The following is a 115,629-nucleotide window of genomic DNA, read 5'->3' on the forward strand; positions in this document are numbered from 1 at the left end:
AACAATTAAGTGTAATTATTTTAAATAGACTAATATTATAAAATTAAACAATTAATACTTGCTAATATTATCTTCATTATATTAAATATCAATTAGAAAATTATTTATGTGCAATGAAATATTTAATTAGACCACAAAATTTTTTCCTTCGCGTAAAATAATTTTTATAAAAAATAATGTACCCAAATAAAAAAAAAAAGAACTTTCATAAAAGTCGTGCATTAAAATTTAAACTCCTGATAAACTATTTCAAAATATATTTGATAATCAACTAAAGTAAGGCTAAAGTTAATAAATATTGTTTATTTATAAATTACGTATTTATTTATAAAAAAAAAACCATTATATATAATTAAAAATTAAGTTAGTCGACATTTAAAAATTTTTTATTTTTTTTATTAATTAAAAATTATTTAATTTTATTTTTTAAAAATTTAAAAATAATTAAAAAAAATTTTTTTTTATGTAAAAATTTTTGTTTTAATTCTTTAAAAATAAAATAAATAAATAATAAAATAAAATAAATTATAAAAATTTTTAAATGTCGGCTAACTTAATTTTTATTACACGTACGCCTTAATTATCTTTAAGAAATCATCACGCGTGAGTTCAACTTGTCTTGTTGTCTCTAAATAAGCTTTTTGTTTCTTCAAATTATCCACTAGCAAACTTTGTTTCCTGAAAGCTTGCACCAATTCTTGTCTCAACCTTTCATTATTTTTTGTTATCACTTTAATATGATCTTCAAGCTTCCGTATTTTATTTACATTATTTCTTTCTTCGTTTTTACTCGACTTGAGACTGTTCTTCAATTTTTCATTGTCTTCCAACGAACGGTTCAGTCTTAAATCTAAAATATTTATCTGCTGCGTCGTACTTTTGATTTCTTTGTTAAGTTTTTGAATTTCCTGAAAAATAATTTTATTGACATTTTTAAAGATATAAGCTCACCCCGTCATTACACTCATCAAGACCTTTAATTTGAATACCCACATCAATTTTTCATATATATCATATACCTATATATATTATATATATGTATATATGAAAAATATACCAAAAACGCATGTGGGTACTCAAATGAAAGGTCTTGATGAGTGTAACTTCAGGATGAGCTTATATCTTTAAAAATGTCAATATTTAAGAAATGAGCTTGGATCTTGTAAATTATTGACATTTTTAAAGATATAAGCTCACCCCGTCATTACACTCATCAAGACCTTTAATTTGAATACCCACATCAATTTTTCATATATATCATATACCTAAATATATTATATATATGTATATATGAAAAATATACCAAAAATGCAAGTGGGTACTCAAATGAAAGGTCTTGATGAGTGTAACTTCAGGATGAGCTTATATTTGTAAAATATATATTATATATATCAATATATATGAAAAATATATAAAAATGCATGTGGGTACTCAAATGAAAGCTCTTGATGAGTGTAATATCAAGAGCTTATATCTTTAAAAACGTCAATATTTAAGAAAGTACAGTGCAATTTAACAAAAGTTATTTTTTAAAAAACAAAATTTTTATTTTCTTTAGTTCATAAATCACGGCAGTCACACAGTGACTGCAAGGTTGCTAGTTTTATAAAAATTAAAAAAACAACTTACTTTTTTCAATGAATTATTTTCATTTAAATGCGCCTGTATGTCATTTTGTTGAGTACTAATATTATTTTCCAACTTGCCAATATTATCTTTTAAATTATTTATTTGTGTCACTAACTTTTCTTTACACTCACTTATCTTCTTATTATTATTCTCTAAATCTCGGATTAAATCACACTTTTTTTTTAAATCATCCTTAAGAATATCAACTTCACCTGTCAGCAATTTAATTTTGGCTTTTAAAAATTTAATAATAACATCTTGATTTTTTTTATTTTCACTTTTTAATGAAAAAATCTCTTCTTCATAATCAAAATCATCTCTTCTGTAAATCATTGATAAAATTTAAAAAATAAAATGACATTAAAGTATGAAAATAAAGTTAGCCGACATCTAAAAATGTATATGATTTTTTTTTATTAAAGAATTATTACAAAAAAATAAAAAAAAAATTTTTTCATTTGTTAAAAACTTCAAAAACTATAAGTGGAATTTTTTAAAAATATTTTTTAGTTATAAATTAATAAATTAAGCAAAATAAAAAAATGAAAAATGTCGGCTAACTTTATTATTATCATTAAAGTTAACAAGATCAATTTTTAAATTTATTTTAATAAATTAAAAAAAAAAAATTCATTATTTCAATTTCTAAATATTTTTTACAAAAATAATAAAATAAATAAATAAAATTACCTGTCATTTTTAATTTCTTGATTCTCAGCTGACTTGTACTCCGAATTAAAAAAATTAAAAGCCGACTGCGTCCGAAATTTGACAATTTCTGTTTCAAAATTATTTTTATGATTATTATTAATCACTGTATCTATTTCTTCCAAAAGTTTATGAGTTTTTGATTCAAGCTCTTTATTTATCCGGCGAAATTCTTTTTCTTTTATTAATAAATCATCAGCCATTGTTTGCGCGTGTATATTCATTCAGTTCTCGTGAGAATAATAAACAAGATGGTTGCCATAGCAACTGACACTGAAGTTGACACAGAAGTTTTTTGATAATTTTATAGCAATTAAATTATTGTAAAAAAAATTTAATAAAAAAATATGACATTAAAGTTAGCTGTCACTTTACAATTTTTTAATTTTATTTAACAAAAAAATTAGTTCCAAAAAATTGCATTTTTAATTTTTTAAAATTTCTACATGTCAATTTATTTGTTATAAAATTCTTAAAATTATTAAATATATTCTAGATTAATTTTCATTAAAGAAATTCATGTGGAAATTTGAAAGAATTAATTGTGGAAATTTTTAGAAGCATTTTTTAAATTGCAATTGACTTGTAATAAAAATTTAAAAAAATGACAGTTGTCAGCTAACTTCAGTATCATTAATGGCGGCCATATTGTAACCAGCCAAGCAAATCCCAGTTTTACTAATCCACCTTCTAAATAATTTTTTCCAATTCAAAGTAATTTATAAAAAATTTCCGTGCAATTATTAAATAATTTTTTAATTAATACAAATAAAAATATGTGTTTTATTAATTTAAATAACTATCTTCAGACAATTGATATGTCATAACCTAAAATGAAATTTAGTAAAAAAAATTTATCAAAATCGCGATGAAGAAATAAAAATGACAGCGAACCGCGGAGTGTCACAAGGTAAGGATAAAAATAATTAAATAAACTACGATTAGAAAATTTAATTTATTTATTTAGCGTTTACGGAATATCAAGCGGCTCGCTTAAGATTCGTCCAAACTATCTCTGACTTGTCTTCTCGAAGTCACAACATTGAAGGCCTGGAAAAAGCGGGTGTTTTGGACTTGTTAGAGCCGTTGCTTTTTGACGTTTTGCCTTCAATACAACAAACAGCGATCGCAACGCTCGGAAAGTTGACTAATCATGAAGAAAAGCTAGCTTATACTGTCGTAAAGCGAGACATTGTTCCTAAATTGCTGGAAAATTTTAACAAACAAAATGTGAATACTCAAAAATTAAATTAGCCGACATTTGAAAATTTTGATGATTTATTTTATTGAAAAATAATTTTTAAAAAATTAAAACAAAAATTTTAAAAATTATCCATGGAATTTTTTAAAAATAGTTTTTTAGTTCTAATTTTTAATTTAAAAAAAAAAATCAAAAATTTTTTAGTGTCGGCTAATTTAATTTTCATAAAAATTAATTAGCTGTCACTTTACAATTTTTTAATTTTATTTAACAAAAAAATTTGTTCCAAAAAATTGCAGTTTTAATTTTTTTTAATTTCTAGATGTCAATTTTTTTTTTCTAATTTTTTTGCCATAATTTATTTTTTATAAAATTATTAAAAATATGCTAAATTAATTTTTATAAAATTAAAATTGATTAATTAATTAATAGGATTATTTTACAGAAATTTTATAAAAAATCAACTTTGTATTTATTTCGCACAATATCTAAACACTCTGAAGATCTAGCGAATTTTGTGGTTGATGTCGGAGGAATTAGCGCCATCTTTGATAGTCTAGGTGACCTTGATTTTAGGGTTAAAGAAAATGCTGTCTGGGCTGTTGGATATATTGCAAGGCATAGTGAAGATTTAGCGCTAAAAATAGTCACTGCAGGTACAACAATTTGTGTGCTTGACTTTCAATGCTAAATTACAGTTTAAAAAAAAATTTTATCCAAAAAAAAAGAGTTTAATTAGAATCTTGCCACTCTAAAGATTAAAAAAAATTTTACTTGTATTTAATATTAATTTCCAATTAAAAGTAATTAGCCAAAAAAGTCTTGAGGTGAGAGATTTATCGAAAATGGCGACTTGCCAATTTATTTAGTTGGATTTTTTGACCACAGGTGTCGTTCCACTGCTAGTTCTATGCTTACAAGAACCGGATCATAATTTAAAACACCTTAGCGCCTCAGCGTTGTACGACATCAGCAAACATACTCCAGAACTTGCGCAAGCGGTTGTTGATAATGACGCAATAATAATTCTAGCGAAATTACTGATGAATGAGGAAGTAAAATTAAAACGACAAGTATTATTAACTCTTGGTAGTATCGCAAAACACTCGACAAATTTGGCAGAGTCTGTTGTTGAAGCGGACATTTTCCCCAGCTGTTTGTTGCTGATGGGCCATCCCGATGATGCTGTTAGGAAAAACGCGGCTATTCTCACCCGAGAAATTTCCAAACATACTCTCGAGGTGAAGTATTCAATTTTTAAAAATACTAGAAACTTTGTAGTCAATATAAGACTGCTAAGACTTGTGAAATATAAATAAATAAAATTTTGCTTTATTAAATAATGAATTTTGTTAAATTGCACTGTAATTTTTTAAATATTGACATTTTCAAAGATATAAGCTCATCCTGATGTTACACTCGTTAAGAGCTTTTATTTGAGTACCCACATGCATTTTTGATATATATATATATATATATATATATATATATATATATATATATATATATATATATATATAAAATATATGAAAAATTGATGTGGGTACTCAAATGAAAGGTCTTGATGAGTGTAACATCACAATGAGCTTATATCTTCAAAAATGTCAATAGTTCACAAGATACAAGGTCATTTCTTAATAATTGACATTTTTTTAAATATAAGCTTATTGTGATGTTACACTCATCAAGAGCTTTCATTTGAGTACCCACATGCATTTTTGATATATTTTTCATATATACATATATATAATATATATAAATATATGAAAAATTGATGTGGGTACTTAAATGAAAGGTCTTGATGAGTGCATCATCGGGATGAGCTTATATCTTTAAAAATGTCAATAGTTCACAAGGATACAAGGTCATTTCTTAATTCTTAATTCATCTAATCAAAATTGTGATTTTAGCTTGCTCAATTAGTCGCAAACGCCGGCGGAATAGCCGCGCTGATAGAGTTTATATCTACGACGTTTAAATCATCAACAAAATTGCCCGGGATAATGGCGCTAGGGTATATTGCCGGTCACTCGGATCAAATTGCAATTGCGATAATTGGATCCCAAGGTGTGGTTTTATTATCAAAGCTGCTGATGCAGGAAATTGATGACAGTACTCAGGCTATTATTGTTTGGGCGCTAGGCCAATTGGGTAAACACAGCCCAGAACACGCGCAAGCTGTTGCTGTTACTAATATTTTTCCAAAATTTATCCAGGTACTATCTTAAAATTTGGAAAATTATAAACTGTACCGTAATCGGAAAAAATTTTTAAGTTATAAAAAATTCATATTATTTCATTAAAATTATTATAAAATAAAAAGTATAATTTCCACATGAAAGAACAAGATGACACTGTATATCATACAAGATTATACTCAGTGATATCTTTAGTGAAAAAAAATTTTAGATAGTAGCCAGTGTAATCCAGATTATACTGAGTGATATCTGGATTATTATTATTATCATTTAAAATTTAATAATAATAATAATAATAATAATAATAAAATAATTGGTTTTGGAAAATTATTATTATTATTATTATGATTTTATAATAATTTTAATGAAATAATATGAATTTTTCATAACTTAAAAGTTTTTTTCGGGTCTATTTTTTCCGGAATTCAAATTGCACGCCTTAAAACGCTCATTCGCGTTTGGAGGTGTGCAATTTATAATTTTTATTTTTAATAAATTTATTTTAGCTATACATGGACCCAAAAAGCTCCCAAGATTTAAAAACAAAAATAATATCGAGTTTTAAAAATATTTTGCCGAAATGTTCGGCAGTTGATGCTTTAGAGCCGCTGCTCGGTGATTCACCGCCGGAAATATTGAGCGACATCTTACAACATTTAAGCGAGGTAAGAAAAATTATAAATTTTTTTTTTTTTTTTTTATTCAATACATATAACAATAATTGACAAAATTAAATAGTTTGTAAGTAACTTGTTTTTACATTTTATTTTAAATATTATATATATTTTTTTTTCTAATCTATATGAATAATTTATATGAAATTTCAGTCAATTTCAAATTGATTATCGATAAAGTTTGTTTAATTTTTTTTAAAGAAATAAAATTTAATAACGGGAAGATTGTATAGAATTTTTAAAATTAAGTGTAAAGCTTTTACAATAATCTTCTCAGTCTTGTAATTTAAAAAAAGTAAATTAAAATTGCACTATTATTTATATTAGGCGTTTATATACATTGTAAATTTGAAAATCGGAATTTAGAAACAAAAAATAATACTCCATATTTCTTCTATTGGCAGTATATTTTTTTAGTAATTAATGATGAAGAAAAATAATAATAAATTTTAATTCAGAGTTATTGACAGATAAGGCATGATCTTTGATATTATTTACGCAGTTAATATTCTAGTACTAGTCATAAATTTATTTTCGCATAATAAGCTCGGTTAGTCATATATATTTAATATTATACAATAATTATTAAATCAACATCAATTATAAAATTTAACAAACATAACTAAAATGTACAATTTTTAGTTTATATTTAAATCACATAAATTGGCGACTTTTTTTAAATATTAATAAATATTTACAGTTTTTAAGTTTAGCGATAAAAAAATTTATAAATTTCGTTGGTTTTTTTTTAATTTCGATCCTGCTTTTAAGTTAATATAAGTACGGCTGATAGCAAGCTATTTTTTCATATTTTACCTGTAAAAAAAAAAATATAAATAATCTCGACAGTGCCAAGTGCAATTTTTAAGTAAACAATAAGGCCTTATCTAACACTGCCATTATAAAATCACTAGTACAATTACAATTACTTATAATTAATCGGTTAAGGGCCAGGAAAATTTCATTAAAAATAATTATAAAGAACATTTGAACTAATCCTGGCCCGTAAGCAGAAATTTATATACATTAACAATATTTAAAATATACTAGCGAGCTGCAGTATATAAAAAATTAAAATTTTGCTTTCTTAAATAATGATTCTTGTTAAATTTTACTGAACTTTCTTAAATATTGACGTTTTTAAAGATGTAACCTCATCCTGGTGTTACACTCATCAAGAGCTTTCATTTGAGTACCCACATGCATTTTTATATATTTTTCATATATATATATATATATATATATAATTCAAAAATATAAGCTCATTTCGATATTACACTCATCAAGAGCTTTCATTTGAGTACCCACATGCGTTTTTTATATATTTATCATATATACATATATATAATATATATAAATATTTAAAATATATGAAAAATTAATGTAGGTACTCAAATGAAAAGTTTCGATGAGTATAATGTCGAGGTGAGCTTATATCTTTAAGAATGTCAATATTTTACAAGATACATTTTTAATTATGTTTAATTGAACTGTACTTTCTTAAATATTGACGTTTTTGAAGATATAAGCTTATTTCGACGTTACAATCATCAAGAGCTTTTATTTGAGTACCCACATCAATTTTTCATATCTTTTTCATATATATATATATATATATAAATATATAAAATATATGAAACATTAATGTGGGTACTCAAATGAAAGGTCTCGATGAATGTAACATCGGGATGAGCTTATATCTTTAAAAATGTCAATATTTCACAAGATACAGTCATTTCTTAACTATCTTAAATTGCACTGTACTTTCTTAAATATTGATATTTTTAAAGATATAAGCTCATCTTGATGCTACACTCATCAAGAGCTTTCATTTGAATACCTACATGGATTTTCATATATTTTTCATATATATACATATATATGATATATATTTTAAAAATATAAGCTCATTTCGATGTTTAACTTGACAAGAGCTTTCATTTGAATATCCACATGCATTTTTGATATATTTTTCATATATACATATATATAGTATATATAAATATATAAAATATATGAAAAATTGATGTGGGTACTCAAATGAAAGGTCTCGATGAGTGTAACATCGTGATGAGCTTATATCTTTAAAAATATCAATATTTCACAAGACACAAGGTCATTTCTCAATTATAAAGAATTTTAGAATGCATCCTAAGTACTTATCATAATAAATTGACTACCGGTAAGAATGAAATGAAACCTTGAAAAGGCACAAATTCAAGTCAAGACCTTTGCACTAAATTTCACTATCAAAAAACCGATTTTTTACGACTATCCAGAAAACAAAACTTTTCTTATTCTCTTAATTCAACAATATAGATAATTACTCATCATTGTCATCATTGGCTTTAATACTAGCGTAATTATTAACATTTCTATTCACCCTAAGCATCTTGAGAAAACTTCCAAGGACAAGAATGGTCTTGCGGTGCCGGCGAAATATTCCGGAGTACAAAGCTTCACGTACATCCCTCCGGTCGCTCACATCCGAGTCAATACTTGACACAGAAACGACCGGCGGTTTGGCGGCTACTGAATTGTGTCCATAACTGTGCTCATTGCCACTCAAAATGACCCTCGGCTGGTTGTTGATCATTTTGTTTAAATTAAAAATAACTGAGTTATTTTTTAGCGACACCTTTTTATAAAAAAATACTGTTTTTTTTAAACTTATCTCCGAGAGATAAAACTTCCTTGCATTAATAAGCTTTATAAATTACAAGATAAACTTGTCACTTTGTTTGAATTTAATTTTTGTGACCCACTATCACTAATTTAATTAACAATAACTTAATCTTCCTTTTAATTTGCTTATTTTAAATGCTATTAATATTTCTTTAGGGTGATCGGATTTTACCATCCAATCTCTTGTCATTATCCTTAGGTGGCTTTTTATTCTGACTAATTAGTCAAAGTAATTTGTGTTACCATTGTCGTGTTACTCTGCGTGAATCCAATGATTGACTGTCGATCTTGGAATAATGTCCGGCCTTTTTACACTTTACACACTCGAGACTTTGTGTACATGTGTGCCTTACTTTAGTATTCATCCACTCAGCGGAATCAATTTTTACTCATTCTTCCTCGTTTATTTATAATTTTCTGGAAATAAAACAAATATTTTAATTGCGCATTTTTAAGATTTTTATTTTTTATTATTGGAATTTTTTAAATAAAAATTGTTCAAAATTTTATTTTATAAAAAAAATGTCTTATAATTTTTTATAAAAAAGCCGTAATTTTAAAATTAATATTTTTATAATTAGCACAAATTTAAATAATTTATTATTAATCTTTATTTTTGAATTGCGGCTTATTTATTGGTCTTAAAAAAAAATTATGAGACATTTTTTTTTGTAAAATTAAATTTTGAAATTTTACTATAAAAATTTTTTTATTAAATAAATTTTTATTATGATTATTTTATCTAGAATTTTTTAAATAAAAATTATTCAAAATTTAATTTTACAAAAAAAATGTCTAATAATTTTTTATTAAGCCCAATAAAAAAGCCGCAATTTTAAAATTAATATTTTTATAATTAGCACAAATTTAAATAATTTATTATGAAGCTTTATTTTTATATTGCGACTTATTTATTAGACTTAAGAAAAAATTGAGACATTTTTTTTTGTAAAATTAAATTTTGAACAATTTTTAATCCAAAAATTTTTTTATAAAATAAAATAAAAATTTTTCTATTATATAAATTTTTGTTATGATTATTTTATCCAGAATTTTTTAAATAAAAATTTTCAAAATTTAATTTTACAAAAAAAAATGTCTAATAATTTTTTTAAGTCCAATAAAAAAGCTCCAATTTTAAAATTAAAATTTTTATAATCAACACAAATTTAAATAATTTATTATGAAGCTTTATTTTTATAATTACGGCTTATTTATTAGTCTTAAAAAAAAATTATGTCATATTTTTTTTTTTATAAAATTAAATTTTGAAATTTTATTTTAAAAATTATTTTATAAAATAAAATGTAAATTTTTTTATTAAATAAATTTTTACTATTATTATTTTAGTCACAAATTAGTTAAATTACGGTGAAATTAATTGTATAAAAAAATATTATAAATAAAAATTCTTTAAAATTTAATTTTTACAAAAAAAATGTTTCTACAAAAAAAATGTTTCTACAAATGTTTCTACAAATGTTTCTACAAAAAAAATGTTTCTACAAATGTTTTACAAAAAAAAGCCGGAATTTTTAAATAAAAATTTTTATAATTAACACAAATTGAAATAATTTATTATAAATTTTTATTTTTAAATTCCGGCTTTTAAAATTGAATTTTAAACAATTTTTATTTCAAAAATTTTTTATAAATTATAAAAATTTTAACTTAAAAATCTCGGCTTTTTTATTTGTCTTAAAAAAATTATAAGACATTTTTTTTTTTAATTCAATTTTGAAAAACTTTTATTTAAAAAATTTTTTTATAAAACCAATATTTTAACCTTAATATAAAAAATTTATAAATTGTAAAAATGACCAAAAATTGATTAAAAATTATAAAAACATTAATTTTAAAACTACGTTTTTTTTATAGGTCTTACAAAAAAAAATTATGAGCCATTTTTTGAAATAAAATTTTTAATTTAAATTTTAAAAATTTTTTTATAATTTTTAAAATTAATTATTTTTCTTTGTGTGAATAATTAAAGTCGCAAAAGACTAGATTATTATCGCTGCTTTAAATAAATTAAAAAATATATTTGTAATGCAAGAAGCAATAATAATAATATCAATAACAGTAATATTGATGTAGAAATAATGAAAGATAATTGTTTTTTATTGACATGACTAATTCAGATAATAAATATCTTTAGTAAACATATCGTGTAAAACAATCAATTTTTTATTGCCAAAGGTCTATTTGTAAATACTTGAAAACATTTTTATTAATTTTAATTCATCCAATGATAATGATCTTTCATTTTTTTCCGTTGTTGCTCTAGAGTTTTATTTTTATTCTAAATAACGGAATATTTAAGCTCAATATTTTTTTTTAATCAGAGAAAACTTTTAATTGGAAATTTGCCAATTTAAATATATATTTTTAAAAATATAAATTCAACGAACTTTGACTTTATTTTTAGCTTATAAAAATCTACTGTAAATAACTATTCTGTAAAAAATAATATTTTAAATAATAAATACACAATTGTAGTGTTAAGCGGTAGGCAAACTTGTGGATGTAGGTGAATAGGTCATCACCAGGTTTCAGAAGCCTTATAAATTACTTTTTACATGCAGTATTATTTAATTTTTCTTTTAATTACTTTTATCAATGGAGAATTTTTTTTTGTCTTCTTTTTATTCAGATTCTTCCGAGTGATCCTAAATCAAGACGGTCATTTGTCACCTCCGGGGGATTGAAGAAGATCCAACAATTGCAAACAGAGCCTGAATCTAAATTAAATGAGTTTATTAGCACAATAAATAGCTGCTATCCTGAAGAAATCATCAGGTATGTTTAATTTAATATTTATATTATTTATTTTGATAAAATTATATTTGAATTTTTTTTTTTTTATATAAAAAAATGTTTTTTTTTTAGAATTTATTGCTTTTATCAATGTTAATATTGATTTTTTTATTATTATAAAGTTATTACTTAAAAAAATTATTTAAAAAAAATTTTATTTGTAATCTTTACAAATTTTCAGCTGTCAAATTTTTTTTATAAAATTTTTTTAAAAATTAAAAAAATTTTTGAATTTTTTATAAAAATTTTGACAGATAAAAATTTGTAAAAATTACAAATAAAAATTTTTTAACAAAAAAATTACAAATGAAGATTAATTATATAAAAAATTATTTGAAAAAAATTTTTAATTGTAATTTTTTAAAATTTTTAGCTATCAAATTTTTTTTTTTTAATTTTTTCAAGAATTTTATAAATTTAAAAAATTTTTTAATTTTTTATAAAAATTCTTAGCTGTCAAACTTTTTTTATAAAAATTAAAAAATTATTTTAATAATTAAAACTTTTTTTTTAGGAATTTATTGCTTTTATCAATGTTAATATTGATTTTTTATTATTATAAATTAATAACATAAAAAATGATTTAAAAAGACATTTTTTTATAATTTTTAGCTGTCAAATTTTTTTTAAAAGATTAAAAAATTTTTTATAAAAATTTTAAAAATTTAACAAAAATTTGACAGCTAAAAATTTTTAAAAATTACAAGTAAAAATTTTTTTAACAACAAAATTACAAATAAAAATTAATTATATATAAAATTATTTTTAAAAAATTTGTATTTGTAATTTTTAAAAATTTTTAGCTGTCAATTTTTTTTTTTTTTAAATTTGATAAAATTTAAATATTTTATAAAAATTTTTAGCTGTCAAATTTTTTTTATAAAAATTAACAAATTATTTTAATAATTCATTGATTTTATAAATGTTAATTATGATTTTTTATAATTATATACAAAATTATTTAAAAAAAATTTTTATTTGTAATTTTTTCAAGTTTTTAGCTGTAAAATTTTTTTAATAAAAATTGAAAAATTATTTTAATGATTAAAAATTTTTAAAAATTTGACAGATGTCTTTTAATAAAAAAAAATATAAAATTTACCTTTTAAAAATTTTTTATGTCACATGAATAAATTTGCTGACAAAATAAAATTATCCTGGACCAAAATTTTTATTTTTCACTATAGTCATTTTATAAAACGTATAAATTTATAAAATATAAGATCTAGTTATAGGATTGACACTCACGAAGACACTAGTTGCTTGTAATAAGAACATAACCTAATTTCATTAAATATAATAACTGTCATACATACAAACAAGTACATAAAAACAATAATAAGTACTTTTAAAATAGTAAATACTCATGTCCGTAAACACAATTGTCACATTGTCATTTTAAAAAATCTATATAAAAACACGGAAGTCTTTGACAGTATAACAAAAACAGTTTTTTATTAAAACTTTTGTAAATAAAACTACTAAAACAGGAAATTATTCTGTCAAGAATACTGTTTATCAATATATATACCATTTATTACCAATAATTGATTATTGTACTACTATCTGTCGTAATTGTTATTGTTGTACATAGATAAAAGTTAGTAGCGGCAGTGCCACCATTTTGATTATTAAAATTTCATACAAACACTGCTTCCATTCGATCAATACGTTATTTACGTATATATATATATGTATATAATACACAACTTTTGTCTTTGCCAAACAATGACATTACAAACAATTAAACGCTATTATTGATTCAAAAATTTTATTTCTTCTTTTTTAACAATTAAAATTAATTTTTTTGGTTTTTTAAAATCAAAATTTCACATTTTTTTTTTTTAGATATTTTTCTCCAGGATACCCGGACATTTTACTGGAAAAAATTGAACAGTATACTCCGAAGCTGTTGACTGGAAGTCTAAAAAATTATGCGTAATTTTTTAAGAAAAAAAAAACTTGTAAATTTAAGGTAAGAATTTTTTTTTTTGCTCATTTAAAGTCTTATATTTCTTCTTTCAATTTCTTCACTTTAAATTTTATATTAAAAATTCTTGAGATAAATTTAACAAACACAAAAAATTAAATTATAAAAAAAATTTGTAAAAGAAGAAATTTAAAAAATTTATAAAAATACATTTTTTATAATTTGATTTTAATGACATTCAAATTAGCAGTCATAATTTTTTAATCTTATTTAAAAAAATTAATTTAGTCACTTAAAAATTTAAACAATTTTTTTTTTAAATTATTACAAAAAAACAAAAAAAAATTTTTATTTTCAAAAAACTATGAGTGCAATTAAAAAAAATTATTTTTAATTCAAATTTAATAAATTAAAAATAATCAAAAAATTAATCGGCTAATTTTAGTATTAAAAAAAATTTCATTTTTTATTAAAATATTTTTAATAAAATTATTTAAAATACGCTTGTAAAAATTGAAAAAATTACAAGATGTCTGTTAATTTACCATGATAAATTTTTATTAAAAAAAAAATTATAAATTTAAGGTAAGAATTTTTTTTTCTTCAGCTGTTTTAAATTCTCATATTTCTTCTTTCAATTTCTTCACTTTAAATTTTAAATTAAAATTTTTTGAGATAAATTATACTAAATTTAACAAACATAAAAAATCTTTAGATTTTTTTTAAAAATTAAATTATAAAAAAAATTTGTACTTAAAAGAAGAAATTAAAAAAATTTATAAAAATACATTTTTTATAATTGGTTTTTAATGATATTAAAATTAGCAGTCATAATTTTTTAATTTTATTTGAAAAAAATTAATTTAGCCATTTAAAAATTTTAACAATTTTTTTTATTAAAAAAAAAATTTTTCATTTAAAAAAAAACTATGAGTACAATTTAAAAAAAATATTTTTTAATTTTAATTTAATAAATCAAAAATAATGGGCTAATTTTAGTATCATAAAAAATTTCATTTTCTATTAAATTATTTTTAATAAAATTATTAAAAATAAGCTTTGTAAAAAATTCAAAAACTTACAAAAGATGTCTGCTAATTTATGATAAATTATAATCATCATCTTCAGCCGGTAAGATAGAAAGAAGAATATATAAAAAGCGTTTGCTAACCTAAGATAAATTAAACCCATACCGACAATGGATAAAAAAAATGCAAAGAATGCACTTTCACAGCAGGAAGCAAACAAGTGACAGTAATTCTTGTTCCCCGAGAATCCTTGACAATTCTCCGGCAGTAAAGGTATAAAAACACGATAACTGCATAAATGAGCATAACTCTGATACCGGAACCGGAAGCATGTATTTTAGAGCACCGATCAAAAGGCGGTCAAAGATTGTATCCACGGTGCACTTTCACCGCAATTGCTCAGAAGAATAATCATCTTCATAATCTTCCCGATAATTATTCCGTGATACAATCTAAAGTGGAGTGTATTTGCCAAGGCCTTAACTCTCAAATATTTTGGTAAATTTGTTGTCAAGTGCCCTTCTATCGGCACGCAACTTAATTATAAACAAAGAAGAAAACGTTGGAGTGGTACTTGTTGGTAATATAATATATCCATTAGCATCTGCATCAGTTATTGCCGTCACTCTCTTTTCTAGATCGCGATTACCAGAATGTGAAAGTCGACTCGGTCATCTGGTCATCCTTATTATGTATATACTCGTATTTATTTCTTGTTTATAACATTCTCCAGTGTAAAACCTCAAGTCTGAATAGACAAAATTACCTTTACTCAACTACTCAACTCACAACTCAGGTTTATGCACTTACTTCTTACATCCTAGGTTATTATTATTACTATTACTAAATTTGCCTAAACGCCTTCGCTTTTCCACGGCACATTTTCGTACCTAAGAAGCATTGTTCAGTTATGTCACTCTTCTTTTATGCATTACCACTTTTATACTTAGCCTTTGTCTTTTTTTAAATTATATACACTGATCGAAGGATTTATTAACTATTAATAATTTCATTTTTTTCAAGACAATTATTTAATTTATTTAATTTTAATAAATATTTTTTAACATTCAATAAATATTTCTTAACTGTTAACAAATATTTATTAATATTTAATAAATTATTTATTAACAGTGAATTAAGCTTATTAAACATAAACAAACAAATCCTTCTATCAGTGCACAAGTTATGGGCCCAGGCTTAAAATTCACTTTTGGGCCTGATTTTAAAGATATAAATAAATAAACAGTAGCTACAGGTTATGGGTCCAGGCTTAAGACAATTATTTAATTTATTAAATTTTAATAAATATTTTTTAACATTCAATAAATATTTATTTGGGAGGAAAGTACATTTATTAATAGTTAATAGGTATTTATTAATAACTAACAAATATTCATTAACCATTAATAAATATTTATTAACAGTTGATAAATTGTACTTAATAAATTACTTATTAACTGTTAATAAATATTTGTTAACTTTTAATAAATATTTAATAAATCATTTATTAACTGTTAATAAATATTTATTAAATATCCTATGATGTTAAAAAATCATTTATTAACAGTTAATAAAGCTTATTAAATATAAAAGAATCCTTCTATAAGTGCAGGTTATGGGCCTAGGCTTAAAATTCAATTTTGGGTCTGATTTTAAGGATATAAATGAATAAATAGCAGCTATAAACTATAAATTGTTTTCTTCATACCCCCGCAAAAATTAAAATATCTTACGTAATTAATTTAAATTTTACAAACAAAATATTTAACCTGGGAAGAAATGGGAAAGATAAATAAAATTAATAGATGATCGATGAGTGGTGAACGGTCTTTGTGCAATAGTATTAACTATAAAATGTTAAATCCCCTCTAATTATTAGCGCGTAAGCACAAGAAGAAAAGACTCAGTTTTAGTTGATGGTTAAGATTCTTAAAGGCCTAACCTCCTACTCTGTAACACTAGTAATGGATAATGTAATGTAATATAATGTAATGCAACGTAAGTTTTAAGTAAAAGAAAGGCAGAGTTACGAAAATACAAAATGACGTTACATTCACCGTAACTCGCACTCTTTAAATTTTTTTCATTATTACTTTTAAACTTACACACTGCTCTAGTTCTACACCAGCAACATCATCCCGGGATTATTATTTCAACAACACCATTACTCTGCTAACTGTTATTAAGCTATTAAATTATTTTAGTTTAATAACATTATTCTTTACAATTTTCATTTAAATAACTTGTTAATTTTTATTCAAACTTCATCAAGCCTAACCTTAGTTATCATTACAGAAATTCTTTTACTAATATCTTGATCAAGACTCGATGGATTTACTTAATTTTTTATTTATTAGCTTTGTGCTACGACAAAGAATAATTCTACTCAATATTTCTTCTTAAAACTTTCAAGTTTTTTTGTAATAAACAAATTAAAGTGAAAATTAAGAAGATAGAAACCGCAGCCATTTTGATTTTGTGAATTGATAATGATAATGGCGGGAAATTAGAAAAAGGTGGTAATTTAAATTTAAATTTAAATTTAAAAGGAAATAAAATTTAATTAATTGTAATAGTAAAAACAAAAAGGATCATCAAGCCTAACCTTATTTATTGAGCGTGTTCAGCCGAACTAAGTCCTGAGTAAACTTAGTAAGATATGTATAGTATAGTAGATAAATATACGTATTGCAGGGAATGCTTTGACTATACTTAAGCTAACTAAGTTTACTCAGGACTTAGTTCGGCTGAACACGCTCATTATTACAGAAATTCTTTTAATGATATTTAAATCAAGACTCGAAGGATTTACTTAGTTGTTTATTTATTAGCTTCGTACCACGATAAGGAACAATTCTACTTAATATTTCTTCTTAAAACCTTCGAGTTTTTTTATAATCAACAAATTAAAGTGAAAATTGAGAAGACAGAAACCGCAGCCATCTTGGTTTTGGAAATTGATGATAATGGCGGGAAATTTGAAAAAGGCAATAATTTAAATTTAAATTTAAAAGGAAATAAGATTTGAGTAACTGTGATAGTAAAAAAAAAAAAAAAAAAAAAAGGATCATCAAGCCTAAACTTATTTATTATTACAGAAATTCTTTTAATGATATTTAGATCAAGACTCGATGGATTTACTTAGTTTTTTGTTTATTAGCTTTGTACCACAACAAAGATAAATTCTACTCAATATTTCTTCTTAAAACCGCCGAGTTTTTTTGTAATCAACAAATTAAAGTGAAAATCGAGAAGATTGAAACCGCAGCCATTTTGGTTTTGAGAATTGATGATGATGACAATAGCGGGAATTTTCAAAAAAAGGCGGTAATTTAAATTTAAATTTAAAAGTAAATGGAGCTTAAGTAACTGCAATAGCAAAAACAAAAAGGATTATTGAATCCCGAGAATTTATTTCTTTATCTGAGTGATGCAGAGTGCACACGAGTTGTGGGCAACAAACAGGAGGCAGAAGGCAGCGTGTTGTGTGTCGTAAGGGGTCTCCGCGTAATAAGCTTTCTCCGAGAGGTGAAAATTCTCAACTTTCTTCGAGACTTAGCCATCACACAAGCACATCCACGTTTAAGACCAAGACCACGAGACAATAGTCTCGGTAACTCATTCTTATTTTCCATACATTTGATTTTAATTTAAATAATTCATTTTTATTATAATTTATAATTATTCTCCTTCACCTTCGTTTGATCAATTGTCATCAAGACCTTCAATTTTCTTTTCAAATTTCCTAAATCTCTTGAAACCGATATCCTTTAACTACTGATGATTAATCATTTGGTAATTTGTTTCTTTGAGTAAATAGTTGAATTTGAATTAAAATTACCGAGTTAATCGATTACGGAAAATATACCTTTACAGCAAAAGTGAATGTCGTGCGTGGATATCATCTCTAATAATTCTGATGTCATTTATAGAGAAAGTATTCATCCATTAAAATTATTTTATTTCTTACTTAAACTAACTCTATATTTTTATTGTTTTTTTCTTTTTATAGCTGAATGTATTTTCGTAATAAAATTACGTTTTACTCATTAAATAACAGGTCAATTAACCTCTTTGTTAATAAAAGTTCACATATTTTCAGAATTGCGTCTAAATTCTATATCAAAAATTAAAACAATACAGAGAAGAATCTTTTGTTTTTTAAACAAGAAATTGAAATTATTTTTATTAATTCTTATCTTTAATATAGTTTTTTAACAAATTTTTATTAAAAATTTTCATTTTTTATTTCTTCTTTATTAATTTTTTTTTTTAAATTAACATTTTAATTATTATTTAATTTAATAAACTTTTTTAAACAAAATTATCATTTTAATTTTTTATTTCTTCTTTATGAATTTTTATCTTTAATTCAATTTCTTAACAAATTTTTATTGAAATTTTGTTTAAAATTAACAATTTTATTTAAAAATTTGATTATTATATAATTTAATAAATTTTTTTTTATTAAAAATTATTTTAATCTTTAAAATTGTCAATTTTTATTTCTTCTTTATCAATTTTTATCTTTAATTTAATTTTTTATAAATTTTTGTTTAAAATTAATAATTTTATTTAAAAATTTGATTATTATATAATTTAATAAACTTTTTTTATAAAAATTATCATTTTAATCGTTAGAATTTTAATTTTTTGTTTCTTCTTTATTAATTTTTATATTTAATTCAATTTTTTAATAAATTTTCTTTAAAATTAACAATTTTAAAAAAAATTTTTATTATTATTTATTTTAATAAAATTTCTACTAAAAATTATCATTTTAATCTTTAAAATTTTCATTTTTATTTCTTCTTTATCAAATTTTATCTTTAATTCAATTTTTGAGCAAATATTTCATAAAATTTCCTTTAAAATGAGCAATTTTTTTCAAAATTTTCATTATTATTCAATTTAATAAACTTTTTTATAAAAATTATAAAAATAAATTAAAAAATTGTCATTTTTCATTTCTTCTTTATCAATTTTTATTTTTAATTAAATTTTTTATAAAATTTGCTTTGAAATTAACAATTTTACTTAAAATTTTAATTATTATTTAATTTTAAAAACTTTTTTATTAATATTATCATTTTAATCTTTAAAATTGTCATTTTTTTATTTCTTCTTTATCAATTTTTACCTTTAAATAAATTTTCTATAAAATATTTATTAAAATTGAAAATTTTAACATTTATTTTTCCTTTTCTTCTTAAATAAATTTATAAAATGACTTATTTTATATTAAAAAAATTAAAACTATATTTCTTTATTAATTTTATTAATTTTATCAAAAATTCTAACATTTAATTAAAAATACAGCCGAAAAAATAAAAAATGAAAATGAACTAAAGCGTGCCCTCGTGGCCTAAAATAAAATTTATAAATAAATTACCGAGTTTATTAATTTATCATCAAAAGAATGGTAATCGTAAAATATTTATAAAAAGTTTCTAAACTCAAAGTGAGACCTTTGGGCATTTGTCAAAGCTAATTACCATATTTACAAAATAAAAGGTATTTTATAAACATAAGATAAAATAAAATGAAAATAAGTACAAGTAAAAGTGACGGGGAAACGTTTCGGCCGGACGTCCACCGTTTTCTGGACGCTCCGGGGCAGAAAGGCCAAGAGAAGATTCCTTCTCTTCGTCTTCACAATACCTTCTCTGCAAAAACAACCAGCTCACTCTACAAAATAATAATAATAATGTCCAGATTATTACAATAACACGTGTAATGACAAGATTCGATTTTGTGCGAAAGTAACTTGCTTAAATATTTAACATTTGGGTCACTTTGGATTTCATTTAGTTTCTATTGATTTATTGATTGTTAGCTTCTTTTTTAGCGTTTCTAATTCGACGGGTTCATTACCGCTAAACCCAAATATATCTATATATTTTTACGAACTTTGTTTTCGCCAAATAAGTAGAACCGACCTTGACGCTCACAAAAGAAAGCATGTGCTCTATTCTTCGTTTTTTGGGTTTTAATTGACAATTATTTTTTTATGTCATTGCGATATTTATTCAAGGAATTAATTATACTTTTTTAAATATTAATTAAAGTAGTTTTTGTTGCGCAATTAATAATTAATAATTCCTTTTTTTTTATTTCATAATTTAATTTTTTTTTTTTTCATTATTCTGGAGTTTAAATTAAGACATTTTTTTATTAATCTTTAATTTATATTTTTAAGAATTGTAAAGAGTTAAACTTTCTTTTATTTATTTTCTAATTATCGAATTAAGAAGAAATTTTATTTAAAAAAAATTATTATTGTAATTATAAAATTTATTTATTTCTTCTTTAAAAATAAAAAATTACTTATATTTTTAGATTAAAAATATATTTAACAATAATTATTAATTTTAAAGAAAATTTGTCAATAATATTAATTTTTTAGTTAAAATCAATAATAATTTTATAAAAATTAACTTATTTCTTCTTTAAAAATTAATTATATTAATTTTTAGTAAAAAAAAATTTTCAGACAAAAATTTACTAAGAAAAAATTAAAATAAAAATTCTAAACGTTAATTTAAATAATTACTTTTAAAGAAATATTTATATAAATTAATATTAATTATAATAATTTTACTAAAATTAATTTATTTCTTCTTTAAAAATTAAAAATGATTTTAATTTATTTTTTATTGAAATTTTTAAATAAAAAACTTATTTTTTTTTATCAAAATTAAAAAATTACATTAATTTTTATTAAAAAATAAATTTTTAGACAAAAATTTACCAAGAAGAAATTAAAATAAAAATTTTAAACGTTAATTTGACTAAAAATTACAAAAATTTTACCAAAATTAATTCATTTTTTCTTTAAAAATAAAAAATTACTTTAATTTATATTTTATTGGAATTTTTAAATAAATTTTTAAATAAATTAATGATAAATGTTTATTTTTTGTTGATAATTTGTTGATAATTCTTGATTTTTATAAAAATTTAAGAAGAAATATAAATTTTCTAAAAAAAAATTAATAATTTTATAAAAATTAACTTATTTCTTCTTCAAAATTAAATAATTACATTAATTTTTAATAAAAAAAAAAATTTAGACAAAAATTTACCAAGAAAAAATTAAAATAAAAATTTTAATGTAAATTTGACTAAAAATTACAATAATTTTATCAAAATTAATTTATTTCTTCTTTAAAAATAAATAATTTATTATTATTAATAATTTTTAAGTTAAATTTTGCCAAAAAATTGTTAAATATTAATAATAATTAATATTTCAATAAAAATCAAAGAAGAAATATAAATTTTTAATTAAAAATTGTACAAAAATAAATTTAAAGTAAAAAATTGACCAAAAAAATAATTTACAAAATTATTAAGGGTAAAAATAATTAATAAAAATAAAAAAAAAAATATTTCTTCTCAAAAATAATAAAAAAAAAACCCGCAAAAGTAATCTTTAAAACATAACTTACGTAATTGGAGTAAAAGACAGTCTAAAACGTTAACCTTGGCTATGCACTACTTATTTACTTACATAATTTATTGATGAGTAGCTCGTGATTAATTAATTAATAAGCAATAACTAATACCCAGTAATTTAGCATTTAAAGCATCACAATAATTACCTCTAAATAGAAACCTGAAACAAAATCGTGCTTAACAACAATTATTAACTATAATAGCAATAGTACGATATATATTTTAAAATAATAATCGGTCATGCAACGTCTGAACTTGCTAACTCTTGAATCACCCGATTTAGTGATAAAATAACTAATCAACGCGTTAATTACCAATAATGTCGTGAATCTTAACTAAAATTACAAATTTAATGAAAAACACATAGTAGATGTTGAATTATAATTGTGAGAAAATATTCTTACAAGAGCCGATGAATAATTAATGGATGTCCATGCACCGGAGATGGTACACCGTCCAGTAAAAGATGTATGTGGTGATTGTTGGCATGATGGGACGATGATGGGACGCTGAAGATTCCTACATCGTGTGTCGTATGTAGTAAAGGTATCACCAGTACAGGCCAGTTGGACCCTCTACTCTTTGCTCCCCGAAAGACCCAATGGGACGGTCGTTCGTCCGTATAAAAGCCCCGACAGACGAACCAGGAGCATCAGTTCGACAAATCTCATCCAACATACCACATCACCTCTCTAATTATTTATCCCAGAAAGGTCTTTGTGGATTGTGAGCAGTTACTTTAAGTCGATTGTCGTCGACTAGAGTCTTAACTTTTCAAGTTAATTATTTTTTCATTTTCATCATGAGAGTATTCATGGTAAGTATCTTTTATTTCTTCTTTATACATTTTTTTATTACATATTTCTTCTTTGGTATTAATTATTTCTTCTTTGCATTTATTTTTTTCATTTCTTCTTTGTCATTAATTATTTTTTTTAAATTAATTATTTCTTCTTTCCAGATAAACATTTCTTCTTTTCATTTCTTCTTTCAATTAACTATTTCTTCTTTCCAGTTAAACATTTCTTCTTTGAAATTAAAAATTTCTTCTTTCTCATGAATGATTTCTTCTTTTGATTAACTATTTCTTCTTTGGTATTAATTATTTCTTCTTTGTTATTAATTATTTCTTCTTTGTTATTAATTATTTCTTCTTTAAATTTCTTCTTTTGTTTCTCCTTTGTAATTAATTATTTTTTCTTTTAATTAACTATTTCTTCTTTCCAATAAAAAATATCTTCTTTGCATTTCTTTTTTTAAATTAACCATTTCTTCTTTCCAATAAAAAATATCTTCTTTGCATTTCTTTTTTTAAATTAACCATTTCTTCTTTTCAATTAAAAAGTTCTTTATATTTCTTCTTTTTCATTAATTATTTTTTATTTGTATTTCTTCTTTAAATTTATTCTTTTTAATTAATTATTTCTTCTTTTAATTAACTATTTCTTCTTTCCAGTTAAATATTTCTTCTTTGGTATTAATTATTTCTTCTTTGTCATTAATTATTTCTTTTTTGTATTTCTTCTTTGTCATTAATTATTTATTCTTTGTATTTCTTCTTTGTCATTAATTATTTATTCTTTGTATTTCTTCTTTTAAATTAACCATTTCTGCTTTAATAAACTTATATCTTCATTTAATAAATAAATAAATAAATTATTTTTTCTTTTAATTAACTATTTCTTCTTTTAAATTAACCATTTCTTCTTTAATAAATTAATATCTTCATTTAATAAATAAATAAATTAATTAATTAATTAATGATTTTTTCTTTGTAATTACAGATAGTGGCGCTCGCTACGGCAGTAGTAGCACGACCGGAAGCTGGCTACAACTACCAATCGCCTAGCAACACCTACGGTACTCCAGGTGGTGGATCCTTGGGAGGATCAGGTGGCAACGGTGGCTTCTCCGGTGGCTCTATTGGAGGATTCGGTGGTGGTTCTTCCGGTTTCGGTGGTGGCTCATCCGGAGGCTTCAGTGGTGGATCCCTAGGTGGATTCGGAGGCGGATCTGGAGGATCCTTTGGAGGATTCAGCGGAGGTTCTTCTGGTGGATTTAGCGGTGGCTCATCTGGTGGATTCAGCGGTGGCTCTTCCGGTGGATTCAGCGGTGGCTCTTCCGGTGGATTCAGCGGTGGCTCATCTGGTGGATTCAGCGGTGGCTCCTCAGGAGGTGCTCTCATCCAGAAACACATCTACGTCCACGTTCCCCCACCAGAGGCACCAGAAGAACCCCGATTCAGACCCCAGCTCCAGACCGCCGCTCCCCAGAAACACTACAAGATCATCTTCATCAAGGCCCCAACTCCACCTGCACCAACTGCTCCAGTAATCCCAGCTCTTCAACAAGACGAACAGAAGACTTTGATCTATGTCTTGGTTAAGAAACCAGAAGACGCACCTGAAATCAACTTGCCCACTGCTGCTCCAACTCAACCCAGCAAACCTGAAGTTTACTTCATCAAGTACAAGACCCAGGTAAGATTTTTATTTTTTTTTTTTTTTTTTTTTTATTGGGAAGGCAAGAAAAATTAGAAAAATTAAAAAAATTGGGTTTTTCTTTATCTAAAATTGACAATAATGTTAATTTTAGATAAAGTTTCAATTAAAATTAATCAAATTAATGATTTTAAAAAAAAAACAACATTAAAAATAGAATATTTTAAATATTGAAAAAAAAAATTTTTATTGATGTTGGTAAAAATTCTAAATTTATAGATAAAATTTTAATAAAAATTAATCAATTTTTAATGATTTTAAATGAAAAATATTAATAAAAATTAACTATTTTAGCAATTTAAAGATGAAATTTGATTGAAAATTAACAATAGTTTAAATTCAAAAAGAAATTTTTATTAAATATTAGTATAAATTTTGATGAAAATTAATCTATTTAATTTAATGATTTTAAATGAAAAAATTTAATAAAAATGGACTATTTTAGTAATTTAAAGAAGAAATTTGAGAAAAAAATTAACAATAATTGAATTTTGAGAAGAAATTTTTATCAAAATTAGTAAAAATTTAGATTTTAGATCAAATTTTGATGAAAATTAATCAATTTAATGATTTTAAATGGAAAATTCAATAAAAATTTACTATTTTACTTATTTAGAAAAGAAATTTGAGTAAAAATGAATAATAATTGAATTTTGAGAAGAAAATTTGACCAAAATTAGTAAAAATCTCAATTTTAATAAAAATTGACTATTTTAGTAATCTAAAGAAGAAATTTGAGTAAAAATGAACAACAATTGAATTTTAAGAAGAAATTTCTATTAAAATTAGTATAAATTTCAATTTTAGATCAAATTTTGATGAAAATTAATCAATTTAATGATTTTAAATGAAAAATTCATTAAAAATTGACTATATTAGTAATTTTAAGAAGAAATTTGAGTAAAAATGAACATTAATTGAATTTTGAGAAGAAATTTTAATCAAAATTAGTAAAAATTCCAATTTTAGATTAAATTTTTATATAAATGAATGATTTAAAACGCAAAAATGATTAAAAATTGATTATTTTAACAATTTAGAGAAGAAATTTCATAAAAAATTGAAAATAATTAAAATTTGAGAAGAAATATCTCTTAAAATGATTAAAAATTCAAAATTTCATAAAAATTGACAAAAAGACTCCTAAATTCTTTAAATAAAATTGATATTAATTAAACCACCAATTTAAAAAAACTAACATTGAAATTTCAGAAGGAAAGCGGCTCATCTGGCTCAATCGGTGGCGGAGTAAGCGGCGGCTCAATTGGCGGTGGACTCGGCGGTGGACTCGGCGGTGGACTCGGTGGTGGACACGGAGGTTCAATCGGCGGTGGCCACGGAGGTTCAATCGGCGGCGGCCACGGAGGTTCAATCGGCGGCGGAGACCACGGAAGCACCGGCTCCAGCGGACCCTCCGCCCCGGGACCAAGCTACGGCCCCCCCGGGCAGTCCGGTCCTTACTAGTCAATCGAAGCAGAATCATCTGGACCCACGACGGCTTGGACAGTTGGCTACGATACAATTGCCCAAGCTATCCTCCTCTAGCTCGACTCAGCTCACCATTATTTAAATCGATAACCGTTCCAGTTAGTAATTATCTAATCGTAACATTAATTAACGCACGTGCGAGCGCTGATTAATAATTATTAATTCTGCGCTTGTTTCACGTTCGACGCGGTAACGCAAAGCCGATCTTTCCTCGATGCCCGCTGGATCGGCCTTGCGCTACCTAGGGGTACTCTTCTTTAATTATTATTCTATTCTTTTCTTCCTTTTTGTACCATTTCTTCTTTTCTTCTTTCTTACTTTTTTTATTGTTGACTTTAATATTATATATTATTATTAATTTTAACTTCGTACAATTGTAATTGTAATATAAAATAATATCTCAGAAGAAATATTTTTTTACACGGACGAATCGATGTAAGACGACCTATTTGTTATAAATGACCAACACGACTTTGGCTCGCAATGTCGAGGGATAATGTACCTCTTTATTTTTATACGTAATTATTTTGCAAGAAATACGGTGGCGAAATAAAGCTTTTTTATGTATTTTTTTACATAAAAGAAGAAAAAAAAAAAAATTACCAAGTTATTTATTTTTAATCCTTTTCTACATTAATTAAATTTATGAGTAACTTTCACCTGACAGAATTTCGAAGAGAAGAAGAATGCCCAGAGAGAGGCGCTCGAACAAGGAACTGTAAGCAGGTGCCACGACCTTTGATCCATCTGCTTTCACCCGACGGCGTGTGATCAAAACTCTCCAACGGTCACCCACTTCCAGAACACGTCTTATAAGAAGATCCTTTCACTATTTTATTCAATACCCTGAATTTTATCGCCATTATTGGACTTGAAGAAATTAAATTAAATCACGGCCAGACAATCTCTTCAAGTTGGGTCTAAAAAGATACAGAGGATTGCATCAATGTGCTAGATTAATAATGGCTCTTTTTAGACATAAGTTACCTGTCTTGGGTTATTAAATTGTATTTTCACTCTTTCCGCGTTGTTAAAAAGGATTATCTTCAATTATTTCATTTTTTGTTGAATAATTTTATTTTATGTCTTTATTTTAAAGAAGACATATATAATTTTTAAATCACATTTCTTCTTTACTTTAAATAAATTTTATTGATTAAAAATTAATATTAAATTAAGAATCTTTATTTTAAAGAAAAAACATATTTTAGAGTAAAGAAGAAATAATTTAAAAAAATTTTTTTTTTGATAAATTTTATTAATTAAAAATTAGTATTAAATTAAATATTTTTATTGTAAAGAAGAAAAATTTTTTAAAGGGTAAAGAAGAAATAATTTATCTAAAATTTTTTTTTTAAATCAATTTTATTATTTAAATGTTACAATTAAATTAAATAAATTAACAATTTTTTAAAAATTTTATTATTTTTAACCATGTCAGGATTCGAACCCTGTACCTTTTGGGTATCTTATATTATAATCTAGTCAATCTCCACAATTTAAATTACTACTATTAAAATTTGATATAAATAATGTTTTATTTAGTAAATAATTCGAGAAATTTAATTGATATGTTATTTAAAAAATAAAAAAAAAATTTTTTCTACAAAATTAGTTGCTTTAATTAGTTTAAACCCAAGCCGGGAATCAAACCCTTGACCTCTCGCGTATATATAATAACACACTTGACAATGCCTACAGTATTAATTTCTACAATAAAAATTTGATATAAATTCTTTTTATTTTATAAATTTAATTAATGAATTATAAAATTAAATATGAAAATTTTATTTTAAAAATAAAATTAATTACACTTTAAATAATGAAAATAATTAAAAAAAATTTTTTCAATTAATTTTACCCAAATTGGGAATTGAACCCTTGACCTTTCGGGTATATAAAATAATACACTTGACAATGCTTACAGTATTAATTACTACAGTAAAAATTTGTTATAAATAATTGAAATTTTTGTTTATTTAATAAATTCAGTGTATTAAATATAAAAATTTTATTTTTAAAATAAAATTTATTACCAAATATTTTACAAATTAAAAATAACACTTTAAATAATAAAAAAAAAATGCTTCAATTAATTTTACCCAAACTGAGAATCGAACCCTCAACCTCTCACGTATATAAAATAACAAACTTGACAATGCCTACAGTATTAATTACTACAATAAAAATTTGATATAAATTATTAAAATTATTTTTTTTTTTTAATAAATTTAATCAGTGTGTTAACTATAAAAATTTTATTATTAAATTAAAAATTAAGAATGACACTTTAAATAATAAAAATAATAATTTGTAATTAATTTTACTCAAGCCGGGGATCGAACCCTTGACCTCTCGCGTATATAAAATAACACACTTGTCAATGCCTACAGTATTAATTGCTACAGTAAAAATTTGATATAAATAATTGAAAATTTTATAATAAATCATTTTTTAATTAGTGTATCAATACAAAATATTTTACAAATTAAAAATGACACTAAATAAGTAAAAATAATTAAAAAAAAAATTTTTTTAATTCATTTGACCTAAGCCGGGAATCGAACCCTTGACCTCTTGCGTATGTAATATAATACTCTAAAAAATCCCCTTGGTATAAATTATTATAATTGAAAGCTGAAATAAATAATAGAAAATTGTACAATTTCCAAGAAAATAACATAAATAAGGATTACAAAATCCTAAAAATAATAAATAAAGCTTAGAAGTTTACGTTATTACTTGGGCAATAAATTAAAATAGAATAATAAATGAGTGTTTAGTATAAATATTTATAAAAAGTCGGCAAGTCGGTAACTCGTATTCTATATAAAGCGTAAACAGTGAAGAAAAGGTCTTCCGCAAAAATAAAAAGGCAAAACAACAAAATGCCATCTTACATCTTCTTCGTGTAATTTTTTTAGTTTTCTTTGGACAAAAAAAAAGGTAAACTTTCACTGGAAGGCGGTCATTCAATATTGCGGAGTATTAAATATAGAAGAGAAGACGAGAAGGGTTTTTTTTTCAAGGTCCTATTTTTGAGTAACCGATCAATTTAAAAACCTCTTATATATTATTATATTACTTTATTATTCGTTTTGTAACTTGTAAATTCCGGAGACCGGAGAAAGTGCTCCATTGAAAGGATCCACAATTAAATGCGGTCTATGTTGTACCACTGGATTAAATAGCTTATTTTACAGCTGAAGTTAATAAGGAATAATAAAAAAAAAAATGAAAAAAATATTTAAATAATAAATAGTAAATATGGAGTGTAAATAGAAAAAATATCACGTCACGTGTGCCCGGAAGTCGAGGAGCGCAAGTGAAAGTTCACGTCGATTTGCCAACGACCACTTGCAAGGAAGACTCCCTGAAGAATACCAATTAGCGGAACCGTACTATATCAATGTTTATCTTATTTTTCCTCTTTATCATTTTTATTTTCTCGCCTACCTTGCCAAAAATTCAAGGATTGAGCGGCGGACAATCCTTTGTCTGGAAATATATTTTAACAATTAAAACTAAGACGTTAATTAGCTTAGGCTGATTTTTATCGTGAGCAGAAATCAAACGCTATTGTCTGTTGCAGTACCTCACTGGAAAAGTAATAAATTAAGTTGTCCAGCATTCAACTGGCAACTCGCTCGCTCAAAGAATCAATCCATCCTGTCTAAGTGGAAAATCTTTTTGTTGTTTCTATTTAAAAATCCTCCCAACGCCCGGTCATTATTTCTTAAGGAAATCAACAGCATTTTTTTATTATTACTTGTTTATGAAATAATTTAGCAATTTCATTATTATAAATGAAGAATTTAATCAAAATGGACTTTTTTAGTGATTTAAAGAAGAAATTTTTATCAAAATTAGTTAAAATCTCGATTTTAGATCCAATTTTAATATAAATTAATTAATTTAATGATTTTAAATAAACAATTTAATATAAATTGACTATTTTAGTAATTTAAGAAAGAAATTTGACTAAAAATTAACATTAATTGAATTTTGTGAAGAAATTTTTATCAAAATTATTAAAAATTGCAATTTTAGATCAAATTTTAATAAAAATAGACTATTTTAGTAATTTTAAGAAGAAATTTGAGTAAAAATTAACACCAATTGAATTTTAAGAAGAAATTTCTATCAAAATTAGTTAAAATTTCAATTTTAGTAAAAATTGACTATTTTAGTAATTTAAAGAGGAATTTTGATTAAAAATTAACTATTTTAGTAGTTTAAAGAAGAAATTTGAGTAAAAATTAACATTTATTGAATTTTGAGAAGAAATTTTTATCAAAATTAGTTACAATCTCAATTTTAGATCAAATTTTAATCAAAATTAATCAATTTAATGATTTTAAATGAAAATTAACTATTTTAGTAATTTTAAGAAGAATTTTGACTAAAAATATACTATTTTAGTAGTTTAAAGAGGAAATTCGAGTAAAAATTAACAATAATTGAATTTTGAGAAGAAATTTTTATCAAAATTAGTTAAAATCTCAATTTTAGATCAAATTTTAGTAAAAATTGACCATTTTAGTAATTTAAAAAAGAAATTAGACTAAAAATAAACAATAATTTAATTTTTAGAAGAAATTTTTATCAAAATTAGTTAAAATCTCAATTTTAGATCAAATTTCAATAAAAATTATCTCTTTTAGTAATTTAAAGAAGAAATTTGAGTAAAAATTAATAATAATTGAACTCTTAGATGAAATATTTGTTAAGATTATTAAAAAAAAATTGTTTTTTTTTTAAATTGACAAAAATTTGGGTTTATAATTAAAATTCTTGCTCAGGGATTGGAGATAGGGTAAAATTGATGTTTTTTTTTGTAGGAAATTTAACCTTTAATAAAAAAGGTCCTTTTGATTTTTTTTATCTTCAATATTTTAGCCACAATAAGTACTTTAAACTTTTGAAACCTATGGATAAATTTTATAATGATTTTTGAACTTAAAATTCAAACTTTAGAAAAAAAAAAACGAGAAATAAATATAATAAAATCTAATTTAAAAATAATAATAATAAGAAAAATTGAAAAGTAATTTTTTTTATTTCTTCAGCATCTGTTGCATAATCGAAATTAATTTCCTCGTAGACAAAAATATGTATAAAAACGGTATGATGAAAATTTCGAGATTACTGCCTATCATCTTCCATTTGCTCTCGCTCGAGATTACTCAACTGGATTACGCACACGCGTACTGAAATAAAAGTTTAATGGTTTAACGAACCAGGCATATTTACGGCTTATAGCTCTATGCTTCATATATTCCTTTCGCTGCATATTGATGATACAACTTTTTATAGACATAGACAAGATTACTGTCCATTTTTACTGGAAATTTACTGCCCTTTAAATTATTCCATTATAATTTTACTTTTAGGCGGTCATAAAAAGGGAAATTTTTTTTCGATACTAAAAACTTTCAATTTTTAACCTGGAATTTTTATTGAATTTTAACATTAAATGTTGCTAAATTTTTTAAGCTCGCATTTTGAATACTAATTTAAAAGTGAAAAAAAAAATTCTCTATTTTTTTCTTTTTTGCAATTTTAATTATTTACAAAATTATTATTATTATTATTATAAAGAATTTTTTAGTATAATAGTAATTTTTAAAACAAGTTATTATTATCATTATTATTAAATTTATTTATAAAAATAAAAATAATAAAAATAATAATAATAATAATAATAATAATAATAATAATAATAATAATAATTTGTTTGAAAACCCATTATTATGATTATTATTATTATGATGATGATGATGATGATTATTATTATTATTATTATTATTATTATTATTATTGTTGTTGTTGTTGTTGTTGTTGTTGTTGTTATTATAAAAATTTTTTAAGTATAATAGTAATTTTTGTAAACAAGTTATTATTATCATTATTATTAAATTTATTTATAAAAAAAAAATAATAATAATAATAATATATTTGTTTAAAAAATCATTATTATTATTATTATTTGTTTTCAAAAAAAATTATTATTATTTTTTTTTTTTTTTAAAGAATGTATCGAAGAAATTTAAAAGTTCAATACCCGCATAAAAATTATAAAAGTCTTCTTGTTATAACGAAGATTCCGGCTAAAAAAATTTACCTCATTATTATTAGCATTAACATGTCTATAAATAAGTAAAAATAACTAAAAAAAAGTTTGGATTAAATTTAATCCTGTGGTTTCCTTTCGAAATTATACGGTAAGTAAACTTAATTGCCAAAAGATTTCACTGAAATTCAATAAAAAAAAAAGTAAGTTAAGGTAAACAAAAATATTTCTTCTTCCTTGAAGATTCTTGATCCAAACAAATAATAACTTTTGTTACAACTGCTGTAATTGTCAAAAGTCTGTTATTACTTGACAAAGTGTTTTAATAACAGCAGCAGCAATTCAGCTTTGTTTGATAGTTGATTGCGGTGAAGATGGATTGCGCTTAGCCGGGCAAATGCTCATGAGTGTATGATTGTGTGTACGTGATTAATGTACCTGATGGGGCCCAGAAAAATCTCACGGGGGAAATGAAGGGAATAGAAGGTGCTGGACGTTTAGTAGTGTGAAACAGTAACAGCACTAACATAAGATTGGTCTATATATATTTTATATCGTCTACTTACACATTCGCACATGTGACCATGCAGACATTCTACACACGGACTAGCTGGTGGACAAGGTACCTCAACTAGGTGGTATAAAAGTTCCGACGAGGAACGGCATCCAGGCACAACACTCGCGATCGCCTGCCAGTTAAAAGTACCCAGTGAACTAGTTTTACCAAGTGATCTTTCTTCTTTTTTAATACTAATAACATTTTATTATTTCTTCCGAGATCATGCGTGGGCTTATTGTAAGTGTCGGTGGTTAATTTTATTTATTATTTTCGACTGTGCAGTTTTTAGTGTCTAATTATTTTTTATTTACATTTTTAATTTAATATTTTACTCACCAAGAGTTTTTCCTTTTTGTTAAGTGCCTGTGCTTTCTACAGGAAGTAATTATCAACGACTCGCTGAAGAAGCTAGTCTAATTACTTATTTTTCACTTCAGACAATAGACTTTTGCTCTAAAATGAAAAACGAAAGCATTATATTAATATTAATAATTTATTACTTTTTAATTAAAATATTTTTTTAATTTCAAAAATTACCTTTTTTTTTTGCTGCATTGACTCTTCAAATAAAAATTTTAATATTTAATTCAATTGATCTGAAATTAAAAAAAAAGAAACAAAAATAATAATAGTAATAATAATAATTCAAAACAAGTTATTATTATTATTATTATTATTGAAAATTTTTAATAATAATAATAACAATTTTTTAAAACAACACGGAAAGAACAAGATGACACTGGATATAATCCCAGATTATACTCAGTGATATCTGTGATGAAAAAAAATTTTAGATAGCTAAAAAAAATCCAGATTATACTGCGTGATATCTGGATTATACTCATTATAATCTGAATTATACTCATTATAATCTGGATTATACTCATTATAATCCAGATTATACTGATTATAATCTGGATTATACTGGCTATTTAAAAATTTTTTTCACTCAATATAATCTGGGATTATATACATTATTATTATTAAAAAATTTTAAGTATAATAAAAATTCACCATAAAAAATTAATTATTTAATTTCTTCTTTAAAAATCTTCCAGCTTTTGATGATTTTTGGCTGCGCGTGGGCAAAACCAGCCCCAGAACCACCAGTAGACTCATACTTCCCGCCATCCAGTGGTCTAATCGGCGGAGGAGGCTACCCTTCGGGCCCAGCGAATGTCCAGGACACTTATGGTCCACCCCAAAGACAACCAGTGATCCACAAGCACGTCTACGTCCACGTTCCCCCACCAGAAGCTCCAGAGTACAAGCCACCAAAGTACTTGCCGCCGCAACAAGCCCCGCAGAAGCACTACAAGATCGTCTTCATCAAGGCCCCGACTCCCCCAACTCCCACCGCCCCGGTCCTTCCACCCCTGCCGCCACAGGACGAGCAGAAGACTTTGATCTACGTTTTAGTGAAGAAACCCGAGGAAGCTCCTGATGTTGTTCTTCCCACCCAGGCTCCCACTCAGCCCAGCAAGCCTGAGGTTTACTTCATCCGCTACAAAACTCAGGTTTGATAATAAATTTGTTAAAGTATTTTGTTGGGGGCGTTTAATTGATTTTTGGAATTTTTGTAAATTGCAGAAAGAACAGTCGGGAAGCTATGGACCTCCTGCTCAACAGCCCCCAGACAGCTACGGACCTCCTTCTGCAGGAAATGGCGGTCCTTACTGATACGCTTAATTACCGCGTGCCAACAGCCAAAAAAATATTATATTATATATAATTATGAATATACTTGACGGTAAATTTTCACTGATCTCCAGTAAAACATTGACTGATTTTCAGTAAACTATTTTGTAATTATAAATCTAATTGTCGGTGAAAATTTTACTATACTCTAGAGTTTTAAACTATTTTTTTATAAAAAATAAAATTGTTTTTTAAAAAATATGTGATTTGAAATACATATTTATTATCTTCACAGCTCCCAACTTTAAACTTTTAACAAATTTATTAATTAATTGTTGAGATTTAAATAGACGTGTGCACTGAGTAGAATTAATGTATGTAATATATATTATTACACTGTGAAAATTTTCTATTCATTTTTACTTTACATTAATATTAAAATGCCCCTCACTAAATTAAATAATTACTTTTGTTAAACTTCACTGTAATTTTTTAAATATTGACATTTTTAAAGATATAAGCTCATCCTGATATTATCCTTATCAAGAGCTTTCATTTGAGTACCCACATGCATTTTTAATATATTTTTCATATATACATATATGTAATATATATAAATATATGAAAAATTGATGTGGGTACTCAAATGAAAGGTCTTGATGCGTATAATGTCGGGATCAGCTTATATCTTTAAAAATGTCAATAGTTGACAAGATACAGGGTCGTTTTTTAATTATTGACATTTTTTAAGATATAAACTCATTTTTATGTTACACTCATCAAGAGCTTTCATTTGAGTACCCGCATGCATTTTTTATATATTTTTCATATATACATATATTTAGTATATATAAATATATAAAATATATGAAAAATTGATGTGGGTACTCAAATGAAAGGTCTTGATGAGTGTAACATCAAGATGAGCTTATATCTTTAAAAATGTCAATATTTCACAAGTTAAAAACTAAATTTTATTTTATCGCACTGGTCACCCTTCCAGCTACTGACCATGTTCAACGAAAACTGTGGGACATTTTTAAATTTAATTTATACCTTAGTAATTTATAAATAAATACGCGGGGCCAAATAATACATTATTTAATCAACTATAATAATATAGTAAAAATAATTGGCAATACTATTAATTTTTGCTTATCCAATAAAATTATCCGATAATTATTAAATTTAGTAAAATGAAATGGAAATTTTACGACATTAAAGTTAGCAGTCACTTGATTATTTTTTAGTTTTTCTTGACAAATAAATTAGTTTTGAAAAATTATTTTTTAAAAATTGCATTTATAATTTTTAAAAATTTTTACTGGTAAATTAATTTTCATGGAAACTTTTCACAGTGTATAAACTAATCGACGTGAGCCCTTCTGCGACCGCTAATTAGTGGCTTAATAAAGGGAGCTAGGAAGGGATACGATAGGAAGATTATACTGCCGATCCAGTAAACACTCGAGTAAATTTTAAGATACCGAGTGTAGGACAGCAAGTGGAAGGGAATAAACGCGTAACCCATAAATACGAGGGTGTAAAGTTTCAAAATAATCCAGATGAGAATTCCACCGAGAGGATGGCTTGCCGTCGCCTGGATTGATTGATTCTTCTTCAACGCGGAAGCAATCTGAAATATTAATTGGGAATTTATGAGGATGTAAATGGTAATTAGAAATAAAAACTTACGTCTCTTTCGAAGTACATGATTATAAATTCGTTGAAGAAAGTAACGTAATAACCAGAGTGGAAGCCGTGCCAAATGGCAAGAAATACTAGAGTTAAGAACTGACTAGCGAAACGAGATCCCATAAATTTCAACCGCTTGTAGACGTACTCGCCGCACCATTCGTTAGTGTTCATGTTGAATGATTGGATGTAGTGACTAAACTCGGTTGCGTTTTCAAATCTTTTTAAATCGACGTTTTTGCAACCGTCCCACTTTATTGACCCGTTCTCGTCTTTACCATTGTAGGAAATTCCGAATGTCATACAGACCTTCAAACATTCAATTATTATTTTTTATTTTTAAAATTCTTGCTCAAGGATCAGAGATAGAGCAAAAATGATAAGTCTCTTTTGGATAGAGAATTTAATCCTCTATAAAAAAGTTTTTTTGTAATTTTTTATCTTCAATATTTTAGCCACAATAAGTACTTTAAACTTTTGAAAACTAGGGATAAGTTTCATAATTTTATTTTTGAACTATGAGTTCAAATTTTGGACAAAAAATGAGAGATAAGACAAAATTGATAAGGACTTTTTTTAGAAGAAATTTTTAATTCTTTAGGAACATTAATTGAATTTTGAGAAGAAATTTTCATTAAAATTAGTAAAAATTTCAATTTTAGATCAAATTTTAATCAAAATTAATCAATTTAATGATTTTAAATGAAAAATTTTATAAAAATTCACTCTTATAGTAATTTTAAGAAGAAATTTGAGCAAAAATAAACAATAATTGTATTTTGAGAAGAAATTTTTATTAAAATTAATAAAAATTCAAATTTTAGATCAAATTTTAATCAAAATTAATCAATTTAATGATTTTAAATTGAAAATTGACTATTTTAATCATTCAAAGAGGAAATTTAAGTAAAAATGATCAATAATTGAATTTTGAGAATTTTTTATAAAAATTAGTAAAAATCTCAATTTTAGATCAAATTTTAATAAAAATTGACTATTTTAGTAATTTAAAAACGGGACAAATTTTTTACCTTGATTTTTGAACTTTAAATTCTAATTTTGGACAAAAAATTAGAGATAGGACAAAAATGATAAGTCTCTTTTGGATAGAGAATTTAATTCTCTATAAAAAAGGTTTTTTGTAATTTTTTATCTTCAAAATTTGAGCTACAACAAGTACTTTAAACTTTTGGAAACTAGGGATAAGTTTTATAATTTGATTTTTGGAGTTTAAATTCAAATTTTGGAGAATAAATTAGAGATAGGGCAAAATTATAAGTCTTTTTTTTAAAAAATTTAATCCTCTATAAAAAAAGGTTACTTGTAATTTATTTATCTTCAATATTTTAGCCACAATAAGTACTTTAAACTTTTAAAAACTAGGGATAAATTTTTGACTTTTATTTTTGGACTTTAAATTCAAATTTTGGACAAAAAATTAGAGATAGGGCAAAATTGATAGCACTTTTTTGATAGAGATTTTTATTCTCTATAAAAAAGCTTTTTTATTTTATTATATCTTCAATATTTTAGCCACAATAAGTATTTTAAACTTTTGAAAACTTAGGATAAATTTTGTACCTTGATTTTTTGACTAAATTCAAATTTTAGACAAAAAATAAGATATTTTTTATGAAATAAAATTCTTAATAAAAAAAGTTTCTTAGAATTTTTTTTTCATATTTTAAATATTTTAGCCAAAATAAGTACTTAAAACTTTTGAAAACTAGGGATAAATTTTATACCTTAGTTTTTTGACTAAATTCAAATTTTGGAAAAAAATTATAAAAATTTTGAATTAAAAATTGAATGAAAAAATTGTAATAAATAAATTATTATTAAATAAAATAATATTTACCCCTTCACTTAAAAGCCAGCAGCAGATATATTTATACAGATTAACTCGTCCCCACAAGCCGAGCAATAAAAGTCTGCTGATGTAATTATGAGTGTCGAGTTTGCTCATCATGTACTGATCGGAGATAATATAAGTTCCTAGTTGATAGAAAAACAAGTAGAGGAATCCCTGCATCGTTCTTTTAAATCCAGCCTCAATATGATTAGAGCCGCCGCCGGATTCCTGAAATGTTTACAAAAAAAAAAAAAAAAAAAAAAAAAAAAAAAAAAAAACACTAAAGTTGTAATTATAATTATAAATAACTAATTACCATGTTGCGTAAATATTAACGCACTGAAACGTTATGCAATGAAATAATCACGGTTATAATAGAGATTTTTCCATTGATTTCGTACATTAGAGCACTTTTTAGCTTTCGTTATTATATTAAATAATACTCGTTATTATGAATTGTTTTTTATAGCCAACAAGTAGCAATAAACTTCCCAGAAATTTATTTCGAGTACAAAAGATATTATTGTTAAGAAAATACTATTATTTTATACTACTCACTTTAATAAACACTCCGCTGACGTAATTTTGATACCGCTTCACTGTGAACTGGGGACCCACGAGAAAGGATCCCGGAAAGTAAACAAAAGCAGCGATTTCAAGAAAGCTCGGAAGCGCTTTTAGACATTCTTTTTTTTGATACGCCGACAGCTTTGACTCATCCTGGCGTCCGTCGCTTAAGTTAAACGCGATCCCAATCAGTCTTAATGTCAACACGCAATGCGGCATTGTCCATTTTATGTCATAGTCGTCTGTTGTTGTTACCCAGTACCCTGAAAATCGGTAAATCATTGCTAGTTACTGTAATTTTATCTCATTAAAGTATTTTATATGTTTTGTTTTGATAAATGTCATCAAAAATCGTTTATATGATACTAAAATTAAACAATTTTTTTTATTAATTTAATCAGAACTAAAAAAGTATTTTTATAAAATGCTATCTTTAGATACATAATTAAGAAATGACCTTGTATCTTGTGAAATATTGACATTTTTAAAGATATAAGCTCATCCTGATGTTATACTCATCGAGACCTTTCATTTGAGTACCCACATCAATTTTTCATATATTTTATATATTTATGTATATTATATATATATATGTATATATGAAAAATATATCAAAAATGCATGTGGGTACTCAAATAAAAGGTCTCGATGAGTGTAACATAAAAATAAGTTTATATCTTAAAAAATGTCAATAATTAAGAAATGACCTTGTATCTTGTAAACTATTGACATTTTTAAAAATATAAGCTCATTCCGAGATTATACTCATCAAGACCTTTCATTTCAGTACCCACATCAATTTTTCATATATTTATATATATGAAAAATATATCAAAAATGCCATGTGGGTACTCAAATAAAAGGTCTCGATGAGTGTAACATAAAAATGAGTTTATATTTTAAAAAATGTCAATAATTAAGAAATTACATTGTATCTTGTGAACTATTGACATTTTCAAAGATATAAGCTCATCCCGATATTATAATCATCAAGACCTTTCATTTGAGTACCCACATCAATTTTTCATATATTTCATATTATTTATATATATATATATATGTATGTATGAAAAATATATCAAAAATGCATGTAGGTACTCAAATGAAAGCTCTTGATGAGTGTAACATCAAAATGAGCTTATATCTTTAAAATATATATTATATATATATATATATATGTATATATGAAAAATATATCAAAAATGCATGTGGGTACTCAAATAAAAGCTCTTGACGAGTGTAAGATCAGGATGAGCTTATATCTTTAAAAACGTCAATATTTGAGAAAGTACAGAGCAATTAAACAAAAGTATTTAATAGAGCAAAATTTTAATTTTTTTAGTTCATTATTATTTAAAAATGTAACAATGGAGCAGCAGCTCCATGACGAGAAAAAAAATTATTTTAATATCACTTACCGTAAGACAAGTAGCCCATATTGAAAACAAACGTTAAGATAATTGACAACGTTGATCCTCCGAATATCAGCAAAATCAGGTACGTAGCGCTCAAAGCTAGAGCTGAATGTCCAACATTCCATCCTAGTAATATTTATTAATATTAATTAATTAACACACTATTTTTGCTATATCAAAGCCCGGCTTCTCTATATAGTCAATTAGATTATCTTTTATTACATTATTTCATGCTCCACATATTTATATACAGTAACTTGGTTTTAATAACAGAAAAATTAATTCTATTATTGCGTAAAATTTTTTTTTAATTTTTAAAATAAATTTTTATAATTAATTATTATATAACAATAGAGTAATTACCAAAGTTCCATGCTCCCAAAAAAGTGCCGCATGATATAAAAAAAATATGCTGCAGTTCCGGTGATTTGTTAATGAAAAACCTACGATGTATATAAGCAAATGGAAAACCTAAAAAAAAAAATAATTAAATATAAAAATATAAATTTTAATTTTTGTAAATAATAAATAAAAATATTTACCTAAAAATATTGACACGAGAAGCCGTATTGCAGGCACAGTACAACCTAGAGTATTAGCCAAAGTTCCGAACAACCCGGAGTAATCTTGATTACCGGACATTTTTATTAAACTGTTTATTATTGTCACTGTTATTAAATACTACTGCAAGTCAGAGTACAAAGAGTAAAAAAGTAGTGACGCGGAGAAGGTTTGTATGAGATTATAATCAGAGCCGTAAAAAATAGCTCATCGTCTTACATTAACTTATCGAACACTCTTCTGACGATAACATTTAACATTTAAATACAGTGGCTAGTGTGTCATCTGACATTATCCGACTTTTCTATTTCAATGTCACTATCAACAACTTTATTTGACGTTGAGGAATATGAAAACTCATGGAACATGTTATTATTGTAATTCTTATGTTAACAATTATTATTATAGCAATAATTGAGGCTAAAATACGACCCACAATGACAATGGTGCCGGAAAATCAAGTTCAATGCTGACTGAGTGGCGCTGCAGTCGTTTTCTTCCTTACCGACATTTTGTTTTTAAATAATAAACAATTTTTTTATCGAACTGAAGTTAACTGACAGCTGTCAAATTTTATTTTTTTTTAATTTTCACAGTTGAAATTTTTTTTACTATTATTTTTCTATAGAACTATGAAAATTAATAAAGCAGATATTTAATAATTTTTTTAATAAATAAATTACGACAAATTAATTTGAAAAAAAAAATTACATGTAGAAAATTTTAAAAATTAAAAATGCAATTTTTTAAAAATAATTTTTTTTAACAAATTTTTCTGTTAAAAAAATTACAAAATGGCCGAGAATGCTAACTTTTATATCAAATTAATTTAGCAGTTATTTAATAATTTTTTTAATAAATAAATTACGACAAAAAAAATTATTAAAAGAAATTGACATGTAGAAATTTAAAAAAATTAAAAATACAATTTTTTTAAAATAATTTTTTGGAACAAATTTTTTTTGTTAAAAAAAATTAAAAAATGGTCGTGACTGCTAATTTTAACGTCATAAATTAATTTATCAGTTATTTGATAATTTTAATAAATTTCTTAACAAATAAATTAGGCAAAAAAAAAATATTGAAAAAAATTGACATGTAGAAAATTAAAAAAATTAAAAATGCAATTTTTTGAAAATAATTTTTTTGTTAAAAAAATTAAAAAATGGCCGTGACTGTTAACTTTAATGTCATTAATTAATTTCGCAGTTATTTGGTAATTTTAATAACTTTTTTAACAAATAAATTAGGCCAAAATATTGAAAAAATTGACATGTAGAAATTTTAAAAAATTGAAAATGCAATTTTTTAAAAATAATTTTTTGGAGCAAATTTTTTTGTTAAAAAAAATTAAAAAATGGTCATGACTGCTAACTTCAATGTCATAAATTAATTAATAATTTTTTTAACAATTAAATTACGAAAAAAAAGACATGTAGAAGTTTAAAAAAATAAAAAATGCAATTTTTTAAAAATAATTTTTTGGAGCAAATTTTTCTGTTAAAAATAATTAAAAAATGGTCGTGACTGCTAACTTCAATGTGATAATTTAATTTAGCAATTATTTGATACTTTTTATAATTTTCTTAACAAATAAATTAGGCAAAAAAAAAGTATTTAAATAAATTAAAAATGCAATTCTTTAAAAATAATTTCTTTGACCAAATTTGCTTGTTAGAAAAAATTAAAAAATTTTCGACAGCTAAATTTAATATCATAAAATTATAAAAAAATTTTCATCAGTTAACTTGAGTGTTTTTTTTATTTATTGTTTTTAAACAATACAATATTTAAAATATCTTCAAATTTAACCTTAGAAAAAAAAAAAATAAAGTTTAAAAGAATTACTTAACTCTCTTATCACAGACTTAAGTCTAGTAATTATATTTAATCGTATAAAAATATATAACATGCTTTTTTGATTAATAAAAAATGGTAAGTTTGATTAATTAGCCTTGACAAGACAAACTTCAGTTTTAACCCCAAGCTCCATTAAATTCTTAATCCACAATTTTTGTTTGACCGACAGCGAGTCTCCGGGTCCCTTGACTTCAACAACTCTGCACTTCTTCTTCCCTGAGTTCCAAACGATTAAATCAGGAAAGCCTGCGCTCCACTGGCAGTAATTCTTAGCCATCAGCTTGCAGATGCCAACTACTGCTTTGACTCCCAGACATCTTACAATGTCTTGAAAATCATGGCCATCTTCAACCAAGTTATTGCTCATGAGTGAAAAATATTCCCGGTAAGTGATAAAATTTTCATACATAATCTCGCTGAGACTATCAGCGTCCAGCTCTTCGTAGTAGCTGAACTTTTGATCAATAGCTTCGCGGCGGTTGGGGTAAAATTGGGAACCGAACAAATCTAGCGGAGCAGTCTGGTAAGGACAGACGAAAGCTCCGGGGACAGAAATTCCATAAATTTCATCCCAGAGCAGAACAGCGAATAAAGTAACGGGTAACTTTCCCTCGCAGTGAACGGCGCAGTTGTAGCCACTAGCCTTGTAGTGTTTCATCGCGACCATCTCGACGCTCATCAGCTCGGTGGAGGCTTCATTCTTGACCCGCCAGACACTTTTTGTTCCGGTGGTGAACTCATGGTCCATCCTAGTGCCAGAAACTGTAACAGTTAATACATCCTTTTATCAGTTTACATATAATTTTATATAACCATATATAATTTCATATAATTGTATATAACTAGCAGTTCGCCCCAGCTTAGCACGGGTATTTAACAAAAGTTTTCGAATTATTTATAATATAAGATAGCCTATGTCACCCGAAATATCTGAAATTAAAATAAACTTTTCAACTTTTTAGCCTGAAAACCTTGGAGCGGATGCAAAAACGATTCGATTGGTATAAAATGATCATGAGAAATAAATTTATTGAAAGTTTTGAAGCCTATTTTATGTTATTTGATGTCGTTTTATGAACGCGGCCATGTAACAACGAAAATTCTAAATTTCTCAAATAATAATATACTTGTCAACTTTTTCGCCTAAAACCTTTTAGCGGATGCAAAAACGATTCGATTGGTATATAATAATCACTAGCAGTTCGCCCCGACTTAGCACGGGTATTTAATAAAAATTTTTGAATTATTTATAATATAAGATAGCCTATGTCACCCGGGGATAGTGTAGCTTTCCAACAGTGAAAGAATTTTTCAAATCGGTTCAGTAGTTTCGGAGCCTATTCAATGCAAACAAACAAACAAACATACAAACAATCAAATCTTTCCTCTTTATAATATTAGTATAGATAATGTTTGTAACTTTTGTACAATTCTATAGAATTATATACAATGGTGGTCATTAATTTAAGTATGTTTTTAATATTACCGGAAAATAGCCGTTTGTAAATTAAAACGTTTATTAACTCTAAATTTGGAAATCAGTTGATAATGTCACTTGTGACACCAGGATTCGTCGTAATTCGCCCATATTCAGACACACAGTGACAAAGATCTAATTCACTAGAAATTTGAATAGCGCGCTACGCGCGCGCCTAAATTTTAACCAATAATGAATTGTGGCCCGTTTTTTGCGAGTTTCGACCTTTGACTAACTTCAAGACTTTCATCTATTTTATAATATAGGATCAGGATTCGCCATAATTCGCCCAAATTTAGACACACAGTGACAAAAATCTAATTCATCAGAATTCGCCCAAATTCAGACACACAGTGACAAAGATTATAATTATAAACAATACTGCATCCAATTATATATTATTATATATAATAACATATAATCATATAATTATATGTAAGTAATATATAATTATATATAAGTAATATATAATAACATATAAATATATATAAATTTTTTTACCCGTAACTTCATGTGGAACCACCACAAACTCTTCCTCCCGGTCTCTGATCAGCTGTTTCATGAGTTCTTTGCTCTGCAAACTGATCCCAGTTTTGCGAGCTACTAACTTCCTGGCTCTGTCCAGCATCTCGGCAACGTCCACTGGAGACAGCCGCTCCTCGGTCAGCGCCTTGTTTGTCAGAGCCACGCTGGCTTCTAGATCTTTATTATGGCTCATTTCAATCATCGCAAGCTCACCGTACCAGCGACCGATTTTTCCCTGGATGATATTCTTATTTTCAATAAGAGCTTTTAGGAATTTAGTCGCCGTGGCAATGCCTTCGACTTTCTCCTTCTTGAACGCGTCGACGCTAGACCAGACGACCTTGCCCCAGATATAAGTCGCGTCGAATCTTCTTACATGGGAAGGCACGTCCAGTTTTGTCTGGGATTTGAAAGCTGGCTCGAGTTTATCGAACGCCAGTTGGCCTAAATCGCGGACCAAGTCCCAATTCTTCTTCATTATAGCATCGGTGATTTTTATCAGCGCGATTTTAGCTTCTACATAATCGATCAAGCTCTGGCGGTTGCGGAAAATTGGGTACCGCTCTTCGGGCAGGTCAGGGTAGACTCTGTGCTCGTGGAATACCTCGTCGAGGATCCGGAAGACGTCTGTTAGAGACTCGTCTGCGGCCTGGACAGGGTATAAAAGGGTTAACAGGCGCTTTATCAAGCTCCAGGTCTGGACTGAGACGCGAACGCAAGGACCCACTGTTTCTTCGATTACTTTTTTTAATGCTGCGCTAGGGGTCTTCATTCCGGCGAACATGGACTTTTTTTTACCGTCGATTTTTAAGAGTTCGAGGATCATTTTTGGCTTGCCCGTGGTGTGAGGGACTTTCATACGCTTGCAAATGCTTTTTAGTTCGTCGACTAAGAGGAGATCTAGCACTACTGACATCTGATCGGTTTCGTAATCTATAAAAAAGATGAGAAAAAAATTAATTTAGTATTTTTTTTTTTTACTTTTAATTTATAAAATTATTTATATTATTAAAAGAATGAGAAAAATTTTGTCACCAGAATAGTTAATTAAAAAATGACCTTGTATCTTGTGAACTATCGACTTTTTTAAAGATATAAGCTCATCGTGATGTTACACTCATCGAGACCTTTCATTTGAGTGCCCACATCAATTTTTCATATATTTATATATATTATATATATGTATATATGAAAAATATATAAAAATGCATGTGGGTACTTAAATGAAAGCTCTTGATGAGTGTAATATCGGGATGAGCTTATATCTTGAAAAACGTCAATAGTTAAGAAAGTACAGTGCAATTTAATAGGGTACGGGCGGGCAAGACGGAGAGGGCGGGTAAAACGAATAATCGTTCCAAAATCGCTGGTCGGTCGATAGAAAAATTTTAGACTGCAATCTATCAATCAATTATGTAACTACACCTATCGTTTTTTATTGCAGTCTAAAATTTTTCTATCGACCGACCAGCGATTTTGGAACGATTATTCGTTTTACCCACCTTCTCCGTCTTGCCCGCCCGTACCCTAAATATCTTGTGGACTATTGACATTTTGAAAGATATAAGCTCATCCTGATGTTACACTCATCGAGACCTTTCATTTGAGTACCCACATCAATTTTTCATATATTTTATATATTTATATATATGAAAAATATATCAAAAATGCATGTGAGTATTCAAATGAAAGCTCTTAATGAGTGTAACATCAGGATGAGCTTATATCTTTAAAAAAGTCAATAGTTAAGAAAGTACAGTGCAATTTAACAAAAGTCATTATTTAATAAAAAAAAATTTTATTTATAGTTCACAAGTCAGGGCAGTCACATAGTGACTGCAAGCTTTTAGTAATTATTATTTTTATTATAATTAATTTATTAATAATTAAAAAAAAAAATTTTTTTGATATTTTTAATAAATAAGAAAAAAAAATAAAAAATTACCACAATCAAAAATTCCCTTGTCAACAAGTTCCTGAAAGCTCGTGCTGGTAAAATTCACCTCTATCATCCCAGAAATTTTCTTAACTCTATGCCAGCTGTCCTTCCACTTGAGCAACCTGGCCAGCAGAATTTTCGCATCGTCGCTGAGACCCATCATCAGTCTGAGGACATTAAGCTCCTCTTCGGTGAAGTAAGCGCAGTTGATTGGCATCGACAGAGTGTTGTAAAAAGCCGAGAACAGCTGCTGGACGTGTTTGTTCTCCGAGGGCTTCAGACGCTTTACCTCCTGGCACATGGACATCACCACGGAGCCAAACTCAATGTCAAAATGCTTCTCGCGGTAAATCTTCTCAAGATCGAAATCCATTGGCACGTACGGCTGAGTCAAGTTGATTGAATCATTTTCAGAGTCTTCGGGGTCCAGACGGAGTTTTTTTTGGACCTGGCTTAGTGATAGGTCTGACGAACGCTTCTTGTCCATTTTTGAAGGACTGTCTGTCTTTTTAGGAGTTACTTTTATCTGAAACTAAATAATAAAAATTGACATTTGATGATTTTTAGGAATTTTTCAACAAATAAGTTTTTATAAAAAAAATTATGAAAATTAATTTAGCATATATTTATTATTAAATAATAATTTAAAAAATTCTATAACAAAAAAATGATGGCAAAAAAAATTATAAAAAAAAATTGACATTTAAAAATTTTAAAAACTAAAAAATTCAATTTTTTAAAAATGATTTTTTGGGAAAAATTTTTTTATAAAAAAAGTTATGAAAAATAATTTAGCATATATTTATTATTAAATAATAATTTAAAGAATTCTATAACAAAAAAATTATGGCAAAAAAAATTATAAAAAAAAATTGACATTTAAAAATTTTAAAAACTAAAAAATGCAATTTTTTAAAAATGATTTTTTGGGAAAAATTTTTTTTTAAATAAAATTGAAAAATTGTTATGTGCTAACTTTAATGTCATAAAAAATTCCACATTTAAAAAAAATAATTAATTTTTTTTGGCAAGTAAATAAATAAACAATTATAAATAATTTAAAAAAATATAAAAGGCTTACTTTGTTGGTTGATTTAGGGGTTAAGTGTCCGTATTTACGTTTCGTCTCACGTTTAACCGACCCCGGTGAGCCGGTTACTCGGAAAAATTCAGACAACTGGGTTTGGCGCATTTTTCACACTTAATTGCGTCTTAATATTGGTATTATCACATTACTTACTAGATAATATTTTTTTAGAATTAATCCATGCTTGATTTCAATAGTTTTCACATTTAAAAAAAAAATTTGTTTAAAAATTACTAATTATTAATTAGTAATTGAAATATTATTGTTTATTTACTTGCAGAATGATGACGAAAAACAGATGAATGATGTGACATGTTTTGGAATAAAAGAGGACAAAAAAAAAATGGCGGCTCGAAAGGTATCACGCCGACTGGTGGTAAGAAACTTTAACACTTTGATGGTAACCGCCATTTTGATATTTTCTGCTGTGATTACAATTGTTATTGTTGCGCGGCTTAGAAAAGGTGCGGTTTTTTGTAAATATTAAATCTGGGTAATAATAATTAATATTTGACATTTAGTTCACTAAAAATTGTCTCAAAAATTGTTGAGAAGCTCTTTCTCTTATTTTTCACAAAGATTGATAAATATTTTAAAAATAGCGTGACAAAATTTTTTATTAAAAAGCTCAAAGCTAAATAAATAATATTAATAAAGTTAGCCGACATTTTTGATTTTTTAATTTTGCTTAATTTAATAAATTAGGACTAAAAAATATTTATAAAAAATAGCAATTATAGTTTTTTAAGTTTTTTACAAATGAAAAACTTTTTTTAATTTTTTTATGACTGAAGTTGACAGATTAGAAATTTTTTTATAATTAATAGCAAATTATTATGAAAATAATTTAATGAAAATATTTCACATGTGAGAATTATAAAAAATAATTAATGGAAATTTTTAAAAACATTTTTATTATTGTTATTGATTTATTATGAAAATTTAAAAAATGATACATGTCAATTATATTTTTTTGCAATAATTTTTTTGATAAAAAAATTATAAAAATTTTTAGATGTCAGCTAACTTTATTTTCATAAATAAAAATATTTATACTCACAAGAAAATTTAATATTCTTCTCCATTTTATATTTTTCACTATTTAAAAAACAAAATTTAAAAAACTATTGAAGATCTGCTTTGATTAAACTAAAAACGTGTCTGATATCAAGATTTACTGAAGTATCTTATCTCCAAAAAGTAATTTACTGATTACATAAAATAAAATTAACTCTTCAAATTTATTTCGGTAATTACTTGTCATTACTTTTAAATCTAAGTAGCTCCATCTCTTTTTATTCATAAATGCTGGTAGTAACTTTGATGGTAACAGCCATTTCGCAATTTTCTGCTACGATAATACAATTTACAATTGTCATCAGTTACTTCGCGATTCCCGCGTTTTCAAGACGTTCAATTTATCAACAATTGAAATTATACTTAATTAATAATTAATATTGTACGTCTCAACGCGAATTTAATTATTGACACAGCAAAGAAATGCTTAAAAAAAGCAGAAATCTTATAAAACATTTTAAATGTTTCAGAAATTTTAATAATGACGCTTTTGTCATTGGAACTAAACCCGAAGTTGACTCGCGAACTTATCAGGTAACTTTTAAATTTATTTTTAATTAATTAAGACAAATAAAAAATTTATGATTTAATATTTTCACTATTTTAATAATGAAATTAAAAGTTACAAGAGATCTGGTACTTTTTGTATCATCAAACTCTACAACGTGTTCGTTATCAAGAGCCGCAGTATCTTATCTAAAAATTGACCTGGCGGCTGATTACATAAATTAACTCTTCAAATATTAGACCATTTACGAATTTACATCTATAATAATTAAGAAATTACCTTGTATCTTGTGAATTATTGACATTTTTCAAGATATAAGCTCATCCCGATATTACACTCATCAAGAGCTTTCATTTGAGTACCCACATGTATTTTTGATATATTTGTCATATATACATATATATAATATATATTTTAAAGATATAAGCTCATCTTGATGTTAAACTCATCGAGAGCTTTCATTTGAGTACCCACATGCATTTTTGATATATTTTTTATACATATATACATATATGTAATATATATAAATATATAAAATATATGAAAAATTGATGTGGGTACTCAAATGAAAGGTCTTGATGAGTTTAATGTCAGAATGAGCTTATGTCTTTAAAAATGTCAATAGTTCACAAGATATTTGTTAAAATGTCCTTTACTTTCTTAAATATTGACATTTTTAAAGATATAAGCTCATTTCGATGTTACACTCATCGAGAGCTTTCATTTGAGCACCCACATGCATTTTTGATATATTTTTCATATAAATATATATATAATATATATAAATATATAAAATATATGAAAAAATGATGTGGGTACTCATATGAAAGGTCTTGATGAGTGTAATGTCAGAATGAGCTTATATCTTTGAAAATGTCAATAGTTTACAAGATACAATGTCATTTCTTAATTATTGACATTTTTTAAAATATAAACTCATCCTGATGTTACACTCAACGAGAGCTATCATTTGAGTACCCACATGCATTTTTGATATATTTTTTATATATACATATATGTAATATATATATATATATATATATATAAATATACAAAATATATGAAAAATTAATGTGGGTACTCAAATGAAAGGTCTTGATGAGTGTAATGTCAGAATGAGCTTATATCTTTAAAAATGTCAATAGTTCACAAGATATTTGTTAAAATGTCCTTTACTTTCTTAAATATTGACATTTTTAAAGATATAAGCTCATTTCGATGTTACACTCATCGAGAGCTTTCATTTAAACACCCACATGCATTTTTGATATATTTTTTATACATACATATATATAATATATATAAATATAAAAAATATATGAAAAATTGATGTGGGTACTCAAATGAAAGGTCTTGATGAGTGTAACATCAAGATGAGCTTATATCTTTGAAAATGTCAATAGTTCACAAGATACAAGGTCATTTCTTAATTATGTATCTAGAGATAGAGCATTTTAGAATCCAACCTAAATACTCATCTACTACATTAATAAATTATTAATTCCAACCAGGAAAACTACTATGAAATGAAAACACTTGTAGAAAAATTAAAATCAACTGTCCAAACAATAACTGAAGAAGCTAGAGGTTCTAAATCGGGAAAGAGACATGTCAGCAAAGGAAAATTACTCCCTCGAGAACGGATAAACACTCTGCTGGACTCAGAGTCTCCGTTTTTGGAATTTTCCCAGCTGGCAGGTTACCAGATGTACGAAGATCCCGTTCCAGCTGGAGGAATCATTACGGGGATTGGTCGCGTCGCTGGGTATTGATTAAAACATATAATTAACTAAATAATTAATGGATTGTTTTATTGATAATCATAAAAAAAATTCCAGGCAAAAATGTCTGATAGTAGCTAACGACGCAACGGTGAAAGGCGGGACTTACTTTCCGATTACTGTAAAAAAGCATCTAAGAGCTCAAGAGATAGCCAGAGAGAATCGCCTGCCGTGTATTTATTTAGTAGATAGCGGGGGTGCGAACCTGCCTCACCAGTCGGAGATTTTTCCTGACAAGAATCATTTCGGGAGGATTTTTTACAACCAAGCGAACATGAGCGCTGAGGGAATCCCTCAAATTGCGGTGGTTATGGGAAGTTGCACTGCTGGAGGCGCGTATGTACCTGCGATGGCTGATGAGAATATAATTGTCGGTAACCAGGGTACTATTTTCCTCGCTGGACCTCCGCTGGTTAGAGCTTCTACGGGTGAAGTTGTCACTGCTGAAGAGCTGGGTGGTGCTGAGCTTCATTGTCAGTAAGTTGATAAAATTAACTAGCAACCTTGGAGCCACTATGTGACTGCCGCGGCTTGTGAAATATAAATAAATAAAATTTTGCTTTAATGAATAATTACTTTTGTTAAATTGCACTGTACTTTCTAAACTATTGAAGTTTTTAAAGATATAAGCTCATCCCGATGTTACACTCATCAAGAGCTTTCATTTGAGTACCCACATCAATTTTTCATATATACATATATATGATATATATAAATATATAAAATATATGAAAAATTGATATGGGTACTCAAATGAAAGGTCTCGATGAGTGTAACATCAAGATGAGCTTATATTTTTAAAAATGTCAATAGTCGACGAGATACAAGGTCATTCTTTAGCTATTGTTTTTTTTTATAGATATAAGCTCACCTCGATGTTACACTCATCAAGAGCTTTCATTTGAGTACGCACATCAATTTTTCATATATTTTTCATGTATACATATATATGATAAATATAAATATATCAAATATATGAAAAATTGATGTGGGTACTCAAATGAAAGGTCTCGATAAGTGTAATGTCGGGGTGAGCTTATATCTTTAGAAATGTCAATAAAATTTGATTTTTGATTTTTTTTTCCAGCACTTCTGGAGTCACAGATCACTTTGCTGTTGATGACACACACGCGTTGTACCTAGCAAGAAAAATAGTCTCGAATTTGAATCTCCAGTCGCCGCTGGATGTCAATATAAATAAAATTGACACTCCTAAGCACAACGTAGATGAAATTTACGGAATCGTTGGAGCTAATTTAAAAAAACCCTTCGATGTAAAAGAAGTAATCGCAAGAATCGTCGACGGTTCGCGGTTCAGCGAGTTCAAGCAACAGTACGGCGAGACTCTAGTCACGGGGTTCGCTCACATTTATGGCTACCCTGTTGGAATCGTCGCGAATAATGGAGTCCTATTCTCAGAGAGCGCTTTGAAGGGAGCCCACTTTGTCCAGCTCTGCTCCCAGAGGAAAATTCCTCTCGTTTTCCTGCAAAACATCACCGGCTTCATGGTAGGAAAAGACGCCGAAGCCGGCGGAATCGCTAAGAATGGAGCTAAGATGGTTACCGCTGTGTCTTGCGCTAGAGTTCCGAAGATAACTGTCATTATCGGCGGCTCGTACGGGGCAGGAAATTACGGTAGTTTATTCTATCAACATGTAGTTTGATTTTTTTTTAATCTTTTATTTGATGGGTCTTTAGGAATGTGCGGAAGAGCTTACTCTCCGAGGTTCATGTACTCTTGGCCTAATGCTAAGATTTCGGTGATGGGAGGAGAACAAGCTGCGGGGGTGCTTGTTCAGATTGCTAAAGAACAGCGGCTGAGGGAAAATAAACCTTGGAGTCAAGAAGAGGAGGATAAGTTGAGGAGTACTATTACTGAAAAGTTTGACGCTGAAGGAAGTCCTTATTATTCTTCTGCAAGGTGAATATTGTTTGTTATACAAAAAAAAAATTTTTTTATCTAAAAATTTATTTTAGATTTTACAAATGACCTTGTATCTTGTAAACTATTGACATTTTTAAAGATATAAGCTCATCCTGATGTTACACTCATCAAGACCTTTCATTTGAGTACCCACATCAATTTTTTATATATTTTATATATATATATATATATATATATATATATATATATATATATATATATATATGTGTATTTATGAAAAATATATCAAAAATGCATGTGGGTACTCAAATGAAAGCTCTTGATGAGTGTAACATCGGGATGAGCTTATATCTTTAAAAAAATCAATAGTTAAGAAATTACAGTGTAATTGAACAAAATTCATTATTTAATAAAGCAAAATTTTATTTACTTATAGCAAGGTTGCTAGTAATTTATTAATTATTATCAACAGATTGTGGGACGACGGCGTTATAGATCCAGTCGATACAAGAACAGTGATCGCAATGAGCTTAGCCGCTTGTGTCAACGCTCCGATTCCTAAAACAAACTTCGGGATCTTTAGGATGTGAGGGTAAGTCAATAAATCTTAAAATAAATAATTAATTACTTTGAATTAATAAAATGTTTAATTAAAAATGAGAATCAGCGATCCCGGTTTTAGAGTCGCTAATAACACGTGTTATCTACGTAATTATTAAAAATATTATCAATAATTAGTTACGCCGTAGTAGGACTAGGGCCTCAGCTTTCTCTACTCGCAAAGGCTAATTTTTATTTTTAAAATCATACATATTTTAATTAAACATCAATGGCATGTAAAAAATTACGCGGTCGCAGAGTAGAGAAATCTAGTGAGTCTTATTTTATTTAAACTTTTATCTCGTATCAGTATCGCGCGCAATAAACGTATTTTTAGTATCACACAGTTTTAGTTTCTCAGATCTAAATTTTAATTTGATTTATGTTAATCGAATCCTCAAAAAAATGACAAAAAGAAAAAACTAAGTAGAATTTGGATTAAGTTAAGGCAGTAAGAGGAGCCAGATGATTCCGACCACTTGTAGACCAACTGCTCTTGGACTTGCTCGCCGATTACCGATCGCTCGAACGTTCTGTTCTTTCCCGGTCTTATGAACTGTGAGAGTGCTGAAAAAAATAAATAAATAAAAAAGATAAGAATTATTACCGCAAATTTCTAATAGTAATAGTAATAGAATATGATAAGATAAAAAAACTTACTGGCATCTGGGACCTGACTATCGTAGTCGACTTTAATAAACGTCGACATTGTAACTTCAAAGACTTTGTTCTTGTCCCCGGACATTGAGATTGCACGTTTCTTTTTCCCGAACCCAACTTTCCCGTTGCTACATTCAACTCCTTGACATTTGTCCAAGCAAACGTTTACCGTTCCTCGGAACTGGACGTATGTACTCTCTGGAAATTTAAAAGCTCGGAATTTTGCTATGAGAAAGTCTCCGTTTACTGTATCGAAGTTTTCAAATAAGTATGGGTCGACCGAGCATCTGAAAATAATTTTTTTTTTTTATTATTAACTCTAAAATTTTTTTTAAATTACGGCTATATTATTACTCTTAAAAAAAAATTACAAGACCTTTTTTTTAGAAAATAAAATTTCAAACTTTTATTTAAAAAATTTTTTATACGACCAATATTTTTGCGGTAGTTCCTTAATTAAAATTCATAATGATTAATTCAAATTTGTGCTAATTATTTATATTATTGAGAGAATACGCAAAATTTTGTGGCCAGTGTATTTATATGATAAAATGGGTTTTTATGGTTAAATTTGGTATCGTTGGATACATAATTAAGAAATTACCTTGTATCTCGTGAACTATTGCCATTTTTCAAGATATAAGCTCATCCCGATGTTACACTCATCAATACCTTTCATTTAAGTACCCACATCAATTTTTCATATATTTTATATATTTATATATATTATATATATGTATATATGAAAAATATATCAAAAATACATGTGGGTACTCAAATGAAAGCTCTTGATGAGTGTAAAATCAGGATGAGCTTATGTCTTTAAAAATGTCAATAGTTAAGAAAGTATAGTGCAATTTAACTAATATCTTGTGAACTATTAACATTTTTAAAGATATGAGCTCATCCCGATGTTATACTCATCAATACCTTTCATTTAAGTACCCACATCAATTTTTCATATATTTATATATATTATATATATGAATATATGAAAAATATATCAAAAATGCATGTGGGTACTCAAATGAAAGCTCTTGATGAGTGTAACATCAGGATGAGCTTATATCTTGAAAAATGTCAACTTTTAAGAAAGTACAGTGCAATTTATCAAATATCTTGTGAACTATTGACAATTTTAAAGATATAAGCTCATCCCGATGTTATACTCTTCAAGATCTTTCATTCAAGTACCCACATCGATTTTTCATATATTTATATATATTATATATATGTATATATAAAAAATATATCCAAAATTGATGTGGGTATTCAAATAAAAGCTCTTGATGGGTGTAACATCAGGATGAGCTTATATCTTTAAAAATGTCAATAGTTAAGAAAGTACAGTGCAATTTAACAAAAGTCATTATTTAAAAAAGCAAAAATATAAGTGATCTTTTTTTTTTTAGTTAAATTTTAAACAGCTTTTATTTAAAAAAAATTTTTTATACGATCAATTTTTTCGTCGTAATATAAAAAATTTAGCCAAAAAAATTCTAATTCAATTTTTTTAATATTATTAATTAAAAAAATTTTTTTGAATATTAGAAAATATTATTTGTTTATTTTTATCTACAGTAAAAACAGGAATTATTGTCAATAATTGGACACCTGTCAAAATTTCGTGCTCCCACCTGTATATTATAATTAAAATACCAAAAAGAAAATGAATTAGTTATACCCATTGAAAATGATTGTTTCCTCAGCAGTCCTAGTGTCAGTGACTTGCATGTAAGTGACAAGTAGCCCATAAACAGGTGCTGACTCAGTATCGAGAAATATTTCCATCTGTAGTGGAGTACCCGGGCTAACATTGAGTTCCCCCGTGACTAGTTTACCACCTTGACGAACACCAACGCTGAGCATCGGAATTGGCGCATTTCCTTTTATTTCATCCTGGATATCAACGGTGCTATAAAATAAATAAAATAAATAAACAACACATACAACAGAGTGGATCGCGGTTTAATAAATCACGTACTCGCGTGTCCAACGAGCATGACGAACGTTCGAGGGTCCGGTGATTTATTGCAATCTAGTTCGCGACATCAAGTTCAACGCGGAAGTCTTATTTTAAACATGTTCATGCTCATGTTAATCCTGTTAATGCACCCCATTTTTATTTTATTTATTATCTATTAACGCCAAGACGGCTATCGATTGATTACCCATCGGCTCGCTTTTTATTTATTTATTTATTGTTTATTATAATATGTATCAAGATAACTGTGAAAGTCAAACTGTTTATTTAATAGCTGACAATTTTCTACTCATCTCGTAAAATTGTAACGAATCATTAAATTATTCTTCCACGCGTAACTTTTTCTTGCGTGTTATTTTTATAATTATATTTGCAACTAACTGGAAATTATGTTTATAAATTATAAATACTTTTCCAGTAGATGTACTTTTAATCGTCCAAGTTAATAAGTGATTAATTTTTAATTATTGTTAGAATAACAACGTTTTAATATTATTTTTTTAATTAAGAATTTTTATTGATTTCTTTATAAAATTATTAAGAATGAAAATATTTAATTATTTAATAAAAATTAAATTTAACAAATGAATTATTAAAGAATAAAAATTGAATTTTTTTATATACATAATTAAGAAATGACCTTGTATCTTGTGAACTATTGACAATTTTAAAGATATAAGCTCATTCTGAGATTACACTCATCAAGACCTTTCATTTGAGTACCCACATCAATTTTTAATATATTTTATATATTTATATATATTACATATATGTATATATAAAAAATATATCAAAAATGCATGTGGGTACTCAAATGAAAACTCTTGATGAGAGTAATATCAGAATGAGCTTATATCTTTAAAAATGTCAATAATTAAGAAATGACCTTGTATCTTGTGAACTACTGAGATTTTTGAAGATATAAGCTCATTCTGACATTACACTCATCAAGACCTTTCATTTGAGTACCCACATCAATTTTTCATATATTTTATATATTTATATATATTATATATATAAATATATGAAAAATATATAAAAAATTGATGTGGGTACTATTTTTCATATATTTATATATATAATATATATAAATATATAAAATATATGAAAAATTGATGTGGGTACTCAAATGAAAGCTCTTGATGAGTGTAACATCGGGATGAGCTTATATCTTCAAAAATGTCAATAATTAAAAAATGGCCTGGTATCTTATGAACTATTGAGATTTTCAAAGATATAAGCTCATCTCGATATTATAATCATCAAGACCTTTCATTTGAGTACCCACATCAATTTTTCATATATTTATATATATATTATATATATGTATATATGCAAAATATATCAAAAATGCATGTAGGTACTCAAATGAAAGCTCTTGATGAGTGTAACATCAAAATGAGCTTATATCTTTAAAATATATATTATATATATGTATATATGAAAAATATATCAAAAATGCATGTAGGTACTCAAATGAAAGCTATTGATGAGTGTAACATCGGGATGAGCTTATATCTTTAAAAAAGTCAATATTTAAGAAAGTACAGTGCAATTTAACAAAAGTCAATATTTAATAAAGCAAAATTTTATTTAGTTATAACTCACGGCAGTCACATTGTGACTTGCTAGTTAAAATTAAATTAAATAAATTTTTTATAAAATTTATAAATCATATAAAATTACTGATAAATTTTCTAAAAAATGAGCAATTTATTGCAATATCACAAAGAAATATTAAAAATAATAATACTAACTCATCTTCTTGAAATCCAGCGGGCAAAACATTTCTCCTGACAACCCTATGATCCAACCCCGAGATTTTAGTCTGTAAATCGAGCTCAGTAACAATGCACTTGACAGTAAACGTGTGTTTGCCCTCATCCCCGGGCTCGACGACGATAATGCGGTGATAGTAAACTTTTTGTCCCTGTAAAAAGTTAAAAACTAAATAAAATTCTCTTATTCATTTAATTGATGATCTCACGCTGGCCTTGAAGGTAGGCAACAGGTGATTCACCCAGACTCGCTTTTATATAAACTTCTGAAGAGTAAACTGGCCACTTGTTATGTAAATTAAGTCCACAGAATGTTGGCTCATATATTAAAAAAACTTCTTAAAAGTCTTCGAAATAAAAACTTCTAAAATAGGTGTATTTGTCATTGGAGATTAAAATAATATTTTACCGTCATTTTGTTAACAACTCGAACGATTCCACAGCGTGACATGTTTTGTTCGGCGAGAGACAGCCGAAACGTGGCGACGCCTTTGTGAAAAACTGGCTTGCACGCCTCATCTGCGAACAAAAGGACCATGCAAAGGATCATTATTTATTACAAGTCCTGCTAGACTATTTACCGTACAAGTTGCGAACTACAAGAGCAAAGAAGAAAGTATCCAGGTTAATATAAACAGGATGAATAATAATCTTCTAGTCTAGAGAATTCTGGTGGCATAATAACCTAGGAACGGTCGTTTATAGAAAAACCGACTGTTAAACTTGATCCAGAGGATATCATCCATTATATTAATTATACAAATTACTCCCGTTGTTTAAACGTTCGCGGATTAACTTCTTTGTTTTTATTTATCTCCAATTACCGACAATTATCATTTCTTCTTATTTTTAGACTGCTTTTTATTAGCTTCGCTTAAGTATCCATGTCTGTGTATGTAACGGAATCTTTGAATTCAATTTTCGGGAGCTTTAAGACTTTAAATTTAACAAAAACTTTGCAAACTTAACTAAGAAATGACCCTGTATCTTGTGAACCATTGACATTTTTAAAGATTTAAACTCATCTTGATGTTACACTCATCGAGACCTTTCATTTGAGTACCCACATCAATTTCTCATATATTTCATATATTTATATACATTATATATATGTATATATATGAAAAATATATCAAAATGCATGTGGGTACTCAAATAAAAGCTCTTGATGAGAGTAACATCAAAATGGGCTTACATTTTTAAAAATATCAATATTTCAGAAATGACCTTGTATCTTGAAAACTATTGACATTTTTAAAGATATAAGCTTATCCCGATGTTACACTCATCAAGACCTTTCATTTGAGTACCCACATCAATTTTTCATATATTTTATATATTTATATATATATTATATATATGTATATATGAAAAATATATCAAAAATGCATGTGGGTACTCAAAGAGAAGCTTTTGATGAGTGTTACATCAGGATGAGCTTATATAGTAAAAAACGTCAATATTTAAGAAAGTACAGGGCATTTTAACAAATATCTTGTGAACTATTGACATTTTTGAAGAAATAAGCTCATTCTGATGTTAAACTCATTGAGACCTTTCATTTGAGTACCCACATCAATTTCTCATATATTTCATATATTTATATATATTATATATATGTATATATATGAAATATATATTAAAATGCATGTGGGTACTCAAATGAAAGCTCTTGATGAGTGTAACATCGGGATGAGCTTATATCTTTAAAAACGTCAGTATTTAAGAAAGTACAGTGCAATTTAACAAAATTCATTATTTAATAAAGCAAAATTTTATTTATACTACAAGGTTGCTAGTTTTCAATAAAAAAAATTTTTAATTTTTAATTACTATTTTAAACTCATTGAAAATTACTCTCTACTCTTTTATTAAGTATTAAAAGTCAAGGCTTGAATATATTTTCATGTTTGCAAATTCTTTAGAGTCAAAAAAAATTTAACAATAGTTAAAAAATTACCTGGATAATTTTCAAGCTGCTGAAGATATATCTTAGCTTGAGGACTGCTTCTGACAATATCAACTTCCATAAAATCTTGGGAGCATCTTACTTTACTTTGCACTGAAACATAAAAACAATAATTATATTTATTAATGTCTGGAGATTTTTTAAAAATAATAATCGCGTGAACAAGAAAAGACAATATGTTGTGTAGAATATATCGACCTTGAGATCTGACAGCACACGCCAACACAAACACACAAAAGTACTGTTGCTTTTTACTTGATGCAGCCAAGATGATTGGTGTACTTTCACCAGTGGTCAGTTGATGACGCCAAGGTAATATAACGATAGACTGTCTATATATGTGTACGATAATACTGTGGAATTATATTACAGTAGTAGAAAGACCTTTACTTATTTTATGTCTTGTCGCAACAGCTGTTATTGCGGTGACATGCTCTCCTATAAGTACATATTTAAATGTGTCTACCGATAAACAGTACTTTTATTTATATCAATTCCATTTTACGGAACTCTGTATGTCCTGCTATGTGCTTTGTGATGCAAACATATTGTTAAAATCAAAACAATATTATTTTAAAAGAAGAAATTTTTATCAATTTTTCACAGATAAAATGATTTATTATCTATTAATAGTTCAATTTATTTGAAAATAATTATTTAATTTATTAAATTTTAATAAATATTTTTTAACATTTAATGAATATTTATTAGATCCTATGATGTTAATAAATCATTTATTAACAATTAATAAAGCTTATTAAATATAAAAGAATCTTTTTATAAGTGCAGGTTATGGGCCCAGATTTTCTTTAATTTTAATATTTCTACGTCTAATGATCCTGCACTGATAAAAGGATACATTAACTATTAATAATTCAATTTATTCGAAGACAATTATTGAATTTATTAAATTTTAATAAATATTTTTTAACATTTAATAAATATATGTTAACTGTTAACAAATATTTATTATCTGTTAATAAATATTTATTAGATCCTATGATGTTAAAAAATCATTTATTAACAATTAATAAAGCTTATTAAATATAAAAGAATCTTTTTATAAGTGCAGGTTATGGGCCCAGATTTTCTTTAATTTTAATATTTCTACGTCTAATGATCCTGCACTGATAAAAGGATTCATTAACTATTAATAATTTAATTTATTTGAAGACAATTATTGAATTTATTAAATTTTAATAAATATTTATTAACATTCAATAAATATTTATTTGAGAGGAAAATACATTTATTAATAGTTAACAAATATTTATTAACATTTAATAAATCGTATTTAAAAAATAATTTATTAACTGTTGATAAATATTTATTAAATTATAAAATTTAATAATTAATAAATTATTAAATCCTATGATGTTAAAAAATCATTTATTAACAGTTAATAAAGCTTACTAAAAACAAAAAAATCCTTCTATCAGTATTTTAAATAAAATATTTAAAAAATAAAAAACTAATTTTTTAAAATTCATTTTTTATTTCTTTGTTAGTTTATTTAATTTAAAAATAAAATCCCAACACGATTGCTTTATACTTTAATCAGCATCAGGGTTTTTAATCCTGTCCGGTGTCTAGCACACGGCAATCGCGATAACTTTGTGACCGGTTTCGCTGTATGCCTGCTAATTGGTTACCGTCTCTTTTGTCTCTATTTTTTAATCCCGACATTGAAACAAAATATATTGAAACAATTGTTAATAAATCAAAATAATCTAACATTAAAATTGAAAATTTAAAATCTTTGGAAAAAAACAACATTAAAGTTGCATACAAAGAAATATCAGGAAGTAATTGTAAAAATATTTATCAACCCGATAAGGATTTCCACGGTATCATGGTGAATGTATGGAGACCACCTTGAGCATTTTAATAATTCGATGGTAATCGTAAGTGCTACGTCACAGAGACTAGGGCGGATATGTTACGTTGTCACGCAATAAGATTCTACATACTATCAGCCGCCGACTAAGCAAAAGACGCCATAAAGAGAGTAAAGAGATCATGCTGATAAATCATACAGACTCTGATAAGAGAGCCATAATAATAATACCAACAAAGTTGTAAAGATAACGTGGGATTTATAACAGGATCTAAAGTTCCAAAAAGTATCGGAATTAATGCTTGTCGTATCAAGACAGAATAAACAAGACTTGTCGATATTTAAATGGTTTTATTTTATTTATTGGCTGTTCGCACGTGCCAAGATCGGCTACAGGGTACCATGTGTCGTTGGAATTCGGAACGGGAATCGTTTATCTCGTATCCGAGCGACGTTCGTGTAATCTATGACACGGAAGCAAGAGCCGCATACCGAGAGGATCAACATCAGTGTACTGAACCTTAAAGCCAGCGCTAAACGCTTAAAAAATCACTCTTAAATTTATTTAATGTCTTTTAAATAACTAAATTAGATATTGTTTTCAAATTCGGTTTATTTTTGAAGAAATTACAGAATTTTCTAACATTTTTAGTGTTTTTTTATTCGCTTGAGGGAAAATCGTGTTTGGCTTTGACAAACTCTGCCCTCTGTGTTCTGTTACGGCAGTTACTTCTAGGCACAAGTTCCACTTTGGCAAGTGACTCCTTCACAACATTCGTCGTCGTCAGAGCACTACAATATTTTTGATAAAAGATTGTTGTGATTTTATTAACTAATTTATTTAAAATTGAAACTTACTGGAGCGGTTTCTCCCATGCAAATTGCGGGTCCACCACCACCACCACCACCACCGCCGCTACTTTGATCAGTACACTTTCCGCCACTACAGCTCAATCCTTCACAACATTCGTCGTCGTCAGAGCACTACAATATTTTTGATAAAAGATTGTTGTGATTTTATTAACTAATTTATTTAAAATTGAAACTTACTGGAGCGGTTTCTCCCATGCAAATTGCGGGTCCACCACCACCACCACCGCCGCTACTTTGATCAGTACACTTTCCGCCACTACAGCTCAATCCTTCACAACATTCGTCGTCGTCAGAGCACTACAATATTTTTGATAAAAGATTGTTGTGATTTTATTAACTAATTTATTTAAAATTGAAACTTACTGGAGCGGTTTCTCCCATGCAAATTGCGGGTCCACCACCACCACCACCGCCGCTACTTTGATCAGTACACTTTCCGCCACTACAGCTCAATCCTTCACAACATTCGTCGTCGTCAGAGCACTACAATATTTTTGATAAAAGATTGTTGTGATTTTATTAACTAATTTATTTAAAATTGAAACTTACTGGAGCGGTTTCTCCCATGCAAATTGCGGGTCCACCACCACCACCACCGCCGCTACTTTGATCAGTACACTTTCCGCCACTACAGCTCAATCCTTCACAACATTCGTCGTCGTCAGAGCACTACAATATTTTTGATAAAAGATTGTTGTGATTTTACTAACTAATTTATTTAAAATTGAAACTTACTGGAGCGGTTTCTCCCATGCAAATTGCGGGTCCACCACCACCACCACCGCCGCTACTTTGATCAGTACACTTTCCGCCACTACAGCTCAATCCTTCACAACATCCTTTATCGTCTTCGCACTAAATAAATAAAAATACTTGCAAGTAACGTAAAAAATAAGAAAATTTAAGAAACTTACGGGAATCCCAGGACCCCAGCAAACGTCGATAGCGAATGTCGCTGCCAGCGACATTGCTACCAAAATTGATACTAATTGCGGCTTCATGATTGATAGCTTCAATTTCAATTCATTTTTTATATTAAATATTATTAAAATTATTATTACAAATCGTATAAGGTAAATAATACTTACTGTTGAAGAAGAATATTGAACTGTCACTTGAAGGTTTGGAATCGCGTATTTATACGCATAATTCCCACTAAATTTCACCGTGGAAGGAGAATTTATCTTCGCAATTTAAAAATTTTAATTACGTGGTTCGCAATTTTGTCTCTTTTGATGCTAGGTTTTCCTCAGAGCAATTTAAGTTGAATAGCTTAGTCGGTTATCAATGCAACCGTTTAATTATAATGTGCAGTAGTTGTTATTATTATCCAAACAATTATTTTGGATGATTATTCAGTTAGACAACTATTTTAATAGATATTCCTTTAAATAACTAATTTATTGATATTAAAATTAATTAATAAAGTTGAGTGAATTCTTGAAATATTTTTTAGCGAAAAGAAATCATCAATTTTAATAAATTTTTGTATTTATTAAATAGATCAACTTAAATGAACGAGTGTTTATATTGAATTGGCTATTTATCATTTAAGTTATCAGCGTTTCAATGCCAATGACAATTATTTAAGTATATAGTGCAATTATTCGTACTATTATTATTATGTTTTAATTTTTAAAGAAAATAGCGCTCTAATTATCTTAAGTGTGTTTGTAATTTTTATCAAACTAAGATATAGAAATAATATTATTCTATTAATAATGCAAATTTTCAATACTTGAACAATAAAAAATTTTTACACGATAAATTTCTTTTTGAAGAAATAAAAATTCGTTTATTACCGGCAGTAATTTTTAATTTTGCCGTAAAATAACCACAAATTTTTATCTGCACTTACAAGCATGTAAAAAAATCCGACGATTAATTTCATTGATATTAAAAATAAAAAACAAACGGTATCTTTGAATGAGTAGCGTAAAAACAATTCCAACTTAAATGGAGATGAAGAAAGTGATTGGTAGCGTTTAGTTAATTAAATATATACTCTGCTACAATATTTGAGCACGATAATTCAAAGATAACGAAAGAGGTAATCTAAAACTGGGAATATTCTTCGCGGAAACAATTAAATCCCACATGAGATCCTGATGAGTAGGCTCTGGAAAATATATTCTTCATGAACAGCACTTGCAGTTATAAGTTATAGTTATATATCAGTAGTTAGTTGGAGGTGTGTATATTATATACAGGAAGTCGCGTAGTCAACACACATTTCGGTATTGTCTCGTACCACTTCAGCATATTAAATGTTTAAATAAAATCAATTACCGTTGTAATTTTTTCTACAAATTTTATTTCTATTTTAATTTAATTATTTTTCAATAAATATTCTTTTATTTATTCTACAATTAAATAATTGCATTCATGACCATTAAAATTTTGTTCTTGGCGTTAAACTGCTTGAAATTTTTAACAGCTCGGACTGAACAGGGATCGAATCCGGTCTTGGGCAAATTTTATTTTTTTTAATTATTTTCTACAAATTTTTACCTATTTTAATTTAATTATTTTTCAATAAATATTTTTTTATTTATTCTAAAATTAAATAATTTAATTTATGAATATTAAAATTATGCTCTTGGCTTTAAACTAGCTGAAGTTTTTAACAGCGCGTAGTAAACAGGGTTCGAATCTCGTCTTAGGCAAATTTTATTTTTTTAATTATTTTCTACAATTTTTTACCTATTTTAATTTAATTATTTTTCAATAAATATTTTTTTATTCATTCTATAATTAAATAATTTCATTCATGACCATTAAAATTATGTTTTTGGCTTTAAATTACCTGAGATTTTTATCAGTGCGGACTAAACAGGGTTCGAATCCGGTCCTGGGCAAATTTTATATTTTTTTTTTAAATTAATTTTTTTAATTCAATTTTTCCAATAAAATAAATTGAAAAAAAAAAAATTTAACACCAAAATATTTCTGTGTGGGAAAAAAAATATGTAAAATACACCAAAAGTGTTTATAAAAGTGTTTACCCTCATAAATGTGATAAATGTTCGCCTTTGGCGAAGATTTTCGTTCCCAGTGTGGGCGAAGTACCGTAAAGTAACGATTGTACGATAATTGGTGAGTACCGGTTAACAAAATTTATTAATATAAAAGCTAAATAAGCCATAGATTGCTTCTAACCTCCAAATAAAAGTGATTATTGTAAATATGTACGATAAACCTCATGAGCTTCTTATTTTCAGAATGTGAGCTGTAATTTGTAAGCCAGTGGTTTAACGCTCTGTCATTACCATCGGAATTCTTAACATCGTCTGCATAATTACAGAGCATTAAAAGAGGTTATACCCTATCGGCAGGCAACAAGGCAACAAGCCTTTATTAAGACCTCTAAAACTAGAGCATGAATTCTAAAACAATCTTTTGTTTTCAGATCCACGGGGAATCGTATCTGCAACCGGTTTTTCTTCTTCTTTATTTCTTCCTGTGTTTCCTCACCCCTCGGGTTCAAGAACTTATCTATATGGGTGTAAATACACACCAGGCAACAAAGTTCCAGCTATCTGGAGTAAAATACCGAGTTTTGCGCAATGTTTATATCATTTCGCTTTCACGTACTCGCGGTTTACCACGCAATCGCAGTAGCGGCCATTTTTGCTTCAAATGATTGCTTATTTTGTACAAATTGTCCATTAAGTTAAACATATTATATGCAATATAGATTTCCCACGCGTTCTAAAGGAACAATCAATTCAGCGCTAGAATAACTTGCAGGCCAGAAATTCCATAAGAGCGGAATTTTAATTGCGCTAAATTGCCCGAGGTTGATAATTAATTATCAATTTAAGGCTAGGAAAATTTTTATTTACTTAAAATTTAAGGTTAAACATATAAACAGTCATATATTATCTTCTTAATCAAGATTTTAATTATTTAAAGAAGAAAATTATATTTCTTCTTTATTAAAAAAGAAGAAATAATAAAAAATGATTATTTTTTACGAGTTTAAAAAATATTAATAAATTTTTTGATGAAGATTTTAATTATTTAATTTTAATTTAAAGAAGAAAATTATATTTCTTCTTTATTAAAAAAGAAGAAATAATTAAAAATGATTATTTTTTACAAGTGTAAAAAATATTAATAAATTTATTAAACTCACCATTAGCTGCAACAGTAGTAACCCAAAGAAGAAATAAATAAAAACACTTGGCACCCATTATCAAAGAAAAAACAAAGATTGAAGCTATTGTCTCATTTATGCAAGAATAAACACGGAGACACTTATGGTTTAAAATAAATTCTTAAAGGATTAATATTTAATATTAATATTGTGCTGAGTGGTGAGGTAACTTGGTGAAGAATATAAAAATTAAAAAAGGTGTTATCATGGACAAAAATAAAGAAGAAAGAGATGGCAAGAGTCACGCGAACTGAGAGCTAGTTTTTAATGCTTCTCAGATCCTCGCTCTTTGAAATCACGAGAGATACTGACGAAGTATGGAGAACCAGGTACACTTACAACTTACCTGGTGTATTGTAAGTGTATGGGTGAGTTATGTGAGAGAATATAGAGACTACAGGAGAGTGGATAGTGGATAGGATACAAACTCTGCTCTTTGCTGCTGCTGCTGCTTATGCTATTGCGTGGATTCGTGAGATATGAGAAAGTGTTGCCTCCATTATTTTAATCTTTTTTTAGGGGTTTACAAGCAAGCTTGTTAACTAACGCATTTATCTAGTCATCTAGATAAATAACTTTATTGCTTTGGAAGATGTTATTTATTTTAATTTATATTTATTTTGTTTCTATCGGCTGCTTTATCCCACCTTTACGTGGGCTTTACGATGCCTTATATGGCTATACTACGGATATTTAGTAATAACTTTATTTATAAGATTATTCATGATATTCAATTGTTGTCGTCTCTTTTCTTTGAAAAATAATTCTAATTTCATTTTTTTTAATTATATTTACTAAAAATTTTATTGATCCATTCAAATTCTAATATTAATGGATTTTTTTTAGTCCATCGAAATTACATTATAAATTAAAAATTCCATTGTTTTATTAGAATTCCATCATTAATGGAAATTTCCATTAGTCTATTAAAATTCTATAAGTAATAAAAAATTCCATTAATTGTTTAGAACTTTATTAGAGATGAAAAATTCTAATAAAATTTTTTTATTTATTAAAATTCCATTGATTTATCAAAATTCTATTATTAATGGAATTTTTCAATAGTCCATTTAAATTTCAATACAAATGCAAAATTTTATTGATGCATTAAAATTTTATTATTTATAAATTCCATTATTAATAGAAATTTTTATTGGTCTATTAAAATTCTATTAGTAATAAAAAATTCCATCCATTTTTTAGAACTTTATTAAAAATTAATAAATTCTAATTGAATTATTTTAGTCATTAAAATTCTATTAATAAAACTTCTTAATGGTCCATTTAAATTCCATTATTAATAGAAATTTCCATGAGTCTATTAAAATTCTATGATTAATAAAAAATTCCATTAATTTTTTAGAACTTTAGTAAAAATGAAAAATTCTAATTAAATTTTTTTATCTATTAAAATTCTATTATTAATAGAACTTTTCAATGGTCTATTTAAATTCCAACTTTGATTGATGCATTAAAATTTTATTATTGATCGAAAATTCCATTAATCTATTTAAATTCCATTATTAATGGAAATTTCCATTAGTCTATTAAAATTCTATTAGTAATAAAAAATTCCATTAATTTTCTAGAACTTTATTAAAAATGAAAAATTCTAATTAAATTAGTTTATTCATTAAAATTCTATTAATAGAACTTTTTGATGGTCCAGTTAAATTCAATGATTAATAGAAATTTCCATTAGTCTATTAAGATAATATGATTAAAAAAAAATTCCATTAATTTTTTAGAACTTTATTAAAAATGTAAAATTCTAATTAAATTTTTTTATCTATTAAAATTCTATTATTAATGGAACTTTTCAATGATCTATTTAAATTCTAATACAAATAGAAAATTTTATTATTAATAGAAAATTCCATTAATCTATTTAAATTCCATTATTAATGGAAATTTCCAATAGTCTCTTAAAATTATATTATTAATAAAAAATTCCATTTAATATTTAGAATTCAATTAAAAAAAAATTTTTTTTGATCCATTAAAATTTCATTGATTTATTAAAATTCTATTATTAATAGAACTTTCCATTATTTCATTAAAATTCTATTGAAAATGAAAAATTTATAAAAATTCTAATATAAATAAAAATTCCATTTATTTCTTAAAATTCTATTATATATAAAAAATTAAATTTTATTATTATTCTCATTATATATTCATAAGCAATCTGTAATTGTTATTGTTTTATTTATTTTATATCTATTCTCGTATTTATAACCGTATTGCTTGTTCGAAAGTTAAAATCCTTAATTACTTAGTACATACAATAAACAATTATCATATATCCCCGTTAAATATTATTATTTACATACAAATTTACTGCAAGTACTTTTGAATTAATAATTAAAATTTAATCGCCACTAGAAAGGCCTTAAATTATAAATACCGAATTAATGGCCACTGAGAAATTTTTTTTTCATTCTATTAATTACTATTTAATATTCATTTTATGTTTTAATAATTAAACTTTATTGTCAGAGAATTTCTTCATTTTTTTTTCTTTAAACTCTTTAATTATCGAAAGGTAAATCGTAAAGAGGTCATGAGAGTTAGTTTCTTTTTAAGACAATTGTTTAATTAATAAAACAATTTACTCAATTAAAATTAGAATTTACCGAAAATAATATTCACCATTAGCCAGATTTAATTTTTTTAATTAAAATGATTCTAATTAACATCACGAGACAATAAAATCCTCACGACAAAGACTTCCTCAAGCCGTGAGATATTTTAAAAGAATTTATCTCTAAATTACAGAGTAAAGTGTCGAGGACAGTGTGAAGTTGATTGTTTAAAAAAAAATGAATAACAACCCATTAAAATTAATTTGTTGATATTTAATAACTTTACAATGATAATTACGCTAATTAATATCTAAAAATTGACAATAATAAAATAACAATAAATGTTTTTATTTACATCACAGCGATTAGAGTAATGGTAACGAGTGTTAAAGTAAAGTAGCACGTTAATGCTGATGAGTCGGAGGATAGAATCGGTCGTTTGTTGAGGATCTGACACTGAGAGCTTCTAAAGTGCTTGACATTACCGATCGAATCTCTTGCGAGCACACACAGCTCGTATTTGATATTCATCGATTCTGGCAAATCTTTTATCTTAAAGGATCTCTCTTTGTACACAAGATCCTTCTCTAAAAGCGGTTTGTTGCCTGCTACCTCGCGGACAATCAGGTAAAAATCACCGACGTCCCCTCGGGACGTCACGTACCAAATAACCTTCCACGAATTATCCTCTTCGTCGCTGTAAAAATCAAAAATGATATTTAATATTTAATATTAATAAAATATTAAATATTAATTTAATAATATTAATACTAAATACTAAATATTAATTTAATAATATTAATACTAAATACTAAATATTAATTTAATAATATTAAATATTAAATATTTAAAAATTTCGATTGTAATTTTAAAATAAATATATTGGAAGCTAATAGGCAAAACATTTATTTAAAATTACAATCGGGTATAGTAATATTACAAAACATATATAGCTCTGTAAGGTTACTAATTTTACAAAAAGGTTTTGTAATTTTACAAATATTTTTAGATTAGCTAAGTTTGTAAAATTACAATATTTTCCTTGAATTTTACTTTAATTGAAATAATAAAAAAGAAAGATTTGATTTAATATTTGTTTTCATTTTATTTTTATGAAGCGCTAACTAGATTTTGAATCTCACGTAGACCTAATTAATACAACTCTGATGATATAAAGTGAAAATAATATTTACCCTAACTAAGAATCGAACGCGAGCCGCGCGCTTGTCAGACCGATACCTAACGCCCTACGCCGTACGACCGATAGGTGATTTAACATCTTATTATTCTTATAAGCTAATCCTATGTGGTGATTGAGCTTTACGGCTTATTATTTATTATTTACATTATTTGTGTTATTTTATGCTGTTTATTGATGGAAAATAACTAACTTTTACATTATTTATAATTCATTTAATATTATAAAAATTAAAGTCTGACGTATACTTATTCAAATATATTGATTTCGAAATGATCGTTTGAGCGTAATATTAAAATTTATAAAAGATAAATGATGCCTCGAATTTATTATTACAAATAAACAACCATAGACTAAAAATTAGTAAAAATAAATATGAAGGACATTTTTGTAAAACTGAAAAGTATTGTTTTTAAAATTGGAAAACAGTCAAGTAGAATTACAATTCGTGTAATATAAATAAAATTTTCCGGTAACATTACATTGCACTGTGTCATTTTACAATGAAAATTGTAAAAATAAAAAAAAGCTTTTTAAATTTTTTATGAGATTATTGTAATATAAATTACAATATTTTTTTGTGATTTTACATACAATTATGCCGAATCAGATCACAAATAACGTTTGCAAAATTAAAAAGCTTTTTCTTAAAAATTGACCAACGGTTCTGTAATATTACAATGCGTGTTAGGTTTATACAAGAAGATTGTAAAATTACACTACATCTTAGTAGATTTCCTGACAGGTGTTGGAAAATTACATGAATTGTATTTTATTTCGCATTGCTATACACTGATTTGTAATTTTACTTATTTGTTTTGTAATATGATTGTAATTTTACAAAAATTTTTAACAGTGTAGAATAAACTTTTTATCAAATTTTTTTATATAAAAACTTACTATTCGATATTGCGGAATTTAATGTCCGGAGTTATTTCCAATTGAGGATTGTCCTGGATCTCGCGTTCCCCACACGTCATCAAGTCCTCAGCAACATCAACAAGTCGTTTATTGGCAACGTAATCCGGACTCGCACAGGTCAAGTCCATCCACTCGTCTGGAATTTCCGTCAAGGTCTCCAGCCATCTACGAACTGGCCGGGCATAACAATCGCAGTGCAGCGGGTTCCCCCCGTACCTCACCGATGTTTTATTCCTCACAATCTTCATGTAACTCTCGTCGAAACTCCCCAGCTCGTTGTTTTTCAGGTCCAGAACCTTCAGGTTCGGCATCGCCAAGATTTTGCTCACCGGCAACTGGCTGAAGTGATTCCCACTCAGGTACAGGTTTGTCAGGTTTTCTGGCGGCTCGAACACGAATTCTTCTGAAAGATCACTCAGCTCGTTGTCAGACAGGTCCAATGTTTTTAGAGATGTTAAATTTCCTATCACATCTGCAAAAAATAAATTTATTTTCTTTAAAATGACTCGTCAGTTTGTTTTTTGTGATATGATAACACAAACTATAATAAATACTGCGTTAAATTAATGGAAAAAGCGTTTTCTGTGCTCGTGTTTTAGAACACACTCTTTGCTCGTTGCATCAACCTCATACTTACAAAATTTTGCTGTATTAAATAATGACTATTGTTAAATTGCACTGTACTTTTTTAACTATTGACGTTTTTAAAGATATAAGCTCATCCCGATGTTACACTCATCAAGAGCTTTCATTTGAGTACCCACATGTATTTTTGATATATTTTTCATATATACATATATATAATATATATAAATATATAAAATATATAAAAAATTGATGTGGGTACTCAAATGAAAGCTCTTGATGAGTGTAACATCAAGATGAGCTTATATCTTTAAAAATGTCAATAATTCACAAGTTACAGGGTTATTTCTTAACTATGGATCTAGAGATACATTTTCGAATGCAGCCTGAATAATATAGATTATCAATAAACGGCATTGCAAGCTTATTTTTCATGAATATCTTAAAAAATTTTAGTTCAACCTTACAAAAAAAAAATACTTACATCTTCGTATTTCATTGATACCATTGTGACTAAGATTCAGAGCCTCGACTTTCTTGGTACCGGTTGTCAGATCGAAAGTAACGACCGGCATGCTATTGTAGGATAAATCAATTTGTTTCAATCTGTACGGGCGATAAGGATCACTAGGAAAGGTTTTTCTAGTAATAAATGAAATTTTGTTGTTACTAAGATTAATCCTCTCTAATGACAAGCAATCGTCGAGCACTCCGTGAGTCTTGTTATCTAGCTTCTCCAATCTGTTCTTCGAAAGATCCAGCGAGCGGAGAGAAACCAGGCCCTGGAACGCGCCGTTAGGAATATGCGTCAAGTTATTCCCAGTGAGATTCAGGGTCAGCAGTTGCAAAAGTCCTTCAAAAGCTCGAGGACTGATCGTCTTAATTCTGTTGTTGGCGAGGTTTAACTCGAAGACAATTGGTAGCTGCCCGAAGGAGGCTTTGTCCAGTTGGGTCAGCTGGTTGTCCTGCATGTACAAGTACTGGAGACTGTTCAGAGTGCTGAGAGCCGCCCAAGGTGGACGGGTCATGTTGTTATTCTCCAGGTTCAAGGTCCTTAGGGTCAGCAGAGGGTCGAAGCTCTTGAACTGGAGATTATCTCCCAGCCGGTTGTGTGACAAGTCCAGTGACAGCAGGGAGTTCATTGGCGGCCAGACATCTTCCGATGGAATTTCTGATAGCTCGTTTTCCGAAAAGTCCAAGTGTCCGAGTGAAATCGGCAGCTGGAAGATCTTTTCTAGGTGGTTGTTCTTGACCGTCAAAGTTCTGCAGCTAGCCAGCTTTGCTAAGCTTCCTCTTGCGATGTCCTTCAGTTTATTGTAGCTCAAGTCAAGTTCTAGCACCGTCGGAAGCGAGCCAAATGTTGCAGGTTTGATTTTTTCCAACGAATTGTGTGACATGTTCAGAAATCTGAGGCTGAACAGCGTCTGGAAGATCGCTGAGTGGATTTCAGACAAGTTGTTATGCGAAATGTCAATTGTATGCAGTTCATAGAGTTTTGGAAAAGTTTGCCGGGGTATTGAATGAATATTGTTGTGAGAAACGTTCAAAATCTTCAAACCAGTCATATTTTGCAGCGGGACCTGAAAATTGAGACTAATTTAGCAACAAGAATGTTATGGCACTCACACGCAGAAAAAAATTTTGTTAAAATAACCTAAGATATGTTGTGGTAACAAATGAATTTGTTAAGATAGGGATAACAAAATAAAAAAATTTAGGTTATAACAAAGTTATTTATATGTTATAACAATAAAACAGTTTCGTTACTATAGCAAAATTTTTAAGTTGATTCGACAAAATACTTTAGTTGGTATCATAACTTTTTTTGTTGAAACAGCAAAATTATGCTATTAAAATAACTTAGAGAATTTGTTGGAGTCACAAAGATAATTTGTTAAAGTAATTAAGAGAATACATAATTTAAAAATATGCTATAATAAGCTATAGCTGATTTGGAAAATATTTTAGCCACAAATTAGTTTTGTTATTGCAACAAAATCATTTTGTAACAGCAACAAAGTCATTTTGTTGCTATAACTACACTCATTTGTTACCAGAACAAATTTTTATATTATCCCGTCTTTTGTTATTTCAACAAAATCGTTTTATGCGTCCAGAAATTTCTTACCTGGTTTAATTCCGTCAACAAATTGTAACTGAGTTGCAATTCTGTCGCATAAGTTGCACTATCAAAAGCAGTTTTTGCAATATTCTCCAATTTGTTGTAGCTCAAATCCAACAAAGTGATGTTTGCGCAATTCTCAAAAGCTCCTGGTTCGATTTTCTCTATCGCATTTCGCGACAAATTGATCTGCGTTAAAAACAAATCCTTGAAGGCCAGTTTCTCGATCACAGTAACTTGATTTTCTGAAACGTCGATTAGATCAGAGAACTGGAGCTGGTTGAACATCTGATAGTCAATCTTTTTGATTTGATTCCTTGCTAGATCGATCGTACCGATCCTGGTTATCGAACCAAAGGTCCCGCGACCAACGTCGTTGATTTGGTTCTCGCTCAAGTACAACCTGCGAAGGAATCGCATTCCTCTGAAGGTGTTAGAGTCGAGTTTTCTGATCTTGTTGCTTCTTAAATTCAACACCTTTAAAACTGTGTTTCTTGCAAAGGTCCCGCGTTTTAGCTCGCTGATTGCGTTGTGCGAAAGATTGCAAGAGCCCATTTTCGTAAGATCCGCAAGATGAGAGGGATCCAACTTGCTGATAAGATTGTGGGATAAATCAAGAACTTCAGTGTCTCTCAGACCCTTGAATTGGTTCCGTTTCAGTTCGGCGATTTTGTTGCCATGTAAATCGAGGTGTTTTAGTTTCTTGAGCGGTATCAACGCGTCGGCGGGCAGTAATGACAATAATCCATCGCTAATTTCTAATTTCTCAAGCTTTCCCGCGAGCATACTCCCACTGAAGCTGTTCCCGGGCAGTGTAGTTAATTTATTTCCCTTTATTTTCATAATCGATAAGTTTCCTAATATCTGCAGCGCCTCGCGGGGAAAACGTTCCAACTCGGTTCTCTCGATGTACAATTCTTGAAGTGTTCTATTAACTCCGAGAAAGCTGTGCTCCTCAATCGACTTCAGCGGAGTATCGATTATCCTTATCACGCGAACATCCAGCGGGTAGAGCGCTGGTCCGTAAAATCTAGCTGAAATAACAATTTGTCAGAAAATTGGTCAGTTGATTCTACTTAATGATTGTTTATTGAATACTCACCGATGTTACATTTGTAAAGCGTCAATTCCTCAATAGGTGCGGCTTCGTTTCCCAAATTGGCGAAAGCCAGACTCAAGCTTGCTAGGTTCGTGTTTTCACATCTTATAAATAGACCTGAGTCACTTCCTCGCAGGCATTCACAGGGGTATATGTAAAGATGGTCTTTTGGGCATGTGTATCGCGGTCCGGGTGGTATGTAACCACCCCTAATTGGCAATACAAGTCCCAGTAAGACCAGTTGGATGATCAGCATCTTTCTGTAATAAATATTCATTTTATTATAGCCTTTAATCACTACCCACGTTTATTACAACTTGACAACTCAGTTTACATTCAAAATAAAATTAATGACAATTTTATTTTATTTTTAAATCGACAATTTTTTACTTATTCAAAACATCATAAAAAAAAAATTTCCAGGCCAGGAATCGAACTCGAATCTTTTGATTTCAAGACAAACATTTAACTATTTGACTACTGCAACTTTGACTAGAAAAAACTAGGTTCGATTCCTGGCTTGGTTAAAATCACTTTTTTTTTTTTTTTTTTTTTTTTTTATTATTATTATTTTGGCTTCCAGTGATTAAAAAATTATTTTGATTTATTTTTTATAATATCTTCTTTGAATATTGGACTATAAAATAGAGTTTCAATAATTTTTATTAATTATCTTCATTATTATTTTATTTCTTCAATTACTTTTATTGATTTGAAAGAAATTGATTAGAACACTTGAGATAAGAATTAAAGGTCACGGGTTCGAATCCCGGTTTGAATACTTTCATTAATTTTTTATCTAAACATTAGAACTAATTAAAATACTGTTGGTTAAAAAGAAAAAACTAACAATGCAATAAAAATTTCTATTATTTAAAAGAAGAAAAACAATTCCCATGATCTCCATAAATGACAAAAATATCATACGGAATTAAAAAAAAAAAAAAAAACAAGTTGGCTTAGTTTTACAATTTGCGTAACCATGTCGAGTAATAGGTGAATGTAGACACCAACGCTCGTCATGCTCTGTTGGGTCTGCGCGGTCATTGCGTTTACTTTTATTAATATTAGTATCAAGGATTAAATATTTACCAGATAAAAGCAACAAGCATTTAAATATAATCAACAATGAAGAATAACAAAAGTTCCGAGTTAATTAATTTTTTCCGAATGAAACGCGTGTCCTATTAACAGCCGCGCTTCCTGAGAGATTATTCCCAGTAATTACCAGGAAATGAGAGCACGTGTAATTAATGTCATGACAAATTTAATCTTATAATGACAATTTTGCAGAATTTTCTAAAATTCCGACTCTAAAAGGATATTTTTATTTAAAATCACTGAAAAATAAAAAAGTAGGTTTTATTTTAAGTTACCGGTCAGCCTTGGAGCGAACAATGTCCTTAAAAACTAATCTCGATTCATAAATAATAAACGCTTGCATTGAAATCACCAGATTTTAGATTTTTGCGACTTAAAAGTGTCGCTAAATTACAATTACGCAAATTGAGCCGCTCTAGTTTCTTAAACTAGGTTTAATTAAAGAAAAACAATTACGAACCTGGGTTTGATTCACATGAGAATCGATACAGAAATAGTTGGGCTCCTCTTAAACAGGCGCATAACTGCGCGGTTTATTTATCGGCAGTAACTATTACTTAAAAATTTATAAAAAATGTTTACAACTATTCACGTGATTGATTCATGATCGTTTCTCACTGGAGTTTGTTTGAGAACTGAGTTCTCAAAGCAGCAGCCCAAGAAAGTCCGAGGTAAAGAGAAAGGTAAGACGTATACCCACCTTAATGTCCACCTCTTCTCCTTCTGGATGGCTTTCACGTTCTCCATTATTAAATTTCGAAAATATATTTATTATCGACAGATAATATTCATTTTAAAACAAATTCTATGCTTTTATAAAGGGATTTTCTATTAATAATAAGTGAAAGTGATGCGTTAGAAAATCCCTGAAGACTATATAATCATTTCTTAAATTTATTTTGAAATGTTGAAAAAATGTATATTTAAAACACAAGTCCAAAATTATTACAGTTTATTAATTAAATGATTACAATTTAACATAATGGATTAAAACTAAATGGATGAAGATATGTATGAATCTCGTAAGTTAATTATTACAGAATCACAAATTGTTTAAATAATACCCATTACCCAAACCCCCGATAAATTAATATTGCAGCCTCCCCAGTAGATTTGTCGATCATTTTAATCATAAATCTCTTCTAGATAACCTAAAAAACGTTAAGACCAATTAATCCCCGCTTCAGACGGCTCGTGATTGTGAATATAGTGAACTTTGGGCTGTTGCGCAGGTGCGAACCATGTCTGACGCATGAAAGTAAACATGGCGGAGCCCAGCGCCATATTGCTGATGACTTCGGCAACCGACGCGGCTGCGCGCGCGTGAGCTAGCGCCACTTGCAAGAGAAAAGTAACTGCAAGTCCTACACCAGGCGCCATTTGCATCATGTTATTTTTCATCCGTCTCGACAATTCTGTCACAGTTTTCGTAAGTTTCCTCGCTAATTCAATGTTTTCATTCAACTGAGGTAACTTTATGACCAATTCATCCTTCTTTTTTTCATTTTCCGTCGAAGTTTTAGCAGAATTCTCTGCAAAGTTGTCATTTTGATAAGCTTCTTCCTCCAAAAGCCTGCCCTTGAATTTCGCGCCAAAAAGAACTTCGAATGCGCGATAGGCGTCTTCTATCGTCAAATACTTCTTTTCATTATTTGCACCACCATCAACGTTGGTATTGTTGGCTTTCAGCCTTTCTAAGAGCATTTGGATGATTCTATCATCGCTATTCGCTTCATCAAAAGAATTCAATTTTAAACTCCTTTGCCGCTTGATCTTCTTGACCTTGACATTCTCGGGCTTTGGGTCCAGCACGTCCTCCATAATATCGCTGATTATCGTCAGAATACTCGGCAAATTTTTGTGGTCCTTTATCCTGGCTCTAGCTTGCCTAAATCCCGACAATTTGACTCCTATCTCTCCGTTTCCGTAGCCTTGGAACTCCAAAAGCCCAAAAGACGTCGAGAACTTCTCTTGAGTTAGGCTTTTGTACCAATCAAGCAGAAGATTCTCTATTGATTCCTTGCTCTTCATCAGATCATCTTCATTGTCCGAATTCGATCGACCAAAAGGCAAACCAAGACCTAGACTTGGCAGCATGTTCATGATGACAGGTACCATGAAAATCCCCAAGCACCTTATGAAACTAAGCCCGGTGATGCAATTAATCACTTGACCCATTATTCCCCGAGTATTGTAAATTCCCAGCCGCTCCGTCATGTTCAAAATCTTCAATTGATCATCAGTTAGCAAGTCCTTGACAGTTGAATTAAGCGTCTCAACAAATGGCTTCTCGGAATCAGTTTCTGGATTCTTCTCTAGGATTTTGTTCAACAATTCAATAAAATCCGTCTCAGTTAAATTAACATTTGATTGGTTGTCTATATTTCTGCGTACACGGGTCAAATTTTGAAGAGTATTCTCTTGGGAAATATCTAGAAGAGTTTTAGGTTGCTCGGCAAATGCTGGTGTTAATGTTGACCCTGTAAAACAAATAGTATTTAAATGCTCTAAAAGCTTAACAGGCTTAAGAAGCTCTGGTGTATGCTATAGATGGTTCACCTACTGACGAAGTTGATGCTTGTTGTTGTAATCCCAAGTACTCCGCGGTGTATGGATTCAGCCCGAAAGGTTGGAAGTTATTCGACTGATACTGAGACAGAGGAAGGAACTCAATCCTCTCTGGGACTTGTTCAGCGTAATTTGGCTCTACGTGAGGAGGAAGCAGAGCTGACTGCTGTGGCTTCTCTGCTGGTAAGTTCACTCCAGTTCCTATGTTCGGGAAACTCGGCAGACGGGAGTAGAACTGGCCTAAAGTAGGCCAAGAGATGTCTCTCATGCAGTCCAAGAAACTGTTTCCGCGGGTGCAATCACTCATTCGGATGATAAAGACCTCCCGGAATGTTGGAGGCAGCAAATTTTCCGCAGTTACAAGAACATCAGACTGGGATTTAGTAAACTGGGTGCCAAATGCAGGAGACTTGGCGATTGATGAGTAAGAAGGATTCTGGGTTGATGACTCCATGGACTTAAGAAGCTTCAACAGAACTTCTTCCGGTCTTTCGCTGATTGGCACGAATTGGGTGTCTGTAATCGTGATCATCGCGTCGCCAGCTTGGTCTGTCTTGACGTTTGTCTCAGCAATAGGCGCCGCGTTGTCTGCTATCGGTTGGAGGTGATCTCCAGCAGCTCCAGAGTTTAGAATCCTTTGGAATGCCGGAAAACTGGGCATCCTTGGATAGTACTCGATCAATTGAGGCCACATTATATCACGAGAACAGACGATAAACTCGTTTGAACGCAAGCAGGTCAGCATGTTCTCAAAAAAACTTGTTCTAGCATTCTCTGGGAGCAGGCTTTCGCTCAATTTCAGAATACTTTCTTGTTGTTGGTTCGCTGGACTCAGAAGCTCTGGAAAGTTGGCGATTTTGCTGCTGAATTCTTGAGCTTCGGATTTAGATTTTGCCATTGCATTGAGAATATTTAGAATAATTCCCTCGGGATGGTCGGAGTAAATTGGCACAAATCGGGTGCCAGTGACGGAAATTATTGGCTGATCGTCAGATTTAGCTGAGATACCTGACTGCAAAGGCGTTCGTGCTGCAATTTGAATGTTAGGATACCTCAGGAGTCCAAAACTGCCGTGGGAAGAAGAAATCCTCCGGTTTGTAATCGGCTGTTGACTTTTCCTCGCAAATAGCCCATGTTTTTCCCCTGCTGACTGAAATTTGTAGTTGTTGATAGCAGATGCTTCGGTGCTTGCAGGAAATTCGGGAATGTTTTCGATGTAGAGTTGTAGGAACGGCCAGATAACGTTTTTGGTGCAGATCATAAAGTCAGCACCTCCTTGAAGACAACCTAGTGATCGGGAGATGAGATCGCGGCGCGCTGAAAACGGAACCATGCTTTCGGATAGTTCTAAAATGGTCAATTGTTCATTGGTGAGTCGCGTTTGAGACATCATTTGTCTGTCGGCGATAAATGTACGATGAATTGGAGAGTTTATCATTGAATAACGTAGACTGTGAAGAATGTCGATGATTTTTGGTTCGATTCCTTTGAGATACTGGATAGAATCTCTGGTATTGGTAGTTCTTGTTGGACAACATGTACATTCGCCTACAGAACCGCCTTGGTTACCGCCATCTGTAAATTATTTAATTTAGTTTTCGTTTTTAAGTAGATTATTCTAAATTGTACTTACCACCTCCCGCTGAACCACCAGCGTCTATGCCTCCACCTGATCCTTGATCGATTTCGGAACCACCTGACACTCCTCCAGATCCTTGACCGTCTCCAGAACCACCAACATTTATGTCTCCACCCGATCCATTCCCACCAGTGGATCCTTGATCACCTCCTGAACCTGAGATTGATCCTTCTCCGCCGGTCACGTGACTGCCGCCTGAACTTCCAACGCTGATGTCTATGCCTCCTCCGCCGGATCCTTGATGATCTCCAGATCCTCCAGATACTCCGGATCCACCTATTGAACCTCCGCTTGAACCCCAGTTTCCTCCACTGGATCCTTGATGATCTCCAGATCCTCCAGATCCACCTATTGAACCTCCGCTAGAGCCCCAATTTCCTCCACTGGATCCTTGATTACCTCCAGATCCTCCAGATACTCCGGATCCACTTATTGAACCTCCGCTAGAGCCCCAGTTTCCTCCACTAGATCCTTGATGATCTACAGATCCTCCAGATCCACCTATTGAACCTCCGCTAGAGCCCCAGTTTCCTCCACTAGATCCTTGATGATCTACAGATCCTCCAGATCCACCTATTGAACCTCCGCTAGAGCCCCAATTTCCTCCACTGGATCCTTGATTACTTCCAGATCCTCCAGACATTCCGGATCCACCGATTGAACCTCCGCTAGAGCCCCAGTTTCCTCCACTAGATCCGTGATTGACTCCAGATCCTCCAGATATTCCGGATCCACCGATTGAACCTCCGATAGAGCCCCAGTTTCCTCCACTGGATCCGTGATTACCTCCAGATCCTCCAGATATTCCGGACCCACCGATTGAACCTCCGCTAGAGCCCCAGTTTCCTCCACTGGATCCTTGACTACCTCCAGACCCTCCAGATATTCCGGATCCGCCGGTTGAACCTCCGCCAGAGCCCCAGTTTCCTCCACCAGAACCTTGATTACCTCCAGACCCTCCAGATATTCCGGATCCGCCGGTCGAACCTCCGCCAGAGCCCCAGTTTCCTCCACTGGATCCTTGATTACCTCCAGACCCTCCAGATATTCCAGGTAATCCTGGGAATCCAGGTCCACCACCAGAACCCCAACTTCCTCCACCAGATCCTTGATTACCTCCCGATCCTCCAGATATTCCAGGTAATCCTGGTGGTCTACCACTAGAACCCCAACTTCCTCCACTTTGCCATTGGTTTCCGGAACCCCACTGACTTCCGTGACTACCTTGATTTCCAGATTCAGTAGAGCCTCCAGTTCCATGGTGGTGAATACCAGATCCATGATGATGTCCTCCAGATCCTCCTGGAGGAATGATTATTGTAACGCCACCACCTTGATTACCACCGTTTCCTCCAGAACCTCCTGACGTTGAGCCACCTGTATAAATTATATATTTTAGAATCTTTTATAAATTTATACAAGACCAAAAAAAGACATGACATTAAAATCACCTTGACTAACAGTAGAACCACCGTGATTGCTTTCCCAAGATCCACTACTGATACCTCCAGATCCACCATTAATACCTCCAGATCCACCACTAATACCTCCAGTACCACCTGAACCTCCAGTTCCAGATCCTCCACTAATATCTGTAAAAATGAAACTTTAAATAAATCAAATTGACTATTGATTACATACTAAAAAAAAATAATTACCACTTCCACCAGTGTTTCCTTGTCCTCCAGAACTGCCGGAACCACTTTGACCACCAGATCCTCCTCCTCCTGAACCCCAGTGACTCCCACTGGAACCTCCTGTAGTGCCTAACAATAAATTAAATCAATAAAACACTCAACCTAAACTTTTTTCAAGTAAATATCAATACCAAAGTTTTACCTCCCGAAATTTGATGATGACTTCCACTAGCCCAGTTGCTACCGCTAGAAACTTCAGAACTTCCTGTATTGCTGGATCCACTTGAGCTTCCAGATCCTCCCGATTGCCCAGGAATAATAATAATGATTCCACCATTTCCAGGTTGAGCCGTAACCCCTTGATTACTTCCTTCAATAATATTAACAGCTAAAATAAAAAAAAATATCTTCACTTCAAAGGTAACAAATAAAAATTATAGCTTACCACTTCCTCCGGAACCGCCGCTGGAACCCTGATTAAAACCTCCACTTGCTACAGAACTACTTCCACCATTTCCTCCTCCAGCTATCGCACCTCCTTGATTAGAGCTCCCGCTTCCTCCAGAACCGCTTCCAACTATCATACCTCCTTGATTTGAACCCCCACTTCCTCCAGAACCGCTTCCAGCTGCCGCACCTCCGTGATTCGAACCTCCATTACCTCCAGAACTGGCACCACCTCCTCCGAGTCCACTACCTGCTCCTCCAGCACTAATAGACCCTCCAATGGCTCCACCTTCTAGCCCTCCAATGGATCCCCCACCTCCAGGAAACCAAATAGGATAAGTGGGTATAGTGATCGTGGTAGAGGAGGGAGTAGACGAAATAAAATCAGGAATTCCGAACTGAGCGAACTGACCGAAAAGTTCGGACCAATGCGGCATGCTAGGCTTCCATTTCCTGACAGTCGGCCAGGTCACGTACCTAAGACAGGTCAGATAATTAAACTGTCTCATGCAATCGACATTGGTATTGACAAACTCCGCTCGATGCTCAATAGGAATCAGCTGCTCAGCCATCTGAATCGAAGCCAGCTGTTCTTTGGTCATCGCCTTAATATTATCATCCTGCAAGCGGACTGCTGATGACAATAGTTGCTGTCTCGGCTGCTGATCTAACGTATTTTTCAAAATATGAACTATCAATGTCTCAGGGCGTGGTCGCCGATTCTTGAACTCTGCCTCGATGACTTCTGGCAGCTCGCCGTCCTTCGATGGATTATCCGGAAAGGGGATCAATGGGTACCCCGGAAAGACGTTCATACTCGCTGGATACCAGCTCTGGTAGTCCGGAAACTCTGGAAGCGCCGGGAAGTTCTGCTTTATCATCGGCCAAGTGAAGAATTTTATGCAGCTGAAGTACTCGAACCTCGTCACGCAAGAGTACATTCTATTGGCGTAGTCCTGTCTCAAGGACTCTGGCAGGAATTTTTCCGCCAACTGGAGAATCTCAAGCTGACCCGGGGTCAGAATCTGAGCGAAAGTTTCGTTCTTTTCGTCAATATACGTCGGGATTTTCTCGTAATCTTTCAAATTTCCGCCTTCCAACGCGTCCTTCAGGATGTTGGAGATCACCAGCTCTGGAGAAATCAGCCGTTGTTGAGGAGCACCCGCAGTAGCTCGGACAATCTTCGGGGTTTCGCGATTCGCCGGCAAAAAATCCGACAACGAGAATTCTAAAGGCAACGTCGGAAATCGCTGGGTAATCGATTCTGGAACATTGTCTACGATTATTGGCCAGATGAAGATCCTCATGCAGTTCATGAAGTTCAACCCGCGAATACACTCAAGCATATCATCTGCGAAGCCTTTCCTCTGGTTTTCCTTAACAAAACCTTCCGCGCATTTCAGCGCTTCCAGTTGCTCTTTGCTCAGCGCAGAAGTGTTTGCTTTATCAAAAAAAGACTCGTCAAGTTTTTTAGGTGCAACTTTCTTCAACAAATCTAAAACTTGAATCTCGGTAAATTTCGGCACTCCCGGAAGGATTTCCGCGTCCCTGAGGAACGACAAGTAGCTTTCATTTTTAATCTGCTGTTGAAGAAGTACCGCCTGTTCCTTCCAATGCTGAATATCTGACGCAGGAATTTCGTCAATATTAATCTTCTCTTTGTCACTTCTTTCATTCCTGGGCTCGTCTTCATCGACAAGCAGCGATTTTCTTGCATAATTAACTTCCGATTGGAGAACCTGGTCCACCTTGACAGGAATCAACTCCGGAGTTTGATGAACCCGTGAGTCATTATCATTATCACGAGTGTCTTGCTCAGAAAGTGGCTCGCGCTTCACCCGATCGTCAGTTGGCAAATTGGAAGTGACTTTAGCGTCAGATTTATCTTCAATTTCAGCGTCGAACCTTCGGATCCCTTCGCCCTTATCACTAGACTTACCGATTTGGGTGGCTGGGACATCTTGTCCTTGATCTTGAAGCAGGACAGAAGCTTCCTGATGATCTTGATGGTCCTCTTGGACGTTGAGGGTCACTTGGGGGTCATCGTTAACACTCTGAGAGACAACACCACCGATAAATGATAAAATAGCAACAGTGGAATAAATATCGCGTGCTTTCATGGTCGCGGCCGCGAAGCGAATGCCTTGACTAGTGGAGCAGCTGAGCCGAGCAACCCTCGTCTATATGGGAACCAGGCGAACGCCAGACCAGTCAAGAAGAACAAGACCGAGAACAAGAAGACGAAGACGAAAAGGAGCAGGAGCTGGATTAGCGAGAGGAAAGGAAAGGACGATGAACCACATCTACATTCGCAGAAAACCTGTCTATGTCTTCGCAGAAGAGGAGGCTAAAGAGGATGTCTATGTGTGCTGGAAATTTTTCCTTTTCCTCGAGAACTTATTCTCGGATCCTTTCAGGGTTGTCGGACAGGTTCAAGGTCTGCCTTTTAACTAGTCCATTAATTTGTACCTTTTTCCTCCTGTTTTAATGATTATCCGAGATATTTATACAATAAACTGTAATTTAAACTATATTAATGGCAAACTATTAAATCTGTAAAAGGTATTATGTATAAGAGGAATTATCGGAGATAAAATGTTGGCCTTGAAGCGCAGGATAAAAACTTTTTGGAATCTCGGAGTTTCTTGCTGACAAGAGCACGTTCAAAGACTAAGTACACCGTGTACTTTTTAGTATAATTTATACTTATTTAGTACGAGCTGGATAACTGCTTGGAAGACCTTGTACAGTCCCTTGTCCCTTCGCCGTAGATGGGGTGCATGACCATCCGCTAAACCAGTATTTATTTTATTTATTTCATTTATTTTATCGAGATTATTGATTCTCTAGAGAGGTTTTTACTTTAAATAATCTTTAAATTATTTTATCGGGTCTCAGTTTATAACCGAACTTGACTATTTATTAAATTACCATAGAATTTTAGTTTAATATCTGGTAATTTAATATTTAATGGCCAGAGATATGGAATTGCAGTAGTCGAAAATTGTCTGGCGAGCTCATTATGGTAATGATTATTTTATTCTGGTAATCTAGGATTTATAAGTTGTGGTAATTATTCTTACTGTTTTTTAATCTTTATATATGGAATTGTATGCTTTGCGCAATAACTGTATCATTGTTGAATAATAATTTGATAAGCCGTGAAGCAAAAAAATTTTTTTTATAACAGATTATTAAAAAAATTATTTTATTTATTGTTTGAAACTTGAGAATTTTTTTTTTACTGATAAAAAATAGTATTAAATTTACCCAAGACCAGACTCGAACCCTGTTCAGTTTGGGCTGTTAAAAAAAGCTGAGAATACTTCGCCAATTCAACTTTTTTAGGGTCAATATTTTAATATTCTGATTGCGGAATTAAATTTTATAAATTTAGAGGAGTAAGTAGAGAGTAATAATTCTACTTTATTTTTATTTTTTGAATCGCAAATTAATATTTAAAATAGAAACTTACAATAAAAATTGATAATAAATTTTTTACTGTTTGCGGTGTTTTGCCGTGCGGAATTTTTAACTGTAAAGTTTTTTATTTAGAACAAATCCAACGAAATAGACAAAAACTTTTACTTTTTTCCTTATAAATTAACAAGATAATTACAATTACGTACGGTAAATATCGCGAATTGCTGCGAATATTAATTACTCTAAAAAAGAAAAAAGAGTAGGAGCAGCAAATATAAAGGCCGGGACCGAATTTTTCGCATTCTGTCGGCTGTTACGAACGACGGCACCTTAGAAAATAATAGAAGGAAGAGGATTGGATGAATAACGAGTAACCACAGGCAGTTATATCGGGTTGGCTCTCCAAGACCTGGAGACCTATCACGTATACCACTTTTAACGTTTTACTGTACCTTCACTCAGTTGATCGCACTTTGAAAGCCTACGAGCCGTAAGTTAGAGTTGGCCCGTCTGCCGAATAACATCTACCTCAGAATCAGTGACGTTTTTTTCAACCGTGAAGTTTTTTAAATTAAGAACAAGAAGATAATCCTTGATTGAAAGATCTGCGAAAAACGAAGACTAAAATGCCGGTAATTACAACCAAAGTATGCTTATGGTGTTTTGTTCTACTTGGGCTGGGGTTCGGGACCTCTCTGGCAATCACTGAGGAGTTAAGCAACACGGATTTAAATTCCAGACGAGATAATCCAGTTACTGAACTTGTCGATTATATCTTAGGTTACAGCGCTCAAGGTAACATTTTTTTAAATATTTCATTTATAATCATTGATCAATAAAATCATCATCATTTTTGTTATTTATGGTATTTTTTATTTTTATTTTATTTTATTGACAATAAATTTATATTTTTTAGGCAGGACGTTTGGGATTAAACGTTTACAGTTTATGATGATGCCGATGATATTTAAAATGGGCGTAATTATGACGTTATTGGTTGTACTTACTATTATTTCATTGAAAGGTTTAACTGTTGGTGAGTTTTTTTTATTTATTGAAATTATTTATGGTTTGTAAATTTTTTTTTTTTTTTGTCAGGATATTATAATAGTAATCATATTATTTTTTTAAAGTTATTCTATTATTAATAAAAAATTTTAATAGTCCATTAAAATTCTATTAATGGAAATTTCCAATAATTTATTAAAATTTTACGAAAAAAATTCCATTAGTTTCTTGAAATTTTTTTTTAAATGGAAAATTCCATTATTCTATTAAAATAATTTTTTTAATGCAAAATTCTATTATTCCATTAAAATTATATTTTTAATGAAAATTTCTATTGATTCATGTAAATTTTATTAATAACATTCCATTAGTATCTTGAATTTATTTTTTTAAATGGAAAATTCCATTAAAATTTTATTAATGGAAATTTTCAATAATTCATTAAAATTTTACTAAAAAAATTCCATTAGCTTTTTGGATTTTCTTTAAATGATAAATTCCAATAATCCATTAAAGTTCTATTTTTAATAGAAAATTCCATTATTCTATTAAAATTCTATTTTTAATGGAAATTTCTCAATAATTCATTAAAATTTTACTAAAAAAATTCCATTAGTCTTCTGAAATTTTTTTTTTAATAGAAAATTCTATTAATCCATTAGTTCTATTTTTAATAGAGAATTCCATTAATCAATTAAAATTCTATTTTTAATAGAAAATTCTATAAATCCATTTAAATTTTACTAAAAACATTCCATTAGTCTCTTGAAATTTTATTTTTAATGGAAAATTCCATTATTCCATTGAGATTCAATTTTTAATAGAAATTTCTAATAATTCATTAAAATTAAAAAAAAACTCCATTATTCCATTAAAATTCTATTTTTAATGGAAAATTCTATTGATCCATTAAAATTTTATTTAAAAAATACTATTAATCTTTTGATTTTTTTTAATGAAAAATTCCATTATTCTATTAAAGTTCTATTTATAATGTAAAGTTTTATTTATTCATTAAAATGTTATTTTTAATGGAAATTTTCAATAATTTACTTTAATTTTACTAAAAAAATTCCATTAGTCTCTTGAAATTTTCTTTTTGAATGAAAAATTCCATTATTCCATTAAAATTTTTTTAAAAAATTGAATTAGTTTATTAAAATTTTATTTTTAATGAAAAATTCCATAAATCTTAACATTAAAAAATTTATTCAAATTTTTACTTTCTATATTAAATTTTAATTAAAATATTATCCATAATATTAATTAAAATTCCAATAAAAATCAATAAATTTTCCTTTAACTTATAAATTTATATAATTAAAAATAATTTTCTTATTTTTGCTCTATTTCCATAAAAAAAAAAATTGATCACGATCAAAAAATCGAAATTTAACTGACCGCAATTTCCGGTCTAAATTAAATGCCAACAAAAACAGCCTACAAAAGAAAACAAACATGTTAAGAAAAGAAACTTATAATATAATCAAAGAGAAATTGTTTTTGGCATACTGGGCCTGAATCACTAATCGTGACACGGTTACTTTGACATAGATCCGACCTAAGAGCCACTTGCTATGCAAATCGTATCCACTAAGACCTTTGGATAAAAAGTAAAAGGTGTTAATTAAAAAAACTAACGAAGAAATATTACTTTCAGGAGTTATTCTGCTGGTGCTAAAACTGAGCGCATTTTTCGGTAAATTTTATGCCTCTCTTCAGTCGCAGAGACCAGCGTGGATACCACCAGCTCCGCCGGCTCCACCGGTTCACTTCCACGTCCATAATGACCCGGGTAATAGTAATCACTATGATAATTCCATGGGATATGGATATGATGCGTCAGCTGATTATTACCCCAAAGGACAGCATCCGATCCAGCATCCTCCTCATATTAATGGATATTAGACCCCTCTTCTTTTTACTACCTATAATTTAGTTTATCTATCAAGTGGCCATAACATATTATTTATTTATTTTTATTGTTTTTATTTAAACTTGTAAATTATAAATTACCCTCTTGGAAGAAATAATGTTTTAGATTAGATCTTGAAATGTTATTTTTTTTCAAGATAAACCGACCAAAGGTACTTTTAATTTAATGTATTATTATTATTAAGATTTTTATTATTTTATTTGCGGATTTTTTTTTGTGATATTTTTATCAGTCGCAAAGTTGTAAATTGTAATTTTATTTTAAGTTTTTATTATAAAAAAATTAAATTAGATTAAAAGAAGAAATTTTAAAGATTATTATAAAATTTTAATTATTAAAAAAAAAATATTTCTTCTTTAGTTAATTTAATTTTTTATTACTGTAAATTAAAACTGTCAATAAATTTTAACTTTAAAAAATTACTAGCAACCATTTTTCATATATACATATATGTAATATATATTTTAAAGATATAAGCTCATCCTGATGTTATACTCATCAAGAGCTTTCATTTGAGTACCCATATGCATGTTTGATATATTTTTCATATATACATATATATAATTTATATAAATATATGAAATATATCAAAAATTGGTGTGGGTACTCAAATGAAAAGTCTTGATGAGTATAGCATCGGGATGAGCTTATATCTTGAATAATGTCAATAGTTCACAAGATATTAGTTAAATTGCACTATACTTTCTTGAATATTGACATTTTTAAAGATATAAGCTCATTTTGATGTTACACTCATCAAGAGCTTTCATTTGAGTTCCCATATGCATTTTTGATATATTTTTCATATATACATATATATAAATATATGAAATATATAAAAAATTGATGTGGGTACTCAAATGAAAGGTCTTGAAGAGTATAATATCAAGATGAGCTTATATCTTAAAAAATGTCAATGGTTCACAAAATATTTGTTAAAATGTCCTTTACTTACTCAAATATTGACATTTTTAAAGATATAAGCTCATCCTGATGTTATACTCATCAAGAGCTTTCATTTGAGTACCCACATGCATTTTTGATATATTTTTCATATATACATATATATAAATATATAAAATATATGAAAAAATGATGTGGGTACTCAAATGAAAGGTCTCGAAGAGTATAACATCAAGATGAGCTTATATCTTTAAAAATGTCAATAGTTCCCAAGGTACAAGGTCATTTCTTAATTATGTATCTAGAGATAGAGATTATATTAAAATTTTGTAATTTTAGAAAAATATAACAAACCTTAAATAAAAAACATTTAAACAAAAAACAGTTCTAGAAAAATAATTATACTTTATAATTGCATAAATGAATAAAAAGCAAATTAATAAAACAAATCCAAAGAAAAATGATCGGTTGGTCAATAGACAGGAAAAGTCCGTTTATAACAGCCGTTCCACTGCAAATCGCGTGCACTGGAGTAATCCGCTTACTGGACAATAAAAATGCATTCCTGGTCTGTCCAGCGCTAGTTTTCTCAGTGGGAGGATCAGTTCTATCCGGTCTTCTCCGCGGACGAATCCTCGTTAAGTTCATCGATAGAACAATAAAATATTTTACAAGCAATGTTAAAGTCGCCGCTCTTTCTTCTTCTGATAATAATAATAATAATATTATCAATAAAAATAAATTCCTCCAAATGTGAGAAAGAAAACTCGACCGACTCGGAACAAATTTTATCAGGTTTGTTTACAAATTAATTATTTATTATCTTAATAAAGTGTGAGTAAAAAGTTAATAAATGATTAGAGAGTCGACACGAGCATCTGCCGGGCAGTAACGGCAATAACAATGCTGTCAATGTCAATAACAATAATGATAAGAAGCCTAGCCTCATGCAGCGGGTCGGGAGTATGCTCATGATGATCCCACTGATGATGCAGGTAAAAGTTTTCTTAAATTTATGTTTTAAGGTAAAGTATTTAGAAACTAATCAGTGTTTAATTATTATTATTCAGGTGCTATCTCTCCCGGGAGCGATTGCGTCAATAAAGGCGTCCCTGCTGAAGAGCCTCTTTATCGGGAAACTCGCGTTAATTATAATGATTTACAATTTAATCATTAGTTTCCGTCCCAAGTCGGAAGTTGTTGTTGTTAATCACCAGCCGAAGATGCCCGAACACTATGATCATTATTACTCGCCGTACGACGGCGATGATTCGGGATGGTTCGGCTGATTTGGAAAAATAAAATTTATACTTTTTTATAACTTGGGTTTTTTTTTTTTTTATTTTACTTACCGAATTCTGAATATTAACGAGAATTGAATAACTTGAACGTGTTGATGCCAACGTTGAGGACAACGCGTGGCCCACTTACGGTTAAAGCTAACGGCATTTTGGTCCAGATTGGATTTATAGTGTGAGTTTGATTCCGTATTTAAGTTTTTTTTGCTTGGTTATTGCAGTTTTTGTGAAAATGAAATTATGAATTATAATTATAAATTATGAATCATATTATGAATTAAAAATTAATTACTGATTTTTTTTTATGTCTAAAACTTTAATTTTTTAGGTTTAAGAATTTTTAGACATATTTTTTCTTTAAAAATTTAATTTTTAAATTAAACTTTTTGAATTATTAATTAAAAACTAATTTTTAATTAACATTTCCAAATTTTGGATCAAATACTGAATAAAAAAATTTATCAGACCATTTTTGTAGAAAATTTCATTGATTTTCTTCTAAAATTTTCTTATATTTTTGAAATATTAATTAAAAACTAGTTTTTAAATTTTTGTTCATAATTTTGGGTCAAATGTTGAATTAAAAAATTTATCAGACGTTTTTTGTAAAAAATTTTATTGATAAATTATTATGGCTAAAATATTTAAAGTATAAAAAAATTATAAGATACTTTTTTCGCTTACATATTTCAGTTTTTGTGAAAATAAAATTATGTAATTTAATTACTATTCATTTTTATAATGTCTAAAATTTGAACTTTTTAAGTTTGAGAATTTTTGGACATATTTTTTCTTTAAAAATTTTATTTTTAAATTTAACTTTTTAAAAAATTAATAATAAAACTAGTTTTTAAGTTTTTATTCAAAATTTTGGGTCAAATATTGAATCAAAAAATTTATCAAACCTTTTTTGTAGAAAATTTTATTGATTTTCTTCTAAAATTTTCTTATATTTTTAAAATATTGATTAAAAACTAGTTTTTGAATTTTAATTCAAAATTTTGGATCAAATATTGAATCAAAAAATTTATCAGACGTTTTTTGTAGAAAATTTTATTTTCTTCTAAAATTTTTTTATAGAAAATTTTATTGATAAATTATTATGGCTAAAATATTTAAAGTATAAAAAAATTATAAGATACTTTTTTCGCTTACATATTTCAGTTTTTGTGAAAATAAAATTATGTAATTTAATTACTATTCATTTTATAATTTCTAAAATTTGAACTTTTTGAGAATTTTTGGACATATTTCTTCTTTAAAAATTTTATTTTTAAATTTAATATTTTGAAACATTAATTAAAAACTAGTTTTTAAATTTTAATTCAAAATTTTGGGTCAAATATTAAATCAGACCTTTTTTGTAGAAAATTTTGTTTTCTACATATTTCAGTTTTTGTAAAAATGAAATTATGTTTTAGTTATTTATTATGTAATTTAATTACTGGTTTTTTGTTTTTATAATTTAAAAAATTTAAACTTTTTAGTTTTCTTCTTTAAGAATTTTATTTTTAAATTAAACTTTTTGAAAAATAAATAAAAAACTAGTTTTTCAGTTTTAATTTAAAATTTTGGGTCAAATATTGAATCAAAAAATTGTATCAGACCTTTTTTATAGAAAATTAAATTTTCTATATCAATTTTGCCCTATCTCTCATTTTTTCTCAAAAATTTGAATTTAAAATTAAAAAATCAAATTATAAAACTTATCGATAAGTTTCAAAAGTTTGAATTATTTATTAAAAAATAAATTTTATTTTTCAGACTAAATTTTAAAAATACCAAAAAATTATAAAATTATAAAATACTAATTAAATAATAAATTATTATAATTAATTATTAAATTATTAAATACCAAAAATGTCTGATACAATTTTTCTCAAAAAATTGAATTTAAAATTCAAAAATAAAATTATAAAGCTTATCAATAAGTTTCAAAAGTTTAAATTATTTATTAAAAATTAAAATTTATTTTTCAAACTAAATTTTGAAAATACCATAAATTATTAAATACCAAAAATGTCTGATAAAATTTTTTGATTCAATATTTGACCCAAAATTTGAATTTAAAGTTCAAAAATTTATTTACAACTTATTCTTAGTTTTCAAAAGTTTGAATTTAATTATTGTGGCTAAAATTTTAAGATACAAAAAAAAATTATAAGAAATCTCTATTAAGAATTAAATTTCCTGTAAAAAAAGGTTTTATCAAAATATTTCTCATATTTTGTGCAAAATTTGAATTTAAATTCCAAAAATCAAGTAATAAAACTTATCCCAAGTTTTCAAAAGTTTAAATTAATTATTTTGGCTAAATTATTTATTCAAAATATAAAAAAAAATCATATGAGACCTTTTTGATAGCAAATTTTAATTTTAATAAAAAAAGTTTTTATTAATTTTGCCTTATCTTTAATTTTTTGTCCAAAATTTGAATTTAAAGTTGAAAAATTTATTTTAGAACTTGTCCATAGGTTTCAAAAGTTTAAAATACTTATTTTGGCTAAAATATTAAAGATTATAGAGGACTAAATTTTCTATAAAAAAGATCAATTTTGCCCTATATTTAATTTTTAAGCCAGAATTTTGAAAATAAATCCAAATTTTCCTCTTCTTGTACAAGAATTGATGTTTTAATTTATAACTAGAAATTTTTAACAATAATTAAAGAAAAAAAAACATTTTTAACTAACAATAGTCTTATAAATTTCCAAAATAATTGATTCAAAGCAGTAAAATAATTTTAAAACCATAAACAAACTAAAATTAAAAAGAGAAAATGTAAAAAAGTAGAAGAACTGGGCTGTCAGGTGTTGCAGCAATAAAAAATACCATAACTTTAATTGCAGAAATGATATACGATGTAAATGTCAGCAGTGTGAGCTATCAGAAATTAAATTGGGATGCGTAAGCGTGACTAAACATTAAACAGTAAAGTAAAGAAGAAAAAGATGCCTATAAAGAGCATCTGGTAGTGAGCCTGCATACTAATACGCAATAAAACAATTCAGTTCCTATTATTCGAGCTAATCGTTTGATGAAAATTAGCACATCGATTTCTATTGAAAGTTCATCCGGAATCCGGAATAGTAAATCTTGTTCCGAGCTAATTTCTTCCGAATTTTCCGAGATTTTCGCTCGAATTTAAATTTAAATTTAAATTAAAATTTTGGTGCATTTAATAATTCGAAAGCGAAATGTCATCAATAAAAAGGAGGTGAAAATAAAAAGGAGTTAGTCCCAGTTTAAAAAACTTACTTTTTCTCACGGGGGAATAAAGTTGAGAAAGCGTCGTGGCGGGAGGCCTATTCTCATCGCTCATTGGCCTTTAACTTCCAATAGGGAAGCATATGTCTGTTTAAATCCAGGTACCACACTCAAAAGTGGTAATCTTTTTAGTTTAAGTGGTTTACCACGACCGCGGCTCGGTAAATAAGAAGATGTTGATATAAAAAACCGACGTTTTGTTTCCTCGTGAGCTTAAACTCCGCACATATCTTCGTTTATTTTTCTATTTTTCCGATCGAGCTAAATATGATTAAGTTAGCGAGTTTTTTATTTTTGTTACTAATTGTTGGAGGAAAAAGTGCGCAAGAAAACGCAGTTTTGAACTGTCTTGTCGATCAAGACAGCCTCGGGTGTGTCAAAAATTTAACCGACGCCACTTTGGATGCCATTGAACTGAAAGTTACTGGTACCAAGGACAATGTCACTTTCAGCAAAGTTATGGAAAGGACAAGTGGTTTTATTGTTCACGAAATTAGTAATCTTTTTGATGATAATACCAGTAAGTATTCTTCTTATTTTTATCATTAATATACTGATTAAAATTTTTGATAAAATATTCAAAAAAATTATTTCTTCTTTAAGAAGATTGTTTTTGAGTAAAGACATTTTTATTGATGAAATAAACTTAAAATTTCAAGTCAGAACTTAATTTTTACTGCATTGACGCTCAAAATCAATCTAAAATTATTCTTCAATCAATATTTTAATTTTTAAAAGTAATTTCTATTATAATTATCAATTTTTAAGTGCCTAAATGCATTAAAAAATTTTTTTGCACTACATTGAAGCTCAAAATCAATGTAAAAATATTTTTTTACTAATTTTTTAATTACTGGCTAAAATTTTGTCTCTAATATTAAATTAATAGTCTCTGTTAAAGATTTAAAAGAAATTTGAACTATATTGACGCTCAAAATCAATACAAAATTATATTTTAGTCAATATTTCAATTTTTTACAGTTTTTTTTATCATAAATATTAATTTTTAAGTGTCTGTATGCGTTAGAAAATTTTTTTGGACTATATTGACGTTTACAATCAATGTAAAAACACTTTTTTACCAATTTTTGAATTACTGACAGTAATATTTGTCATTATTATTGAATTAATAGTATTTTTTGAAGATTAAAAATGATTTTTGATTATACTGACACTCAAAATCAATGCAAAATTACTTTTTTAATCAATATTTTAATTTTTGACAGTATTTTCATCATAAATATCAATTTTTACGTGTCTAAATACATTGAATAATTATTTTGAACTACATTGACACTCAAAATCAATGCAAATTACTTTTAATCAATATTTTAATTTTTGACAGTATTTTCATCATAAATATCAATTTTACGTTCATGATCAATGTAAAAACATTTTTTTACCAATTTTTCAATTGCTTGTTATAATATTTGTCATTAATATTAAATTAATAGTATTTTTTAAATATTAAAAGTCATTTTTGATTACATTAAGACTCAAAATCAATGTAAAATTATTGTTTGGTCAATATTTCAATTTTTTAAGGTAATTTTTATCATAAATATCACTTTTTAAGTGTCTGTATTTATTAAAAAATTTTTTGAGCTGCATCGTCACTCAAAATCAATGTAAAGTCGTTTTTTAGTCGATATTTTACTTATTTATAGTCATTTTTATTTTTAATGTCAATTTAAAAGTATCTTTACTCACAACATAATATTTTTACATTACATTGCCACTCAAAATCAACACACGGCCATTTTTAGTTAAAATTTCAAATCTTTACAATAAAATTTATCATCAATATCACCATAAAAATATCTTTTTACGCTAAATGACGTTTTTTGAACTGCATCGTCACTCAAAATCAATATACACTCATTTTTAGTAAATAATTCACTAATTCAAGTATCTTTACACAAAAAATAATATTTTTAAATTACATTGACGTTGAAAATCAATGTATTATCATTTTTATATAAATATCTCAGAATCTACTTATCCAATTTGCATAAAATTGAAATGTATTTTAAATTGACACATAGGATCTATAATTATGATAAAAAAAAGTAATAAAAATTAATTATAAATGTTTAAAATATAAAAAAGCGACTCATTACATTGGTAATAATAATAAAAAACAATAATGTAGCACACGAGTAAAGTAAAACTGCAATAAAATAAATAGACGTGAGAAGAATTTAACGATGCCCAACGGGAAGTGGTTTGTCGGTTAATTTATATCATATTTATTAACAACAATAAAAATATTATGTTTTGTTTTAGGAGAAGGAAGAAAAATAAAAATCGGGAAGAAGAAAAAGAAGCTGCTGCACAAACTTCTCCCCTTGTTCCATTTACTCCAGGCGAAGATAAGCTTGATTCTCCAGCTGATCTCGACTCACTTTCAGTTCAAGTTCTTCGCTATCGCGGTGGTGGGCCTGATAATTAATTTCGTCCGGCTGTGGATCGACTTGAAAAAGGGCCATCATCCTTCTAAGGTGATTTATTACGAGCACGCTCAGCACCAGCACCACTACGAGCCGGAGGAGGACCACGGGAGTTACTGGAGGAAAAAAAGGTCGCTCGACCAAAACCAAAGAGACCCAAACCAGCTGGCATACCGAGCCTGGACCAGATAGGTTCATAATTGTTCCAGTCTGAAAATTATTACCGTTACCCAAATTCAATCCGTCAACCATCAAACATTACCTTTTTTTATTTATATTATAATTTATTTATTTATTTATTTATTTATACGGTCAGTTTTTAGGATAAGCATGTACATTATTTTTTGTATTTAATAAAATAATATGTTTATTTATTCCGATGACTTGACTATTTTCCTACGGGAAAGTTGTAATTATTTTTCTTTTTTATTTATTGATACTGTAATTTTATTTTTAATGAGTTACCAAAACTATCTAATTTCAAGTTGAATTTTTTCTAAATCATGAATTTTATTTTTTAATTTATTATAATTATTATTTTTTCTTATTTTTATTGTAATTATAGTTACTATGTGTCAATATTAAGATCACATTAAATTTTTATGAAAATCGGATAAGTAGAACCTGAGATATTGAAAAAAACAAAAAAAGGATTGATTCTGAAGGTCAATGTAATAAAGAAATATTATTCATCGTTTAAAAACACTTTAAATTTTACATTAATGATGAAATTTATTTTAAATTGGTGAATTATTGACTAAAATGAATATACATTGATTTTGAGTGACGATGCAGTCCAAAAAACGTGATTCGGTGTATAATAGTATTTTTATTTGAATAATAACGACAAAGTTTGTTATAAATGTTTGAAATTTGGACAAAAATGGTATTGCATTGATTTTGAGTGTCAATGTAATGTAAGAACATCATTTAGCGGGTAAAGGTACTTATAATTTGACATTGATAATGAAAATTATTGGAAATAAGTAAAACATTGGCTAAAAATGTCTATACATTGATTTTGAGTGACGATGCAGTTTACAAAGCGTTATTTCGCGTATAATAGTATTTTTATTTTGATATTAATGAGAAATTTTATTGTAAATTCTTGAAATATTGACTAAAAATGGCCGGACATTGATTTTGGGTGTCAATGTATTATAAAAATATTATTTTGTGGGGAAAAATACTTTTAATTAGACATTGATAATGAAAAATACTATAAATAAGTGAAGTATTTGATTAAAAAATGAATATGCATTGATTTTAAGTGTCAATGCAGTCTAAAAATATTATTTTGAGGATAAAAACTCCTCAAATTTAATATTAACGATCAAGATTATGATCAAATATTAAAATATTGATAAAAAATTAATAATGTATTGATTTTGCGCATCAATGCAGCTCCAAAATATACTTTAACGTAAAAAAAACCTATAAATTTGATATAAATGATAAATATTATTGCCGGTAATTAAAATATTGACCAAAAAATGATCATGCATTGATTTCAAGTGTCAATGCAGTCTAAAAATATTATTTTACGGATCAAAACACTTGAAATTTAATATTACTATCAAATATTAAAATATTGTTTTAAAATGACAAGGAAAAATCTAATTTAACGTAATAGCAAACACTTTTAATTTGATATTTATGATAACTTTTACTGTCGGTAATTAAAATATTGATTCTGTATTGATTTTGAATGTCAATGTAATGTAAACATATTATTTGTAAGTAAAGATCCTTTCAATTTGGCATTGATAATGAAAATTACTATAAATAAGTCAAAAATTGACTGAAAAATAAATATGCATTGATTCTAAGTGTCAATGCAGTCTTAAAATTTTATTTTGGGGCGAAAAACTTTTAAAATTTAATATTAACGATGAATTATCAAAATATTGATTAAAAATAACAATGCGTTGATATTGAGCGTCAATGCAGCTTAAAAATACAATTGAACTTACAAAAACACTGTTAATTTAATATTAATGATAATTATTACTGTCGGTAATTAAAGTATTGACTAAATAATGATTTTGTATTGATTTTGAGTATAAAAATTTTATTATAATTTTTTCCAATGAATAAATGATGAAAAAAAATAAAAAAATTCCTTAGCATCTGCCTGAAATATTGAGAAGATAAAATCTTAAAAATAAAAATGTATCACCTGCATTTGCGAAGCTAAAAAAATCGTGTGAAGCATTCGAAGAGTACCGGTATGTAAAAAACTCGAGTAGACCATGGTCAATGACCAGGCAATGGCTCCAAGTGGTAAATTTGGCAGATATGCATGAGTATATAAGAATTAAGTATTCAGCGAGTATCAATCACGTTGGAGACACAAGCCGACCTCCATGTGCACCGTGACCAACTAAATTTCGGCCGCAATTGGCTGAATTCCAACCGGCTCTTCGTATTATTACATATTATAATAACAGCCGAGCAATAAGCCTTGAGGACTGAGGATCCTCACCCCATTGATACTCTCTCAGAAGCCACCAGCTCCTTGTTTGTTCAGTATGCAGTGTATTTGCCTCCCGGGGATCTCAAGTACACATTATGTATACTTATCCGCTCATTTACTTATATTTATGTGGTATATGTAGCGTAATTTGGGCATGATGGACGAGATTTGCATCGGGACCTTCAGCAATTCGAGGATCATAAGGCTGTGGCTGCTCGCATACGTGATCCTCCTGCTAATTTTCTGAACACGATCTGTCATTCATCAAATATTCAAGATCCACCGGGGAACTGGCTATAAAACTTCTGCTCTTCTGGAGCAAACCATCAGTCGCATCTGCTTCTTCTTACTAACATTTATTTTACATTTCTTCAAGATGAGTCCCAAGTCGGGCATTTTATTTTTTATTGTGTTTTGTGCTTGTGTCACGCCAATATTCACTCAGAAATTTTCTAGAAGACCTACACCTATTTTCAGAGTAAGTTATTTATTTTCTCTTTTAATTATTTTATTTCTTCTTTACTAAAATTATAAGTTTTAATTTTAATTTTAAATTTCCCGCCATTAAAAAAAATTTTTTTAATAATATTAAGAATAAAAAATTTTTATTAATACAATTGTGAAGAATAAACATTTTTAATTTAAATTTTAAAATTCCAGCCATTAAAAAAAATTAAGAAGAATAAAAAATTTTAAGTTGAATTTTAAATTTCCCGCTATTAAAAAAAAATTTTTTTTTATTTTTTTAATAAAATTAAGAAGAATAAAAAGTTTTAATTTAAATTTTAAATGTCCCGCTATTAAAAAAAATTTTTTTTTAATTTCTTTAATGAAATTAAGAAGAATAAAAACTTTTAATTTAAATTTTTAATTTCCTGCCATTAAATAAAATTTTTTATTAATAAAATAAAGAAGAAATACTTTCATAATAAGCATGCAATGCCATCTATTGATAAAATATTTAACTAAAAAATTGGGAAAGAGCTTTTTTTTGCTGTGTGATGTTGAGACAACGAGCAAAGAGTGTTTTACTATACACGATGCGCAGAAAGTGACTTTTCCACTTTTTTTAATGCAAAAATATACTTTATAAATTATTATAATCAATATAATCATAAAATAAGTGACTAATTTTAATATTTTTCAGGAAAATATGCCCGAATTACTTTTACCGAGCAACGCTTCACTAATTAGAGAAAATATTGTCGACACTTTTTCTTGCGAGAACCGAATTTACGGGTACTACGCAGATATCGATAATGAATGCCAAGTTTTCCACGTGTGCATGCCCCAAAATCGTGGCTCGCGTCGTTGGAGTTTTATTTGTCCTAGTGAAACAGTTTTTAACCAGGTAATAATAAATATTAATTAATTATAATTTAAATTCTGGAATTAATTTTTATTTTTTTACTCTAGGCAACATTTGTATGCACGAGAATAAACGAATCGATTCCCTGCGAAGAGTCGGAGCAGTACTACGTCCTGAACGAAGAAATCGGGAAGGAAGAACCGGAACCAGAGAACGAGACCAACGAAGTTGAAGAGAACCCAAGCTCCCAAGAACCTTCCTACGCGCCCGCAAACGGGTACACCAACGAGCTGCCTTCCGTGACACCATTCTCGAGAAGAAATCCCAGGCCGAGAGTTCTCCGGCGCAGAGGAAAAAACTCACGGTTTGATACCACTCAGCCGAATGTAATTTCAACGACTCCGCTTAATTTTTAATTTTTAAATAAAAATTCTTTTGATTGAAAATGTTTTTTTCTTTATTTTGTTACAATACAAACATTATAAATAGTGTATAAAATATCGAGGCTATAATATCTATTAAGTATTTTTATATATAGGTTCCCGGAAAAGAAGCCAACTTTTTTTTATTAATCAGCCTGATTATCATAGATAAATTATTACCATTTTTATAAGCATGTTTACACAATTGTCCCAAGCCTGGTGTATTTACATTATAAACACATCTTTTATTACTAGGGTCTGTGGATATTTACTTTTTTTAATAGCTTTGGTATTTTATTGAAATTTATGTTAAGTTAGATCAATTTAAAAAAAAGGTCGAAGATATATTTGGAATATTTAGAGAATTTTTTATAAAAAATTTTTTTTATTCAAAAATTTCACTTTATTTAATAATGAGTTTTATTAAATTGAACTGTACTTTCTTAACTATTAACATTTTTAAAGATATAAGCTCATTCCGATGTTATACTCATCAAGAGCTTTCATTTGAGTACCCACATGCATTTTTGATATATTTTTCATATATACATATATATAATATATATTTTAAAGATATAAGCTCATCTCGATGTTACACTCATCAAGACCTTTCATTTGAGTACCCACATGCATTTTTGATATATTTGTCATATATACATATATATGTTATACATGTAAATATATGAAAAATTGATGTGGGTACTCAAATGAAAGGTCTTGATGAGTATAACATCAAGATGAGCTTATATCTTAAAAAATGTCAATATTTCACAAGATATTTGTTAAAATGTCCTTTAATTTCTTAAATATTAACATTTTTAAAGATATAAGCTCATCCTGATGTTACACTCATCGAGAACTTTCATTTGAGTACCCACATGCATTTTTGATATATTTTTCATAAATCCATATATATAAATATATGAAATATATAAAAAATTGATGTGGGTATTCAAATGAAAGGTCTCGATGATTATAATATCAAAATGAGCTTATATCTTTAAAAATGTCAATATTTCACAAGATACAATTACAATTTCTTAATTATTGACATTTTTGAAGATATAAGCTCATCCTGATGTTACACTCATCAGGAGCTTTCATTTGAGTACCTACATGCATTTTTGATATATTTTTCATACATACATATATGTAATATATATAAATATATGAAATATATGAAAAATTGATGTGGGTACTCAAATGAAATGTCTTGATAAGTGTAACATCAGGATGAGCTTATATCTTTAAAAATGTCAATATTTCACAAGATACAAGGTCATTTCTTAATTAACTATTGAGTGCAAGACACTACCGTGTTTCTAATCCATAAAAATAATAAATACCCACGTACAACTTAATATTATAAATATTTTATGTACAAGCGATATGTAATTGATATTGGTCTGCTTAAAAGCGACTTAAATTATAAAAAAAAATGATTAATTTAAATAAAAAAAAAAGAAATTTAGAGTGCTGAAGAGCACAATTCTTTAAAAAATCGGAATCTTTGGACAACTAGCCATACTCAAAGACAGGCGTGGCGTCTTGATATAAAATATGTATCGAAAACAACAAATTTATCAACAATCGTTATACTCTTATATATACAAACAAACAAAACGTATTTAAAATAAAAAAAAAAAAATAATTACGCTTCGGAGTCACGAGTTAGCTCGGTCTCGATTTCCTCAGGAGTCCGAAGATCAATTGCGAATTTCTTAACCGAAGGAACTTTCCCGTCTTTGAGTGCCTTGATGGCGTGGGAATAAATTTGGAAGGCTGTTGCCAAAGCGTAAGTCATCTGCCGAGCGTGGTATTTAGACTCACACACGAACCCGTGGCACTCGAAGGGGGAAATTTTGCGAAAATTTCCCGAGTCACGGACAATTATCATCGAGAAGACGCGCGTGTACACTAGGTCTTGCACGCCGTAGGATATTGTCTCGATGGGGTAAATTTTGCGGATAATGTTGGTGCCTTCTGCCTTTCTTGCGTAGGGAACAAGAGTCACACCTTCCGTCGAGACGATCAGTTTCATCAGCGGGAGCGAGCCTGTCGGTAATGACTTCGCTAAGTCTACCATGTTATCAACTGGCTTTCGCGTGTGTTTTATTCCCCAGAGACCACGTGCGTCTTCAGAGCCCAGGTATTTTACTTGGAACACTTGTGGTAGATCTTCTGAATTCTCGAACACATTTTTGTCCACTGACAGGTTTGATAACCCTGTAATTAGACTTCTGTCTTGCGAAGATAGAGGTGTCAGGTGTTCTGTTCTCATTTCTTCTTTCTAGAAAAAAAATTTTTTTATTTCTTTTTTAGAAAATTTATTTATTTCTTCTTTTTAATATAATTCATTTATTTCTTCTTTTATAACTAAATATTAAAAAGAAATTTAAAAATAATTTATTTATTTCTTCTTTTAAAAAAAATTTATTTATTTCTTCTTTTATAATTAAATATTAAGAAGACTTATAAAAATAATTAATTTGTTATTTCTTTAAAAAAATTTTATTAATTTATTTCTTTTTTTATAATTAAACATTAAGAAGAAATTTTAAAATAATTTATTTATTTCTTCTTTAAAAAAAAATTTAGTTATTTCTTCTTTTATAATTAAATATTAAGAAGACTTATAAAAATAATTAATTTGTTATTTCTTCTTTAAAAAAATTTTATTAATTTATTTCTTTTTTTATAATTAAATATCAAGAAGAAATTTTAAAATAATTAATTTATTTTTTCTTTAAATAATTTATTAATTATTTCTTCTTTAAAAAAAATTTATTTCTTCTTTTATAATTAAATATTAAGAAGAAATTTAAAAATAATTAATTTGTTATTTCTTCTTTAAAAAAATTTATTTATTTCTTCTTTAAAAAAAATTTTTTTTTCTTTAAATAATTGATTAAATAATCATAATAGAAATGAATAATTATTGAAGAAATGCAAAAATAATGTACTTATTTCTTCTTTACAAAGTAATTAATTGAATTATTGAACAATTTGATAAAAAAATCAAAAGAAGAAATGAATAGTTAGTAAAGAGTGTAAAAATGACTACTATATATATTTCTTCTTTATAAAATAATTAAAAAAAAAATTAAATTCAAAGAAGAAATAAAAAATTATTGAAGAAATATAAAGATAACAAATTTATTTATTTCTTCTTTATAAAATTTATTTATTTTTTCTTCTTTATATTAAAAACTAATTTATTTCATCTTTTATAATTAAACATTAAGAAAAAATTTAAAAATAATTAATTTATTATTTCTTTTTTAAAAATTTTTTTTTCTTAAAATAATTGATTAAATAATCATAAAATAATTAAATTAAAAGAAAAAATGAATAATTATTGAAGAAATGCAACAATAATGTATTTATTTCTTTTTTATATAGTAATTAATTTAATTATTGATTAATTTAAAAAAAAAATTAAAAGAAGAAATAATTAGTTATTGAAGAAATGTAAAAATAACTAATTTACATATTTCTTCTTTTAAAATAAATTATTTAAATTATCAAAAGAAGAAATTATTGATTAAATAATTATAAAATAATTAAATTGAAAGGAGAAATACATAATTATACAAGAAATGCAAAAATAATGTATTTATTTTTTCTTTACAAAGTAATTAATTTAATTATTGAATAATTTGAAAAAAAATTAAAAGAAGAAATGAATAGTTAGTGAAAAAATGTAAAAATAACTAATTTATATATTTCTTCTTAATAAATTAATTTATTTCTTCTTTAAAAAAAAAATAAATTAAAAGAAGAAATATAAAAATAAGAAATATTGTTATTTATTTATTGTTTAAATAATTTAAAAATATTTAAATAAAAAGAAGAAATAAATCGTTAGTGAAGAAATGTAAAAATAACTTATATATTTCTTCTTAATAAAATAATTAATTCATTCCTTCTTTAATAAAAAAAATTAAATCAAAAGAAGAAATATAAAAGTAACAAATATTGTTATTTATTTATTGTTTAAATAATTTAAAAATATTAAATTAAAAAGAAGAAATAAATCGTTAGTGAAAAAATGTAAAAATAACTAATTTATATATTTCTTCTTAATAAATTAATTTATTTCTTCTTTAAAAAAAAATAAATTAAAAGAAGAAATATAAAAATAAGAAATATTATTATTTATTTATTGTTTAAATAATTTAAAAATATTTAAATAAAAAGAAGAAATAAATAGTTAGTGAAAAAATGTAAAAATAATTAATTTATATATTTCTTCTTTATAAAATAATTTTTAAAAAATTAAAATAAAAGAAGAAATATAAAAATAACAACTTTGTCTCCTTCTTTATAAAATAATTGATATTTTTATTTATTGAATAATTAAATAATTTAAAATAAGAAGAAAAAATATAAAAAACTTACTCGATTAGACTGAGGAGACTTGTAGTGATACTGAACAACGTTTGGTGAGTTTGAAGTGTCCCGAATGACTGAGGCCTCCGGAGCTGGACGTTGTTGTACGTTAGCTTGGGCACTTCCGGTTTCCGGTATAACTCCTACTCCAGAAAAACCTCCTGCGCTTCGTCCTGACACGCCTTCTGGCTCAGTTCCGAGTTTTAGGGGCATAGGGTGTTCGCAGGCCCGTCTGAGTACTCGCGGGTCCCTTCTGGTGTACCCAAACTCCTCGCCGCTCATCTTCCTGCAAACAACTGATTATTTAACTTCTACTTAACGTTAATTTCATTACATCGCAATCGTCAGAAAAACCGAGTGATAACATTCTTATCTTCCTTGGAGATTAGATTTTACTATCTGGTGATTTTTATTCGCAATATAATAAACTCGGTTATAGTTTAGGAATTTTAATCATTAATTGTAATTAAATTATAATGATTAATCGTGATGATGATGATGATGATGACGAAAATAGCGAGCTGGAGATTGAGTTTCTCTATTTAGTCCGGGGCAACAGCTGTTACTCTGGATGAAGTTTTATAAAAGCACGTGCGAGAGTCTTGCACCTTGCACCTGACCTAACCAATTCGTCGTGGGTTTTTTTTTATTTTACCGGCCGGATACAACGCCCTCGATACCCTAAAATAATACTTGTTCGTGTTTAAGTAAATAACGTTTATGCCAGTTAATATTTCGGTTGCTTTTATTTTTAATTAATTTTTTATTTTTATTCAATGACTTTTAGAGTTGTTACTTTTTTAGTCAAAATTTTATATTTTAGAAGAATTTTTAGTAAAAAATGATTTTTAAAGATATTTTAATTAACTAAAAAAAAAATTCTTTAACAAGAACTTTATTTTTAATAATATTAAAATAATTTTTTATTGAAAGATAATTTTTAAAATTAATTTCATAATAACCTCGCAAGGCCATCTATTGATAATATTTTGAATTATAAAATTTTAAAGGGGATTTTTGAGTAACTATGAGGTTGAGGCAACGAACAAAAAGTTTATTCTAAAACACGAGTGCAGAAAATGCCTTATTGAATGAATTTTTGATTAAAAATTTATTATTAAAATATTTTATTAATTAAAACTACAGCTATCTTGCAGTCACTAAGTGACTGCCGTAATTTGTGAACTATAAATAAATAAAATTTTGCTTTAATAAATAATGAATTTTGTTAAATTGCACTGTACTTTCTTAAATATTGACTTTTTTAAAGATAAAAGCTCATCCCGATGTTATACTCATCAAGACCTTTTATTTGAGTACCCACATGCATTTTTGATATATTTTTCATATATACATATATATAATATATATAAATATATGAAATATATGAAAAATTGATGTGGGTACTCAAATGAAAGCTCTTGACAAGTGTAGCATCGGGATGAGCTTATATCTTTAAAAGTGTCAATAGTTCACAATATACAAGGTCATTTCTTAATTATTGACATTATTTTTAAGATATAAGCTCATCCCAATGTTATACTCATCAAGAGTTTTCATTTGAGTACCCACATGCATTTTTGATATATTTTTCATATATACATATATATAATATATATAAATATATGAAATATATGAAAAATTGATGTGGGTACTCAAATGAAAGCTCTTGATGAGTGTAATGTCAGAGTGAGCTTATATCTTCAAAAATGTCAATAGTTTACAAGATTTATTTTTTAAAATACCCTTTACTTTCTTAAATATTGACATCTTTAAAGATATAAGCTCATCTCGATGTTATACTCATCAAGAGCTTTCATTTGATTACCCACATGCATTTTTGATATATTTTTCATATATACATATATATAATATATATAAATATATAAAATATATGAAAAATTGATGTGGGTACTCAAATGAAAGGTCTTGATGAGTGTAACATCTGGATGAGCTGATATCTTTAAAAATGTCAATAGTTCACGAGATAAAAGGTAATTTCTTAATTATGTACCTAGAGAGAGCATTTTCGAATGCAGCCTAAATACTTATCATAACAGACACAAAATTTTGTTATTCTTTTAATAATATAGATGATATATTTACTAATAAAAATTTTCATAATTAATAAATTTTTTTGCAAAATATTTTTAAAATGAATTATTAAAAAAAAATAAAAAACAAAACTATTAATTATAAATTACGTTGACCGTTGATAATTACACAAAAAAAGTATGTACATAGAACCGGGATTGTGTTACACTGGTTGTGCCTGAATAATTACCATAAACACTGTCTATAGAGGGTGAGGTCGTTATCTCTCTAGCTTATAACCATAATATGTTATGTATTGGAGTGTAGAGTACAGGAAGTGAGTCAGGTGAGCTGGATAGTTGTCAGTTTGAATTAAAGATTCTCATTAGCATTCTACGTTACCGCAGGTGATCATTTAACGCCTACTATTTGAACGGTTTTTTACTAAAAAATTCCCACGAAATTTAAACTCTTGCAATCACCAATCACTGACGTGTAATTATTAATTTATCATTTATTGTTATATAACAAAAAATATATATTTTAAACAAAACCGAGAGTAGTTTCTGTTTACAAACAAGTCTGGGTTTTTATTAGTCCGTGTGCAAAGACAATTACGGGATGCAGGAAATGACGGCGATGGCAAACGGTCGCCGGAAGTGCACTCGGCCGCGACTCATCTACAAGAGTAACGTCCACATTCGCTCGTGCGTTGCCAAATTTTTAAAAGATTTGTTATTTGTCACTTTTACACTTTTTTTATGCTACAAATAATTTTATTGTCTAATTATCTGTCGGAGGCTTATCGGAAGACTCTTATCTTCATTAAATAAAAAAAATTTATGAGTCTACTACAATAATATATTTTACTCTATTACTTTTTAATATTAAATCTTTGAATTAATATTTTATAAATTTTTAATTAACTTAAATTTTAAATATTTAATTACACTTTTGATTTATTGAATTAAAAAAAATTTTTTTTCATTAATGAAGAATATTAAATTATTTTATATTAAAATTTTAAATAAAATTATTTTATACTAAAATTTTTAATAAAAATTTTTTAAAAATTTTATTTAAAATTAAAAAAAAATTTTAATATAAAAAAATTTTTATTCAAAATTTTAAATAAAATTATTTTATACTCAAATTTTTAATAAAAATTTTTTAAAAATTTTATTTAAAATTAAAAAAAAATTTTTATATAAAAAAATTTTAGTATAAAAAAAATTTTTATTAAAAATTTTAAATAAAATTATTTTATATTAAAATTTATTAAAAATTTTAAATAAATTTTTGTTATACTAAAATTTTTTTTTTAATTTTTTATATCAAAATTTTTTTTTAATTTTAAATAAATTTTTTTTATATGTTTCACAATTAAAAGTACCAAAAAATAATCTTAAATTTTTATTTAATCTTCTTTAAATTAGTTAAAAAAATATTTATTTACCTTAATGTTATAATTTTAGGAAATGAAGATGATATTTAGTATTTTTACTAACAAATAGACATGACGACCGCCACTGAAGGTATCTGATGATAAAATGAACGTGAAACTGACATGAACAAGAGACATAAGCTTTAAAATAAAAAAAGGCTACTGTAATTGATTACATACCGTATCACCTAATACAACAACATTAATTTAAATCCGGAAAAGACTTTTTCTTTGTATTGTCACTATGTAACGACAATAAGTCATGTCATTATTTTTACTGTCTAAAATTATTTGAAAATAATAAATAAAATAATTTTTTTTTAAGTTAATAATTAGTAAAATTAAAGAAGAAATAATTTTTATTATTAAAAATTTTTTTAAGAAGAAATGCAAAATTAATTAATATTAAAAAATGTAATAAATAATTTTTTAAAATTAATAAATAATAAAATTAAAGAAATAATTTTTATCCAAAAATATAAAAAAAAATTTTTTAAAGAAGAAATTTGAAATTAATTAATATTAAAAAATTAAATAAATAATTTTTTAAAGTTAATAATTAGTAAATTAAAAGAAGAAATAATTTTTATGCAAAATAAAAATTTTTTTAAAGAAGAAATGAAAAATTAATTAATAATTAGTAAAATTAAAGAAGAAATCATTTTTATGCAAAAATATTTTTTTAAGAAGAAATGTAAAATTAATTAATTTTAAAAAATAAAATTAATAATTTTTATGCAAAAAGAAAAAAAAAATTTTTTTTAAGAAGAAATGTAAAATTAATTAATATTAAAAAATTATTTATTCAATTTTTTGAAGTTAATAAATAATAAAATTAAAGAAGAAATGTAAAATTAATTAATTTTAAAAAATAAAATGAATAATTTTTATGCAAAAATATTTTTAAAAAAATTTATTTTAAGAAGAAATGTAAAATTAATTAATATTAAAAAATGTAATAAATAATTTTTTAAAATTAATAAATAATAAAATTAAAGAAGAAATAATTTTTATGCAAAAACATTTTTAAAAAATGTTTTTTTAAGAAGAAATGTAAAATTAATTAGTAAAATAAAAGAAGAAATGATTTTTATAAAAAATAACTTTAACAAAGGTTAAAAAAAAATAAAAAAAGTTACTGTAATTGATTACATACCGTATCACCTAATACAACATAAATTTAAATCCGGAAAAGACTTTTTCATTGTATTGTCCCAATGTAGCAACAATAATTCATGTCGTTATTGTTATTGACTGTCTAAAATGATCTGAAACTAAAATAAAAAAAAAAAAAATAAGTATATATTTGTTACGCAATAGTATTTGAGGGAACACAACACGCATACGTTAGGTTTTTACAGTGGAATTGTATATTAGTATACAGAGTTACTCCGGTTTCATAAGTCACTTTATAATCTTTCTTTCTCTTTCTCTTTTTCTTATTTTACTCTCGTGTGTGCAATTTATAATTAATTATTTAATACCAAAGGATTACCAGACGTGAGAATATTTTTTAGTTTCCACGTGCGACAACTCTACTCCGAGTATTACATTTTTGTGTGAAAAGAACATACATTTTTTTCATTATTTTAATTGCATATGTCTTACTGTTGTTGTTATTAAATAAATATTCATATTTTTTAGGTATTTCTTAAACGAGAGCCAACAAAAGGAGCTGTTCTTATTCTGTCACGGCTCGTTTAATTCCAATGCCTCCAAACTCTCAAGATTTTTTTTTTTTTTTTTTTTTTTTTTTTTCAAATTAATACAAGCGCTATTGTCAACAGCCTTGGATCGAAGATTAATATTCCAACCCTATAATTTTTATATTAGATTTTCCGCTTTTGATTCTAATATTTTTACCGTCAATTATTGTTTTATTTGCATAAACGCTTTATATTTTTTTATATTTCTTCTCTGCAGGCAAGAAAAAATTTTTTTACATTTTTTTAATTAAATTTTTTCTCTTAAAAAATTAAATATTCATTTTTTTAATTAATTTAAATTAAAAATTTAATATTAATAATTAATTATAAATATTTTTTTTTAACTAATTAAGCTAAAAAAAAATTATTTATCATTTTTTTATTCAATCTTTTATGAGAAGAAATTTAATATTAATTTTTTCAATTAAATTTAATAATTTATTAAAGAAGAAATCATTTTTATTAAAAATTTCAATTGAAAAATTCTAATTTTTTATTCGAAAAATAAAAATTAAATAAAATAATATTTTTTTTTAATTAATTAAATTAAAAAAAATTTTTTTATAGTTTTTTTATTCAATTTTTTATGAAAAAAAAATTTAATATTAATTTTTTAAATATTAAATTTAAAAATTTATTAAAGAAGAAATTTAATATTAATTTTTTTATTAAATTAAAAAATTTAGTAGAGAAGAAATAATTTTTATTAAAATTTTAATTGTAAAATTATAATTTTTTATCTTAAAATTAAACAAAAAATCAATAATTGAATAAAAAAAAATTTTTTTTAACTAATTAAGCTAAAAAAAACTTATTTATAGTTTTTTATTGAATTTTTTATGAAAAGAAATTGAATATTAATTTTTTTATTAAATTAAAAAATTTCTTAAAGAAGAAATAATTTTTATTGTTAAATAATAATTTTGTATTTTAAAATTAATAATTAAATTAAAAAATATTTTTTTTAAACTAATTAAGCTATAAAACATTTATTTATAGTTTTTTGAATCAATTTTTTATGAGAAGAAATTTAATATTAATTTTTTTAATTATTAAATTTAAAAATTTATTAAAGAATAAATATTTTTTATTAGAAATTTTGATTTTAAAATTAATAATGAAATAAAAAAATATTTTTTTTAAACTAATTAAGCTAAAAAAAAATGTATTTATAGTTTTTTTATTCAATTTTTTATGAGAAGAAATTTAATACTAATTTTTCAAATTATTAAATATAAAAATTTATTAAAGAAGAAATAATTTTTATTAAAAATTTTAATTGTAAAATTGTAATTTTTTAAACTAATTAATCTTTAAAAATTTGTAAAAAAATTTTTTACCAATAAAAAAATTGTAAGAAAAGAAAAACAAATGAGTTAATGATTAAATAAAAGTAAAAATTTATCGAATGATCAGTTGAATCAAAGTACAACTGTTTTCACGGGTACAGAGCACCGATTTCACAAGAAGGGATTCGTGTTACGATCTTCCTCTACATCTTAGATCGCGTGAATCTCCAAGGAACATCAACATTGAGAATAAGCGAATAAGCCAAACAAGAAAGAACAAGAAACAAGACCAGGCTGTTTATTTCCTCTACAATAAACCATACCTCGGATATTTTAATCAAAGGTGGTGGATGTCTGCTGGAGGGGTGCAATTGTGCTGTGAGATACTCCTCTGAGAGGGGCTCTCAGATTTTCCCCCCGACTGCCGATTCTTCTTGGGCCTTATATATACCACCTCTTGCAGAGCATCTTCAAGACAATACTGATATTACACGAGTCTCTGTTTGTTGTTTCTCCTCTATTTTTATCCAAGTATATTAGTGAATAAATAAATAAATAAATAAATACTAGTGAATAAATTGTTACAGATGATCTCCAAATTTATTTACGCGCTTGTGCTCATCGCTGGTACCATTTTATATCAGTCAACGCTTGCGGTAAGTTTTGTATTGCCTCAAAATTAAATATCAACATATTTTCAAGTCAATGAAACTTCTCACGTTGCTACGCAACAATTACATGCGTGATCCCGTCACTTAATTAATTATTACGCGAGCATTCTCTTAAATAATCTCTTCTTTATTGTAAAGTAGAAACTCTTACTTGATTTTTTAAATTTATTTTTTCACACCGACAATCGATCGTAAAAAAGTTTAATAAAACCAAAACCTGGGGAAGTTTTTAAAAGTGTTGTGGAGCAGTCGAGTATGAAGGATGCGCAATCCTATTCATTTTCACCGGAAGAACTACAACAATATAAATGTTGCTCCAATCAGAGAGATAAATACCGAGCATTTGGTTATATTACCCTCATAAAAATAATAATATTCTTGATTTTTTTATTAATATGATTTAATAAAAAATTTGGTAATCATTTTTTAGATTAAAATACCGCTATTAATAATTAGATTAAAATTATGTCACTTGATTATTTTTTTTAACAAATTGAATTTCTACATGGCAATTTTTTTTTATTATAATAAAGCCGAAATTTTTGATTTTGCTTAATTTATTAAATTAGAACTAAAAAATATGTTGAAAAAAATTGCACTTATAATTTTTTAACTTTTTTATAAATGAAAAATTTTTTTTTCATTTTTTTAATAAAAAAAATTATAAAAATTTTTAGATGGCTTCATTTTTTTTTTATGAAAATTAAGTTAGTGGACACTCAAAAATTTTTGATTTTTTTTAATTAAAAATTAGAACTAAAAAACTATTTTTAAAAAATTCTGTGTAATTTTTTAAATTTTCTACATGTGAAAATTTTTGTTTTAATTTTTTAAAAATTATTTTTAATAAAATAAAAATTTTCAAGTGTCGGCTAATACAATTCTCATTTTTTTTTGCCATAATTTATTAAATATCTGATATTGATAATAATAAAAAAAAAAATAAAAGAACAATACCTCTTCCGGTAAGAAGCAACAATATAATTTTACTCTTTTTTTTTGCCCGTAAATATTTATCAGATATTGCGCAGTTAATTTCGAAATGTATTTTTATTATTTCCAGCAAATTGACGGATACAGACCTGGAATCGACTACCCCGTTTACAACTCAGTGCCCCCGGGCCTGGGGTTCAACTGCGGGGGGAAATTGCCAGGTTATTACGCAGATCCAGAAGCTAGATGTCAAGTTTGGCACTGGTGTCTTCCCAGCGGTCAGATGTTCTCTTTTCTTTGTCCAAATGGCACCGTTTTTAGCCAAACTACCCGAGTCTGCGATTGGTGGTTCAAGGTAACTTATATATCTCTGAAAAATTAATTTTTTAATTTTATTTAATAATTAAATTTCTTTTAAAAAATACCATTTTTTTTTATTTAAAATTACATGTCAATTTTTTTTGCTATAATTTATTTACTAAAAAAATTATCAAATATCTGCTAAATTAATTTATGAAAATTAAGTTAGCCATCTAAAAATTTTTAGAATTTTGTTTTATTGAAAAAATCATTACAAAAAAAAATTTTTAAATTTTAATTTGTAAAAAATAGGAAAAACTGTAAGTGCAATTTTTAAAAAACATTTTTTAGTATTATAATTAATTTTCATAAATATTAGTATAGTTAATGACATTAAAATTTAGCAGTCGCTAGAGAATTTTTCAATTTTTTTTTTAACAAAAAAATTTGTTCTAAAAAATTATTTTAAAAAAATTGCATTTCTAATTTTTTAAAATCTTTACGTCAATTTTTTTTTTCATTTTTTTTTGCTATAATTTATTTGTTAAAATTATTTTTAATTATCAAATATCTACTAAATTAATTTATGAAAATTAAGTTAGCCATCTAAAAATTTTTAGAATTTCTTTTTTTATTGAAAAAATCATTACAAAAAAATTTAAAAAATTTTCATTTGTAAAAAATTTAAAAAACTGTAAGTGCAATTTAAAAAAAATATTTTTTAGTATTATAATTAATTTTCATAAATATTAGTATAGTTAATGAAATTAAAATTTAGCAGTCACTAGAGAATTTTCAAATTTTTTTTAACAAAAAAATTTGGTTCAAAAAAATTATTTTTAAAAAATTGCATTTTTAATTTTTTTAAATTTTTACACGTCAATTTTTTTTCTCATTTTTTTTTGCTATAATTTATTTGTTAAAATTATTTTTAATTATCAAATATCTGCTAAATTAATTTATGATATTAAAGTTAACTATCACTTAATTAATTTCTAATTTTATTTAATAATTAAATTAATTCTAATAAATTATTTAAAATAATTGCATTTGTAATTTTTTAAAATTTCTACATGTCAATTTTTTTTTTACCATAATTTATTTGTTATCTAAAAATTATGCTAATATTTAAATTAATTTTCATAAATATTAGCATAATTAATTTAATTTTTTCTTTTTTAGGTCGACTGCAATGACTCGCCAAGACTCTACGGTATCAATGATGACTTGTATCGAGACGTGAACGGCAACAGAATATAAAAACAGATATTTATTTATGTTAAAATTGTACTATAATAAAAAATACTAGTAAAATATTTGCCGTCTAAAACATTTACTTCCAACCTTACCGGTAGCTGTACAGAGCGCTTGCGCGCCGGCGCCATTACACGCGACCAGCATTACCGACATTTTGTTTTACATTTAATGCGAAGAGTATTTGTATTTAATTTATTATAAATGTAAAAGTAAGTTTATATTGTTATATTTTTAATTAATAAAAATTTCTCAATAAAAATAATTAAAGAATGAGCGTAATAATGAATTTATTTAAATATAAATAGAATAATAAAGCATGAGAAAGGAAACTAATGTGGGAAAAATGGAAGATAATATTATTGAATATAATGATAAAAAATATTAAATCTGTAAGATTTATTTATTTATTTATTTATAAGAAAATGTGTTTATTGTAGCGCTTTCGTGTGAATGTCGATCGAGGTCGGTAGTAAGAACAGAAAGATATATATAATATATAATGTTGGCGATTTCTTGGCATGATTGGGCAATAG

General features: G+C 27.3%; 17 protein-coding genes and 2 long non-coding RNA genes across 33 annotated transcripts; 9 read left to right on the plus strand and 10 right to left on the minus strand.

Annotated features, from left to right (window-relative positions):
- Positions 1 to 549: 549 nt before the first annotated feature.
- Positions 550 to 2,621, minus strand: LOC123268925 (polyamine-modulated factor 1-binding protein 1-like). The gene is made up of 3 exons (XM_044734384.1): positions 2,320 to 2,621; positions 1,630 to 1,951; positions 550 to 908 (listed from the first exon to the last, which is right to left on the minus strand). The coding sequence occupies exons 1-3, from the start codon at positions 2,559 to 2,561 to the stop codon at positions 564 to 566; spliced, it is 909 nt and encodes a 302-aa protein (XP_044590319.1). The 5' UTR covers positions 2,562 to 2,621; the 3' UTR covers positions 550 to 563.
- Positions 2,622 to 3,202: 581 nt separating this feature from the next.
- On the plus strand, positions 3,203 to 22,830 carry LOC123269988 (sperm-associated antigen 6-like). 3 transcript variants are annotated; one of them, XR_006510516.1, is made up of 10 exons: positions 3,203 to 3,247; positions 3,305 to 3,567; positions 3,984 to 4,194; positions 4,427 to 4,779; positions 5,449 to 5,754; positions 6,243 to 6,401; positions 11,749 to 11,894; positions 13,761 to 13,887; positions 14,971 to 15,450; positions 15,509 to 15,892. XR_006510516.1 is itself a non-coding variant. In XM_044735947.1 (9 exons), exons 1-8 carry the CDS (start codon positions 3,220 to 3,222, stop codon positions 13,852 to 13,854), a joined length of 1,560 nt encoding a protein of 519 aa, XP_044591882.1. In that variant the 5' UTR covers positions 3,203 to 3,219; the 3' UTR covers positions 13,855 to 13,887; positions 22,736 to 22,830. The 3 variants fall into 3 exon arrangements, 2 of the variants coding, with proteins under 2 accessions (XP_044591882.1, XP_044591881.1); XM_044735947.1 differs by lacking the exons at positions 14,971 to 15,450; positions 15,509 to 15,892 and adding an exon at positions 22,736 to 22,830; XM_044735946.1 differs by having other exon boundaries at positions 14,971 to 15,892.
- On the minus strand, positions 9,166 to 13,626 carry LOC123269991. Its single transcript, XR_006510517.1, has 3 exons — positions 13,015 to 13,626; positions 11,707 to 11,836; positions 9,166 to 9,512 (listed from the first exon to the last, which is right to left on the minus strand). It is a non-coding gene; the product is annotated as an uncharacterized LOC123269991 (long non-coding RNA).
- Positions 22,831 to 22,992: 162 nt separating the features above from the next.
- Positions 22,993 to 26,901, plus strand: LOC123269989 (keratin, type I cytoskeletal 9). 5 transcript variants are annotated; one of them, XM_044735949.1, is made up of 4 exons: positions 22,993 to 23,145; positions 24,113 to 24,808; positions 26,042 to 26,135; positions 26,172 to 26,901. In XM_044735949.1, exons 1-4 carry the CDS (start codon positions 23,131 to 23,133, stop codon positions 26,291 to 26,293), a joined length of 927 nt encoding a protein of 308 aa, XP_044591884.1. In that variant the 5' UTR covers positions 22,993 to 23,130; the 3' UTR covers positions 26,294 to 26,901. The 5 variants fall into 5 exon arrangements, with proteins under 5 accessions (XP_044591884.1, XP_044591885.1, XP_044591887.1 ...); XM_044735950.1 differs by having other exon boundaries at positions 26,042 to 26,099; positions 26,148 to 26,901; XM_044735952.1 differs by having other exon boundaries at positions 26,042 to 26,099.
- Positions 26,902 to 28,818: 1,917 nt separating this feature from the next.
- On the minus strand, positions 28,819 to 34,075 carry LOC123269992. Its single transcript, XR_006510518.1, has 4 exons — positions 33,964 to 34,075; positions 33,487 to 33,545; positions 33,286 to 33,402; positions 28,819 to 28,954 (listed from the first exon to the last, which is right to left on the minus strand). It is a non-coding gene; the product is annotated as an uncharacterized LOC123269992 (long non-coding RNA).
- Positions 33,028 to 34,707, plus strand: LOC123269990 (proline-rich extensin-like protein EPR1). The gene is made up of 3 exons (XM_044735953.1): positions 33,028 to 33,186; positions 34,008 to 34,466; positions 34,540 to 34,707. Exons 1-3 carry the CDS (start codon positions 33,172 to 33,174, stop codon positions 34,627 to 34,629), a joined length of 564 nt encoding a protein of 187 aa, XP_044591888.1. The 5' UTR covers positions 33,028 to 33,171; the 3' UTR covers positions 34,630 to 34,707.
- A 1,032-nt stretch (positions 34,708 to 35,739) lies between these two features.
- Positions 35,740 to 41,142, minus strand: LOC123269097 (lysophospholipid acyltransferase 5). 2 transcript variants are annotated; one of them, XM_044734626.1, is made up of 8 exons: positions 40,659 to 41,142; positions 40,480 to 40,587; positions 40,120 to 40,242; positions 38,693 to 38,964; positions 38,141 to 38,362; positions 36,283 to 36,591; positions 35,937 to 36,223; positions 35,740 to 35,796 (listed from the first exon to the last, which is right to left on the minus strand). In XM_044734626.1, exons 1-7 carry the CDS (start codon positions 40,756 to 40,758, stop codon positions 35,954 to 35,956), a joined length of 1,404 nt encoding a protein of 467 aa, XP_044590561.1. In that variant the 5' UTR covers positions 40,759 to 41,142; the 3' UTR covers positions 35,740 to 35,796; positions 35,937 to 35,953. The 2 variants fall into 2 exon arrangements, with proteins under 2 accessions (XP_044590561.1, XP_044590560.1); XM_044734625.1 differs by lacking the exon at positions 35,740 to 35,796 and having other exon boundaries at positions 35,865 to 36,223.
- A 1,456-nt stretch (positions 41,143 to 42,598) lies between these two features.
- Positions 42,599 to 47,839, minus strand: LOC123268408 (fanconi-associated nuclease 1-like). The gene is made up of 4 exons (XM_044733428.1): positions 47,560 to 47,839; positions 46,485 to 47,010; positions 44,516 to 45,472; positions 42,599 to 43,299 (listed from the first exon to the last, which is right to left on the minus strand). Exons 1-4 carry the CDS (start codon positions 47,668 to 47,670, stop codon positions 42,623 to 42,625), a joined length of 2,271 nt encoding a protein of 756 aa, XP_044589363.1. The 5' UTR covers positions 47,671 to 47,839; the 3' UTR covers positions 42,599 to 42,622.
- Positions 47,840 to 47,850: 11 nt separating this feature from the next.
- LOC123268409 (methylcrotonoyl-CoA carboxylase beta chain, mitochondrial) lies at positions 47,851 to 110,706 on the plus strand. 2 transcript variants are annotated; one of them, XM_044733430.1, is made up of 8 exons: positions 47,851 to 47,941; positions 49,113 to 49,176; positions 50,662 to 50,915; positions 50,989 to 51,408; positions 52,019 to 52,566; positions 52,630 to 52,852; positions 53,289 to 53,408; positions 110,585 to 110,706. In XM_044733430.1, the coding sequence occupies exons 3-7, from the start codon at positions 50,677 to 50,679 to the stop codon at positions 53,404 to 53,406; spliced, it is 1,548 nt and encodes a 515-aa protein (XP_044589365.1). In that variant the 5' UTR covers positions 47,851 to 47,941; positions 49,113 to 49,176; positions 50,662 to 50,676; the 3' UTR covers positions 53,407 to 53,408; positions 110,585 to 110,706. The 2 variants fall into 2 exon arrangements, with proteins under 2 accessions (XP_044589365.1, XP_044589364.1); XM_044733429.1 differs by lacking the exon at positions 47,851 to 47,941 and having other exon boundaries at positions 49,044 to 49,176.
- On the minus strand, positions 53,441 to 66,999 carry LOC123268412. The gene is made up of 7 exons (XM_044733436.1): positions 66,656 to 66,999; positions 59,799 to 59,900; positions 58,248 to 58,357; positions 57,818 to 57,990; positions 55,761 to 55,991; positions 54,077 to 54,363; positions 53,441 to 53,983 (listed from the first exon to the last, which is right to left on the minus strand). The coding sequence occupies exons 1-7, from the start codon at positions 66,711 to 66,713 to the stop codon at positions 53,814 to 53,816; spliced, it is 1,131 nt and encodes a 376-aa protein (XP_044589371.1). The 5' UTR covers positions 66,714 to 66,999; the 3' UTR covers positions 53,441 to 53,813.
- LOC123268415 (loricrin-like) lies at positions 62,240 to 63,821 on the minus strand. Of its 2 annotated transcripts, XM_044733442.1 has the most exons (8): positions 63,606 to 63,811; positions 63,432 to 63,527; positions 63,253 to 63,372; positions 63,067 to 63,186; positions 62,881 to 63,000; positions 62,695 to 62,814; positions 62,503 to 62,628; positions 62,240 to 62,436 (listed from the first exon to the last, which is right to left on the minus strand). In XM_044733442.1, the coding sequence occupies exons 2-8, from the start codon at positions 63,516 to 63,518 to the stop codon at positions 62,377 to 62,379; spliced, it is 753 nt and encodes a 250-aa protein (XP_044589377.1). In that variant the 5' UTR covers positions 63,519 to 63,527; positions 63,606 to 63,811; the 3' UTR covers positions 62,240 to 62,376. The 2 variants fall into 2 exon arrangements, with proteins under 2 accessions (XP_044589377.1, XP_044589378.1); XM_044733443.1 differs by lacking the exon at positions 62,503 to 62,628 and having other exon boundaries at positions 63,606 to 63,821.
- LOC123268402 (toll-like receptor 3) lies at positions 69,589 to 76,935 on the minus strand. 3 transcript variants are annotated; one of them, XM_044733415.1, is made up of 6 exons: positions 76,750 to 76,935; positions 75,190 to 75,449; positions 74,094 to 75,121; positions 72,450 to 73,545; positions 71,360 to 71,852; positions 69,589 to 69,958 (listed from the first exon to the last, which is right to left on the minus strand). In XM_044733415.1, exons 2-6 carry the CDS (start codon positions 75,440 to 75,442, stop codon positions 69,613 to 69,615), a joined length of 3,216 nt encoding a protein of 1,071 aa, XP_044589350.1. In that variant the 5' UTR covers positions 75,443 to 75,449; positions 76,750 to 76,935; the 3' UTR covers positions 69,589 to 69,612. The 3 variants fall into 3 exon arrangements, with proteins under 3 accessions (XP_044589350.1, XP_044589351.1, XP_044589349.1); XM_044733416.1 differs by having other exon boundaries at positions 75,190 to 75,446; positions 76,748 to 76,935; XM_044733414.1 differs by lacking the exon at positions 76,750 to 76,935 and having other exon boundaries at positions 75,190 to 75,463.
- On the minus strand, positions 77,286 to 84,757 carry LOC123269784. The gene is made up of 9 exons (XM_044735617.1): positions 82,577 to 84,757; positions 82,334 to 82,519; positions 82,153 to 82,260; positions 82,033 to 82,086; positions 81,946 to 81,990; positions 80,822 to 81,871; positions 80,489 to 80,737; positions 78,847 to 80,430; positions 77,286 to 78,767 (listed from the first exon to the last, which is right to left on the minus strand). Exons 1-9 carry the CDS (start codon positions 84,696 to 84,698, stop codon positions 77,449 to 77,451), a joined length of 6,717 nt encoding a protein of 2,238 aa, XP_044591552.1. The 5' UTR covers positions 84,699 to 84,757; the 3' UTR covers positions 77,286 to 77,448.
- On the plus strand, positions 86,189 to 89,090 carry LOC123268418. The gene is made up of 3 exons (XM_044733446.1): positions 86,189 to 86,796; positions 86,918 to 87,037; positions 88,670 to 89,090. Exons 1-3 carry the CDS (start codon positions 86,628 to 86,630, stop codon positions 88,915 to 88,917), a joined length of 537 nt encoding a protein of 178 aa, XP_044589381.1. The 5' UTR covers positions 86,189 to 86,627; the 3' UTR covers positions 88,918 to 89,090.
- Positions 90,526 to 91,312, plus strand: LOC123269785. Its single transcript, XM_044735618.1, has 3 exons — positions 90,526 to 90,643; positions 90,710 to 90,843; positions 90,919 to 91,312. The coding sequence occupies exons 1-3, from the start codon at positions 90,526 to 90,528 to the stop codon at positions 91,135 to 91,137; spliced, it is 471 nt and encodes a 156-aa protein (XP_044591553.1). The 3' UTR covers positions 91,138 to 91,312.
- LOC123268417 lies at positions 94,558 to 97,237 on the plus strand. The gene is made up of 2 exons (XM_044733445.1): positions 94,558 to 94,933; positions 96,700 to 97,237. Exons 1-2 carry the CDS (start codon positions 94,681 to 94,683, stop codon positions 97,053 to 97,055), a joined length of 609 nt encoding a protein of 202 aa, XP_044589380.1. The 5' UTR covers positions 94,558 to 94,680; the 3' UTR covers positions 97,056 to 97,237.
- Positions 96,296 to 115,155, plus strand: LOC123268420 (U-scoloptoxin(01)-Er1a-like). Of its 2 annotated transcripts, XM_044733450.1 has the most exons (5): positions 96,296 to 96,300; positions 103,215 to 103,219; positions 112,506 to 112,591; positions 113,670 to 113,894; positions 115,022 to 115,155. In XM_044733450.1, the coding sequence occupies exons 3-5, from the start codon at positions 112,523 to 112,525 to the stop codon at positions 115,097 to 115,099; spliced, it is 372 nt and encodes a 123-aa protein (XP_044589385.1). In that variant the 5' UTR covers positions 96,296 to 96,300; positions 103,215 to 103,219; positions 112,506 to 112,522; the 3' UTR covers positions 115,100 to 115,155. The 2 variants fall into 2 exon arrangements, with proteins under 2 accessions (XP_044589385.1, XP_044589384.1); XM_044733449.1 differs by lacking the exons at positions 96,296 to 96,300; positions 103,215 to 103,219 and having other exon boundaries at positions 112,402 to 112,591.
- Positions 99,492 to 101,109, plus strand: LOC123268416. Its single transcript, XM_044733444.1, has 3 exons — positions 99,492 to 99,817; positions 100,487 to 100,690; positions 100,756 to 101,109. Exons 1-3 carry the CDS (start codon positions 99,716 to 99,718, stop codon positions 101,062 to 101,064), a joined length of 615 nt encoding a protein of 204 aa, XP_044589379.1. The 5' UTR covers positions 99,492 to 99,715; the 3' UTR covers positions 101,065 to 101,109.
- Positions 102,289 to 113,825, minus strand: LOC123268414. Of its 3 annotated transcripts, none has more exons than XM_044733438.1 (4): positions 113,689 to 113,825; positions 110,097 to 110,214; positions 105,472 to 105,748; positions 102,289 to 103,360 (listed from the first exon to the last, which is right to left on the minus strand). In XM_044733438.1, the coding sequence occupies exons 3-4, from the start codon at positions 105,742 to 105,744 to the stop codon at positions 102,722 to 102,724; spliced, it is 912 nt and encodes a 303-aa protein (XP_044589373.1). In that variant the 5' UTR covers positions 105,745 to 105,748; positions 110,097 to 110,214; positions 113,689 to 113,825; the 3' UTR covers positions 102,289 to 102,721. The 3 variants fall into 3 exon arrangements, with proteins under 3 accessions (XP_044589373.1, XP_044589374.1, XP_044589376.1); XM_044733439.1 differs by lacking the exons at positions 110,097 to 110,214; positions 113,689 to 113,825 and adding exons at positions 108,953 to 109,035; positions 109,121 to 109,228; XM_044733441.1 differs by lacking the exons at positions 110,097 to 110,214; positions 113,689 to 113,825 and adding an exon at positions 109,121 to 109,228.
- Positions 115,156 to 115,629: the final 474 nt, after the last annotated feature.

Source organism: Cotesia glomerata, linkage group LG7, assembly GCF_020080835.1.
Source record: "Cotesia glomerata isolate CgM1 linkage group LG7, MPM_Cglom_v2.3, whole genome shotgun sequence".
Lineage (NCBI taxonomy): Eukaryota > Metazoa > Arthropoda > Insecta > Hymenoptera > Braconidae > Cotesia > Cotesia glomerata.

Coding starts and splice junctions, on each gene's coding strand:
- LOC123268418 (XM_044733446.1), top strand. CDS start 86,628: ATGCCGGTAATTACAACCAAAGTATGCTTATGGTGTTTTGTTCTACTT. Junction 86,797..86,917: donor CTTAGGTTACAGCGCTCAAG/GTAACATTTTTT, acceptor TATATTTTTTAG/GCAGGACGTTTGGGATTAAA. Junction 87,038..88,669: donor ATTGAAAGGTTTAACTGTTG/GTGAGTTTTTTT, acceptor TATTACTTTCAG/GAGTTATTCTGCTGGTGCTA.
- LOC123268925 (XM_044734384.1), bottom strand. CDS start 2,561: ATGAATATACACGCGCAAACAATGGCTGATGATTTATTAATAAAAGAA. Junction 1,952..2,319: donor CAAGAAATTAAAAATGACAG/GTAATTTTATTT, acceptor AATGATTTACAG/AAGAGATGATTTTGATTATG. Junction 909..1,629: donor AAAATAATTCATTGAAAAAA/GTAAGTTGTTTT, acceptor ATTATTTTTCAG/GAAATTCAAAAACTTAACAA.
- LOC123268412 (XM_044733436.1), bottom strand. CDS start 66,713: ATGGGTGCCAAGTGTTTTTATTTATTTCTTCTTTGGGTTACTACTGTT. Junction 57,991..58,247: donor GAGTTGTTAACAAAATGACG/GTAAAATATTAT, acceptor AACTTTTTACAG/GGACAAAAAGTTTACTATCA. Junction 55,992..57,817: donor GCTGGATTTCAAGAAGATGA/GTTAGTATTATT, acceptor TTTATTTTATAG/CACCGTTGATATCCAGGATG.
- LOC123269784 (XM_044735617.1), bottom strand. CDS start 84,698: ATGAAAGCACGCGATATTTATTCCACTGTTGCTATTTTATCATTTATC. Junction 82,520..82,576: donor CGGCGGTTCCGGAGGAAGTG/GTAAGCTATAAT, acceptor TTTTTATTTTAG/CTGTTAATATTATTGAAGGA. Junction 78,768..78,846: donor AGCATCAACTTCGTCAGTAG/GTGAACCATCTA, acceptor TTTGTTTTACAG/GGTCAACATTAACACCAGCA.
- LOC123268417 (XM_044733445.1), top strand. CDS start 94,681: ATGATTAAGTTAGCGAGTTTTTTATTTTTGTTACTAATTGTTGGAGGA. Junction 94,934..96,699: donor TCTTTTTGATGATAATACCA/GTAAGTATTCTT, acceptor GTTTTGTTTTAG/GAGAAGGAAGAAAAATAAAA.
- LOC123268409 (XM_044733429.1), top strand. CDS start 49,066: ATGCTTAAAAAAAGCAGAAATCTTATAAAACATTTTAAATGTTTCAGA. Junction 50,916..50,988: donor GGGATTGGTCGCGTCGCTGG/GTATTGATTAAA, acceptor AAAAAATTCCAG/GCAAAAATGTCTGATAGTAG. Junction 52,853..53,288: donor CCTTATTATTCTTCTGCAAG/GTGAATATTGTT, acceptor TATTATCAACAG/ATTGTGGGACGACGGCGTTA.
- LOC123268414 (XM_044733438.1), bottom strand. CDS start 105,744: ATGAGCGGCGAGGAGTTTGGGTACACCAGAAGGGACCCGCGAGTACTC. Junction 103,361..105,471: donor AGTCTCCTCAGTCTAATCGA/GTAAGTTTTTTA, acceptor TTTTTTTTCTAG/AAAGAAGAAATGAGAACAGA.
- LOC123268420 (XM_044733450.1), top strand. CDS start 112,523: ATGATCTCCAAATTTATTTACGCGCTTGTGCTCATCGCTGGTACCATT. Junction 112,592..113,669: donor TATATCAGTCAACGCTTGCG/GTAAGTTTTGTA, acceptor TATTATTTCCAG/CAAATTGACGGATACAGACC. Junction 113,895..115,021: donor TCTGCGATTGGTGGTTCAAG/GTAACTTATATA, acceptor TTTCTTTTTTAG/GTCGACTGCAATGACTCGCC.
- LOC123269785 (XM_044735618.1), top strand. CDS start 90,526: ATGTTAAAGTCGCCGCTCTTTCTTCTTCTGATAATAATAATAATAATA. Junction 90,644..90,709: donor CTCGGAACAAATTTTATCAG/GTTTGTTTACAA, acceptor ATAAATGATTAG/AGAGTCGACACGAGCATCTG. Junction 90,844..90,918: donor TGATCCCACTGATGATGCAG/GTAAAAGTTTTC, acceptor ATTATTATTCAG/GTGCTATCTCTCCCGGGAGC.
- LOC123268402 (XM_044733414.1), bottom strand. CDS start 75,463: ATGAATATTTATTACAGAAAGATGCTGATCATCCAACTGGTCTTACTG. Junction 73,546..74,093: donor TGTTGACGGAATTAAACCAG/GTAAGAAATTTC, acceptor CTCAATTTTCAG/GTCCCGCTGCAAAATATGAC. Junction 71,853..72,449: donor TATCAATGAAATACGAAGAT/GTAAGTATTTTT, acceptor TATTTTTTGCAG/ATGTGATAGGAAATTTAACA.
- LOC123269097 (XM_044734626.1), bottom strand. CDS start 40,758: ATGTCCGGTAATCAAGATTACTCCGGGTTGTTCGGAACTTTGGCTAAT. Junction 38,965..40,119: donor TATGGGCTACTTGTCTTACG/GTAAGTGATATT, acceptor ACCGATTTTCAG/GGTACTGGGTAACAACAACA. Junction 38,363..38,692: donor TCAGCGGAGTGTTTATTAAA/GTGAGTAGTATA, acceptor TAAACATTTCAG/GAATCCGGCGGCGGCTCTAA.
- LOC123269990 (XM_044735953.1), top strand. Junction 34,467..34,539: donor TCATCCGCTACAAAACTCAG/GTTTGATAATAA, acceptor TGTAAATTGCAG/AAAGAACAGTCGGGAAGCTA.
- LOC123269989 (XM_044735948.1), top strand. Junction 24,809..26,041: donor TCATCAAGTACAAGACCCAG/GTAAGATTTTTA, acceptor TTGAAATTTCAG/AAGGAAAGCGGCTCATCTGG.
- LOC123268415 (XM_044733442.1), bottom strand. CDS start 63,518: ATGAAGCCGCAATTAGTATCAATTTTGGTAGCAATGTCGCTGGCAGCG. Junction 63,001..63,066: donor GCATGGGAGAAACCGCTCCA/GTAAGTTTCAAT, acceptor AAAATATTGTAG/TGCTCTGACGACGACGAATG. Junction 62,815..62,880: donor GCATGGGAGAAACCGCTCCA/GTAAGTTTCAAT, acceptor AAAATATTGTAG/TGCTCTGACGACGACGAATG.
- LOC123269988 (XM_044735947.1), top strand. CDS start 3,220: ATGACAGCGAACCGCGGAGTGTCACAAG. Junction 3,248..3,304: donor GAACCGCGGAGTGTCACAAG/GTAAGGATAAAA, acceptor TTATTTATTTAG/CGTTTACGGAATATCAAGCG. Junction 6,402..11,748: donor TCTTACAACATTTAAGCGAG/GTAAGAAAAATT, acceptor CTTTTTATTCAG/ATTCTTCCGAGTGATCCTAA.
- LOC123268408 (XM_044733428.1), bottom strand. CDS start 47,670: ATGCGCCAAACCCAGTTGTCTGAATTTTTCCGAGTAACCGGCTCACCG. Junction 45,473..46,484: donor CAAGGGAATTTTTGATTGTG/GTAATTTTTTAT, acceptor TCTTTTTTATAG/ATTACGAAACCGATCAGATG. Junction 43,300..44,515: donor GGTTCCACATGAAGTTACGG/GTAAAAAAATTT, acceptor TAACTGTTACAG/TTTCTGGCACTAGGATGGAC.
- LOC123268416 (XM_044733444.1), top strand. CDS start 99,716: ATGAGTCCCAAGTCGGGCATTTTATTTTTTATTGTGTTTTGTGCTTGT. Junction 99,818..100,486: donor GACCTACACCTATTTTCAGA/GTAAGTTATTTA, acceptor AATATTTTTCAG/GAAAATATGCCCGAATTACT. Junction 100,691..100,755: donor GTGAAACAGTTTTTAACCAG/GTAATAATAAAT, acceptor TTTTTACTCTAG/GCAACATTTGTATGCACGAG.